Raw genomic sequence first — 122,788 nt, forward strand, 5'->3', positions numbered from 1 at the left:
ACTGTTGGACATATTTGTCGAACAACACATTCTGTATTTTATATGTAGGCGTGAGACGGTTGCATGTTGTGTTTTAATTGTAATTGTCAATTCTGGAACAATTTGTTCAACTTTTGGCAGTAGATCTCATGTGAAACACCTCTTGGAAAAACTTGCACAAAGCACCCAAGGACCTCGTTTGGGTTTTATGAGGCTGATAATGACAAAAAGTGAAATTTAATGACTAAGCGTGTACTTCACTTGGTGGCTTTTAAAACACTTGTGGTTAAAAAGATGGTATTTGGTATTTGGTCAATATAATGTGTCACAAGTCTGTTGATAGTGATCTCTTTGTTAGGTTTGGAGGTCAGTAAAAGTCATTAGCTAGCTCATGCTTCCTTATCTTTCTGAGCCATGTGTTTGATGAAAGGGGCCTCAAATAGCTCGACATCAACGTGGAAGAATGGGGTTAGCAATCAGCAAAGAGCTCCACCTCAACAGTGTGAATGTCTAACCCATGTTCAGAACGTCAGGGATGAACTTCCTGTGACCAGATTTGTTCTTTTACTCTATTTCAGGGGTATACCGTTGGGAGACCTGAGTGGATGAGCTGTCAAGACAAGAGTTGCTTCAGAGAAGATGAGCTGACCCCAATCCAGCTGGAAATAGCTTCCCTTGGGGACTTTCACCAATTGTTTAGAGACAAAGGCAGGGTATTGACTGAATTCTAAGTGACATTCATTGTCTTCAAATCATGACCACAATATATGGAAATGATTAAAAAATGAAGCAAAGGAGAAGAAATGATTCCAATTCGCATCCCAAGTGCTTTTTGGAGGGTTTGTGGTGATTATACAAAACTCTCCATCTCCTCTGAACATGATAAATAACTTATATTTCTGCATGGGAAGCTTTCACATGCAAATCAAATATCTAAATTCCTTTGTTAAAGTTATGTGAAAAGTTAAGATGTTGGTTGAAATATATAAAGAATTCACAGAAAAACATATGACTGAAAGTGTAAATACAAATCTGCACATGTAAAGGCCTGCATGATACATGAAACCGTAAGGTCAGTACAAAAAATATGTTCACACACGAAAACTATCATGTGTCCCAACATACAGTACATGTGCTTTGAATTTATATGTGGGTTTTTACATCACTTTGGGAAATGCGTCACACAGATATACAGTTTCAGTGTCCCAGTTCCTGGGCAGTTGAAGATTTTCAGGGTGAAGTAAATTTCTTTTGCTGTTTTTTTTAAAAGTATGTGTTAATGTGAAGATGTTATCGGATTTTGAAGCATTTTAAAAAAGCAGAGACAAAGTTATCTCCAAAATGAAAATGAGGGACAGTAAGATGAAATGGGGTAAAATCACTTTTTGCGAGTATAATCCCTGAGAGATTTCTTGCTGTCAAGGGCATGAACCTGTGTCCAGTGTTTTAGATGATTGCCTATTTTTCATTTTCAGCAAAGCTCTCTTTTATGTTCACATTTGACTCCTACTATTCAGCTAATATAAATGCAAAGTAAGAAGCATCAAAACTGACTTAGTACCAAGCAGGATTCAGTCTATGACTGCATCTGGATGAGTTATTTGTTAGAAAATTACAGTACAGTGCAGCTACTAGCATATACTTAGCTTCCACAAATGGCAGGGAAAATAATCACCTAACAGCATGATGCTGATTTTTGTCCCATATTACCAAGCGCTCTTCTGCTTTCGATAGATAGATAGATAGATAGATAGATAGATAGATAGATAGATAGATAGATAGATAGATAGATAGATAGATAGATAGATAGATAGATAGATAGATAGATAGATAGATAGATAGATAGATAGATAGATAGATAGATAGATGAGAAACACCGTTATATTGTAGCGGTGCATGAGTCCTGACTTACAGACACTTGGAGGTAGATATTAATCAACTGGCTGTCGAGGATCAGAAGCACCACAGTTCTATGATAAACACAATAGTGGAGGTTGCAAGACAGGGTCAAAAAAAAAAGGTTGTTATTGACAGAGACGGGTACTATAGCCAGCAGAAGTGGCATGGAGATACAGTAATTGGCTTAAACCCACATTTAACCTTTTATAGTGAATGTCTCAAAAGAGAAGCTTTATTTAGCCAGGAGAGACGCATAGAGAGACAGATATTGACAGAGAGATCAAAAATTTAGTGGAGATTATGCATATGTCTCTAGTGTTAATCTTCTGCAGCTTACAGTATCTTGAGTCTCCCGTGGAGAAGCAGCGGGGTGCAGTTTTCCACATGGAAAATGAGCAAACAAACGATCACATTCTATTGCTGTTTGTTTGACAGCTTTCATATTGTTCATTATCGCTTACCCCAGGAATAACCTATTCATGATAGGAACGAAGCCAAGGCTGATAAAGGCTGAGGATATTGTTACAGTAATACCATGACCTCTGAAAGATAAATATGCAGTGTTTAAAAAAGGAAGAAAAAAGACAAATTAACAATATATTACTATTATTATTCTGTATGCTGTTCGAATATACATTTTTTTTATAATATATGGTACCTATGTTTCAGTAAATCTGGTGGTTTTGCTGTATTGGTGCTGAATATTTCATATTTCTTAATGTTAAAAACGACATTGGTATAGGGCTTTGTCTTTGATTTAATGAGTAAAGCGATGCAGCAGCAGACTGAGAGTAAGAACACATTTCAACAGAAGAGAGTGAAATGCTTATTGTAGCTTTGTTTTTTTTTTGTTTTTCTGTTGTTGTTATTGTATTAAGTGACAAAAGGAGGACAGCCAGGGAGTTTTTTCACAATGCAACTCAAATCATTTGCTCAAGCTTTCCACAACATATTATATACTTCCAATGAAGATGGAGTGCTTAAATTACTGGTCTGATGACAGTCCACATATATATTTTTTTGTCATCAAGAAATCACATGTATAGTAAATACCATCTGTGCGACAAGCTTACAAATTGCTGGTTTTGGTCTTTTTGTGGCTTTAGTGTTTAGTTATCTGACATGATGAAGACGCTGTTGAAAAGTCTGAAAATTCACATAAAGAGGAATGAAAATGGTTACACGGTGAAGGTGTCTAACACAAAGGATGTGCATAAACTTAGAAGCACCTAGCTGGAATGGGGACAAGCTCTTATTGTGAATTTGTGTTCGAAGGCTGACGGCTGAACGTAAATAAAGGCTTTGTGAAACACCAGGAGCTTCACCATTGTCTGGCTGGGCTTTGCTACATTGGGAGACCTAAATATGTTGTGGGCGGCAGGAATTGATGGGACTTAGAGACACCCCACAGTTTAATCATTTGTTCCTTGTATGATTTCCAACTGATAAATCACAGTCAATTTGTAGTAGGATCACAATCATGTGATTGTCAGCAGGTAACTGACGCAGTGTTGACGTCATGGTTACAGCGACTCCTTGCCGGCCTCTATATATCGCAATGGAAAATCCTTAACAAAGCCATGGATCCAGACTATAAGCCATCACTATGAAAATCTAATCAGTTGGTCCTTGTGTCATTTTTGACTTTCCCTGAAAATTTCATCCAAACCCGTTTGTCCGTTTTTGAGCAATGTTTCACACAGACAGACAGACAGATTCACAGATTCATAGACAAACCTGCACCAATCATCACATAACTCCGCCGTTCCTTGGCAGAGTAATAAGGCACAACAATAGAAACAAACATAACACAACAAAGCAAAAAAATAAAATGAAATAAAAAAACATATCTGAAAAGGAGTAGGACGAAGCATTAGCTTTTTTACTCTTACCACTTCTCCATCTTGACCATCAGTCACTCAGTACCCCACTCCCATATTTATTTATGTACATATTTACAAAAAAAAAAGAAAATAAATAACATAAATGAAGAAAGATTAAATAATCACTGATATATCTGTGTCAAGAAGGAGGGGCCTCCTCCCTGTACCTCATGAAAACCATATTTTTGTACTGCTTTTTAAACTGGGTCGTGCGTGGACGTTGCTTGAGCCCTACCTCCAATCCGTTCCATAACCTCACTCCACATATTGAAAGACAAAAGGACTTCAGTGTAGTGTGAAATCTACCATGTTTTGAAATTAAATATCCCCATTCCAATTATAACCTCAATCTCCATTAAAAACAACTTCTGAATATTTATGGGAAGTTGGTTGTTGATTGCTTTGTACAGTATTTATGCTGTTTGAAAATGAACCAGGTCAGTGAATTTTTTGTATTTTTTATTTTTAAGAAGAGTGAATTTGTGTGATCTCTTTAACCAGTTTTATGAATTGTCCTTTTTACTCTTTTTTGTACTAGTGATTGACTGTAGTGAACATGTATATGTATTACCCTAAACCCCCAAACATTAATTTAGTTATGGTAAGTTAGGGTGAGGGGAAATATTGTTTCTATGAATGAGCTTTCAAGTTCAATCCAATAATGATGCAACTGCTGTCCATCCTATTACACAGAGGACTGTGGTTTTTGTCTTTTACCTCATTATGGTAATTCACTGCTACATTGTTTATGGCAATAAAAGTAAACTGATGTATATCAGTGAAATGATCTTGACTCTAAATCCGAACCTGTTCTGAGGTCTATGCTTTTGAAAGGCTCACGTCTCCATGTGCTCCTCTGTAATGAGTCCTCCAAGTAAAAATTTGATTTGATGCCGTATCATGTGAGGATATTTTCAACAACACGAGAAGCCATTTGTGGACAAACAACTTAAGTGGGGATACTTTTGCACCAAATCTGTGCTCTGTGTAGCGGGAGCATATGGCAGTTGATGACTTTGATGCTGAAACATTATTCTCTCTGATGGATGATGCATGTGTTGTCATGGTCCACAGTAGCAGCCCATCAGTGTGTTCCAGCGGTGAGAGCTTTTTACACTGTTTCTATTTTCAAAAAAATGACATTGCAATCCCAGCAGCTAGAGCACAACAGCAGCCAGGATAGGCAGTGCTGATTATGTGTGTCAAAGCTTTCCACTAAGCATAATCATAACCTGCCGAATATGTTGAAGGCTGCGATTCTGTATGAACTGTTGAGAAAAAGGCAATTTCATATGCAAACAGTGGGACATCTTCATACATGAGGACTTTGGATTGACCATTGACCTCAGAGCAGGAGAGGCTTCTGAATCAGAAAGGGCAAGTTTTAAATAGGAGCAACAGCCTCGTCCGCCTCACAGAATGACATGTGAACCATTGTGCTGGAGACAGACAGAACTGAAACCTACATGTTCTGTTCGGGGCTTTGCAAACCTCTCCGAACGCTACAAAAAAACATGCATGATATTTTAACAGCTTCATACCAGATAGTACATTTGTAGAAGAAATTTAATCATTTATTTTTTTTGTTTGTTTGTTTTTTTTACAAAGAGCTCTGTGGCTGTCAGTAATTAAGTATGGTGTTCCACATGGGCCAGTTTTGGGACCAAGTTTGTTTCCACTATACATGCTTTCGCGTGGGCACATTATTCACAAACACAGTGCTTCTTTTCAATTTTGTGCTGATGATACACAGATGTACCCGCCTGTTAAATCCTCTAAACCTGTGTGCTGCATGTCTGATTTCAAAAAGTGGATGTCAGATAACATCTTCAAGATTCTTGTTATTGGATCACGGCACATGACCAAACAGATTTTGGCATCAGCTGGTTCATTTTTGATCATGCCAGACTTGTGGCAAGGAAACCTGGTGCCTGGTTTGATAGTAATCTCAGTTTTGAACGCCACACTTCTAAGCCGTGCACTCTTGTTTCTACCATCTTAGAATTATTTCAAAAAATAATGCCTATATAAAGCTTTAAAGACCATTTTACATGCTCTTATTTCATCACATTTGGGATACTTCAACGGCCTTTTTACCTGCCTGAACAAGAAATCTATTGACTGACTCCAGACTGCACAGAACTCAGCTTTTAACCAGAACCAAGAAACTACCATTACTCCCATGTCAGCCTCTTTGCGCTGGCTCTCAGTATGTTTTAGGATAGATTTTACGGTTTCACTGCTTATTTTTAAGGCCCTTCTTTAGGCCATCTCTGCTTGTTATATTTCTGACCTTTAAATACCGCATTCACCATTATGCACTTTAAGATTATGGGCCAGAGGTCTGTTGTCTGTTGAAGGAGCGCAGCTGAAAACTAAAAGGGGCAGAGTGTTTGGAGGTTGGTTGAGTCATCTTTAAACATCCTTGAATCAATAAAGCTTTAATGATTTTATGTGGTTTTTAAAACTGTGTGTTTTCACCTCTTCTATGTTTATGCACCATGTTGGGCTTTTTTTTCTGTCTTTTGAATGATGGTGATTTTATGATTTGGGAATCACTTTGTAACTTGGATTTTGAAAAGTGCTTCATAAATAAAGATTATTGTCTTTTTAAAGTTATTTTTATTTTTGCAAAAGTAACTGTCACAAAATACACCTTAAGCTATGGAACTGCAGCTATGTAACTGCTGTCAGATTGTTCCTGCATTTAAGCTTCATGGCAAATCATGTGAGGTTTGACTTCCAAACTAAACTGAAAAATGTGTTAAACATAATTGCAGATGCTTCTGAATCCTGAATCCAAATTGCACAGTAAAGCAGCACACGGTGCCTCAGATTAAAAAATCTCCTGCATTACGTCTCGGTAATCCAATCCTACTAGATGCAACTTTTGAGAGACTGCAGGGGAAAAAAGTGGTTTGGCAAAGGCCCTACGATCTGTTGAATGTGGAGTTTGTTTGAGGGGTGAGAAAATATGTCATTTCGGAGTCGTGGTTTAGTCCAACGTAAGAGAGAGCGCACCAATGAGAGGCTTCGACGCTCCACCCTACCTGCCTCCTTTCCGCCCCCCCTTTTCCATCCACATACTCACTACTGAACACGACCTGCCGCCTGCCACATCTGGAGCCGCTTCCCAACACGAGAAACTTCAACTTTTGCTTTTTTACGCTGCGCAAAAACACTCAGGCGTTTGCGCGTAGTCTGTCCGTCAGGGCGAATTTGGCTCTCTGTTGATAGTAAGTAGAGATTCTTGAAGCCAAGTTGGCGTTTCTGTCTTCTCTGAGCGTTTTTTAAACCCATCACCATTGGTAAACAGAGCCGAGTTTCATACATTCAGTTTGTTGTCGAAGTGACACGCTTGTTGCGCACGGTTCCTGGAAACAACACAGATGAAACGTTTCCATGTGATGTTAATTTATAAAGAGTGGGTGGGGGGAAAAGGAGAGCACTGAGTTGCAAATCACATGTATGAAAAGTTTGTAATTTCACGCTCTGCTCTGTCACAAAGCTGCTCCTTTACTAATAAAGCCTGTCTGAGAGCTGCTGGTTCACTGCGCGATATGCATGAAGGCGTTGATGGGGACGTGAGTCAGAGCAGGAATGAAGCTGTGAAATTCAACAGCGACTAGTGATGGAGTGATACAATTTGGACTGCTCTTTTTTTTGTCTAACACTGATCTAACGTTTGGACCAGAGGACTGGAATAAGCCATAAGGCGCACGGCTCCATACTGAAGTGTTTAAGTTAGTCTGAGGGGAAATTTAAAAGACCTAAAAATACAGCGTTGGTTTCTTCCCTACAAAGAATCATTTGAACTTCCCACCGCAGAGCGAGAGCGACATAAATAGTTCTGACATGTGGATGTAATTTCAGAAGAGGAAAAAAAGACAGATGCAGAGAAATAAAGCGCGCCGGCTGAGTCTGAGCATATAGTAGATTATAGGAAATTAAACCGAGGGGGCAGAGCAGAGGCGATTACTGAGTTATGATTTCACAAGCCGCCATAAGCATCGAGAGGCCAGATGGAGTGAGAAAACACAACTCGCTCCACTTTGAAGAGAGTTAAGTAGATTAAATAATTTAATCTGAGCTTCATCAGCATCTGTTTGAGCCCCTGCAAGGATTCTTGGAGATAGAGCTGCCTCAGATCAGGGATGGGATCCTCTGTGCTGCTCCACCACCTGGACTTCCTTCTCATCTCACTGCTCAGCGGTTTCTGCCTGGTAGGTCGTATTTTGTTGTTGTTGCTGATGCATACATTCACACATGCAGCCATTTATTCTGTGCAATGACCGGCATGTTTGATGCTGCACTTGTGAGCTGCAGAAGTCCAATGGTGTTTCTAGCACTGCAACCTTCCAACTGTTTTTGCATCTGGAAATGTTTTAATCAGAGAAAAAAAATTGCATATCGATCACATCTGCAAATTTCACTCTCAGCTTTTGAGTTCTGCAAAGTTTGCTCATTGCATCTCTTGCAAATTATGACTGTGATAGCGTGTGTCCAGTGTTAATTGAAGACGCTGTCCTCATAAAGTAAATCAGGGTTGATGTCAAAAAGCTTTTATTCCCAACATCTGGACACCTTTAATTGTCTCTAAGCTGCATGTCACGCTTATAAATTATCTGTGTTGACAGTGAAATAGGATGAAGTGAACCACAATGCATCTGGGCTCAGATTAACAGACACTTTCCTGAGTATTGACACACACATTGACAGTCTCAATATCTCAAACAGGTTGACATGACTGCTAACAACAAGCAGCTGTGATTAGCGATTACACTCTTGTTCCATTAAGGGCATCTCCCCACAGTTACAATACAATAAGTGTTTGTCTAAAGCAGCGCCTGTTAACCTAGTTTCTGTAATAGGCAGGGCATTATGCTTACTACAGATTGTTTCACAGCTTTGCCAGCCCCTCACCTGCTTGAACTGCAGCCATTCTTGCAGTCAGAATGAGAATGAATATTTCATTCATATCTCCAGCAGCGGCGCCTCGACAATTTCACCTCTCCGATTCACCTCTCCGATTCACCGCTGAAATGTTTTGCTTTTTCCTGACATTGTGATTTTTAATTGTGATTTTAAACTTTGCCATAGCTGTACCCAAGAAAGCCTGCTGCACACACACGCACACACACACACACACACACTCACACACACATACACAGTGTGCAGGCAGAGCAGCACACCAAGTTGGTTCTGTGTGTTTTGGCTGAGGCTGTTGTGCATTCAACAGGCAGTTCGCCCAGGCTCTGAGGTATAGTGCATTTTCCCAGTGATGTGGTCCATCACTGTACCGCAGTGGACCTCTAGGCTCATTGGTTTAGATGGCAGAGGAAAACAATTATAACATAGCTGTGTATTTATAGCTGATTCAACATTCAGTCGTTAAAAGGCTCTGTCTGTGAATGGTGTTTACCCGTTTTTAAGTTTGGTGTTTGCTCAGTCTTCTCCACAAAAAAGTGTTCTTTTTCCAAACTGCGACCAAACGGGACATAGATTTCACTGAATCTAAACTAAGAGTGGAAAGTCTGTGTCTGTGTTTAAACACAGAAGATGAGGTTTTTCAAATTAAGACATGCAGTTGTTAAAGTGCAGGACTGTGCCATTTTCCACGGGCTCAACATGCAGGTGACAATATCCTTGTATCACGAATACAAATCTCCACAGATGAAACACTTGTAGATTGGTACTGCCTGCCACATCTTATCCAACATTTTCATCTGAAGGAAATTGGCTGATATAGAAACCGACAAGGAACATCTTCATTGTGTTTTACACCTCGGCAGACAAGCTGCAGTGACAGCTCACACACAGAGCACGAGCTCACAGAGGCTTTGTTCGGTGTGGCAGGCTGCCTCACTTACTCACTTATTACATTTATTAAGAGGAAGCCATGCTTTCTGGAAACCTTAGTGAGCATTTAATTTCTACCTCATGACTGTGTTTTCCTCCGTGATGACTTGCATGTGTCTCGATCCTCACTGGAAGATCTCAAACTGTATCTGTATCTGCCTGCCACAGCCAAGCATGGCAGCTCTGGACAACATCTGACTGTGAGGACTGACATGTTTTGTAGTGCACAAGACAGCGTTGACTGGTTTGACTGCATGTGGAAAATATCTGTTGTTGACAACTTTATTCCGAAACTTTTTAAAACAGAAAAATTGTGGCTTGGTTGCTCCATCTGGCCAACAATTCTCGATGAAATTGGACCTGAAACCAGTAATTTCACTCACAATATTTGTCAAAGTAACACTGAAACAAACTAACTGAAGCAGAACTGTTGAAAACCTCATAGATATTTTTTTTTCAACACAATTGATGCTCATAGACACAATCAGTCAAACTGAAACCACAGGAACACAGTTGCCAGCTTCATCAAAATGCATGCAACAGGAGACATCCAGAAATAGCTTCTTATAATAACCATTCTCTCACTTCTGCGAGTAGTGGAGCTTCATCCATCTCTGTCATATTATCCTCAATCGAATTTTAGAAGGCAGATTAAAGAACTGGATAATCTCATCTCAGTCTGTCTCTGGTAATTAGGACTAGCAGATCTCCTCTCACTAACTCAGATGAACCGACAGTTCATTTGTGAGATAGGCACTAATATTGAAATTCATTTTCACATGCCCCTTTGACAGATCTCCAAAATGACGTAATTTTTTCCACTTGTCTGAGTTTGAGTGGGTACATGTGTATTCGAAGAAGTGTGAAATGAACCATCCTTATAAATTTATTCCACAAATGTGCTTTTGACTAAGTGGTTTGGACCAAACTGCTGAGACTATGGCCTGTTTGACTGCCGCTTTTAATTATACTCAGAGTTACCTAAACTTTCTCTGGTAGGAGCGACACGAACCAATTACTGAATAAACGAGTTCACAATGCATGAATGAAAACAAATTGCAGAACTATAACAGAAAATGTTAAATGTAAAAAAATAATTCTATATGTTTATCTACAGATACATATATATGAATAGAACTATTTAAAAAATAAAGAAAAGTAAAAATGCAATGCAATTGATGAGTGTGTAAAGCTGAGTTATCATTTTCAATATTATCATTTCTTGATTTTATGAACAAATAAATTTTATACGCTCAAATACCTTTTAAAATTATAACATTTTTCTAAAAACATTATTTTGTTTTTGCACATCACCATAATTCATTTGACTCAATGATACGCATGAAGTGAAAACCACTTCTGGGCTTTTGTTTTGAATATTTCAGGTGAAATTATAAAATGAGTGTTACAGTGCAGTGATAATAGTGGTAATGCTGCTTTTGTTCACACTGCCCACCCCTGACTGTAATCACTCATTATTTTTCAAGCATGTGAGCAAAGGTGAAATTGTTTTCCAATTGAACATGCAGCACCAATTCATTTCCATTTGAAAAACTAATTACACCTCTTCCAGTTGACATGAAAGTGAAGCTCCTCCTTATAGTAATTATTATAGCCTCTAGTAGGTCATTGCATGATACCATCTTTCTTTATCAGATATTTGGCCATGGGTTTGAGGTAACTCATTTGAATCAAATAAGGGTCTGAAGGTAAACTCTTCAGTTTTTTCAGTTTTTGTTCTTGTGAAGATGTAGTTTTAAAGATAAGTAAATCAATCCCACATCTGTATGAAAAGAACAGCTAAGTGGATGAAGGTATTTGTGCAAAGTTTTCATTTATTACATTATGAGATTCTACAGCAAAGTGTCAACTCCTTCACTTCCTACCCACAAACTTGAAAATCTAAGCTATTTATCTACTTATTCTAACTTAAAAATGCTCTTCAGTTCAAGAGCGCTGCACAGTTGGCTGAGTAGACCCTAGATGACTGCATGACTAAAACTGATTATATATAACCTAAGCAGTATAATTAAACAGAGGGTCCTCTATGAACCTACTTAATTCTGTCAAATTTGAGCATTCGATAAAATTTTCTACAACTATTTCTTTTGTGCTCTTTCTTGCATTTATCAAGAGAACAACACACAGTAGTGAGTTTAAATCTGGCATTGGTTGTATTTGCAATCACTATCAGCTCCTCATCAGGTGTACTGGCAAACACATCCCCGGGACCAGTCAGGGAGGCCAAATGACAGGAACAGACAGGACCAGTAAAAACTTTATGGATTTTTTTGACGATTCGCTCGCCTCTAATGCAGCCCACTGGGAATTGTCCCAGTCTACCCATAGGCCAGTACACAACTGATCATCACTGTTTGCACTTATCAATGTGTTGCTACATTCTCCTTTCATGATTTCTGACATCTACCAACAGCAGGATGTCTTACTGCAGAATTTTGTTTCCATTTCAGCCAGTCGACTGGTATGTCATCCAAATGTATTCACATTTTAAATTTATTTTCGAGGTTCATGGTTGTCAAAGGTTTTGTCATTTCACACATGCTTTTTTATCCAGTCTTTTCTTACGTGTGTTCCAGCTGGAAAAACATGTCGATGAGTGAATTAATTTCAGATGTAGGGTGAATCTATGGTTGTGGTTTGACGAATAGAATACAGAAGATTTGGTCTAAAAGATATTTTTATAGTTTGTTATCATTTTCCTCATAAATGTGTCTTGTTTTCCCGGTCAGAAAACCCTTTTTCTGTCGTGTATTCTTAAGCGTGATAAACACAGGCCCAGCATCTCATTTCTTTTACTCAGGGAGTTCAAACAGTTTAGATGCTGCCTTGATCTTGATTCTCCATCTTATCAGGCACCATTAAGAGACAGAGAGACAACAAAGTCCTGCCATGAGCAATTTACACATCACAGTGTACACTTGTGTTAACTGTGTGTGCTATTGTAGCCCTTTTATTGTTATCAGTTTATGAGATTTTCATTTTCTAAGGGTTGTTTCAAGGTGAAGGCCTCAGGATTGTTCGGTATGTGTACTTGGAAGGTCATCTTTTGTAAAGTCTTGTTTGAGTTGAACACTTTGTGAGTACAGACAACACGGCTGGTTCTCAATTACATACCTCCAAAGGGATGTTTGAGGGTTAAGACAGGTCGAGGCCAAGGTAAGATTTGGGGTTAGACCTTTAGGCTATGTCCACACATATGCATTTTTGTCTTAAAAAACATAGAATTTTCTATGTGTCTTACATTCACAGTACTCTATTGTAGACCCTCTAAAATGTAGACTTCTTGAATTATTAAAAAAAAAAAAAAAATCTTTTATTTCAGTTCGGACAGACAAAAACTGAGACTTTTGAAAACGTTGATGCAAACACTTGTGTTCATCATGATTAGATATCTTATCTGACAGACAATATGTCTCCTTCACTGATTGGTCAAGGCAGTGTTATTTACACTACCGATCAAAGGCTTGGGGTCATCCAGACAATTCAATGTTTTCCATGAAAACACACTTTTATTCATGCCCTAATGTAATTGCACAAGGGTTTTCTACTCATCAATTAGCCTTTCAGCATAATTCCCTAACATAATGTAGCATTAGAAAACAGGAGTGATAGTTTCTGGAAATGTTCCTCTGTCTCCCTATGTAGATATTCCATTAAAAATCAGCCATTTCCAGCTAGCACAGTCATTTACCACATTCACAATGTCTAGACTGTATTTGTAATTAATATAATATTATCTCCATTGAAAAAAAAAATTCTTTTCTTTCAAAAATAAGGACATTTCTAAGTGACCCCACATTTTTGAATGGTAGTGCACATTGGTCAAATGTTGACTGGCTCTATTCTGACACCTACATTGAAAAATATCAGCTGAATTCCTGAACGACCCCAAACTTTTGAACAGTAGTGTGTGTAGCACATTTAAAGCAACAGCTGTTGAGCTAAAGTGCTTACCCATAGAAAAGTGTTACTAATTTACCCTGTAATTTTGAATGCTGAGATTTAGAATTGACCAGATTTAAATATTAAGTAAACAAAACCTACAAATGATGATAAGATAAAAATATAATGTTAATAATTATGTTAATAATAATTATGCAGAATAATTTCACTAATATAGATTTAAAGTTCTGAGTTCTGCGTTTCTGGTCAAGCTCTTATACAATGACAACAACTCCCAGTCTGTGTTTTCTGCCCATCATAACCGCTTCATACTTGTGTTACTTTTAGCTACAGTTCCACCTCGCTCTATCAATGCAAAGAAATCTTTGCTCTCTATTATTGTTATTCCTCCTTAGTCTTTTCTGCAATCACAGAACTTTCTGTTTCCAGTTACACTGATTGTTGTGTGAAAATAATTTTCAGTATGAATTGAGATGATTTCTGTAATGGTACTAAAACACTTGTTTGGGTGGATATCGTATTATCCATTTGAAATGATGGGTGGACAGTGGTCCTGAGAATGCACTAATTTACCATACTTGTTGTTCATGTTTTCTCTCTCTGCTCAAACCTTATCCCGACTAGTCAAGGCACGTAGCTGCTGGATTCTGGTTCTGTAGAGGGTTTTCGCCTATTTAAACACAGTTTGTCCTTTTTGCTGTTGCCAAGTGATTTGTATTTTGCTAACTTGACAACACAGGCACAGAGTGTAGAAAAACAAACAGTGCAGATGCAGAATATGCACCAAATACAAAAATACAGTGGTCTGTGACTAATGCTGAAAGTAAAATATAAACTAAGTGAACACCAAAGATGAGTGGTTGGCTTCAGTAAATGTATGAGTCACCATGACAATAGACACGGTCATTATTGCTCCGCCAAGGAACACGGCAGAGTTACGTGATGATCACCGTATGTCTGTCTGTCTGTGAGCAACATTACTCAAAAACAGATAAATGGATTTGGATGAAATTTTCAGGCAAGGTCAGAAATGACACAAGGACCAAGTGAATAGATTTTGGCAGTGGTGTGACTTATAGTCTGGAGCCATGAATTTGTTCAAGATTTCTGCATCATTGCGACATAGCATCACGGCGTCACTGTAACTATGACAACAAGTGAACACTGCATGACCTACCTGCTGACGATTACATGATTGCGATCCTACTACAAATCCACCGCTGCTGACTTATCGGGATTTATTCGTTCAAAATGATGCAAGGAACAATTGATTAAATTGTGGGGGCGTTTCCGAGTCCCATCAATTCCTGACGCCTGCTACATATTTACCGCGGTTCGGTATCCGTACACATGCATAACACACGTTTGTGCTCTGTGCAAAGTCATTTTGTTTGTGGGTACATCTATATTACATGGACATATTCTATGTTGCCGCATTTTTTGATCATCAATAACTAATAAACAAATGCTGCATTTTTGAAAAAAAAAAAGCTGGATTTTTCTGACAATGCCATGTGGGGGAATGAACAGCTTTGGCAGAGTATTGCGTTCTCTTTGTGCTTTTCTAGTTATTATTTGTTAGTGTCCCTAGAAACATTTCTTTTGTAGTCCTTCTGACAGTGTTTTTTATTCGGTAGGGTCTTCTGTGTTCTGCAGGATGATTTTATAGATATGCCTCATTGCTAAATTAATTGCCTTTTTTATTAAATGTGCTTTCTCAAGTCACAGTGCATTTAGACTGTCAGGGTCACTGGAGAATGCATTATTTCAATAGATGTCCTCAGGAAGATAGCCATACACAATACACATGTGTGTATGTGTGTGTATCTGAGGCATGGCCAGGCTCTCTGTTGTGACCTTTCCTTCTCCCAAGAGAGAAAATATAGGCTGTAGGAAGTGTGTCAGGAATGATTAAATAGCAAAGTACCATTTTTGGCCAGAAATAACCAGGATTTTTTGAACCACCTTCAGACAAAGTCTTATACATGAATTCTGTTTTCTGCTGTTGTTGTGTTTTTTACATACAGTAACTTACAGTAAAGGTTTCTTTTATGCAGCCTATCTGTACTGTGCTTGCAGTAAGTTGCCTATTAATTTGCAGATCTCAGTGCTCTGAAAAAAAAGAACCCAGGCATTAATCCATTTTGTATCACACGTTACAACTTGCTTTTGCAGTGCTGCATATAAATATAACTGCAGTACTGCTGCTACATTTTCACTGTGCAATAAATATGTGCAGATGTGTATATATATTTGTGTGTATACCCATAAATATGTGACTACCAGTCAAAAGTTTTACTCACCTCCTCAATCAGTGCTTTTTATATATTTGTATTATTTTCCACATTGTAGATGAATACTGAAGATTAACACTTTTTTGTTTACAACATGATTCCATATATATTCTTTTATAGGAATAATGTCTTCAGTATTAATCTACAATGTATAAAAAAATAAATAAAAACCACTGAATGAAAAGGTGTGTCCAAACTTTGACTGGTAGTGTGTGCCGCTAGTTCAACTTTAGCAGCTGAAGAGCAGACTGCTAAGCTTGAGCAAATCATAGAAAAAGAAACCACAGACCAGGCTAAGAGGGGACTAGCTGTCCTGTCATGTGAATGCATCAAAATCCACCTCATGGCATACAAATTATATGTATATTTTTAGCAACTTTCAGGTGTGTTGGTATGTTTCTGCGTACCTTTTTTAATATAGTATATTATGATTAACTCTGTTCCTAGTAGAAATTATGCTTCTTGCCTAATATGTCTGTGGTTTGGGAGCTGTCATGTTGGCCGGCTTCACAGTGAAAACAAGCCTTCAACTTAGCCTTAAGGTAGTTGTGACCAATCTGGCTGAAGAATATTAATAATTTGAAAACCATTTTCCCACCATTGTATAACAGCTCTCCTCAGATAAGAGCAACACAATAAGTACGTGTAATATCTCCTGTAGGTGACTTTAATTTCAGGACATTATAGCCTTTGTGTGTTGTGACTTTTGTGCTCTCTAAGGATAAATTTTTTATGCTGGATCTACTTTAGACCATTATCTTCATCAGAAGAAACGCAGAACTGTGGTTGGCTTCAAAAGCAAAGACAAATTGCATTTAAAGGGAAGATAAAGAGATCGTCTGATTGCTCATCATTGAGGACAAGTGATAATTTATTGTACGTCTTTAAGTTTCATCCCATTTTTAAATTCACCATATGTATTCCATGCCCCTCACCTTGAAATCACCGAAAAATGAGTCCTGTGTGTAGCCACATCACTGATTTCTGAGAAGCCTAAATTGCTGCAATCACCCAGTTTGCCATGCTCATTCTTTCTTAGCCTCACAGTCTCTTTACTTTTTCTTCAGCCTCATATATTTTACAGAATGTTTGTTTTGACATTATAGTCAATTATGACATTACAACTTTTAGTCTGCGGTCGTACAGCAGTGTTATATTTTCTGGCCAGTTTACAGATTGTAGGCCAAATCAGTGAGAGTCACACAGTCTGTTCACCTCAGGACTCTCCCTTCATCTGCTTTAGAAGTGCAGCTGTCGTGGTTCCATCCTGGCTCCCTGTCTACCTTCTTCTGTCCCCTCTTCTCCTCCCTCGCCCTCCTTTTCTCCTCATCTTCTCTCTCTCTCCTGTCTCTCGGTTCTGCCCCCTCTGTGCTGCGCCTTCGGCTGTGCTTGTGATCGGGGCTCACTGACTCCAGCTGTGGAGGGAGCACATTTGGGCCAGATCAATAATCAGTGGTTGATAAAGCTGGGCTCACCCTTCACCTCCCTGCGGGATCATTGCTCCTGTTGGCTGTTCACCAGCCACTCCACGACACGAGTCGAGCCGTTTGTTTTAAGTTTAGGTTTTCTGCAGGTGTTGTGACCAGTTTTAGTTATAGTTCTTGGTTATTCTGGAGTTCTGCTCAGTTTGGCTTAAATTTGCTATTTTCTGAATGGAGTTTGGTTTGCTTTGGTTCTGTGAAATAAAGCCCTTGTTTCAATCTTAGTTTGTCTGCCTATCTGCCTATTTTGCATTTTGCCACATTTCAGACATTGATGAAAACACTTTTTATTTGGAAATCAGAAATCCTGATTCCAGTCAGAGCTGTTTGATGCCACATTTCATTCCCTCTCCTGCTACAATAGACAGCGTGCCAGTTTAAGCTGGTAGTTCAATTAGTGGTTTCACATTATTGTACTGTTAAACAGAATAAGAAAATTGTATGATGCCACTTATACCCAGGTCTTGGTGTGTAAAATATATAAAAAGACTATGACAAGTGGTGGTTGTGGCAGCGCAATGACTGCAGCATTTTATTAGATGATAACAAATGTCCAGAGACAAATTTAGATGATGGAAATAGTATCACATCAACCAAACACTGTAAATCACAATTTTCATTAAAATGTGGACAATCAATCAGTACGAGGCTAGTTGGAGAAAGAAGTTGGAGCTCATTTTGATTTCATTCTCATTATTTTGCATTTATCTGTTGTTTTTCCAGGCAAGACATTAAGAACAGTTTATTATTGAGAATGACGGCCTGACATTTGCCAAAAGACACAAAGAGGCCAGAAAGACGTGTGAGGTGTAGTCATGGATTGTGTTTTAACCACACGAGTTGTAAAGTATCCAGAGATATTGCTCTCACTTACTGAGTGAAATGTCACATCACAGAGTCACTCCCAGCTTTCAAAGTGTCATGTAACTGTGAACGATGGACTGTGAAGGAATAGCAATCAACTGTAGCATACAAAGCTGGAGGCCTGAGAGGGTGTGTTGCAGTGCACAGATGGTATTTGTGCCCACCTTGGTTAAGATGTAATTTCTCCTTCCTAATAAGATTATGTGGCTGGCAGATTTGAGACATCCTGTTTTGTAATGTCGTTTTACAGCATGTGTTGTAGATTTAGGCGGTACGGAGGTGTAAACTCTGCATCGGCTGCTGTACACGGCTTGTCGCTGTAGATTGTGAGTCACTTGCTGTCGTCACTGGTCAGTTTACATGTTTGCCTGAATTTTCCTGGGATCAGCATGGGATTCAGCTCACAGAGGCAACTTGTAGTGGGAAAATACCCTTCACACACACACATCCTTATGCTCAGTATTTCACCGCGGAGCTTTACAGTAGCTGGGAGGATTCCTCACGTAACTGCAGAATAATTAGATTTCTTGAACTTCGAAGCGGGCAGCTCTGCGCTGTGGTTATCTTTTTTGTATTGACTGACACTTTGCACGGTTTTAGAGGAATTGTGAGTCAGACGCATGTGTTAATAGCAGAGTCTTCAGTTTCACCAGCATGGTAAGGTTATACCATGGCTGTGTTTGACTCAGGAAAGGGCTTGTTTTCTTGACTTACTGTGACCTCTGCTTTTTTTCTCAACTTTTCCACTGAAGAATGCTAGGGTATGTGTAACTCAATGCCACTTTTACACCTCACTGAAAAAGTTACACTTCTAACTGATATTTTAATGGCATGCCTTTGCTCTGCAGACTTCACCAGACAGAAATAAAGTGTGCTCTTTGGCTGTGTGCTTGAGTTGATGGTGAGTTTTTTTTTTCTTTCCCTCCTTCTTTATGCCTTTTTTTTGTCTTGATGACTTAATGATGTATTGAATTCACTTTGATTTCGCTCAATGATCCTTTGAAAAGTGCATCTTCAAAAGCTAACGAGAAGCAGTTTGACAAAGATTCGTGAAAGTCAGAGGAAGGAGCGATGGTTTCCAGGTTTCTGCTGAATACCCAAAGGCATGCTGTATGTGGTGATAGTTATATCAGCCAAGTTAAAGCTGTGCTCATGCATTAAACGTATACATCTTTGCTAGTGATGGGCAGCCTCTCTTCTCAGTCTGCGATAAGGTGGACTGGGTTCCTACTTCGATGAAGAACTCGGGAGCACTCTGGAGGATTGTCAGTACTGTGATGAGTTTGTGTCCTGTTTCAATATTGTGCTGCAGATTTCCTTGCGAGTAACATGCTTGAACTCTCTGAGTGTACCTCAGTTGAGTTGACATGTGAAAGTTCTCAGCTATGCAGTTGCCTTTGCCGTTGACCGACAGTTCAGCTCGGCCCTACCCCCACCCCCACCGTTGGTGAACGGATTGAATTACAAATATACAGGAGATTCCAGGCTCTTTCCACTCTCCCTAAAACAACAAGAGTGGAAGCTTTGGAGACAATTCTGAGTCAATTCCCTAATTATCGAGAGCAAGGAGAGTAGGATTTCACACATGTGATCCAGTTGTTTACGCAATTTGGAAACGGCTGTAACTTGGGGCAGGAATACTCCTCCTGGCACATGGCTTATGGCTGAGAGGAGGCCGGATTTCTTAAAAGAACCTTTATTAGTTTCATTGCAAAACTCTCGGGCTTATGGGTTTGTAAGTATGCAGTTCACAGCTCCAGATTTTCCAGCAATAAGTAAAAAAAGCCTCACACTGCAGCACTGGGGGAATCTCGGCCAATTTGAATTCAGATAACAGTGCAAAGGTTTTTCTGTGTTTACTCCATAACATTTAGTACAAAAACAGACGAGAGAACAAACTGTGGCTGCAGTCATAGTTCCGGTCATCGCAGATCTGAAGTTAATGTCCATATGAAGATCCTTGTATAATGTTTTGGGCTGACATTTAAAAGTGCAATTGTGCATTGAAGTTTAGACAGATGACTATTGCATGAGTGCTTCCTAAAACATAGAAAAAATTGCTCATCAGATGAAGGTCACCGTGTTTCCTTCTGCTAGACCAGCAGCCATGTTGGCACAGCAAGAAGTGGCTGACTGAATGTTTGCATAGCTAATTAACAATTAAATTGTAAACAACTTCATATAATATGCGTAGTTATATTGAAACGGCCTGTTAAAATAATATTTTAAATTATTTATTTATTGCAAAATTCAAATGTTTTAAAGATCAGATATTTAAAGTCCAGTCGTACAATGCATGGTGGAGATCTTACATCTAGCCACACTTCAACTGACACTGTCCACATTCATGTATGTGCTAATGTACACTGAATACAGGCAATGTTTGAAATGCATCCAATAGAAATAAAACTTGGTGCATATAATGTGTAGGAACTGAACGTTTCAGTTTATTCATTTATCAAAGTGACTGAAACTGGAGCAACATCTACGAGAAGTCGTGGCTTATTTTTTATTGAATTGTAAATGCCAGTGAAAAGTCTAGATTCTGCATGCGCTGTAATAAATATTTTTACTATTTTTGTTCCTACAAAGCTTTATTTTTTTCATGTCCAAATTCTGCTCATACAAAATGCCCTTTTATATCTGTTTGGTCACAGCCATAAAGCAATTAAGTGAATGTGGTAAACAAATGCCTCAGTATCTCACATTACATTATATTTCTTTGCAGTATAATTATATTATTTGTCATATTTACATGATAAAGGAATGTATCGAATTTCAGGAATAATACGCTTTAAAAAATGCTCCAAGCCCAAATATTGAACAACAAAAGCACTCAGAGAGGTGGTGGGAATTGATAATAATAATAATAATAATCTTTATTTAAATAGCACTTTTCATACAGTAGTTGTAGCACAAAGTGCTTTACAAACAGACAAATAATTAAAAGAAAGAAATTATGACCCAAATCCAACCCACCCACCCCCGAACCCACCCACCCCGCAATCCATACTGTATTGTTAAAAAGCAACATAAATGAAAGACAATAATAAATCAGGGACATTGTTATACCCAGTATGTACTGACGAAACGCCATCATAAAGGTTTAAATAGGTAAACACTGGAGGTTAGTTTGAAGTGTAAAATAAATAATTAAATAAATAAAAATAAATGAAGTAAATCCATAAGTAGATCAGTAAAATAAATAAATAAATTCAATTAAATATATCATATAATAAAATAAAATTAACTGAAACAGAATAAAAGATAGGACTCGGAAACATCCCCACAATTTAATCAATTGTTCCTTGTATCATTTCCGACAGATAAGTCCTGATAAGTCCGCAGCGATGGATTTGTAGTAGGATCACAATCATGTAATCATCAGCAGGCAGCTGACGTAGTGTTCTCTTGTTGTCATAGTTACAGTGACGCCATGACACCATCTCTCAATCATACAGAAATCTTGAACAAATCCATGGATCCAGACTATGAGCAACATCACTGCCAAAATCTGATCAATTGGTTCTTGTCATTTCTGACCTTTCCTGAAAATTTCATCCAAATCCATTGGTATGTTTTTGAGTAATGTTGCTCACAGACAGACAGACAAATCAACGCTGATTGTCATATACAGCGCCTTCCATAATTATTGGCACCCCTGGTTAAGTGTTCTTTAGCTTCTAATAAATTCTTTTTTTTTTCTAAATAATATAGGACCACAATGAAAAACAGAGCAAAATCCAACCTTTAATTCAAGTGCATTTATTCAGTGGGGGAAAAAACAACACATTAAGAAATAATTCTTTTACATCAAATCATGTGTGCCACCATTATTAGCACCCCTGATGTTAATACTTTGTACAACCCCTTTTAGCAAACAAAACAGCACCTAATCTCCTATAATACATTTTTCTACAATTTTCTGTGTGAGTGTATGCTTCTTCAATAAAAAAAATTAATTTAAGGCTTTCAACACATCTTAACCGGGGTACCAATAATTATGGAGGGCGCTGTAACTCCAAGGAACGTGGCAGAGTAATAAACAGGGATAGCACATTAGTGTCATTTCTTCAGATCCTTTTGATCAAATGCACAAAGCAAACCTTTTGTGGCTGCGGTAGGAGCAGCACAGAATTTGATAGTAATGCATCAAGCCCTGCATCTTGACTATGTGGATTGTTGGAGTTGAACATTACAAGTGCTGAATGAAAAATATCTAAAATTTTCTGTTTGAAGAAAGTGAGCTTACCAGGCTTCTGTAGTCTGCTTTTCATCGGTGTCAGGATGCATTATTAGTAGCAAAGCACACCCACTGTATATCACTGACTGGATGTCTGGAATGAGTAAGATTGTCTCTAGTTCGACTGCATCTTTTATAATTGTTTCTTGTTTATCCTGTCCAGCCTGAGTCTGACAGTTGTACAGGCGTTTGATACTAGGTTGCTGCTTTGCCGTGTTTGCAGTGTACTAAATGTGTGATATTGACCTGTATCACTGTCATTTGTGCTCACTGTTTGCCAGACTCAGCCTGGAACACGTGATCTCAAGTAATTTTCAGTCAAATGGAAACTCGGTTGAGAAATCAGCATAGTGACCTTGCCGTGCGAGCAAAGTGTAGAGCTCATACTGACAGGTTCGTTGCAGGCCTCTCAGGTGGAGCACAACGTGGACAGTGTAGCCTGTGTCTGCTTGCATTTTATTTGCTCCCAAGAAAGTCTGAGCATCTTCATCCTTATCTGTGTGCATTAACATTTCTGTCGTAGTTACGTTAAATCTTTTAATGCATTATAAGATGACCTATGCTACATGCGTCTCTGTAGTTATTCCCAGACCCAGATAATCATTTAGAGGATTTATAGTTCTATATATAAAACAACAACTTTTTATAGAGTCTACAGGACTGTGAACTTTATTTGAAAAGAGATTTCAAAAATCACAAATTCATGTATCAATCAGAGGCAAATGGACCTCTGGTGCCGTTTACTGCCAAGAACAAAATTGAAGCTACAATGTGATTTATATTTAATCTTTCTTAATAGTTTGTGTTTCAAGTGGACTTATGCCATGTGAATAGTTTTTCCTGGAAGTCATGCTAGACATTATGGTGCATGTTATTTATGTTAACACTCACAGTGATGCTTTAGGCAAAGTGACATATGCTACATATGCAAATTTTAAATATCATTTTGAAGGTCATAAAAGGTTGGTTCTGTTGTGTTTAATATCTACACAGTAGGGTCATCTGTGGGTCCAAGAGTTTATTTATTGTTTAATTTTGTGCTTAAACATACACTGTTTAAAAATCTCTTATTTAAGCCAGTTTGTAACTGTTATTTTTGATAGTGATAGTGATAGTTTTTGTTTTTTGTTTTTTAGATTTTCTCTGTTCTGTTTAAAAATTAGTTTAAGTAATAAAATGCATTACGATATGATTTGTATAAAAAAAATCCCAATTTTTTTTGTTTAATAATGTATGACTTTAATATTAAACTTTTCTACTGCAACGAAAGCAACTAAAATAGCAATATTTTCCAGATATTTTTGCTGTTTTAATTTTTATTGTTTTTATATTCCTACAGATTTTTTCTGGCACCTGTGCGGCCAGATTTTCATTTTTTTTTTCTTGTACAGTATAGTACATTTACCCTATTACCACATGTGAATAATGATAACAATATTAAATATATAATACTAAAATAAATAAATAAATAAAAAAGAGGTTTATTTATATAGCAGGAAACAGAGTTTCAAAGTGCTTCACAAAAGGATTCAAATATTAAAGACACTTTGAAACCGATGCGCATTTCATGATAGTTGTTAATTCGGTAATTATTGTAGAGAGTAATTCTTATCCTTTGCTCCTCCATTAAGCTTGAGAGCTTCAGCATGACTTTTTCTTGCTTTGTGATTTTAAATTCTGTTGGTGATAGAATGGCTCCTCTCAGAAGCACTTCAATCACCTGCAGGAGGTTCTCTCTCAGCAGCCTCTTAAATACGCAAATCTGAAGGTTGTAATATTGGCAGGAAATGAAATACACCTTGGGTGATTAAGCAGGGCCTAATTAGTCTACAATTTAGACACTTTATTGGGAAGGTAGTTACAATTAGGAGCCTTATGCAAACAGTGTCCTTGTCCTGGTTCTGAGCAGACAGCAGGGTATTTGGTGCCCCTTTGGTTAACAGTGGAAAAGGCGCTGATTAGAGGGTCACCTTTTGGTATTCCTTCGCTCAAATGTTAAACTACATCCGCCAGCCTGATGAGCTACGTCAAGCTCTGCTCTCATTAATATGTCAAGAGTACACTTACTGCAATTAATTGCTTTACTAAATTATTCTCAACAAGAAAAGCACTGAGAGCGCAGTACACTGCCAAGACTGCTCAGTCGTATCATTTCTGGCAGATTAATTTTCATCATGGCCCCGTGGCATCATGGTAGTTGATTATAAGAAATCACGGCACCGTAGAATGTGGCCATTTAATATAGATGTACCCCCAAACAAGATGACCTTGTGGTGAGCACAGGCACGTCTTATGCATGTGTACGTTATGTACAGATGCCAAATCGCATGACCTAAATATATAGCGGGTGGAGGGAATTGCTGGGACTTGGAAATACCCCCAAATTTAATCAATTGTTCCTTGCATCATTTCCAACAGATAAGTCCTGATAAGTCTGCAGCAGTGGATTTGTAGCAGGATCGCAATCATGTGATCGTCAGCAGGCAGCTGAGGTAGTGTTTACTTGTTGTCATAGTTACAGTGACTCTGTGTCGCTATCTCACAATGATGCAGAAATCTTGAACAAATCCATGTCTCCAGACTATGAGCCGCGTCACTGCCAAAAGCTAACCACTTGGTCCTTGTGTCATTTCTGACCTTTCCTGAAAAGTTCATCCAAATCCATTTATCCGTTTCTGAGTAACATTGTTCACAGACAGACAGACAGACAGACAGACATACACCGATCAGAGTTAAAAACACCTTGGATGATTAAGCGTCAATTAACTCCACCATTCTTTGGTGGAGTAATTAAGTTTCTCTTGATTAGTTTCAACTTTTACATGTAAGCAATATCGATGAAATATTTTATACAGGATTGGTATTATTTAGAAACCCCTTATACATAAAATAACAAGATTTTATTAGCTTTGGCTGTTGCCTTTATTTTAATACAAGATTATTGACCTTGTAGCTTCATGCAAAAACTCCACTAATTCTAGCATTTCCATAAAATAAGCCTGCTCATTTATTTGCATCGTTGCCCATAATTGACTAATGCTATAATTATTTTTCCCACTAAACAATTCACTATTGTTTTACTGTATCATTGTATCACCCAGCTCTAATTGATTGCGGTGTACAGACAACATTGCATTGTCTGTTATTGACACATTGTCTGCAATACATACAGGAAAAAACTTGAGCAACCAGAATGATTTGCATGCCGAAGATTCTCAGTGGTGGTTGATAATCAATTGGGCTTGTTCAAGTGTTTGTCTGTTAAACAAAGTGCCATATGAATTTAAAAAGTCCCTCCAGGCTCCTAACCGTAATGTCGACAGTGAGATGGTGGATGTTGGAGCAAGGTTCTCCAAATGATGGGAATTTGATGTTAATTAGAGGCTGAAACAGAGAAATATTTGTCAGTGGGGGAGATGCAGCTACGAGTGAAGTAAGACAAAAATAGCGCAGTGGACACTTCACCTGAACCACGAGAGCCACATGACCTGACAGTCAGTTCGCTGCCATCAATCATTTATGGGACCTTTGTGTATAAAAAATTAGCTTTTGAAAGCTTTCTGACATGTTAAAGCAGGGCCTGTATTTTCTCACCACAGTATATATTTTTGTGAAAGTCTCATTTAAAAATTGACGAGTCCATCAGAATGCGTCTGCTGTCCGTGCTAATAAATATTGTAGAGCCTTGCATTCTGCAGCCTCGCCTATTTAGTTATTATCCCCCGCCTCCACGAAGTGGAAAAGGGGGATATAGGTTTCGCCTCCATCCGTCCGTCCATCCGAGATGAAGGGGGCAGCTTTTCTCGGAAACTATTACAGCTAGGATTACGAAATTTAGTGTGTAGCTTCACACCATGGACACCTTGATCAAGTTCGAAAATGAGACCTGTGCGATAATGTTGAACAGCGTTATGGCCCTTGATCACTATTTTGGATATAGACTCATAGACATCACATGTGGCGGGGGATATTGATGACCATGTCGTCTTGTTGCAATTACTGTAGGTCATGGCCATTTGCAGGACTGTAATTAGATTGACCCATAACTATGGCACTTCTTTCGTTATTTCAGCTAGTTCTAAAAACAAAAAGGAAAAAAATGATAAATTTGAATCCCTGATGTCTGTTTTTGCAGCAGAAACATGATGCTGTTTGAATGCTAATAGGAGCATTGACATGATTTCATGTTTTATCATCAGCTGTTGTCATTTAGAGGATTAGCACTGATGCTGCCAAGCTATGACTGAGAGGGTATCATATTCCATTAATGCCATAGTCTGTGTGGTGGAACTACATGATCTGTTATATCTGAGAAAAGGCTTTTATGGATTATAAATCCACTTTAAAATGTATATTTTTAACCCATAATCCCCATAATCCATCCATACATTTTTTTTAAAGCAACTGTTCCACCAGCAGTCTGTCGAAAGTATTATCGGTTAACACTTTGGTGGCAGCTGTTAAGATATTATGAAATGCCCAGGGCATTTGATTGTTGCATAAGCGTTAGTAGTTTTTAAGCTTTTGATGAAAACTAAATTGTTGCATTTGCATTGAATTCTCTTGGTGTATTAAATCGCTTATATAATGCAGGAGCGATCCTTTTTAATTTGAGAGAACAACACAATCACAGCTATCTGCCTCGTATCCTGCCTCTCAGAGCACACACAATGTTTCCATCAAGGACAAAAGTGCTGTTCTTCAGGCTTACGACCAGAGCAGGGTATAATTAGGAACTAAATGCTGCTTTAAGTCAGAATGTGGTCTGCAAGCATTTCCAAAGGACAACCAGTCTTGTGGCTTGTGGTTTTTATCATCAAATGCAAATTGCACAGTTGAAGAGGAGTGGCACTGACTCATAGAGTTTATAATATCCAGGAACCTCATCCGCTAAAACATTCATGCGGTGTAATATGTCAAAAGTAACATATTCATGTTTTTTCCAGATAGCGGACAGGGCCGTTAAAAACTAGATTCAGCAAAGTTCTAATTTTCTAGACCCCCCTATTTTGTGAAGAAAAAACGTACAGGAAAGTCTAAAAGCCCTTGGGATCAAATTTTGAATACATGCCAACAACAAGGAAGTGAATGTTAGCCTATGGTGTAAAGAATGGCAAATGACCAAAACAAGTACATTAAACAAACATTCGACTGTATTCCCATAATAGAGGGGCTTTACAGCGACCAGAGTAAATATTATCTGTATATTATTTATCATCCATGTGATGAAGTGTGATCTGTAAAGGAAAGTCTCACTTCATGCAGCCATTTAGCCGAAAATCTCATCCTCACTGACGGATCAGCTAACAGAGAAGGGCACTATTGGATTGGCTCAGGAGTGATAGAGAACATGAATATAGTTTGTTTTTCCAGGCAAAATACTGCCAGAGTTGTGATCAGAGGTTTTATGTTGACAGTCAAAACACTTCAAAACATTGTAGTGAGGTGAAGTAAGTGAGAGGAGGGCGTGTATGAGTGTTTGTGCATCTCTGTGCCCTCTTCTGCTCACATTTGTAAATTGTTGGTAGATTATGAATCCAGTGTTGGAAAATGATGGGAAATTTACACTTCCATAGACCTGTAAAATACTGCATATACATTATCGACCGCTCGTAGAAATGTAAAAAACAATAAAAATTAAAACAGCAAAAATATCTGGAGAACATTGATATTTTAGTTGCTTTTGATGCTGTAGAAAAGTTAAATTTTAAAGTCATACATTAAACAACAAAAAATTAGAATTTTAATACAAAGTTTGGACACATTTTCTCATTCAATGGTTTTTATTTAATTATTTTATACATTTTTGAATAATACTGAAGACATCAAAACTATAAAAGAATGCATATGGAACTATGTTGTAAACAAAAAAAAAAGTTGATTAAAATTTCAAAATATTCAAATTTCCTGTTAGACTTTTTCACACTTTGACTGGACTTAATTGATCTCTCCGTATTCATAGTAAAATGGTGTGTCTAAAAACAAGAGATAAATTGGATTATACATTTGCTTAAACACTAGATGGATGAAGAACTGCAGTGGTGCCTTATGTATCTACAGTTTAGAAAATCTTAAAATAATGCATAAACTCTAGCTGCTGTTCAAAGTTAATATGATGATGTGTGATTGGCACAGAGACAGTCATTGTACTAGAACATAAAAATTTGTCCTTGGTCTTGAGAAAAATGAAATATCATGTTGTCTTTATTACTGTCGGTGACATTTATCAAATGCTGGTTCCAATCTGCTTTTGAACGTGTTTTGTTCATGTTAGAGATGAAGATGAAGAGGCTGTTTAAACCCCGACTGCTGTTTTGGCTAGCAGCCAGTGACTGACTCCACCAAATCTGTGGACCTTCTGCAGCAATCCATCATCATCATAAAGTTTGTCTCTGCAGTTTTTAAACTCGTCAGTTACCACGTTCCTCATAAACACACAATATTAGTTGTACACAATTATGTGAATTCAACATGAGCATTTAGTCAGCCTGTAGCCATCCCCTCAGAACCACCTTTATGCTTTGATTAGATAGATAGGTGGGAGCAGCTGATTGTTTCAATTCAGCTACACTACCGTTCAAAAGTTTGGGGTCACCCAGGCAATTCCATGTTTTCCATGAAAACTCACACTTTTATTCATGTGCTAACATAATCGGACAAGGGTTTTCTAAACATCAATTAGCCTTTCAACGCCGTTAGCTAACACAATGTAGCATTAGAACACAGGAGTGATGGTTGCTGGAAATGTTCCTCTGTACCCCTATGTAGATATTCCATCATAAATCAGCCGTTTCTAGCTAGAATAGTCATTTACCATATAAGCAATGTCTAGGCTGTATTTCTGATTAATTTAATATTATCTTCATTGGGAAAAAAACTACTTTTCTTTCAAAAATAGACATTTCTAAGTGACTCCGGACATTTGAACGGAGATGTATTTCTTTTTTTTTCTTTTTTTTTATGGTTTTGACAGTAATCCAAGCTATAAGCATGAAACCCACTTCAGGTATCTGCAGTGTCTCGCCATTCTTAAGTGTAAAATATGTTAATTCTGGCAGGGAAATGTTCCTTTTAATTCAACTTTGGGGGAGGTTAGTGGAGGGTTAAAGCTTTGATGCTCAAAACTACTGGCCTCTCTGCCGTCATGATACTTGGAACTGAGACTTGTGTTGCTTTTTAAAACTGATGTGACTGATCGTGGTCTGAGATTCTGCTAATGAGATCACTGAGCTGCGCTTTTAATCCAAATCCACTGTTGACTTATTGCAGATAATTATACTCCATTGAACTCGGTGGGTTTTGTGGTTCATTTAAACTTTTTGGATACTCAAGTTTTTGTTTTGTGCTTCCTTAATGAAAGCCTACCTCACAAGCTCCAGCATTAGACTCACATATTCACTGTAGGGCATTGCAGGAAATAACTTTGGTCAACCACAACTTTCTTGAAAAAAGAAGAAAGAAAGAAAAAAACGCAAATCTGTCCACAATGAAGGCCGCTGGTAATGTACCGGAAACCCAGTGTCTCCACTAAATGTGTGCATGGCGTCTGTCCACATGACTCCATTTTTGAGGGACATTTTTTAAAAATCCTTTGTTACAAAATTTTTGAAAAATCAACAAGTAAAGTCTAAAGATATTGATACATACATACTGGACAGGATACTTTTAGAATTAAACACAACCTGCACCAACTCGCTAAAACCTTTAATAACCAAATGCTGGAAATAGAGAACTAAAACTGGACTGTAAATGCAGCTTAGCATACAGCAGAGTGCTAGTCTTTAGTCGTAGTGGTTGAACACTCTCTTGACAGAGCAGCCTAAATACAGTTCTCTCAATATTGGTCTTATATTCTTGCAGAGCGCTGCAGTTTAAGTCATCAAGCCACAGTTTGCGAAGACAAATAGAAACTTGTGGTTTATTCAAGTGGAGTTTGTATTCTAGAGACCAGTGATGAAAACACACATATTTATATGGTGTGTATTTTTCTAATTTTCGTTTTGGCTCACACTCAAAAGCATTCAACAAAAAGAATACTGTGTTTTGGATGAAATGCAGTAAATAAGAATGTCCATGTTTCTCCCTCTGACAGTTGTGTTTGCTTTGGAGGTTAGGACTCTGGCCAGAGGAGGAGGAATAGTTTTCAGAAATAATCAGGGGGCACACTTATTACCCAGGATTCTCTTCTTGAAATGGTAAATGATACTCTTCTATGCCCCTGCAAGCAGCGGTCTGCAGATGAACGAGGCATTCCTGTAGTTTTTGAGAAAGAAAAGAAACCCTGAAACTCCATCCCTCATTTTAGTTTCATATTTCACTGCAGCTTAAACTGTGCTGTTAAGGTTAAGATGTTTGTTCTTAATGTGCTGCAGCACTTTCCAAGTTTGCAGAAAGAACTAAAAAAAACAACTCATGTGCAGCCTGTGATTTCAAAGTGTAATAAACTAGCTGACATTTCAGCTACATGTAACATCCAGCAGATCCAAACCATCATCTACAAGGAGGGAAAAACGAGAGTGATAATAAAGATCCAGACACTTTTCTTTTCCCGTCTCCTATTAGTTGAGCCTTCACCTCAAGTAAAACCAGGCAGTTATTTAGATTAAAATAGTGTGAACGCTTCGGGAGCTGTCAGTGGAATATTCTATATTGGCATAGTTCGTACAGTAAACAGGTAGTATCTATCCTTGTTCGCCTGTGGTCAAATGTTGTTCCATCTGTGGTTGTTTGCTGTGCAAAGCCATAAATGTCTTCATTCTGTAACCTTATTCAGCTCTCAGACTGGACATCGTTCTTTCAGGCCTGAAAGTAGTGAAAATATTGATGGATTGAGGTATTGTGGGTTTGTATGTAGCAAACCCACAACGGCTCAGTATTTATAGTTTAATTTGAACTTCACGGAATTGCGCACTCGCATCAGACACAATGTATACACGTCTACGTTCCCAAGTGCTCCTTGTCTCTGGACGTAGATTTAGAAGTTACTTAGCTGCTTATTTCAGATTATAAACAAGTACCAGAAAGGCCTCCAATGGTCTGGAAAATATCAAAGATTTAGTTCTTAACTACAGGAGTTAATTCTCTTGTCTGTAGGTGCTTCTTGGAGTGCAACAATTATAGTAACAGCATAAACAGTCCAGGCATAGCAAGTAAGGAAATTCATTTAAATGTTGTATTTAAGTAGGAGTTTCAAGTACTTGTACTTAGAGTATTTCTATATTTTGATGTGTTTTTATGCTTTAGCTTCACTGTGTTTTATAGGAAAATTATGTGCTTTTTAGTCTACTACATGTATCATTTATTTTAGATTTAGAAAACATTAATTTAGCTGAAAATATATTGCCTTGTTACGGTTAAAACTTCCAGCAGTATTAAAATAGTATAAATTTGCACTTTCAAATAATCCTTACACATGCAACAACAACAATAATAATCCTACATTAATTAATTTAGCTCCAAGAGGTGGTATTATGATTGTTGTTATATTTGAGTATATATTTTCTAAAGATACTTATCCAATTTTACTTCAGTAAGCTTTTGAATGCAGGGACTTTTTAGGATGTATTACCATGTTCTAGACTGTTGGAGGTGTTCTTTTACTTAACATTTTTATAAGATGTACACTACTGTTTCAAAGTTTGGGGTCACTTAGAAATTTCCTTATTTTTGAAATAAAAGCCTTTTTTCAATGAAGATAACATTAAATTTATCAGAAATCCAGTCTACACATTGTTAATGTGGTAAAAGACCGTTCTAGCTGGAAAAGGCTGATTTTTAATGGAATATCTCCATAGGGGTACAGGGGAACATTTCCAGCAACCATCACTCCTATGTTCTAATGCTACATTGTGTTAGCTAATGGTGCTGAAAGGCTAATTCATGATTAGAAAATCTTTGCGTAGTTATGTTAGCACATGAATAGAAGTGTGAGTTTTCATGGAAATATGAAATGACCTGCCCTGAACTTTTGAACAGTAGTGTATTTATCATACCTTAGTAGAGGCCTGAACACAGGCTGTAGTAAGAAACAAGCAACAGCTGATTCATATCAGATCATAATAATCGTATTACTCAAATTAAAATCTTATTTCTGATAGAGACATGGGTAAATCAGTGGTATGAACTTGTGCCTGTACATGGAATGGAGCATAATCATTGTGTCATAATAAGAGTAGCCTAACGCAGTGCGTCCACTTTGTGTTCGCTTCCTGTCAGTTGAAACAGAGGCTATGACTACAACTTGCATTTTCGAGTTATACATGCATGTAAAATGAAAAATGAAATCCAATTTTCCCTGAATGAATGGCTGTAATATATGTTTTGAAGTGCAATTATATCTAACTGTGCAGGCGTTTAACATCTTCACTCTCGCCTACGTCTTGCCTTAATAAAAGTAGGTATGAAATTTGATTTCTGACATCCAGACGTGTAATTTGTGTCTGAAACTGACAGATGCAACTGCAGCCAGGGAGTCAGCTGCTCTGAGTAAACGTCTGTCTTTAATTTGTACTGTTTGCTCTGGATCAGTGAACCAAAAAAAAACAAGACTGGGAGTTTTTTTTTTTCTTTTTTAGTCGCACCTCCAGGCACACTGTATGGCACACACGTTAGTTTGTGTTTCACTGTGAGGATACGGCGCGTTTCTGCTGCAGTGTGCCTCAAAGCACCATGAAAGCCTCCTGTATGGCAGCGTAGAAAATACTGGTGATCTGCGTGCTGATCTGCGCTTCAGTTTTAGCACTGGACATGATTTTCTCTGTTTTCATTTCCACTTTTCTCGTCACGCTCTGTTAAAAATGAATGTGGTCATTTTCAATACAGTCACATTTGTCATTGCCCAAAAGTGATCCGCGAGCAAACAGCAAGCCAGTCAGTGTGACCTATTTGAATGGAAAATGTTTCCTTGACTGGAAAACCACACCTGACATAGCACGTCACTCTCAAATACAATGTTCAAAAGCTGAAATGTATAAGGTGTAAAGAACGCTGGGAATATATTTGTCAGTGTTGTATTTTTTGTCGTGTCCAATCAGTTAGCATGAAGCGGATAAAACCACCGAAATGCAAGCTGAGACTATAAACAGCAAGTAAAACTGATACTTACTGTTCGGTGAGCCGGTCGCCTTTTTCTTTTTTTTTACATTTTTTGCTTTATTACAGCTCTGACAGAAATAAGTACACCGCTTAGCTCATGAACTCTCTGACAAGAAGACTGATGCTGTCAAAGTACAATGCAATCTCACCTTCCAGATCTAGAACAGGCTGTCTAACATCCACACCACCATGCTGCTGTCACTCAAACGCCCTTTGAGAAAACGTCTCGTGCTGTAGATTTTGGAGAGTATTTCAGTGAAGGAAATTGGATTTTGACTGCGTCGTCTTGTCTAACCCTAGCGCCGTGAGCAGGGATGCAGAGAGTGGCTACAGGGTTTTGAAGCAGCTGTGAAAAGGAAATCATGTCTGGATATTAGCCCGCGGATGAAATTCAAGCTCACTCTTACTTGAAGAGCTTCACATGCTTGTGCAGCTTAATATTTATGGAGGGTTTTTTTTTTTTTTTTTTTTTGCAAAGCTGCTTATAGAAACTGCATCTTTGCTTAAAAAAATGTCATGTTTGCAATAAATTAAAGTACACTAATGTTCAAAAGTTTGGGGTCACCCAGACAATTTCATGTTTTCCATGAAAACTCACACTTTTATTCATGTGCCAACATAAGGGTTTTCTAATCATCAATTAGCCTTTCAAAACCATTAGCTAACACAATGCAGCATTAGAACACAGGAGTGATGGTTGCTGGAAATATTCCTCTGTACCCCTAAGTAGATATTTCATTAAAAATCAGCCATTCCCAGCTAGAATAGTCATTTACCACATTAATAATGTATAGACTGTATTTTTGACTCATTTAATGTTATCTTTATTTAAAAAAAAAAGCTGCTTTTCTTTCAAAAATAAGGGCATTTCTAAGTGACGCCAAACTTTAGAATGGTAGTTTATGTATTAATAAATCAACTCCATGTCATTTTTCTCTCTTGCAGGTTTATGCAGATGACGTGCTGACAAAAGAGGAACAGATTGGCCTGTTGTTCAAAGCCAAACGGAAATGTGAAGGGAACATCAGATCAAAGCACAAGGTTCCTGGTGAGTACCGAACATAAAACTAAGGTCTATAGCTGTGTGAGTGACTTTGTGTAGTTGCAGTGACAATGCTAGTATGCTTAGGTTTAGCAGGTATAATGTTCAAATGAATGCAGATAATTGTGTGGGAGACATCTAAGTCTAACAATGCCACTGGAGGAAACATGAATAGGATTCATTCTCAAGGACTCATGAATGCACAGTACCATACAAACATTTGGGGTCACTTAGAAATGTCTTTGTTTTGAAAGAAAAGCATTCAGTCTAGATGTTGTTAATGTAGTAAATGACTATTCTAGCTGGAAACAACTGATTTTTAATGGAATATCTCCATAGGGGTACAGAGGAACATTTCCAGCAACCATCACTCCTGTGTTCTAATGCTACGTTGTGTTAGCTAGTGGTGTTGAAAGGCTAATTGATGATTAGAAAACCTCTGTGCAAAAATGTGAGCGCATGAATCAAAGTGTGTGTTTTCATGGAAAACATGAAATTGTCTGGGTGACCCCAAACATTGATCAGTAGAGTATGTCTATCAAATAGTAGGGCAAAGTATTTGAAAATTGCTTAGATTTTTTTATTATGGATCATGCCATGGCTAAAGAACTCAATCTGTTCTCAGAGCTGCTAGCATCAAAGAGATTCAAAGAAAAAAATCATTTGCTGTTGGTGTCAGTACTGTTAATATTCAACTGTGATGGACATATAAGAGGTTTTGTTGCTTTGAGTTTAAAAGAGCCTCATAAGGAGGATGGAGCACTGGTAAGTCACAGGACCTTCACCACAGAGACAGAGGTTTGAGTTTCACATAGTTTTGTTTTATTTTGCGATTTAAGCCTTGTTGTCAAGCGCTGTTTGGGCACCAAAACTACTTTATATTTAGGAAAAGATCATGGTTTGAGCTAAAATGCAGCTTTTATAACATTGAGCACATGTTACAAGGCAAACTTCATGTTGGCTAAAAGGGAGTGATAATGACGACACCAGAAGAGAATATTTAGCTACAGACTCATGCAGTCTGTTTCTAGCATTGAGAGATTTTTATAGGTCTGTCGAATCACCCGATGACTTGAAAAACGATGCTCAACTAAGTGTGTTTTAAATGTGACGCCAATGGGTCCTGACACAACAGCTGAGCTGGGAGTGAGACCAGATTCAAATGTGAGGAAATTTCACAGATCTTTAAATCCACTGTATGATGTTTTCTTTGTTGTTTTTTTTCCACACTGCAAGGACACACAAGATCTGTCAGCTCATTATTGTGTGTGTGTTTTTTTTTCTTAATGACAAAATAGAATGACAGGGCTTACAGTGTCGATGCGGGTCATGTAATTTGCCCAGTTAAATGTGAGGAAGAGATAACAGATACCATCCGTACACCAGTCCCTCACTGTTACAAACGCCTGTATTGACCAAACTGCCTTATTTAGCAGCAGGTTCATGCTACAAGATAACTGAAATTTATTGCAGGGTGTGTGAAATCACATGATGGCGTGATTGCAAGGTCCCACTTAATTTGCTCTAAGGTTTCCGCTTGTGATTTTTTTTCCACCACCTGCAACAGGTCAAAGAAGACTGAGCCCTTTATCACAGAAAAATAGCCGTATTTGTCACAGTTGCCATTTATTTATGTTTATATGAATTTTTTCAAATATGGATGTCTGTTTTTTTTTTAAAAAGGAAAAATTTCCATTTTGTTTACAGTGTAATTGTTGCAATTTAGCCATGCAGTGTAGTGGTGAAACAATTTGTCAGTTTATGAATCAGACTTGTTTTCACGGCTCCACAATGTGTCCCTAAAGTCTGGACACATAGGAAATGTAATTATAATGTTTTTGCCTCCACAGATTAAATATGGCTTTGTTGAAAGAAGAAAGAGCTGAACTGGTACTTCTCAGTTGATGTGAAGGGTGGTCGTATCGAACGATAGTAGCTGAATTTAATGCAGCCTGTCCTCAAACAAAAAACGACCACATAGGTCGTCTGTACACGCCCGTATTACGACCGAGTGTTACGTTTTGACGTTAAGCGACCTCAAGCGGGTGAGTAAATATCGACACTCCAGTGTCGCAGGTGAAACGTCACCATGAACAAACATTTACAGTATCTAACACTATCTCTATCCCTATCCCTAACCCTAACCATAACCATAATACTAAACCTGTGTTGCGAAAGTGAGGAAAAAGCCGTTTCGCGAGGGAAAAGTTTCATGAATTAAATCCCGTAATGCGTTCCTTTTCCCCGTAGGGGCGCTAACGTAAATACGCTCTCATGGGTCGTATTCCGGTGCACGTTACATACGACCTATGTGGTCATATGAATTTGAAGACTTGTTGGTTTAATGAGACAAAAAAATTATAGTTATTGAGATTCCCTATGTGTTCAGACTTTATTGATGCCCTGTATTACTTGTTCAAAGTGTTTTATCAGAGAAGAAGATGTAAACTATTGCACTTAATCAGCCCCAATAAGGTTTCCACTTGTCCGATTTTTCCACCACCTGCAGCTGGTTTTTCTTTTCTTTCTTTTCTTCTTTTTGAAAAGATTTCTGTCAAATCAAAGAAGATCGAGCCCTGTATCACACAAAAATAGCTGTATTTCTTACCTCAGCCATTGAGGATTGAATTCCGGCTGGGGCCAGAAGTCCAATAAAATAAACCTCCCCAAATCGACACAGAGCAGAACCTCATATTTTCTGATTTGAAATAAAATTTGTACACAGCAGTTGATGCTCCCAGACATCGGAGGAATTCTGAGTGTTGGAGGAAGGAATGAATCAACCAACACACTGTAAAACTGACCGAGAACTGAGCAAGCTGCATAACTACCACCATGATGACCGAGGAGTGAGAGTGCATGAGACTGTAAAGAGCGCCTCGTTATCTTGATTGAATGTGATTGGTGACTTGTTTGAATGTGACTGTTGATTATAAGGGCTTCTACTCATCAGCTGATGCGCACACTTCAGTGCTGTACAAGAACCGCCCTAACAAAAGGTGTCATTGACGAATTTTGTGGGGTTTTTGCCTGTATTTTGCTAAAATGCTCAAACCGATACCTTTGTGGAACTGTTAGGAAATTTAGTGTGGACTGTATGTTGATGGTTGTGTTAAAAAAATGCTGCTTCCTTTGTCCTCTTTGTGGCTTGGAGCCGTGGAGGCTGAGATTGAAGGGGAAACTGCTGCTGGGTTGTATTTGTATATTTATGGGTGTCTGAAGAGCATCATTATCCAACAGACCCCAGCATCTACTGTATCTCCGTGTGGTTACTCTCATTTTCCCAGTTGATTGTTTGGAGAGGTTTTTGGATTCCACAGGCAAACCAATCATATTATTTTCTCTTTAACCCCAGTGCATTGTGGTCGCATTGAATTCTTTGACCCTCCAGCCGATACCCCCTTAAAATGAAACACATAATTAAAAACGTTTACTTCCAGGCTCCAAACACAAAAGCTATTGTTGACTATTCCCTATAATTACATTCGCTGTGTGGTATTTCCCAACTTTTCATGGTTTTGATAAAAGTCCACAAATCACAATTGGATTTAATAAATTAAGAAAAAAGAGACAAAATTGCTACTATTGAGAACTGCAGGGGCCAAACAGCAGCTTTCACGCAGGGTTTATGTAACAACACTGTTTTCTTTCAAAGTGTACTTAAAGCTCGTGTCCGGAGTTTCCGTTTGTTTTCAATTTATGTATCATTGTTTAACAAAGCTTAAATGTGTTAGTCTTGTTCGATACTATAATATAATGTTAGTATAACGCGATATGAAAATGTATTCCTGAGCTCCGCCTTCCTCTCATAGACCCCCATGTTATTCCAAAAAGCGCCGGTCGCTGCCGACCAATCAAGTTTGAGCTTCAGCTTTGTCATGCTGTCAATCAACGGTTACGCGCACAGCAAGCAAGCCCATGCAGAGGCGGGCGAGCTACGCACTACGCAACCGCGCGCACATTTGTTTTGCTTGTGGAGGAGAGAGCATCAGAGCTCAGCAACTTCCAGAAAAGTTACCAATCCCACGGCTTGTCAGGCCAAGAGACTGCAGGACGTTTTTTGGCTCGGGGTGCTCGCGTCGCTCTCCGACCATGGCCTCCATAGCCCGCCTGACGGCTTCGTTTAGATGCCCGACCTCTGGAGGAAGATGTTGGGGCGTCTGGGACATACTCTTGGTCAGAGGAGTCATGCAATTCTGAACTCTAGATAGAAATAAATAAACAATGTAACACATATACACGCGTAAATGCACTAAGTTTGATAAACAACGTCATCGAGAGGGATACACGAGTGTAATCACATATTGAAACTTTACTCGTTCGTCCTAGCAGATTCATGTTATTTTGGTATTAGGACAAGTTAGACTCAATACAGAATTCTAACGTAATTCCTTTATTATTTACTAAATGTACTAAATGTAGAGGAGTGGAAAACAGCAAAACAGGCAAGATGCTGCAGCACTCCGGACACTCCTGTCAGCTACTGCGCACGTGCACAAATAAAGGGGCGAAATCAGAGGGAGGGAGGGACCAACAGTGTTTTGGGAGACGCTGCGATTCAAACTCCGGACATGAGCTTTAAGATGGACACATAAGGTGCTGATGCAGAGCAGTCAGTCAAACACTAGGACTCTGAGATGAGAGGCCGTGCTGCTCATCTGACCTCCATCATGTCTAATCTATCCTGTTGTCACACCTCAGCATCACCTCCAAGCTCACAGTGTTTGGATCATGAACCTCGGTGTCCTCATTTCAAAAGCTGTGGCATCAAACCAAAGAAGAAAAACCACTGAGAGAGCGCAGTACTCCGCCAAGGGTTCAAGAAAGAGATTTCTTGAACACAGGCGTGTGTTATGCATGTGTACGTTATGTCCAGATACTGAATCGCATAACCTAAATATGGAGTGGGTGGTGGGAATTGATGGGACTCGGAAACACCCCCACAATTTAATCAGTTGTTCCTTGTATCATTTCCAATGGATAAGTCTCGATATGTCCACAACGGATTTGTAGTAGGATGCAGTAGGAGAAAATGCTATTATATTTCCAGCATCTCAAAAATCAGTTTGTGCAAATGTTTTACTCTCTTAGATGTTTGATACATGGAATTAAATAAACTGGAATTTGCAGAATTATGTGATGATTGCTATTGGTTTGTCTGTCTGCCTGTTAGCAACATGACTCAAAAATGGACAAAGAGATATGGATGAGATTTTCAGGGAAGGTAAGAAATGACATAAGGACCAATTGATTAGATTTTGGCACTGATGCGGCTTATTGTCTGAATCCACAGATTTCTTAAAGATTTCTGCATCATTGTGAGATAGTGGCATGGCATCACTGTAAATATGGCAACAAATGACCGCTATGTCAGCTGCCTGCTGATGATCACAGGATTGCAATCCTACTACAAATTGGCTGTTGAGGACTTATTGGGACTTTCTCTGTTGGAAATGATGCAAGGAACAATTTATTATATTGTAGGGGTGTTTCCGAGTCCCATTAATTCCTGACACCTGCTACGTATTTTGATCACGCGATTCGGTATCCGTACATAACGTACACATGTATAACACACGCCTGTGCTCAGTGCAAGATCATTTTGTTTGTGGGTACATCTACATTAAATGGCCACATTCTGTTTTCCTGAATTTTCATCCGTTGGAAATGATACGACTGAGCGGCCTTGGCGGAATACTGCGATCTCTCAGTGCTTTTCTTGTTTCCATTTATTTTTTACAGAGCAAGGACTTAATCAGTCAGTCAATCAGCATATACAAATTCTTATAAACATTAGTTACAGCTCTTTTGCAGTGCATCATACCGTCTGTTCCAGCCGTGAACTGAGTCAGAACCCTGACAAACCCCTCAGGTGTTTCTGACTGGAATGCTGTGAGATGCTGGAGGTGTTGTTTTGGGGGTAAATCAGTGCAAGTCAGCTGACCTGCATACCTGATAATGATGCCTTACAACCGATGTGACTCACCCTGTATGTAGTGGTTGTTTCCTGACCTCTTTTGGAAGGGTGCACATGTCTGTTCAATCACATAACACTTGGCGAAATTAGAATAAGCCTATTAATTTAATAAAGAGGCAAAATGAGTCCCCAGTGTGATTGTACCACATGCCTGGATAAGCACATATGTCCTCATTTAATGTGCTTGATTTGAGATTTTTTTTCCCTTTATTTAACAGCGCATCAATCGCTTCAACTTCTCTTCGCTTGAACTGGAGTTGAACTTCAGCGTCACATATGGCTGTTTGTAATTTCGTAGCATGGAAATCATTTAAAATCTGGGTCGTGGTTAGCTGTGATGTTGAGCAAAATTATGGGGACTGTCAAGATTTTGAGATTAAGTTCAAGGAAAGCATTACTTGTGCTCTCTGATGGCCCATGTAAGTATTTTCCTTGAAATGGTCATTGAAATTTGGATAGAATTCACACAGAATTCAGTGTGCTTTTTCAAAGCGGCGTCCTTATTTTGGTGTATTGTGGTGTGGCCTTGAAGCTGTGGGTTGAGGTAAACATATAATAGCAGCAAGCATGCATTTTTTAGGACTTTGGCGTTACATCTGTATTTTTCTTGCCTGTGTTCTGCCTGACCACCCCCAGAGTTTTTTTCTTTTTTTTCTGGCACTGTAACTGTAAACTTGTGGTTTTCTGAACTATTATAGGGGATGAGGAATGGCGACGACTTCAAAACGCTCGCAGTGTGAAATGAGGGATTTGTCGAGAGTGAGGATTGGGTTAACTGCGGAGGGATTAGACTGAAAAGCTGTTGTGTTTCAGCACTTTATCTATATGCTTTTAGTCCACATTTGTTCTTAAAATACACAGAGGTCACCGCTGCATGGCTGAGACAAGGTTTTCTTTGAGGGAAGCACTGAGGTTTGCCTGGAGAGGACAGTGGAGGGATGTGGGTTCAAATCCCCAGACCTTGCAGTGTGAAAATAGCTCAGCTTTCAAGCTTGTGGTCTGGATGTAGAATAACATCAGCAATCATTATAAAAGGTTGCATGTATCAGGAGAAAATGCAGTGTGTGTTTTGACATCTGCAGGTCGGAATCAAATGAGTTGGGGGGGAAAGAAAACCTTCCGAAAACCCCAGTGACATCACTAATACCAACGTCCCCCCCATAGTCACGTTTATATTTAAATCGTGGTCAAGAAATTTACTGGAAATTATATATGTGTGCGTGTTTGGTGTTTAATTTAGCCCTGTAAGTAGGTGGTCCTATGGTAATAAAAACCTATGGCAAAAGTGAGCAGCAATTCTACTTTTACTCCCAGGATGTGTGGTCAGTGTGATTTTCAAAACTAAACTCTGCTTTTCTCCCACCAGACATCCGTAAGAATCAGTCAGCTCCACACAGTCTGCTCTTTAATTTTGTGCTCCAAGTGACAGGCAAATAAAAAGCAAGTCGTCATTGCGTCAGATGTTTCTTTGTAAGTTTGATTACAGGAATGAGAAAATAATGGATCTACAGCAAAGAGAGGATAGTTTTAGTTTTATCCTTAGCTGCTTATTAGTGGTCAAAGTGGGGCAGATGTTTTCAATAATACAACATAAATGCCAAGCCATAAGGGGGGTTCGCTGCCAGGAATCTGTGGGGAAAGGGACTTTGCTCCCACTATCAGAGGGCTGACAATTAAGGAGTTCTGTGCTGTGAAACTGGATTTAAGTTTCTCTGCCTTTGAACCTGCAGCTCTTTGTCTGAACTAAGTATAGATGCATTATTACAATGTCTTTTATGGGCTGTTCTTTACTAAAAATACACGACAGCGTCTTTGTGATCTTCAGCAATAGTACACTGTCAGCACTCTGGCAGGAACCTGAGGAAAGGCAGAAAAAAATCTAAAAGTTTTTCTTATAAGGATTCCTAGACAACTTTTTTATTCATAGTGGTCCTCCTGAGCATTTCAAAACTCTAACTAAGTTTCATTTGGTCTGCCAGTCTTATAGTTGATACAAAAAGGGTAATGACTGTTATTATTAATAATAGATAATAATTAATTATTATTTGAAAACACTTAAAGATTATTATTATTATTACTATTGCTGTTATATAAACAATTAAAGTAAATTTTTGCTATTCTCTGACATTTATCTGACTAGACAAGTAAAAAGTGAATCAAAAATGAAATTGAATATCATTAATAGGTCAAATTTAAGGCATGTAAAAAAACAAAAAACAAAACACCCCAATCTTGTAGATACAGATTTGAAAATAAAATATACAACTCAGCCCTTTTTATTTATACACAACAGGCAAGTTAGGGTGCTACAGTGCAGCCAGTGCTGCAGGAAAGCTTAAATGAATCTTAATGAGATCCATGCTAAAACCAATTCCACACCGCATAAAAACAGTATAATGTTATTAACAATGGAGGAGTTATGGAAATCCGTAGCAGCTAACAAAGAAGCCTTAATGAATAGACTAGATTCAATGGGCAGCCTGTTGTCAGCATGTTGGGAATTCCACTATTGCGAGTCTCTATTATATTACAAAACACGGGAAGTGGGCAAGTATGTGTTTTCTTTTGTGACCCATATTTTCCTTGAGCAGCACAAAAGGTGTAATTTACAGGCTCACCACAAATGACAAGGTTACTTTGCAGTGCTAATTTACATATTCATCAAATTCATGCATCTGACCTTCTTTAAAGGACCACAGGATCCTTGAAAACAAGCAGTATTACTGCTCTTCTAAATGCTTATAGACGATCACTGCAATGCTGTAGCCATGGGAGAACATCATCTGCTTTCTTTTTTTTAAGGTTAAACTGTTTTTGTGCCTGCAGACGGTTACTGCTCACCAGAATGGGATGGCATTGTTTGCTGGCCTGAAGGGCCTCCTGGAAAGCTTGTATCCACGGCCTGCCCAGAGTATATCTACGACTTCAACCATAAAGGTAAGACTGGCCCTGGATCTAGCTCCAACCCTGAAGCTCGTTCTGAGCTGGTGAAAGCACCAGGACTCCTTTGAGTATTACTGCGTACTGTAGCAACATAACCCGAACTCCCTCTGAAACCTCTTTAGCAACTTCTACAATTATGCAGGCTCCAACCCATCATTAAAAATAGGCTTTTCTGCTTGATGTCTAGGACTAGCATACCGTCGGTGTGACAACAATGGAACGTGGGAGCTGGCCACAGCCAACAAGACATGGGCCAATTATAATGAATGTGCAAAATTCCTCTACCATTACAACCACAGCCATGAAAAGGTGAGATCCACCTCATTTCCATTTACATGCTCGTACACAGTAACACCGCAGATACATTTAAATCATGTTCAATCACTCACCATTCATGCCAAATTTTGACAGTTACTTGACCCAAGGACTCTAGTTTTTTTCCTTTTCTTCAATAAATCCATGAGCATTATCATACAGTTTTAACAGCCTTCACTCTGCTACTAAGACTTTCTGCTTAATATTGAAAATATGGATTTGCTCCGGTTTAGTCACAGGAGATCAGGGCTCCGTGCAGCTGTATCTTCATGGACGTTACTGTCACCTTGGGAGGGTTGGCATAGTGATGAAGAACATCCTTCCCTCAGACTGGGGCACTATTGTCATTGTAATATCATTGTATGTTGTAGCCTTCCCATTTCCCTTCACTGGGACCAAACCATGAAAGATATTTGCAGAGCTGGTTCACAGACACACTTTTGGTCATGCTGGTTGTATTTAATGTTCTCCACTACATTCTTGAACATCTGATTCTAGTCATGCTTTTAATTTTACTTCATTTTTGTCATTTTCTGGTGTTGCGGTTGAAGAAAACAGTATTTGCAGTAGCAGAGTAAATGTGAGGACAATTATTGTTTCATATTTGTCAAGTGAAACTGCTATTGTTTACTTGTTGTGTAGGATAACAACAGGTCACAGACAGTTGCATATTTCAAGCAGAAGGTGCTCCATATTCTACCTGACCACGGCTTAAATATAACAGATGCTCAGGGTTTAGCCATGTTACAAGCTTTATTCTGACATCTGCACCACTGACTTACAAAATGAATGGCTCTAACTTATCAGAATTAAAATCATAAACCACAGCTTCCAAATACCATATACTATCTAAGCAATAATGAAAAGAAGTGTGTTTTATTAAAGCTAAACTTAACATGAGAGGGTTAAACCTCGTATTAAATGCAGCTATGAAAGCACCTTTTCACTCAGGTGCTTGTTTACAATATTCTGAAAACCAAACACTGCAGCCCCATGTGCCTGGAAAGGTGGTATAAATATGACCCTGATTGTAGTTTGTCTTGTTGCGTTTCTTTTCCTGTCATTGTGTGAACGGTTAGATGTCAGCACTGGCAGTGAAAAGTACTTGTAAGACAGGTTGCAACAATATGTTTGAAATATTAATGAGCAAAAAAAAAAAAAAAACACTGCAAAGAAATTTGTGAGATGTCTGTGAAAGTTGTCAGAGTTTGATCCTCATCCGTTTTTTTTGCAGTGAAACGATATGATACAGCTGCGGACGTTGTGTCTTTAAATGTTCATGTTCTCCTGAAGGAAGCAGCTGCAGTAGTTAATGACAAATACATATGCACAAATTAAAGCACACACAGCAAAACAGCCATACCGCAGACCAGCACCACAACTTAGACATACGGATTCTGGCATAAGCTCATGATGCTAAATGATAACAGCAGTTCAGTATCTGGTTACATCACAAGGGGCTCCTGGCCCCTTTAGCACGCTGACGCACACAGGGTTTGGCTAGTGGCTCCTCTAACAGTGTTCTCTGCCAGTCTGCTGTTGGAACATCAGACCACCCCGCCCAGCCTTTCTCAGCTCCGTCACCCATGTTAAATGTTAAATGCTGTTGCCATCAATAATGTCTGAGTACTTTAGACAGCTCTGTCACCAGATGGCAATGTGTTTTCAAATACTTTGAAGTTAATGCAAGCTGAAGTCAGGTTTTTGGGTATAAGTTCCAACACAGACTGAATGTTTGAGAATTTTTCTTTTGCGTTTAACTACATATTTGTTTTGATAAAACCACAGCAAAATTATTTGCTTCAATTTGTCTGATCAGTAAAATTTAAAGCACAAAGAGATTTCTGATGAAGTTGTTTAAAATAAAATCTTATAACGACAAGAAAAGCACTCAGAGCGCAGTACTCCGCCAAAGCTGCTCAGTTGTCATTTCCAACGACTGAAATCTTGAAAAAAATTGTGACAGAATTCACGGCACCATAGAATGTGGCCATTTAATATAGATGTACCCACAAACAAAATGACCTTGTGCTGAGCACAAGCTTGTGTTATGCATGTGTACGTTATGTACGGATACCAAATCACGTGACCTAAATATGTACCGGGCAGCGGGAATTAATAGGGCTCGGAAACATCCCCACAGTTTAATCAAACATTCCTTGTATTATTTCTGACAGATAAGTCCCGGAAAGTCCACAGCAGTGGATTTGTAGTAGGATCACAGTCATGTGATCGTCAGTAGGCAGCTGACGTAGTGTTCACTTGTTGTCATAGTTACAGTGACACCATGACGCTATCTCACAATGATACAGAAGTCTTCACACAAATCTGTGGATCCAGACTGAGCCAAATCACTGCCAAAATCTATTCACTTTGTCCTTGTGTCATTTCTGACCTTCCCTGAAAATTTCATCCAAATCCATTAGTCCATTTTTGTTGCTCACAGACAGATTGACAGACACACCAACGGCAATCATCACATAACTCCACCACATTTCTTGGCAGAGTAATAAATGGATGTGTTAAATACACTCAAGATTAGTAAAGAGAGATAGATATACATTTGAGTGTCACACAATTTTTTTTGTTGCACTTTAAAGTTACTGACGTTAAATTCTACAAATAATATGCAATGTTAAATATATATATATCCTTATATACCAAAGGATGATGTATACTAAATAAATTTTGCTATTATTTGTTTAGCTGAGGCTGCCTAGCCTTTTTTGTTTTTTTCTTCAACCCTCTGAACCCCAAGCAGTTTTGGGACATTGTGTGCTGTAACAATGAAATACAATCACCTCAAACCTCCTGCAACTAAACTGTGACAAAACAGAGATTCTCCTCACTGGCACAAAGTCAACACGATCCAAAATGGACAGTTCTTCCCTCTATTGACAGCTCCTCAGACTCTCCCTCCCATCAGATTAAGAGTCTGGGTGTCATCCTTGATTCCTCACTTTTCTTCCAATCCCATATAAATCATATCACTCGGTCTGCATATTTCCACCTCCGAAACATCAATCATCTCCACCCTTCCCTCACCCCCCCATACTACCTCTATCCTTGTCCACAGCTTGTCACTTCTTGCATCAACTAATCTAACTCTCTCCTCTTTGGTCTCCCTCACAAATCCCTCCATAAGCTTCAACTGGTCCAGAACTCAGCCACTCGCATTATCTCCAAAAAGCCCATTTCATCACATCACCCCCATCCTACAGCAGCTTCATTGGCTCCCTGTCAAATCCAGAACTGAATTCAAAATCACCCTGTATTCAATCAAAGCCATCCACAACCTCGCCCCGCTTCAGATCCAGACTCAAAGCTCACCTGTTCAAGACTATTTAATCGCTTTAATTGCTTCTTTCTTGTATGTAGTTTTATCTGTTCTGTTGTATGTTTTCTTGTAAAGTGTCCTTGTGTGTCAAGAAAGACGCTTACAAATAACTGCAGTTCAGTTGAAAAGTCACAAAAATTTCTGTCGTATGATTCGTAGCCGCAGCTGAGTCAATCATGGCCTTGTCGTTTATAACAGAATCTGGTTGACACGAATAATTAATTATTTGTAAATGAATCATGTAGAAAAAAGGGATTTTGGTGACATATGATGCTTTTAGCTTAGATTGCATTGAATTTCCCAACTGAATGGCACATCATGTAAACACTTTCAGAGAGGTGAAAATCTGGTTTTGTTATTTTTTCTAGTTTCTGTTTAATTTGTGGTATAAATTTGGCATTTTTTCAAAGATAACATGCCTTTGGGGTTCCGAGGGTTTAGCTCTATATGTAAAATGACATTAAAAAGATGGTGTGCTAACTGAATGTTGCCGTTTTATAGCCGAAGCTCCCTAAACCGTATCCACGGAAGTAGAAGATACAAGTTTAGGCAATTCTAAATAAGATTTAGTTTTTAGGGCTAAGGTTTAAAAAAAAATGTGAAAAAAACAAAATTTTAAAAATTTTAATAAATTCTTACCTCAAATATATGACCAAGAGGCTCAGGTAGTATTTTTATTTGCAGTTACTTACAATACACAGAAGTATACTTTTATTTTTTCCATGTGATGCACATACAGGCATATGGGTTCTGTAAAGTGTCTTGAAACAGTTTGACCTGTAGTTGGAGCTATATAAATAAAATTGAATTGAATTGTACCTACTTTATTCATATACACATTTGCACCTTTATATATTTTCATACTTTTCTTATGTTATTTATAGTTACACATTTTCATTATCGTTTGTGAAAATAAAATACAAAGTGAGTTTTTCTTTCAAGATAAATTTATACTAAGACCCACAGTACGTCAAACACTACTGTGAATATATTCTGTTGTCTTGTTTTTATCCGTCTTCGTGTCTTGTTGACAAAGTAGCATGCTATCCTTTTCCAACAGGACGTCTTTCACCGTTTATATCTCATCTACACCGTGGGCTACTCCATCTCTTTGGGATCACTCATGGTGGCTGTCGTCATCTTGGGATATTTTCGGTGAGTCGATGCTGCCACTGGAATTTTTCAGTTAATCCTTTCTACCACAAACGCTCCCGAGAGAGGTTTTGATACAGGGTCAGACTTTAAGGTTAGAGCAACTGCTGATGGGATCAAAATGGGGAGTCTAAATGTTTAATGGTGTGATGGCATGATGAAAGCCAGTCGTTTTATAATGCTTTTTCATAAGACACAATATGGAGCAGGGAGCATATTCATTTCATGATGACCTAATGGATAAGAGGCTTTTTTTCCCCATGAAATCATGCCATTTTCTCCCACTGGATGATCACGCGATGCGAAAAAGATTGTGTCATGGCAACGACATGGAGCACGCAAACTGTATCAAACACTACCTCTGACTTTTAACCAACTGCGATATGTCTACGTTTGAGGGCGAGTCTGCCTCCAGGCTTGCAGTAATGCATGCCTCATTGTTTGACATTTAGCTTCCTGTTTATTTTCCTGCTGATTTCAGGTTTGATGACAAACAACTATAGCTTGTGTATGGATTTTGTAATTCCACCAAGCTTACAAAGATTTCGGTTCCTAAGCCACAATGAGTGAGACTTTCGCGAGTAAGGCCTTCTGCAAATGTGAAGAATCTGAAATGGTGTATTTAATAACATTTCTACCGTAGGAGTAAAGGAGATAACAGGATTTGCTACAGATGCTGCTTTTGTCAGATTTATCTTGCCTCTCTTAAAAGAAGAAAAAACACAAAAAAACAAGGTTAAATTCAGTTTTTACATGAGGCATTTGTCGTCATTGGGATTAATGCAGGGCAGATTTTGCCGTTATTTGCTTATTTTGCCGAGCACAAGCGTATCAGGAATCGATGTGAAGGCACTGTTTACCAATGCTCCCACCAGCATGACTTGCTGTACAGGCAGCCAGTCAGAAGGGTTTAGGAATGCTCCCAACTGGCACCAGGAAATCTACGGGCCAAATGAGTTTAATAAGTTATCCCAGGGGCCCATCTGACGTTCTGGCTCATGTCCTCCGGAGTGCTCGAGCCATGTCTCCCCTTCAACACATCAGCTTTTAGTCGGGAGAGCTCGTAAATGTGTTCCAGGGAGAGAAAGGGGATATTTTACATTAGCAGTTGTGTTCCGAATTTTTCACCAGGGAAATGTACGCTAGATTAGTTTCTCTAAATCAATTGGTCTCTGACGGTAGCTTGTCAAAAAATCTCCTCATTAATGAAGCTTTAGAGGAAGAAATGTAGATAGAGAAAATTATGGATACACTAGTCATGCACTATCCACTAAATGTTGAGGATTTTAGGCTTTAGACTGTTTTAGTTGACTCTCGGAATTTTTGGCACAAATGAATATTCAGTAAATATTATCGCTGACTTCTTTTTTCTTGACTGTAATAACGTAACTTTTGTGGCTATTGATCCAGCAAATTGATTCCACTGGAGGATGACGCTGAAAGCTCACTCCAAAGTAAATGTTTAGGATGTTCTGGGGGGGAAAAAAAATTGACAGATAAACGTGCGCTTGTCTGGAAGTTCATTTGCATACTTTTGTAATGTCCAACACATGCTTGCAATTTCGGTTTTACTGCTCACTTTGAGCGTAGCAATTCAATATTTGTGTGTTTCAAGCCCCCTAAATCTCAAGAATGTGTTATAGTCAGCGTGGAATTCAGCTGGCTCTAATTAGGATGAGTATTGTTCATGTGTGTGAATACACGCTCACTCGAAGGTGTGCCAACCCACATAAAACACACAGGCGCAATTTTCTATCTCTTGACCTTGCTGCTCTTGTTTGTTTCTCCCTCCCAGACGATTACACTGCACCAGGAACTACATCCACATGCATCTCTTTGTGTCCTACATGCTCAGAGCTATTAGTATTTTTGTGAAAGATGTCGTTCTCTACTCTGGATCGGCGTTGGAGAACATGGAAAGAGTCACAGTGGAAGACCTCAAGTCCATTACTGAAGCTCCACCAGCCAACAAAACACAGTTTGTAAGTAAAACCAATGCAAAATAAACACACCCTAAAGATGGAAGGGACATAAAGTGCAGTAATTACACTACTGTTCAAAAGTTTGGGGTCACTCAGACAATTTCATGCTTTCCAGGAAAACTCACACTTTTATTCATGTGCTAACATAACTGCATGAGGGTTTTCTAATCATCAATTAGCCTTTCAACACCATTAGCTAACACAATGTAGCATCAGAACACAGGAGTGATGGTTGCTGGAAATGTTCCTCTGTCTCCCTATGGAGATATTCCATTAAAAATCAGCCATTTCCAGCTAGAACAGTCATTTATCACTTTAACAAGGTCTAGAATGTGTTTTGGATTCATTTCATGTTTTCTAATGCATTTCTAAGTGACCCCAGATTTTTGAACGGTAGTATAGAAGGAAAGAAAAGGAAAACTATCAGTTATGTGTTGTCATAAGGAACCAAGCACATCTAGAAATTATTTTCATGTTGCTGTGCTTATGGTATTCCAAATAACATCTAATATAGCCAGTAAAGATTTGTCAGATCTTCTCTAATCATAATCGGAACAGAAGTCACCAGTGTTTGGTAGCTTTATGCGCACAGATAATTTGATTTGTAATGTCGTGTGGTGTTAAGCGCTTTGCTTCCCAAGAGGAAGTGGTACATGAATTTTGCAAAGTCTCACCTGCTTTTCCACTGCTGGAGCAAATAAACTGTACTGTTTGTCACCATGCCAAGGTTTTACTAGGCCAGTACTTGGCTTTTCCTTTCAGAGTCAAGTCTTTAAGAAAAAAAAATGGGGAAGACTGTGTACTTTTCATGGATGGTTTAATACACAAACAATTTGGACAAATTATTTTTGCATTTTTGCCTAGTGCATTCAAAGTGTTTTGTTGAAGTAGATGACAAGAAGAAAGAACGTACATGTTTGTGCATTGGAATAATAAATTCTAATGTCTGGAGAAAATAAGATACCTTGATTAAAATGGAAATTAGGCTTTTTTACCACCTTTGTCCTTTATCATTGACTACTACCGATATTAAATTTTGAATAAAATTACATAACATAGCCAGGCACATACATCATAGTGTGGATGTACACTACCATTCAAAGGTTTGGGGTCACCCAGGCTATTTCATGTTTTCTGTAAAAACTCACATTTTTATTCATGTGCTAACATCATTGCACAAGGGTTTTCTAATCATCAATGAGCCTTTCAACACCGTTAGTTAACACAATGTAGCATTAGAATACAGGAGTGATGGTTGCTGGAAATGTTCCTCTGTACCCCTGTGGAGATATTCCATTAAAAATCAGTCATTTCCAGCTTGAATAGTCATTTACCACATTAACAATGTCAAGACTGTGTTTTGGATTCATTTCATGTTTTCTTCTTTGAAAGAAAAAGATTTTCTTTAAATAATAAGGATGTTTCTAAATGACCCCAAACTTTTGAACAATAGTGTATGTAATGCTAAATCAAGATTCTCATGATTCACCTTTCCTTTGGATATTTTATTTCTTTTACTGACTAATTTCATCAATCTATCTGATTATTACATATGTGCCTTTTATTTCTTTGAATAATGACGCTGGTCTGTTCTATTTAATAACAGAAAAGGGTTTGAAAGAAGTAATCCGCAGCTTTAGAAATCCACTTAAATCCAGAATGAAAACCAAAAAAAAGATCAAGTTTAGCAACACAAATATTCAAATCGCAGAGCCGTGTCTCCACAAAAGGTCCAATTAAAAAGCTGCTCCATGGCAAAACCTTTGCTGTTGTCCAGTGATGCTTGTTAAAACACAAACTGACAATAGGACTAATCAGTGCAGGGAGAGAAGAGCACTGAATTGGCTTCTAATAATCACGGCATGACAATACAGCAGCAACAGTGTGGAGGCTGACTTAACTGGATCCAAATCAATAGCTAACTAAATCCTTTTTGGCTCCTGGGAATTCTACAATACAGCAGCATGTAATTCCAGCAGGATTCATTTTAACCTGATCAAACAGCCATGATGAATTCAACAAAATGTCACCACCTGAGTGTGAAAAGTACTGGGCATCTGCTCATTTGAAACCAGGGCATTTATTTATTCATTTGTTTATATATATATATATATATATATATATATATATATATATATATATATATATGTTGGTAAATTTACTGTAATCAGTACCTCGTGTGAGTTGTCTCCTTGTTTTCACTGCTCTCCGATACAAGCCAGACGAGCCCAAGGGAAATTTTCCTGGTCTACAAAGCAATTAAAGCACCTCACTGCTGAAACACCTCCACTTTTCCTATAATCTCTGCCTTGAATCTTGAGTTTTATTGTTTAACTTGTGGCAGTTATACTTGCTTCAGTCAAGTGTGTCTTTAGTGGTGTTTTTTGTAGTTTAATGATACATTCACAGCACATCACTTCTAAAATTAAACATAGCTGATATGATAAGTACAGTCATGCCAGTCACTGATATTCTTCTTTGTCTTTTTAATTGTCAAACACAATGACTGGCAGCCAGAAGCTCTTTTGAAAACGTTAACCATATCTTGCCTTATCTTCCCAGTCCGAATGTTATGGATAAAAGTTCTGCTATTTTCACTTCCCTTCGTGTAGAAATGAAAGCAACAGCGCTTTTAAACAACAAGCTCAGACTAAAGCTTTGTCTTCCCCAAGTGTAGATAATGAATTAAGAGACCGGAGCGGAGGCAAATAGCAGGCACAGACATCACTGACATTTTAAATGTGTGAACTTTATTCTGCTGTCAGCTTGTTATCACACACGTTTCAAGATCAGAGATGGAGGAGTAAAGAAACATGTTTCCTATTATTAAATCCAATGCATTTTATCCATCTATCTATGGATTTAATAATGCACATAAAAATAAAAACAGAGCTTGCTCATGTGGAATCCAAGGGCTCTTTGGACTTGATAGGTTTTTACTTTACATTTTATTAGTCAGGTTGATCTCTAAAATTGTTATTACTGTGGACTATCAGCCTTAATAGTCAGGTAAGGTTGTATTTTATGTCAGGTTTTAATCTTTCATAATTAAATTATTGGAGCAGCTATTGCTTTATATGTGCAGTAGAAATACCAGTGACTTGACATAAATGTAAAACAAATAACACAAGCACAATATTGTGTGCTATTCTTCTCAGAAATTGTATAGCCTTTATTTTTGTTCAAACGTAAAAGGTTTGAAAAGAGGCCCAGGGTCCCTAAGAACTACAGTCAGTAATCAATAATCAATTGGTCAACCACTGTAAGGCTTTTAGGAGACACAGTGGTGCTGTTGAATGGTAAATAAATCGTTGTGCTAATAATGGTGATCTAATGCCCTAAGAATTAGATCTATGGATACAGCAAGTATAAACCAAGAACGTAGCAAAGTGGAAATTTTTTTTTGGTCTCTGAAGGAGTTAGATGAACGGCTCGGAGATCAACAAAGTCAGTCAAATTAAAATCAATCCTCCTCCTGTCTGTTGCAAAAACAATGACAGTTCATTCAGTAGTCTTTTAGTTTTTCAAAATAATTCTCACAAAACCTAAAGTATCATTTGATAGAGAAGTCAGGGGATCACAGCCCCACGACTGCTTTCTTAATAAGTGAAACCTTGTGCCTGCTGGTGACGTGGAGGAAAAGTCCAATGATCCTCAAACTCCTCTGGGGACCATAAAATTTAATGGCAATCCATTAACTTTCAGATGCATACTTGGGGCTGTTAGTGACCCAGAACCTTTTAACACCCTGTGTAATTCCTTCATTTATTTAGGTAAGCACGCCTGCTCTCCCTTGTATTTCTCTCACTATTTAAATTGTTCTGGCGTCAAACTATCAGAAATGACATTAAGTATTGCTTTTATTTAAAACAACTGTGTACGGTACAGTTAGTGACCCAAGATATGTAATAATAGTACACTGTTACGGTGCCTAAACCCAGACAAAGTGATACACAAGTGTGTCTGTCTGGATTATTGTCACAGAAGCATAATGATGTAGCAGGTTTAGTTCAGAGCAGCGTTTTACTTTTGGAGAGTTTTATTGACGACAGCTCTGCCAAAATAGATAAACCTGAGACCGCTGAGCTTTTCTGACATTCCTAAACCAGAACATTGAAAAGTAGAAATTAAACAGCATTTCACAGCAAATGACCCTACATTCATAATATGTTTAGTTACTGTATCAGCAACCAGGGAAAGTTATGACCGATAAAGTAATCTCGTATAGTTTAACTGTGTTAAAACTGCTGCTATAAATATACATGTTGCTTGCCTGAAGATCCCGCAAACATACTCTCGCCTGGAAAACACTGTTATTAAATTGCTGCTGTGACCCCAGCTGGAGAAAGGAAGGCATGACTCACTCTAAAAGTCTTTAGTCAAACCAGAGGCAAGCCACTTCAGATGAAAAATCTGCAAGAAAAAAACCTGGGAGATGCCTTATCTATATATCCCCACTACCACATTGCAGTAATCACAAGCCCTTGACTGTGATTAGTGATCACTGTGGTGACTAATCTGGATTACAGCACACCGTGTGCAAGATAAGACAATATAAGAATCAAACATATCATTCTACGGGGAGAAATAAAAGATTTTTCTGTATGCTCTACATATAAAAATGATTTTTAAAAGCTGTCAAATGACAAAATGTATTTTGGGGTGTTTGTTCTACCCTCTGAAAAGCATAGTCAATATGTTTTTAATTTGCTTTGTACAGGTAAAAAATTAAAAAGATATGAAGGCAGGACACATGAAACAGATCTAAGAAGAGTCAAAAATAAGGGATAAATCTAACAAACTAAATATATTAAAACGGATAAACAAGAAAGGAAACATTATAATGCAGTTACAGTGTAGTGAATATACAATATGAATGGTTTCAAATTTAATTTAGTCAAAGTCTGTAGCAAACTGAGCTGGGACGGAAGGAACTGAGAAGTGGAACAGGACTGCAGTATTCTTCAGGTTTCTCAGACTTTCTGTGAGTCTATTTCAGTTACATACAGCATAAAATCAGAATGTTTCCTCTCCATGCTTAGTTTTAACCCCGGAGGACAATAAGAAAACCTGCCCCAGCCAACCTGAGAGGTGTGAATCGTTCATAATGTAGCAGCAGGCAACCCATTCAGTACATTTTACACCACAGGAAACCAGCGCAATCCTGAGAAAGCTGGAGTGGTCCACATTCCTGGTCTTTGTGAGGCCTGTGGCAGCATCATTCAGAATCAGCTGCAGCTGTCTGGTGCAATGGACCAAATTGTATTTTGTGTTATATCAAGAAATATGTATTCAGCCAAATAATGGAGATTACTGGACTCCACTTCCAGACCCTTTAGTTCATATGCAGCTGTTTGATGGCGCATGAATGCAGTGTAGTGTTTTGAAGGATGTGTTTTGTATTCATCTCTTTGAGTTTTGCTTGGCTTCATTCAGCTACAAACTCAACAGCTGCACTCCATCAGAATCAATCAGCATCATGACAAAAGTGAAACGTGGAAGCTTTTCAAAACAATCCTTCATTGCACCACAATACCACCTGTGGCTGTAGATCTGTGTTTGAGTTATGAGAGCAGAAATGCGAGATAAAGTTGACAAAAACATAACGTGTGTTTGAAAAGTGTGACTTTATGCCGATGCGATTCTGTCTGTTGATCGATTTAATATGCCGTGCTTGTCTGCTCTATGTGTACAGATTAGCTGCAAGGTGGTCGTGACCTTGTTCATGTACTTCCTGGCAACCAATTACTACTGGATTCTTGTGGAGGGCCTCTACCTCCACAGTCTCATCTTTATGACCTTCTTCTCAGACAGAAAGTATCTATGGGGATTTACTCTGATTGGATGGGGTGAGTTCTGCTTCATTAACATTGTACTTGCATACACATGAATACAGCATACAATACCTGTAAAAAGTATTCACTCCCATTGGAAGAAAGTATTATTTTAAGTTAGTAAAAAAAAGTGAAAACTAATTTTTGCAAAATCATGTTGGTTTTTCAAGAATATAAAATCTTAAATGATTGCACACATATTCACCCCCTTTAAAAAGACTTGCCTAATTCTACACAGGTGCAGATAATTGATGCTAGAAGTTACAGAATTACTCTAATGGAGATCATCTGTGAGCAGTGAATGTGCCTTATCTAGGTTTGGTATAGACACCTGTATGTGGAAGAAGAGTCTTTGGTCTGTGAGAAGAAAATTAAGCTTTTTAGTGCAGAAGTTGTGTTTGCCTGACACCAAACACTGCACAACACCCTAACCGTGAAGCATGGTGGTGGTAGCATCATAATGTGGGGCTGCTTCTCGGCAGCAGGCCCATGGAGGCGTGTCAAGATAGAGGGTAAAATGATTGTAGCAAAATGTATGGAAATCCTGGAGGCCAACCTGATGCAGCCTGCAAGAGAGCGGCTTCAAAGATTTATTTTGCAGCAAGACAATGACTTTGACGCATGTAGCAAAATCTACGCAAAAAAAAGACAACAAGGTGAATGTTCTGGAATCACAGAGTCAAAGCTCAGACCTCAATCCTATTGAGAATTTTTGGCTGGACTTGAAAAGGGCTTTTCATTCATGATCCCCAAGCAACCTGGCAACTCGTCGGAAAGAGCTCAGAGGAGATTTCCAAAGACTGTTACCATTACTGCTGCTTTTTCTTGCAAATAGTTTTGCTATAAGACTGGAGTAAAACTGCAGTGTCCAGGTGTACAACACTGAAGGACGCCTATCTACAACGCTTCAATGGCGCAATTACAGCCCAAGTTGCATCTATTAAATATTGACCTGAAAGGGGGTGAATATTTAAGCAGTCACTTATTTTACATTGAATATTTTTAAATAATTTTGTCTTTCTGTAATATCTTGTCAAAAAAGGCCCAGTTACATTGACCATGATTCAATGTTGAAAAGCAATAAGAAGGGAAAGCTTCCAAGAGTTGAATTCTTTTTATGGGCACTTTACATAATCAGTAGACTGAATACCATGCAAATGTAACATATGTAAATTTTAATTTCTTAAATATTATGCAACAAAACAGTAGGAAGCCCTGCCAAATCCCTTCGAGATATTGTATTATAAACTAAGTGAGGAAAATGGAAAATGACGCTTTTGTAAAAACACTGCATGGATATGGGCTTTACGGTCCCTGCATTGTACACACTGTGCGTATAAATTACATAAGCACAGCGCATACAATGTGGATGCTGTGCTACCCAGGTTCTACCCTTGTTAGCAGATTGTGGACTTCAGTTGTTTTGGCGTGACTACTTTATTATGACAGTCTTAATTTTGCTTTATTTTGCAGGAGTACCAGCAGTGTTTGTGACCATTTGGGCAACTGTGAGAGCCACATTTGCAGACACAGAGTAAGTGATCTGCACTGAAAGCATACACATTATTATTGCGCAACTTTCATTCAAAACATACTAAAGTTACACACAGTCTTAAGCAAATACTTTATAATGAAAACACCATGTCAGCCCTTTCATTTAATGCCTTGACACCTATTGTCGCAAATTCGGAACACACCACTTTAATTCAGAGTGCAGCCAAGATATCGTATCCATCCCCCCAATGCCAGAAGCTTTTGCAAGCACTAGTTTTTCGTAGTGGGACCTAATTATTACATATGTGTTATTATTATTTTTATAGTTATTATGATTATTATATATCTCTTCAATGTGTAATAGACAAATTAGCAATCTCCACTTATTTTAGCATCAGCTGGAAAGCAAAAACACACAAGTTTTTTTTATTTAATTATAAACAAATTCAGTCATCAAGGCATCATTATTAATCACATGTATAGCAGTTCAGCTGGGTCCAGATTTTAAAACTTCTGGTGCACTGAAGATGTCGAGTCTAAAAAAGTTAGTGTTTGTGTCAGTATTTCATAAATTACTACTAAACTGTCATAAATTTGTGTAGCGATGTTTGAGGACAGGTTTGAAAGCTGGAAGAACTTAAAGTAGATTCACTTTCGTTTTGTGAAAGGGCAACTTTGTAGAGAGAAAAATGGCCCAGACTAACTTGGCAGCACCTCTGCCCCCTCTGCCTAGCTTCCTCACTATCTGCTCTCTCCATATTGGTCCTGAACCACGGCTGAACACTGAAGACTCTGGAGTGGAGAGGTTTACAGCTAAGCTGGGATCCAGCAGCTGTAGAGTGGAACCTTAACACCTATTTCGCTTCCCAGTCAGCAGGAGAGCAGCAGAACATTTTCTGTCTTCCTTCTGGGTCTTAGTGGCGCAGAAGAACAACTCAAGCATGATAATAGCTATGTCTTGAGAAAGTGCCCTGAGCAGTAATTGGTAGTATTGAGTAAAGATAGCTTAGCTAAAAGTCACATCAGTCCTTTGCTGATGCTATGCTGGTCAGAATCTTTCCGCAAATCTATGAGCTGCTCTGGTAAAAAATGAATTGAGATATGGTGGTTGAAGCAAACTGAACCATTTATTGATAAGAACTAGAGAGCAGAATGTTTTTCACTGCACTAAAACAATCAGACCTGTAAAAGCCATAGGGGTTTTATGTGTCACCTAGGGGTAATGAATCAATTGAAATATAATGTAAGTAGTTTGACGACCTGAATCAGTTTCTGAGCGGTTTCATATAACACTGTGTCTACAAGAGGCAGGTAAAGCTGGTAGAGAGCGGAAGACGTAGCCAATGCCCTTTCTAAATCTCTCTCTAAGCCCTGTCATATTGTGAAGTGATGGCAGAGATCATTAAGGACACCAGAGTGGAATATGAGGATTCTGGATCATCACCTCTACCAGCTTGATCCTCCCTTATCTCTTGCTGATCCGTGTTTTGTGGTTGTGTGTTTATTGCAGGTGTTGGGACTTAAGTGCAGGCAATTTGAAATGGATATATCAAGTGCCTATCCTGGCTGCCGTAGTGGTGAGTTCATAATTGTTGCTTGCCCCTGTCCCCTGCTGTGTTGGAAATGACAGTGTTTCATTGCACCTGTGACATTACAGCTGTAGTATAAGACACCTTATTATGTTTGCAATTACATGTCATCATGTTTCTGTTTTCTTTTCAGGTTAACTTTTTGTTATTTCTGAACATCATCAGAGTCTTGGCAACTAAACTACGAGAAACAAATGCTGGAAGATGTGACACAAGACAACAGTACAGGTACCAGTATCGTGCAAAATGGATAGTTTTAATTTCAAGTCTTACTAGTTCACTTTCTACTTTGGATTCCTTCATCACATGGCGTATGTGTCAGACTCAGTTATAATTATTTAAAATGGACAAAATCGGCAAATCCTTTCAAGAAGCTGGAGAACACAGCTTGTCTGTTTGGTTAATCAGTCCAAAAACTACTTTGAAGAAGAAGCAACATTGAAGAATGTGTGAATGGACACCTGTAGAGAGAGATAAATTTTAGTTGTATAATATGAAGAAGATTTGGCAAATGAGAGCGTGACATGTTACTTTCTTCTCACTGATACAGAAAACTGTTGAAGTCCACGCTGGTGCTGATGCCACTGTTTGGTGTCCACTACATCATATTCAATGCCATGCCATATACAGAGGTATCTGGAGTTCCCTGGTTGATCCAGATGCACTATGAGATGCTTTTCAACTCCTTCCAGGTAAGGCTGCTGTCGTAGAAAATCTAAGAATGCAAATTTAGCTCTCAGAGTGTCACATAAATATTAATGTGTCCTTCCAAGCTGACTGAATCTGATTGACCAGATCAGGATGTAAAATGTCCTCGGGGTTAATGTTATCACCAAAAAAAAAGACACTTATCGAATGTCCAATAGTTGTTTTGCTGCTTAGTTTCAGAGTTGTGGTTAGATCCCTAATTAAGATGAAGAGAACAACGGGGTTGCTGAGGACTGAAAATATCAACGTAATGGCAAATTATACAGCTAAAATGTCATTAAGTGCAAGCTAACAGTGGCTGGTTTATTAGTAATGTGAGTAAATTAATTATTTGATCTATTACAGGGATTCTTAGTGGCAATTATCTACTGCTTTTGCAACGGAGAGGTAAAAAGAGCGAAAAATAATTTGTCATTTATACCCTTTAATTCTTGCATATATTATAAGCTCCCATATATCTAAGCAACCTCTTTTCTTCCAAGGTGCAAGCTGAGATCAAAAAGTCGTGGAGCAGGAGAACACTGGCTCTTGATTTCAAAAGGAAAGCTCGAAGCGGCAGTAACACTTACAGCTATGGACCTATGGTATCGCACACCAGTGTTACCAATGTCACTGCCAGAGGACCGCTGACCCTTCACCTCACCACGAGGCTGGGACCGGTGCCTGTGAACGGACACAGGAACCTCCCCGGGTACGTTAAGAACGGCTCCGTCTCCGAGAACTCTATACCTTCATCAGGACAGGAGCTTCACATTCCCGAAGAGGAGCATTCTGCTCACCCACGGCCCTGTGAGGACCAGAAACCCTCTCCTGTGGTTGAAGAGGAGAGGGAGACGGTCATGTGAGACCCAGGGCACTCTGCATAGCGATGTAAAGTGGAAATAACAAATCATGAAACACTCTCAGGATGGTTTGAAGGGGAATGGCTGCATGCATCAACACTGCCAGTTTTTTCCTCCTGTGAACTGAGCCAGAACATTGCCGACTGATGAGGCTCAAAGCAAAAAGGGTGTATCACTTTTGTGAGCTCATTTGAGGGATGATGTTCCCCATTTTTGTGGCAATACTCTCAACTATTCCACCAACCACCTGCCACAAGGAATGTGTAAAAGGCTGAAAATAGACTGCCGTTTCTCATTTCTTCTCCACTGCCGTAAGTGTTGTCGTCTCGCCTTCTGTTTGCAGCGAATAAGTCTTGTGGTCATGTTTTGTGCATAAATTTACCTGCAGTTTGGTGGGTGCAGTAGAAGCTACCAGTACAAACAGCCTTAATCACCTATGTAAAGCCAGGTGGGTTTAGAATGCACTTAATGGCACAAATGTGGACAATTTCATCAGCAAGTTTTGGATAAAGTGCAGGCGTGGCCCAAAAAAAATTAAAGCTACTATTGTGAGGCATCTGTTCAAGGTTTCTGGCATGGTATCTCATTTGTTCTGCATTGACTTAAATCCACTTCAGTTTCAAAGGGAAGTTACTCAGGTAATTGAAGTCCTCTGTTGTTGCACACCTGTTTTTATACTTTTAAAGTGGTGTTTTAGCATAGTTGCCATCTCTCTCCAGAGGATGCTTGTATGTTATATAAGGCTGTGTTGATTTTTTTTTCTTCAAAAGTGTTGTACAGTTTTTGCTGTTAGAACAACCCAGTATTCATCCCTCTAATGACAACAGATTTTAAATGGTTAAAACTGAATGTATCATATTCCATTTTTTTCCTCCAAAACCATATCTTAGCGCACACACACACAACCAAAGAACGCCAAAGTAAGAATATTTCTTTAAAGGCTGCCTTTCTCTGTGGGTTCAGTGTGAGCTGAGATGGAAAGAAAAGGGGAAAAAAAAAAATCAGTGTCTAACATTCTTAACAAGTTCTCAAAAGATGAGACCCCATTTAAAACCACCGGGTGCCAGAAGCAGCCATTTATTCCAGTGGAATTCCTATTAAATGGTGAAGAATCCAAGAAAATCCTACATTCACTCAGAATTCAAAGGTGACATTTGTAATGGCTATTGAAACGAATAACACATGGTCCAATGTTGTGCTGCTTTTTCATGTATATACATACAAGTCACAATGTTTACAAAGGTCAGAAATACATTATAATTGTGAGCTAAAAGTGTTCATGTGTATAGATATGTTATGAAGCTGTTTTAATGTATTTTTTTAATGTGTTTGTTTATGGAATGTTGGAAATATTTGATTATGTACATAGTCCCAAACAGAACTGTTGAGTATATTTCCAGGTGACGGAGGGCATTCATACGAGCATTTAATGAAGCATTCCACAAAATATTTTAGACTCTGTAACTTGTAATATACTGCACTTAACCTGCACATTTGGCAGGATAGGTCGCATTATGTATTATACCAAAGACAAAGTTATTTTGAAGATTTTCTTTCATCCATCATCTTGTTTACAGTAAACCAAATCGTCTTAAAGTTTCAGTGAACGTGTGAACAGCGGAGAGGAAAATGAGAAAACCATTCAGCAGCTACGCAACAGTGGGCTCAGACCGTTAATATTAAGGGCAGTTTTGTTGCTTTAAAATCCTCAATTTGGATTTTTGAATTAGCTCAGTCTCAAGATTGAAATTTAGTTATTGATGTTGGTTAACTTGCTAAAATTTCAGCTCATATTTGGGAAAAAATTTTATACATCAGGAGCAACCACCGTTCAATGCCGAGCTCTGTAATCCCTTCTTCTGTCATGCTGTTTTGGTCCCTTCACACCTACTGAGCAATGCTCCCAATCCCCTGTTTCCCAGTTTAACAGCACCTGTTGCTAAATCCCTTAAGACGTGTGCATTGACTGATGTTTAGAACCTGACATGTTCCAGTTTGTCCACACAAGTCTAGGCAGCAATTAATACTGAATCTAAACAGGTAGATGGCATTAAACCTAAATCATGCTTCTGTTTCAGACAACCCTGCTTCTCCATTTTCCCGTTCAGCAAGTGCTTAAAGGATGGTCAGGCAATAGTCTACATTTTTCTTATCACCAGTAATCCCAGTGGAAAAACCAAAACCAACAATGATTTGGCATATAAGTAATGTCTGATGTAGCTTATTCCCATGTGAAATGGAGCCCCGTTGTCAGAAACATACTGATGAGCCATACATACACTGGGTGACATTTTTTTTTCTTTAGGAGATTATTTGTCTGTCGAGCAAACACCAAATAATCACAAACACAAGAAATGTGCAATCTATATATGAAAAGAGACCCCAACACATTCAATGATCAATACTGTTTTGCCTTTTTTTCTAAAAAAAAAAAAAAAAGCAACACCCAGCTTTTGTTTGAAATTTTGCAACCTTTTGTTCTGACAAAAGATAATGAGATTAAATCCTTGTAACTGAGGTTTAGCGATTCATATCTCAAGTGGAAACACATGGGCTCTGGCTGAGAGACAAAGATAAAGAGGGTGATGTCATAAAGTATCAGGATGCCAGACTACCACATTATTTGCTCTTTCTGAAGAATGATAAATAGAAAATCACAGAAATATCCACAATAATTACCTATACCAGACAACTTGCAACTGTTTCTGACAGTCGACTCGAACATTCTCATGGGGATTGGCTGTGATTGCGGTTGAAGGTTGAGTGGCTCGACTACAGCAGCAATTAGAGGTGGCTGGGAAAGAAAAAGCGACTGAGGTTGAGCAAAACCTTTGTCACTGGATAATACAGTGTCTCACTGCCATGAAAGACTTCATTTAGCTGGATTCTTCCAGCCAGTATTTGCTGCATTTCTCACTGTTCTGTTGAATCTGACAGAGTTTGTAAACCAATCACAGGGTGTGTTATGCTACCATTGTGTAAAGTAAAAGATCGGGCAGCATTAGAGCATGAAAATCTTGGAAACCCTTGGAAAATCCTATTTGAGCACTTTAAACCCCTATGAAACAGTATTTTGTTCTGATTGTATGATGTAAAATGATTGTGTTTTGGAACCCAGCGTACAATAAGGCCAATCATTATAGAGCTAATGTTGTATTTCAGTGTTTCAAAATACCTCTCATGGAAGTATAAAGTGTATTTCATTGTCATTTATTTATCTCGTGCTGAAATGTACTCAGTGGAGCCGTCGGTAGTCTTCATGCTTTAGATGCAGTATGTGGGCAGTGTTTCCTAACACACATCTGACCTTCTCATGACTCCATTGTGATGTAGGCATGTTGTAGACATCAGTGTAAACTCTGGATAAAGTAGGAAGATGTGTTCTGGTCTCTAATGTTCAGCAGTGAATTGTGAATAAGATAATAAATCTATAATTCTACTGTACTCTGAAGTTCTTGCACGGTTGAGACTCTATAAAACCTTGATAATGCTTTTTCTTTTCTTTCAGCATTTTGTTTATTTTAAATACAATTTCATACAAAGTTCATTTTAGAAAATAAGTGCCCAAAATGTTGCAGTGAAAAATATGAAATGACTTCTTTCAGAGTTCACTTCTGAGCTTTCTTGCCCCCCCCTTTAGCGCCTCCTTTGCCTCCTTTCTCTCCTTTCTCCCCTTTGTCTCCCTTCTCTCCAGATTTCTTCCCTTTTCCTTCACCGGCTTCTTTCTTAGGTGCTCCCTTTTCACCTTTTTCACCCTTCTTCTTTGCCGATGCATCCTTTTCATCTCCCTTTCCCTCTTTGGCACTCTTGCCCTCTTTCTTGCCCTCCTTGGTCTTCTTCTCTCCTTTATCAGCATCCACTTTCCCAGAGACTGTTGTTACCTCCTCCTTTTCTTCAGCTTTTGCAGCTGCAGGAAAACAAGAAGATAGGTTATAGGCTTCCCGGCAGCACCCGGTGTCATCAGGGTCCTGCCTCTGATAATAATTGGAAGAGAAATTTGAATCCAACAGAATGCTGCGCTAAGTGGGGTGCATGTAATGAAGGCGCATCTGTTTCTGTCTCGTCTAATAAGCATGGTCAATTCATCATTTTAATAAGGCTGTTTAAAGGGCTTACAAGGTGAGAAGTAGAGAAGAAATGTTTACAATCAGCTTCGTGTTTGTTGACAGAGACTATTACTCTGTACAACAGAGGTGGATGGAGAAGTAGTGGAGAGGAATATCAAAGTTACCAGACTGAAGTTTGAAAAAACACGTGTAGGTGGCAAAAGCAAAAAAAAAACTGATATATGGAGCTTTTTTAGCCTTCATCATTTCTCCTGGAAATAATCTACATTCATATTCACTTGTTTTTGAGAGAGTGAGATGAAAAAATCAATATCTCTCTCAAGTCTAAGGTGAATATGAAGCAACAGGGAGAAACTTGTTAGCATAAGGATGATAAATAAGAGGAAACAGCCAATGTGTCTCTATTAAAAATGCAACAAAATCCTCATTGCAGAACCCCCTCAGTCCAATAAATGACCTCTCACCTTTGACAGTGGTCTTCAGAAGAAAGCAAATGAGTGTATTTCTCTATAATATCAGATTAAATATGACTCTAGCTGCAGAGCATTTAAAGCGACAGCAGTTTCTTTAGGTAATACATTTAACAGATGGTGTATGAAAATGAAAGGAGCCCCTTAAATAAAAATGACGCTAAACTAACAAGGACTTAAAGACACCCAAAAACATAACTATAGCTACCTCAGATGAGAGTTCACAAATGACACCTGACTGTAGCTGGTCCACAGGAACACTAGTGTGATTTCACGCTACAGCAACTACTGTTTGAAAACAGAGAAAACTGCTTCAAGGGTACACTATAGTTAGAGCCAAATAGAGCTTCTCTTTCCTTTTTCCTCCCCCCCTTTTTTTTTGCTTGTTTTTGTCTCTAGTAGCAAAGCAAACATTTATGCAGCGCTTTACAAATGCTGCGTGAGACACTGGATACGAAAACAGAGGCCAAGAAGCCAAATGACAAACACACACCAAATGTCAAAAGTTGCCAGAGGGAGTCAGAGTAAACTTCAGATTAGTCTAGTGCCATGTTTTGCTGCGTTGGGTGAATCCAACCGACTTAAAATAATCAAGCAACCATCAGGATGTTTGTGTTTTGACTGAATTCCACTTTTCTCCTCGTGCATTTCTCCTCCACTCTAAAGCCTTTTCTCCTGCTTTTTTTTCTTCTTTCCTCAAACTATACAGCAGCCAGATTACCACTGATACATCAGACTAAAGGCTAGGTTGTAAATAAAATGCCAGTTTGAAGCCATTTGTGGTCAGACTTGCAGTGTTTTTTATTCAGTGTTCACTTAGTTACATTCGGTGTATGGCAGAGGGATAATTAAAGGTCAAGTAAAGGCCTTGACTCCGACACCATCGCCATCCTGAATGTGTCAAATGTTCAGCTGCTGCAATTTAGATACGGTGTGTTTTGGAGTTGTGACATTTCACCCTCGTGTAGTCTTAACATCTTGTACACTCCCCTTGTGCGGTTTTAGAGGTGTGTATGATGTTGGTGTGTGTTTCCTCCACTTTGACTCTGTGATTTTACCTGGGGGGGCAAAAATGACCCAAAGACAATCTTTGTACAGTAGTAATATACAGCTTTGATGAAAATATAAACAAAGACAGTTTTTCACTTTTTAAATCTTTTTTTTTGGTGGGAGAAGTTATCGAACTTCAAGTTGAAAAATGGAATTTACAGATTCTTCTCTGCTATTAACCTCTTGACGCCTGAATTTATTTACAATTAAATTTAGAAAAAAAACTTTTGCGTGTTTTTGCTTTCCAGCTGATGCTAAAATAAATGGAGATTGTTAATCTGTCTATTACACATAGAACAGATATATAATAATAATAACAGATAAATAATAATTAGATCCCACTCCGACCGGTCCTGCTTGCAAAAGGTTCCGAGGTATGTATTGAATATGCACAAACCGGCATTGGGGGAATGGATACACTGTCTTTGTTACAGTCTGAATGAAAGTGGTATGTAGCGAATTTGCGACAATAGGCATCAAGAGGTTAAACATCGTGCTGATGATACCCAGCTCTTCCTGTCATTCCCCCAGACGACCACTCTGTCTCTACCTGGATCTCATCATGCCTTGTCGCTATGCCGGCATGGACGAAAAAACTCCACCTTCAACTCAACTTCTCCAAGACTGAGCTCCTTATCCTTCCAGCCAGTCCCTCTATACAACAAAAAAATCAATATCTAGCTTGAATCAAACCAACTCAGCCCCACAAATTCTGCTAGATCAGACCCTTCCTGTCTGAACATACAACAGAACTCCTGGTACAAGTTCTCATAATATCACACATCCACTACTGCATACAGGCCTCCCCACATGCACGGTCAAACTTCTACAGACGATCCAGAATGCAGCAGCACATCTGGTTTTCAACCAGCCAAAAACAGCGCATGTCACCCTGCTGTTCAGATCGCTTCATTGGCTTCCAGTTGCTGACCACATTAAATTCAAAGCTGTGACACTTGCATTCAGGACTGCAAACAGTTCCCTCCTACCTGAACTCTGTCATTCAGGTCTACACCTCCTCCCCGCTCACTACCCTCTGTCAACAAAAGGCGCCTTATAGAACCACCAAGACTCGGCCGGTCCATAGCTAGACTCTTCTCATCTGTTGTTCCCCAGTGGTGGAGCGAGTTACCAAACTCTGCTCATCTCTCAGCCTTTAAGAAAAGACTAAAAACCCAGCTCTTCACTGAACATATTCGCACTCGACAGACTGCAAAAAACAAACAAACAAAAAAATCCTATTACACAGGTGCAGATAGTCCTATTTTCACATTTGAACTTCTTTTATGGCACTTATCCAGATCGTTTTCTCCCGACTAGACCATTTCTTGTGTTGTATCTACTCTCAGAGGTACGTTGCTTTGGATAAAAGCGTCTGCTAAATGAAAATGTAAAACTGTCAAAGGTAATTTTTGACACTAAGACAACGCGAGTTTAAAAAAAAAGAATCTGAGGCAATATAATTAATGCACAAATGATGTTTCTGTTGCCATTTTCCTTTTGCTAGTCCTCTACTCATCAATGCTGTGAACCTGAAAATTCCTTTTCAACACCTTTTCCTCGCTGCCTTCTCAGAGCAGGGGGCAGATGTGTGACAATGCATTTGATTTGTTAGAACAAAAACACTGTTTGGTGACACAGAAAACTTTTTCATTTGCAGCTACTTGAAACTGACTGATGCCAGATAAGTGAAGGTGGCAAGTAGGAGGAACTCTTTCGTTTATTTCATTCAGCGAGGTGGTGCTTTTGAAGGAGACAGACACAGAGAAAAATTAAAAAGAGACTAAACTTTTGTGCCTTCCGTCTCTTTCCCTGGTTGTGTTTGTAACGAATATTGGCTGTGAAACTAAAAAGGCTCACTGTTGTCTTTCTTCATGATTTTGCCCCAGATGCTTTTAAAAGCTTATTAAGTAAATGGAGGCAGGCAGAAGTTCTTAATGGGGAATGCCAGATATCTTAATGAAGCATAATACTTTGTCACAATATTCGCCATGTTGCATGAGTTTTTACTCTTATGCAAAACATTTATTTTACTGCTGAGTGCACCACAGTTTGTTTCTGTGTAAGTAGATGTTAATGAAAAATATATTAATTCACACTTTGAAGCGATAGAAGAGGGCGTTTCTTGATCCTCATTTGCATCATTTTACTGATTGCTTGGGGGGGGGGAAACTTCCCTACGTGTACTGCTGCTTTGCATAATCAAGCCCTCAGTTTAGAGGAAGAACAAAAGATTGAGTTTAATTCTATGTTAACATATTTACTGAATTACATTCAACAACCCTACATTTGCTGTCTATTCTGAACATTTGGTTCGTCAGATGTTGTTGCTTATTTAATCTCTGTGTCCTCAGCTGGATGTAATCACTGGAGAAATGCGTCAATTTGCATACTGGCATCTACATCTTCCTTACTTTATGTAGAAGCAAAGAGTAGAGCGTGGTTTGTTAGGAGTTTACGGTTGACAGCAGCCGATAAATATGTGTTCATCCTCACTCTTTCATCATGGCTGCAGTCAGTGTGTCTCCCCTTCAGCCTTTCTCCAGGCCACATGGTTAATTAGTTATATAGTACACAGGGCCGTAGCCAGGATTTTGGAATAGGTGAGGTCCATGATGCGCGCACAAAGTGCGCGCCGAAAATTTTTCAATGTTTTATAAAAATATTTGTTTATATATATATATATATTTTTTTTTTTTAGGCTACAAGTCACACAAGATGTTTGTTGTTTAAATATCTTTTAATGATGTGAAATCAGCGTTTTCCAAACAAAAATGTATATTTTTTCAAAAAAACAAATCAACTTTTTACATCAAAGGCTAGCTGAATCCTCCTGTGACCAGAGGCATCCCACCGTCGAAGGATATTCTCCCGGTTCACCTCCACTTTCTGATGCACATGCATCATCGCCAGGCCTGTCAATCTGTCGTTGGACATGGTAGATCTAAGCCATGTCTTAAGTCTTCGTATGGCTGAGAATGACCTCTCACAGACACAAGTCGTCACTGGCAAGGTTAGAAATATCTTCAACATACATTGTATGTTGTCTGATCAGGCATAAACTAACCGTGACGTCACCCGTTGGTTTCAACGGTGAGAAAATGAAGCCCGGATTTTGCTACTTCCTGGTCGCCGTTTTGGATTTTTTGGAGCCAGTGACGTAAAAAGCGTCATCAAACAGACTGGACCGGAGAGCAACTAGGGGCAGGATTGGCTGAGAACTCTCTTATCCCGCCCACGTTTTGCTGCAGAGGCTTCTGTTGCTGTCTATCAAGTATAGCCACGCCCCCTGGCTCCGCCAACTTTAACGATTTATTTAAAATTCAGTATTGATTTATTTTAAGATCGGCCACCTGATCTCTCATTTTGACCATGAAAACTAAGAGGAAAAAAATCCTGAGCTGTAGAAAATCAGTCTATCAAATTTTATTTTTTCCAAAAATGAATTGGGGTCTATGGAGCAAAAGCTTTTTGGAGCCAACCCTAGTGGACGGCGTGATATTGCAAGTTTTTGACACTTCCGGATTGGCTTTAATTCTGGAGCCAGGTGCTACGTCCACTATATATACAGTCTATGTGTCTGATGAGCCAGGCGCTCATCAAAAAAAAAAAAAAAAAAGCGCCGGACGCGCTCTCCGCCGTGGATAAAAGTAATTAAACTCTTTGATCAGATGATCTGACAGGCCGAACTAGTGCCGAATTATCTAAAAAAATATATTGTGGTCACCTTGGTGTAGATGGGCGGGGATGTGGTCTACAAAGTGCTAATAATAAAAACACTAGTTTTTGAACGGGGTTTGGCCCGCTGCCAAGCGCGTCACAGGGCGCATTTGCGGTACGTGCATCAGCTGATCAAACAGCTTTTCACCGCAACACGCACACAGGCACAAACAGAACACAAAGCCCATGGATGTTTACCACAATTTACAATTTACAAGCACGTTTCACAGAGAGGTTTCAAGTATATATGAGTTTATGTTTTATTCAGTTGGGCATATTTGGCAAAAAAAAAAAAAAAAACTCGGAAAAAATAGGTGAGGTCCGGACCTCGCTGACCTCATACCTGGCTACGGCCATGATAGTACACAGAAGATCTACTCCGCTGCATATGAGACCCAACTGTCCGTGCAGGGCCGGCTCTCCCTATACGCGAATTAAGCGGCTGCTTAGGGCCCCGCCGTCACTAGGGGGCCCCTGAATTGACTGTGTCTGATGGTCTGACCCACAGACTGCCATCTAACATTACTTGCTTCGGACTAACCTGGCAACCACCCAACACGCGTTGTAAGTTCAGTGTCGCTGACTGGGCGGCAGCCGCAGCCCCAGACATGTCAAGGCACCTTTTTCAGCCGTTACAACAGCTAAACCCGTTATTAGCATCCAGTAACGTGTTTTCCCGAGCCGTCTTTGAATGCACCATGAGCGCATGCTAACGCAGGTGTTCCACAGGAGACGTGCTGCTGTGCTGAGCAGTGCTGAACGTGCGTCTGGAGTAATGTTTAGCAAACCAGCCAGAGCCAGCAAGAAGCAAAAATGTTGACCATGCAGGGTCTGCAGAGGTGAAAAAATATATATAAGTGGCTGAGAAAAAAATATGTATCTATGGGGTAAAGTGATTTTGAGGTTAAATTCTACTGCAATTTTTACTCTTCCTAATGCTATTTCAGAATTTTTCTTACCACATTTTTTAATGTTTATTGCCATAACAGAAAGAGCAGAGTCAGGGAGGAGATGGATTAGAGGCCAGCAGCAGGGACAAGGATGTAGGGTCTTAACAGGTAAGGAGAGATTATAACTTCCTGAAAATAAGATATCTATTGCAGGGAGAAACCAGGCAGTACTGATCATTTCATGTTCAGTGTTTGGCACCTTTGGCTACTCGTCCAGTAGATGTTCAAGGGACATTGTTGTCAACTCAACTCGAGTTTGGCCACTAAAACTTTAGATTTTATAGTTTAAAGTTTTATACTTTATAGTTTAAAGAACTAGCCTAGTTGGTCCTCTGGTATTGTACTGTGGCTGTTAGGGATTATGTGGTTCTTTAGCCACTAAGGACGGTGCAATTAAATGTAAGAGAATGATAAATCGCTCTGAAAAATTTGTCCCCCTCACTTCTGAGATGGTGGTTACGCCCATGCCTGTCTTTATTCCAATAAAACATAAATCATCATGGTAACATATCAATTTAAACTGGCTTATTAGAAAACTATACGGGAAAAATACAGGAAAGAAAAAATAAACCAGCAGTCAGTTGGTGACTCCATGCTTCGTGCGTAAGTTAGGCTACTGTGACACCACGGCACCGTTTCAAACTTGATCGATTACACTGGTCTGGAGAAGCCACAGATGGAAAAGCAGTAGCACTAGAGATGGCATCATGGCTCCAAAAAGGAAGTTCAGGAGTGGGCTGAATATTTGCTGTTAATCATGTGCATGTGTGTTTTAACCCAATTACAAGCTGTGCATGTGATTTGGTAGTTGCCCTGTGCATGTTTTGGGGCCACACAAAAAAATCTTGCTTAGGGCCACCAAAGTCCTAGGGCCGGCCCTGTGTCTGTGATGACACTATTGAAGAGATATGGAATCTCTCGCCACACTAGATTCATCGTGTTTTCTTTTCCGCCCCTAGAATGCAGATCTTATTTGATTGAATTATGATGCAAGAAGAACTTTGACAGCTGAATGCTTTTTCTTCCTTAATTAATTTCACAATAACCAATGAGTGTAATATTTCACTTAGAGGAACAGGAAAAGAGAGATGTCAGTCCATATTTATCACCATTCCTAACCTGAAAGAAGCTAAGAGTCACATAAGGCAGAACACCAAAGAGAAAAGGAGAATCAATGCAACCTGTGCTGACAGTAAGGATCATTAGTCGCAGATAGTATGAGAGATTTGCTTTATTCAAAGCTAATCGTGGAACACACAGACAAAGAAACAGACAAACATTAAATCACATGCATGGCAGTTTGCAGATGGCACTGCAATAGAAATTTTCTTACAATATCCGATTAAATTCATGTGCTTTCAGTGTTTTCATGCAAATGTGCACAAAGCAGAAATATCAAATATTAAGGATGTAAGAAAGAAGAAAGTTTCAGAAAATACAAAAGTAAAAACTACAAAAGTCAAGCTGCCTTAAAGAAATCGTACTTGCCAAAGCAGCACTACGTCTATAATGGAAAACAGTACAAGTTTTCCATCTATTCTGATGCAAGTTACTGCTGCAATTCATCTTCACTACAAAGCAGTGTAGAAAACTGAAACTGTCCTCGGTTTTCTTTCTACACATTAAAAAGCACCGACTTAAGCAGGTAAATGAGAGATGCATTTTCATTTGTTTGAATATCTCTATCTCTGTCTCTGTCTCTATTTGCGTTCCTATAGCATTCAAGGTAGACCAGATCTACTAATGCAGCACAGATTGATGCATGTGGAATAAGTGCATGAATTGGACTTTCAGAGTGGCTGTCAATGTGTACACTATGTTTTTTGAAGCAATTTGGCCAAAAGGTGTGTCTGAAGGAAGGATAAAAGCAAAAGAAATGGAAGGAAAAATCATTCCGTCTCTGGCAAAGTGACTGAAATAGAATGCTCCTCGGCGACCCTAACTTCTGAGAGGTGGCCATTGTTAGCATTTTGACTTTGGACCTGCTCAGACACTGTCTGTACTGCAGAAGCATCTGGGGTAGCTGGAAGAGAAGAGAAGAGAAGAGAAGAGAAGAGAAGAGAAGAGAAGAGAAGAGAAGAGAAGAGAAGAGAAGAGAAGAGAAGAGAAAATTTAGTAAAGCAGAGCATAAAATGGAGCAGAAGAAGAACTGAACAAAGTGATACAAGTTCTGTGAAGAAAAAAGAAGACATGGAGAGAATAACAAAGTGGAATACAACAGTAAAGAGTGTTGTAAGAAAAACAAAAATAACAAAATTCTACACTGTTTGTCAAAGTATAGAAAGTCAGATTTGCACTGAAATTCTTCATCCACATGAAACTAGACTCATCAAAAGGATTTCTCCTGCTTTTCTCTTGCTGTGTTTCTATATAAAGCAGTCAAAAACTCACTCCACACCATTTTGAAGAACAATTTAAGAAAACATCAAATTGTTCTCGTACTTTTATCTCCCATCTTGTCATTCACAAGTTATTTTAGTATTTAAAGAAACAGTGTTAGAATAGACAACAGTATAATTACTGTCAGAGTAACTGGTCACTCTTTCTACTATTGTCATATTTGAAAGTTCTTGACGATATGTACTTACATCCTGGGATCTCAGTCAGCTCATTCAGAGGTGGCACTGTCTCTAATGTGTTGGCGTATTTCTTGGCAGCCTGTCTCTGCGCGTGCCGTGCCTCTATTTCCTTTTTGGTTCTCGGAATTCGGCATTTGAATATACAACAGAGAGTGATAACTGAAGGAGAGAGGAACACAAACAGAGACGTGGTGAGTTTGTTTGACCAGGAAATGTCAACAACTGCAACATTTTGCACAATTACAAAGGGTTTAGATGGTAAAGGATCAGTTACAAAAATTACAATATACAGTGGTGCCCAAAGGTCTGAGTGTTAGGATTCTGCCCCAGTTTCTGCCTTTTTGTCCTTTTTCCATTTTTTCCTCCCTTGTTGTTTTGTTCCTCTGTCTCCCTCTGTCTGTCATCCTTTTCCTCCTGTCTCTCTTTCCCGGTCACTCGCCCCCTGGTTCTGCCACCTGATTGCTGCATGAGCGTCAGCTGCCGTTAATCAGCCAACTCCACTCACCTGCTCCCCTCCTCTGCCATTTAAGCTCTGCTCTTCCCCTCAGTCTCCGCTGGCTTATTGTGGACATTCATGCAGTTTCAGACTCCGATTCCCTGCTTTCCCTTCTCTAGATTTATCTGTTTTTGGACTTCTTCGCTTTGCTCCCCTTGTGGATTTACCCCCTTTTGAATAAAGCTGTTGACTTTAGTTTGTTTTCACTCTAGTTATTAGTTTCCCCTTGTTTGAGTATCTGTTTGTAGCCCTGCCGTTTACCCCTGTTTAGTTTCCGTTTGCCACTTCAGTCTCGTTTTCAGTTTGTAGCGTTTTTGATTAATAAACCTTTTATTTTTAGCATTATATCTGGCTGCCTGTCTGTTTATGCCTGCGCTTGGCTTCTCCACCCCACATTCGTGACACTGAGACTACAAGTTAAGATGCTTGGTTTGAATTTTAACAACTTGATTTGCTGGTCAGTTTTTATAAACATACACTACTGTTCAAAAGTTTGGGGTCACTTAGAAATGTCCTTATTTTTGAAAGAAAGGCTTTTTTTTCAATGAAGATAACATTAAATGAATCATAAATACATTCTAGACATTGTTATTGTTATAAATGACCATTCTAGCTGGAAATGGCTGATTTTTAATGGAATATAGGTGTACAGAGGAACATTTCCAGCAACCATCACTCCTGTGTTCTAATGCTACATTGTGTTAGCTAATGGTGTTGAAAGGCTAATTGATGATTAGGAAACCCTTATGTTGGCACATGAATAAAAGTGAGTTTTCATAGAAACCATGAAATTACCTGAGTGACCCCAAACTTTGGACAATTTTTCATTGCATATGAAAATATAAGTAAAATGTTGAGTATCTTAGTATTTCTTTTCTCACATTTTGCTTTAACAACAGCAGCACTTGAGCTGCATGAACTCTACAAGTTTGTACAAAACCACTTCATCCCAGCATGATCTGACAATGTTCGAAAAAGCTTTAGCTTATGCTTGAGTTTCTCAGTCTTCAAGGGCTCCTGTTAATGTTCAGTAGGGTTGAGGTAAGGCGTCTGTGGAGGACAGTCCATGACACTCAGCACTGCTTGGTCATCAAGTAGCTCTTAAGTTGTGTCTGTGCACATTGTCCTGCCACAATAAGACTTCTACTCTACAAAGACACAACCCAGAGGCAGCAGATGTCTCAGAAGGATAGAGTCCTTGGTCAAGATGGAGCTGAATCTGTGTAGGTGTCCATCTCCAGACTATCAAAATACCCTCAGACTGGAATATTCCCACCGCCATGTGGGTTTGATGCAGTGTGGCATTATTCTCTTCACTGTTTTTTTTTTTGTTTTGTTTTTTAATATACATCTTCACTGTAAAACAAATATGTGCGGATGTGTATGTTTACAGGTGTGTGTATACATACATATATATCTATGTATGTATATTTTTGTGTATATATTTAAATATACATATTTATATAGTTGTTTACATGTATATATTGGAAACTGTTTTCATTCAGAAAATGTGTTTGTTTTTGTATTTATCAGTCAGATAGTGAGCTTGTTGCATCAAAATTTCAGTCATAACATGCACCAACTAGTGTATGTTCTGGTTGACAATAAAGAGGCTATTCTATTCTATTCTATTCTATTCTATTCTGCTACTACCACAAATCTCTCATTTGGATTTATCAGTAAACAGGACTTTTTCCAGTCATCCACCATGAAAGGCAAGTATGTCTGACTCAACCCCAAGCATGCAGTTTTCTGATGGTAATTTTGTTGACTGGAGTCCTGTGCTCTTTACCTGACAAATTAGTTTTGGTAAAGTTGATTGTCTATTGTCTGTAAACAAAGCTTGGTTTCTGAATCCTCTGATGGTGAGGTGACCGTTAGTTGCCTAAATGTGCTGTGGATACGATCGATCCAGCTTCTGTCGCGCACACCATAGAAACCTCTTGTCGCACCATGATTTGGGAAAACCTCTTTGTCCAGAATAACAGTTCGATTTCTGACTCTTTCATGTAAGGTCATTTGCAAATATCACAGTGCTAATTACCAAGTAATGTTCAGGCACAAAATATCTGCAAGTTGATTTACTTGAAAAAGTCTCTAATGAGTCAATCGGATCCACCTAAATGTCATTTAAAGGCTGCCTTCAGGATTCAGCACAAATAGATTTGGTCTTTTGTGTCATTAACATATTTGCTGCCACAAATCTATTTAAATCTCTTTGTTGACCCATACTTGGTCTAGACTCTTACTCCTAATCACTTCTTCTTTAGTAGACAAGTTAGAACTTCTTATCTTTCTAAATCTTCAAACTACCTGATTATTTCCAAGCTCACATTACAATTTTACATATTTTCAGTGGGGATTTTATGTAAACCACAATGCTCCCTTGATTCATCACAGCAGATTTTTCACTAAAAGTGACACTATTTATGGAAAAATCCATTTTTGTTCAAAGCAGCATCTCATAATGTACATTTATCTGTTGCTTAGTCTACAAGTGTTTCATGGATTGTCATAAATTTTGCAGTTTGATGATTCTTTGACCTTCCCTCTAAACGTACCTGCAGATCAAGGTTTTCACTCATGTTCACAGATGATGAACCGTGTACGGTTTAAGTGAAATCACTAATTCACGTGCCCAACAGAATTACTTTCGGTAACTTGATTAGTAATAATTGGATTATGTCCAATTCTGAGACCAGAAGATCAGCCCTTGCTGTATTTGTTTGTATTCTAACATGTTAGGAAGTGAACATTTGAACATTAGAATTACCACTTAAGATTAATATGCTCGCTCTACCATTCTGAGTACAATCATGTTAGCACGGAACTCAAAACACTACTGAGAAGTTTGGTTTCCTAATATTTGAACAAAGGCTACTCCAAAAAGTTTTTCACAAATTTGAAGGCAACGTTGGTACTTTCACTGAACATTTTCTCCTGTGTCTAAACCAATGCTGGGATGAAAAGCAATTAAGCATCTCTCTGTCTTTTGTTACAGTTTCTGCTTCTACTGCGATGACTCACTCAGAGAACAAAATTAAACCATGTCTGTTCTGACTTAGCATCATTGTCATTATTACTAACTACACTGTGTTTGATAATGACACTATGTAATCACAGATGCTTGGGTTGCAGTTACTTCTCAAGATAGCAGTCTATTTCAAGAAGATGACAGAATGATTGCCTAATAGATACTAACCAACTGCCAAAGCAAACACTGCAAAGATGCCAATGACCTGCCATAGCCGCAGCCCCCAGAAAACAACAGTCTCGGAATTGACAGGGTCTGGCTTCTTTGGGGGATCTGTGGGTAAAAGCTGTGGAAAAAGAGAAAGCATTGTTTTTCTTGTAGGTATCTGAAAACCAAATATAAACCTTACCAAAGAAGTTTCACAACAGAGTGCAAAATCTCACTGAATGAAAGATGTTACAGGATCATTTATGAATTAAGCTTAAAGTGTGTTACTGTTTCACCAATGTCGTGAGTAGCCGGTGTAAAAATGTTAACTCATTTCTCTTTCTGACATTAAGTGAAAATGAATTAAAGATAAACTGTCTTTGAATGTAATTACTCTGCCAAGGAACGCGACGGAGTTATGTGACAATTGGCATACGTTTGTCTGCCTGTCTGTTTGTCCGTCTGTTTGTTTGTCTGTCTGCTCGCAACATTACTCAAAAATGGATAAACAGCTTTGGATAACATATTCAGGGAAGGTCAGAAATGACACAAGGACCAACTGGTCAGATTTTGGCAGTGATGCAGTTTATAGTCTGGATCCACAGACTTGTGAAGATTTCTATATCATTGCGAGATAGCAGCATGGTGACACTGTAACTATGACAACAAGTGAACACTACATCAGCTGCCTGCTGATGATCACATGACTGTGATCCTACTACAAATTCACTACTACGGACTTATCAGGACTTATCTGTTGGAAATGATACAAGGAACAATTCATTAAATTGTGGGGGTGTTTCTGAGTCCCATCAATTCCCTCCACCCGCTATATATTTAGGTCATGCGATTTGGTATCTGTACATAACATACACATGCATAAGATGTGCCTGTGCTCTGTGCAAGGTCATTTTGTTTGTGGGTACATCTATAATAAATGCCCACTGTTACGGCCATCAGTATGGGTGTGCCGTCTGGTTTCTTGGGTCATGTCCTGTTAGGCCTTTGTGTGCGGGTAAACTGCATGTGTGGGTTCAGCTGTGGCTGTTTTCAGAGTAATTTCAGAGCCTCCAGGAACCCCAGCTGCCAGCCGTTTCAGCCAACGACTCTGGAGTTAACGACCTGCACTACAGCCTTGTTCTGCCTGCCTTCGACCTTCCTGATTGGGCTACCCTCCAGCTCGCCTCCACCTTTAACCAATTGGACACAGCCATCACCACGCCAGCACATTATATATCTGCCACCACGTTATTAGTCGGGGTGGCTGGTATTTGTGATCAGTCCGCCCTGGTGCCTCGCTGTGCGTGTTTAGATGTTTGTATTGTGTTATGTGTCCGTCTGTAGGTATGTGTGGTCGGGTTGGTGGGTACCACAGAAACTTTGATCTGTAGACAATCGTGGTGAGTGCTACAGACACTGTGGGCTTAGTGAAGAAGCCATTTGAGTTTTGAGTCTTCGTTACCTGTGTGGTCAATGTGTGTGAATGTGAGGCACCAGTTTTGTTTAGTTTTGCACTCTTTGTATTAGTTTCTGTTACTGGTGGTGAGTGTTGCTGATGTATTTAAGTTTGGCTGGGGAGTTTAATTGCTTTGTTTTGGGTTTAGATAATTTAGGAACTCTGTTAGCCTTTGTTTGTTTTATTACCTCTGCCAAGGAGGTTATGTGACACCCGTCATTTGTGTCTGTCTGTCTGTCTGTCTGTTAGCAAGATAACTCAAAAACGCCTGGGCAGATTCAGATGAAATTTTCAGGGGATGTAGCCTATGGTAAGAGGAAGAGCTGATTTTAATTTTGGTGGCAATCCAGAAAGGATTCTGGATCACTTTGTTTTTTTTGTTTTGGTTTTTTTTTTGGTATGTGGGCCAAAATATGACAAAAACATCATAGGTTAGTATGTCGTCCAACAAATTGGAACAAGGTGTCCAGATAGCTCAACTGGTTAAGAAGGTGATTTGTAAACAGAACTGTGTCAGAGATGCAGGTTCAATTCCAGCTCATGATCCTTTACTGCATGGCTTTCCTGTTTTCCTCTCTCCCTGTTGATTAATTAAGAATGGAATAAAATTGTTCATGAAAATATATGTCTTATGTTTCCATGAAAATACAATACTTCATTTTCTAAATCGTACATAAATGTATGTGAATACAATGTTCCATGGGAATGTCAATATCCTTGGCGGAGGTCTGCGCTCTCTGAGTGCTTTTCTATACTGACAGTCAATAGAAACTTTGAGGTAGAAATGTACACAGAATTCTACTTATAGTGGGGTTGTAATTATTCATTGTGGATTTACTGATGATCTAGTGCCCTGGTAGTTGAGATAATGATGAGTTGTCATTTTGTCATGATTCATTGCACATGGGTTGGCCACTTTGCAAAAGTGAACCAAATACACACCAAGCAATACTCAGTGAGTATCTGCACAATTTGAGAATGGGTTTTAAAGGCCCAAAAAAGGCCACCATTGTTAGTCCAGTGAACAGCATCACGCCGCGTCTATCACATGAACAACGTCTCCGGGCACTGGGTATGGTGGAGGCCGGTTTGAGCTACAGTGATGTATCCAGGCGTATGGGCTGTTCCCAACCCACAATCAGAAGCCTGGTCCAAAGCATGCGCCGACGGATTGCTGCCTGCATCGAAGCAAATGGAGGCCATACTCGGTATGGACTGTTGTGACTTTGTGTTTGGCAGGTGCCGTTTTCTTTTGTGAAATTCTTTATTTTGAAATCATTCTTGAAACTTTAGATTTTTGTTTCTGTATGCCAATATGATAAACAAAAGATTCATATGAAGAAAATCCAGTTTCGGGCTTCAAAATAAAAATTATGTTGAAAAATACGGTCTCAAAGTTTTTAATGACTGTCAGTGTAGTTTAGTATGTTTTAGTATGTGGTCCAAAATATGACAAAAACATCATAGGTTAGTATGTCGTCCAACAAATTGGAGCAAGGTGTCCAGATAGCTCAACTGGTTAAGAAGGTGATTCGTAAACAGAACTGTGTCAGAGACGCAGAGTTGATTCCAGCTCATGATCCTTTACTGCATGGCTTTCCTGTTTTCCTCTCTATCCTTGGCGGAGGTCTGCACTCTCTGAGTGCTTTTCTAGTTCTGTTCTGTGATTTAGCAACACTCACCAGTCATGTGTTCATTGTTGTCACTTTTATGTTCCTTTGTCACTAAGCAATAAATCCCTTCACCTAAACCAATAACATTCTGGTTTCTTTGTTGCATCTAGCCACCCCCTAGAGGTTGGATCGTAACAGCCACATTCTATAGTGCTGTGATTCCTGATCATCACTAACTAATAAATAAATGCTGCATTTCTAAGAAAAATGCTGCATTTCTGACAATGCCACATGGGGGAATGAACAGCCTTGGTGGCATACTGGACTCTCTAAGTGCTCTTCTAGCATTGTGATTGCAAGTCATGCAGCAACACAGTTCAGATATGAAAGAAGCCTTTGCAGGCATAGATTCCTTAATCAGTCCTGTCTCCTTTCAGTATAATTGACCCACAAGTTTGCATCTAATGCCCTTGTAAAACCTCACCTTGACAATCCCCTGACATCAGTTTGGTTATTATGTAATAATCTTTTGATTTTCACAATGTTTTTAGATGTCTAAATTCTTTCAGTAGTATCCAAATCAAATGCTTTCCACATTTCAAAACATATCTCTGCTGAGCTGGGGATTGGGGAACATTAGGAACACAAACTGCATATCTTTTTGTTCAATCAGTGGCTTTGATCAATACTACTGAGGCCAGCAGAGCACTGGTTCCCTGACAAAGTCACACAGGATTTCTCCTTGTGTACTCTATATTGATCACCTAATTTGATGATAGAGGATTGTTTTGGAAACTCTATACTTTAGTCCACAAACCAACGAGCAATGGATCAGAAAACTGACATTTATTACATTTGCTTCTTTTGCTGATAAGGCTGTTATGTGGTGAAATAGAAAATGCATTTTATATGGTAAGATGGTGACGTTAAAGAATGAATCTCCACATAAGATTAGACCAAAAAATAATATGCTCGCTTTAGTAAAAAGTTAAAAATCAATTCAAAGAGTAAAAAGAGCAGAAACGTAAAAATGCTGGTGCAGTTTGAACAAAAATCTTATTGTGATTTGGTGGAAAATAGTAAATATCTTGGCTATGCAACAAAAAAATTATGCAACAGTGTGTAACTTAATGATTGGTAGCATAGGGAAAGTCTTCAAGTTTGTTACTCATAAAAATTACCAACTAATATTTCCACAATATTTGAAAGGAATTCTGTGGTGTTATGTACTAAATCAGTATAATGATGAATACAAGGTTTTAAGTTGACAAAGTTGCTCCAGTTTTATAGGTATTGGGGGTAACTTGAAATCCTGAATGAAAAGTGAAGAAAAATACAGTTATACAGACAATACCATTCAGCTATTGCAATTCTATTATAAATCAACTGACACAGAAATTTGAGTTTAAATTACACACAATTTTAAGTTGATGCAATTACCAACAGCATCATGTCAACACAACCCATTAAAAGAATGTTTGCAACCTACACTACTAGTCACAAGTTTGGACACACCTTCTCATTCAATGGTTTTTATTTCATTATTTTCTACATTGTAGATTAATGCTGAAGACATCAAAACTACAAAAGAATGCATATGGAAATGTGTAGTAAACAAAAAAGTGTTAATCTTTCAGTATTAATCTACAATATAGAAAATAATACAAATATTGAATGAGAAGGTGTGTCCAAACTTTTGACTGGTAGTGTATCTAAAGCAGTAAATTTTAATTTTTATCCTGCAACCATGCATTTATGTAAGGGCTGGCAATAGGACCCTCTAATTATTTTTTGGGTTCATGTAGTGTTGTTAAGGCAGTAAATGTAAATATATTGTTTACTTCATATGGATAAATCCATATAAATCAACTCATTATTATGATCTTAGAATCTGGCTCCCTTTTTCAGAATATGCATATGTCTTTTCTTGTTTGTACAAGCATCGGAGCAAAAGAAGCAGCTGTATTTGCTATTTGTCTGACCTGATAGGCTTCAGCAAGCCAACATGCTAAATATGACAGTGCAAGCTGTTTCAGGGCTGTTTGTGTGCTGCAGGAGACACAAGCAGGGATGTGAACTTAAACAAAAAAGCTCCACACACACACACACACACACACACACACACACACACACACACACACACACACAAAACCTGGGAAAAAAAGACTGTTTCACGCTGTGCGTGAGTAACTCCCACAGAAGGATTAGCCCCACTGAGGATATTTAGCAATGCTCTTAACAAGAAGCATTTTTTTCTTCAAGAGTGATTATGCAATGCAAAGCCCTTTACTCTGGAGGGGAGCATTTCATGTGGCAGGATTAGTGGCTATAAGCCTCAAGTTTTCTTTTAGTGGAACAAAAAACACAAACTCTGAAGCATGCTGACCTCAAGTTACCTGATATTAATCATACACCCACATGTATTGCACATTTGATTGAGCCGGATGTTGTTTTGGTTCGTTTTTCTGTGAAGTACTCAGCAGCATGTTTGAATGTTTTTCCTCAGATAAGAGTTTGGTTTTGTTGTTCCTCTGAGGTGATCCTCTACGGACTAATCAAGGACGATTAGTATAACTGAACAGGGGATTAACACCTAAATATAGAAAAATGTGCTCTTGGACAAAAGTTGAGTATACGATTTATACACAAATGTTTGCTATGTCTACTGTATTCAGAACCAGTCTTCTGACATTTAAAGCCAAGTTTACAGATTTGTGTACAGTCCACATGACTGCTACCAACAGTATTATTTTTAAAAATCTTATGTAACCAGCTCAGGAAATGTGTTTTCACCTTTTTCAAAAAGCTATTTCTTGTGTTTTCTCTCATACTCTCTAAAAAAGTATGTTTACAACAAATCAAAATGCAGCAGCAAAACAGGGTTATATAGGGATAAGCAATTGTCTTTTAATAGCTGTATACAGGACCATAATATATGGCTTCACTCAATCTATCTCCCTCTTTTTTTTAATGCTCGCATGGCCCTCAGTCAGCATTTATTAAAACTTTTCATTGTAATCACATGGCAGATTCGTTTATTTGTTTGTAGTATGTGTCTATAACTGCAACCACTGATTCATTCTACTGTGATTAAAGAATGCTTTGCCAGTCATATCAGTATGATGTTATCCAGTCTTCTATGTAAACAACCTGTTTTTAGGAGCAAAACTGCTTCTCCCTTCTTTTTTTTAAAAACATGATGCATTCAGCTGCTTTTGTGTAGTCAGATCAAATTCTCTGCAATCTAACGCTCTTCTGTTCAGCCCGAAAGCACAAAAACAGCCCGTCACCCTAAGACTATTCATCTTCGTCCCCCTAATAACACCCATGTAAACATGTGTTGCTTAGCCAGTCAGGTAAGCTCATATTATGTATCAGATTTCAACACAGGTGCATCCACTCCTCCTCCAGAAAGGCAAACAACAACTCTGGCGACCAAACAAAGAACATAAATCACATATATGTAGGCTACCTTTTCAACAGCGAAACACCTGCACCCGTCACAGAGAAACCCTGGGGATTTCAGTGAGAGGGACCTGTGGAGGATATGGTGATGTATCAGGCTCTTACCTCAGGATCCGGGATCTGGGAGAACACGGAGGACATGCACTGAGACAGCAGCACTGTTCCCCAGCCCCGTAGCAGGAGCTGAGGTGGGCAAACAGGCTGATCCCCAACCATTCTCTCCTCCTCTTTCTCCCTACAGCCACCCTGCCCCCTATCTCCTTCCTCCTCTTGCTGTCTTCTTCTTTCTCTGTCTGCCTGCCTGCACTGGCGCCGTTTACAGGACAGGACCACAATGGTCCCCAAGTGATTAATAGTGAGTGTGGTGCTGAAGGCTTCCTCCCATCCCCGTTTGTCTGTTTCTCTGCTCCTCTATCTGTTGCCTTTCTGCCACAGCACTCTCACGATACCAAACACACCGGCGGTCACTGCTGCAGCCAACTGAAAACCGCCCCGCTACAATGGAGGGAGCCAAGCCCGCAGTTTGGGTCCATTAATTAATTAATAGACCTGGTGTAGTTTACAGCAAGCTCATCCTACTGAGGACAGGCAGTTAACTCAAACTGAGGGGGATGGGTGGCTGGTCATGATGAGGTCGGCCTGCGCAGGACAGTGAAGCAAATGGCTGTGAGTCATCATGTCTATTGCCTCAGAAGGCTCAAGTGTAAAAATCCTCACAGCCTTTTCCTTTCACTGTGGCAAAATAGGAAGAGCCAAGCTGCTGCTGAGTCCAGTGCTTTCAGAATGCACTTGCCTGGGGAAAAAAGCTAAACAAAACTGAAGTTGAACTGCTTTAGATGCAATCACTTGTTTTCAACTCATGTCTGAAATTAATCTCACATCAAGTTATTGTTTTCTTCTTTGTATTATTTGTGTGTCTGTATGGTATCGGGTTGCACTGATGATCTGTGAATGAGTATATTAATGTGTCAGGTAGCTGGGTGGAAGAAATTTGTAGACAATACAAAAGAGTGGTTCAAACCTTACTAATATTTCCAGCAATTGATTTTCTTCTATATCTGCCATCAAATGCCATCACCATTTTCATTGCTAACAGGCAATATTGTCAGGATGTCTTTCAGGGTCAGATATCCAGTTGCATCCCATCTGATGCTATATATAAGATTTTATTAAATTTTCCCATCTACTGCTATATCAGTGAAAGATTACACTCAGAGATTACATAAAGGTTTCGGTGAAATGTCTGTATAGAGTGACTGAAACATCCGGCATAGAAATGCGTTTCACATAGATTCAAGCAACATACTGATGTCTCAGAGCAGGTCTAACAGGCCCCTTAACATGAAAAGCCATTAATCAAAGTGGATTCTGTCATTATAGTTGTCCATCCAATATTTTCTCCAGCCCTGTGTGAGTCTTTAATTGCCAGTGATAAAATATCAAGCCTTTGAAATTTTTCTTATAAGCTAAAAACACCGTGAGATGTCCAGTAATCACCATAGAAACTGTAGCACCGAGCATAATTTGCGTTGCCTGTCCAAAAAGAAAAGTTGCCACTTGGATTTAACTAAGCAAATAGGTAAGAGCCTTCAAGTGAATTATTACTGCAGTGATGAATATGTTTCAGCTGGTAACAACTTGTTTAGCCCGAGCTGATGCAGTGAGGAGCTTCTCACTCATTAAACAACCACGTTGGAAGACATATCCTGTAGTCGGGGAAAGGATGTTAATCTGTCTCAAAAGGGTCAAATTATTGGCCTGCATCAAGCAAAGAAAACATCTAAGGAGATGTCTGAAACTACTAAAATCAGGTTAAGAACCATTCAACGTATTATTAAAAAGTGGTAGGACAGCAGTGAACCAGGGCCCGAGTGGGACTCATTTTCAGCCCTGGACTTTCATGCCTCAGACCGACCCACTTTAGATCAAGACCTATTACTATTAAATCATGTAATTCTAGCCTTGTCTTGTAATTCAGTGTATTTTTCTAAAATATTTCCAATTCAGTGCAAGTAAGGGTTGCTTCACAATGCGGATTTATTTCACCATGAGTGCACATCTCCAACATTATTCTTTACAGCAATATCAGAATCTATATTCTGTTCAAATAAGTGTTCAAGGATATCCAAACCTTAAAAATGAAATAAAAGAAGAAATAAAAATATTAAATTTAAAAAATAAAAAAATACAATAAAAGGTGTTGCACTTTCTAACAACACTATCATTTCTTTTTCCTCTGCAAGGAAACAGTTCCATCACAACTTAAATTTCACAAATATGAGAACATCAGTTAAAGGGCTAATCTCCAACAGGAGGCTGTTTATTTGAAAGAGTAAGTTTACAACAACACAACATGTGAGCAGTCTGTCTTTAGTTCAGCTGAAAATATTAGTTTTTGTCTTTTTTATTGACCAAAATTTTCAGGAAGTAGATGAAGAATAACTAAAGCTCTCATGTAGAAGTCCAACTTATTTTGGGTCCTTGTGGAGAGTTTAGTCTTCATGCTTCATAGCAACATTTAATAAACCTAAAGCTTCCCTGTTGACTCATTGGTGGAGTTTGTTCCTGAGCATCTGAACCTTAAATCCAGTGAGAGGACCATCTTCAGTCAGAGAACTTCAAGACCTTCCAACTGCTGGACCAGATGTGGCATCAGCTCCCTCTGAACATCTGGATGACAGGAGAAAAGACAGAAATCAAACACAGATCACAGAAATACAATTTATTCACATTCATCATTTTATAAAAGTAGCATGAAGATCAGTAATGAAAGTAAATGTTTTTATCTCATCCTATTCCCTTTCAATTCCCTTTCAATTGCTTTGTGTATTTATTATCTTTTAATGATAAAAAATAAAATGGGTCACTACTATGGTTTGTACGGATGGGACGGATCATTTTCCATGATCAAAAATGCAAAAAAAAATTAAATTAATACATAAATAAAAATGGAAAAGAACTGCAGAAAACTGATTTTTATGCCTTTTCCAGAAGAGCATTTGCCAAGAGGACCAAAGGAGGCATACAGAGTGTCTAAAAGTGTGTTTGAAATAAAAAATAAAATGCACAGTCATCTAATATTTATTACATATATTATTCGATATTTTTTTTAAAAGCCTGCCAATACCCAGTCCCATAATACACACTTGAAGTACTATAGATTAGCCTTTGGACCTGGTTGCACTATTGCCTTTTACTGTTGATAGTTCTGTGCTGTCATGCAGAGAGTACCGTTGGAGTTTAGCTAGTGGAGAGGCCCCATGACAAGATAAAGTTTTCTGTGACATTTAATGACCTCCATACAATGTACATATGTCAAATGTACTTTGGTATGGGACAAATGTCGCGGGGGGCTGGAGTCTATCCCAGCTGACTTACGGTGAAGGCAGGGAACACTCTGGACAGGTCATCAGTCTAGCACAGGCCTACACATAGAGACAAACAATCATACTCGCAGTCACACCTACGGACAATTTAGAGTTACCAATTAACCTCAGCATGCTTTTGGACTGTGGATGGAAGCCGGAGTACCTGGAGAAAACCCACACATGCACAGACAGAACAAGCAAACTCCATGCAGAAAGACCCTGGGAAGGATGCGAACCGGGGATCTTTTTGCTGAAAGGCGAAAGTGCTAACCACCTTAGTGCACCATTATGACTAAAATTCAAAAGCGCCGGAGTGTCTAGGAAACAACAGCCTTACATTACATGACTGGTACTAAAGAAACCATAGAACAGTGGTGAACCTTCTCAGGTGTGGCTGGTCTACCAACATTTCTCCAAGAGCACAACAATATCTAATCCAGGAGGCCACAAAAGAACACAAACATCAAAAGAACAGCAGACCTCACTGGCCTCAATTAAAGTCAGTGAACATGATTCCAGAGTAAGGAAGACATTGACAAAAAATGGATCCAGAAACCACAACTGACCAAAAATAACATAAAAGTTTGTATGTCATTTGCAAAACAAATATCTGGATGAGGCCTACGACTTTGGGATAACAACCTGTGCACTGATGAGTCAAAGGTGGAACTTTTTGGAAGACATGGGTCCTGTTACATAAAGCTAATACTGCATTGAACAAGAAGAACATCAAACCAACAGTGAAACATGGTGGCGGTAATGTGATGGTTTGAGGACCTGGACGACTTGTCATAACTGATGGAGCCATGAATTCTGCTCTATATCAGAAAATCCCCCTGGAGAATATCCAGCATCAGTTCATGAGCTAAAACTCAAGCACAAATGGATTATGCAGCATGACAATGACGCAAAGCACACAAGCAAGTCCACCTCTGAGTGGCTCAAAAAGAATAAAATGAAGGTTTTGAAGTGACTGAGTCAAAGTTCAGACTTGAATCCAACTGAGATGGTGTGGAAAGATTTTAAAAGAGTCGTTCATGCTCAAAAACCATCTAATGTGGCTGAATTAAAACTATTCTGCAGAGAAGAGTGGGTCACAATTTCTCAATGGCCGTGTAAAAGATTGATGACATGCTAACATTTGATTGCAGTTGTTGTAGCCAAGGGTAGATCAACCAGTTATTAGGTTCAAGGGGGCAATTACTTTTTCACAGGGGTAATATAGGTTTTCAATAATTCTTTAATGAATCATCATTTAAAAACTGCATTTTTTATTTTGTTTGTTATCTCTGTCTAATATTAAATGAAATCACATGTGTTGAACAGATGTGCTTTTTTTTCAGAATCTTTTCCCCCATACTACTATAACTATCTTGTCCTGTGCTGTATTTTGTGTGAGTTAAAATTGGGTCAAGATCGACATGTTGCAACTCCAGGCCTTAAACACAGAAGGTCAGATGACTAGTCTGATTGTAACACTGAGAGTCAAAAGGGGACAAGCTGAATGTTTGACATTTCTATCCTATTTGCTGAGCTAAATCCTATGTAATAGAATAAACACAGCTGGGACCATTAATGCCTGGTATCAAGGGGTTAGAGGACAAGAAAGGCGGTGGAGTCTGGAACTGTGCTATATTTTTCAAAGATGTTCCTGCTGTAAAAACTGAAATACAGTGTATATTTCCTTTATGCCAGGAACCAGGCACATAAGAGATATACAACACAAGCAAAACATATGCACATTTTTGAATTGAATGGAATCACAGAGCATCTTGTTTTGTCTCTATTCTGCCTTTACATGACCCACTACATAAAGCTGTAGCACGTGAACTTGCACAGACACAGTGAGGATGCATTAATTACTAATCAGTGTTTGTGACTGCTGCATCAAAACAAATAATCATACATTGATATTCATAAATATAGTATTTCTCTGAGCAATAAACATCTTCCTTGGTCTCTTTGTGTCTCAGCTGGTGTGTCATTGTCTCTCCCAATTATCTCTGCCTCTCTCTACTGCGAACAAATAAAAGTAAAACTACATAAACAGCAGCCTGTTATCAGGGGCTGCTGATCTCTTTGATCGTCATCATATTCGTGAGCATAATGTCAATGTCATAGTGTCAGCATGTGTTAAGGCATTTGCTAAACAATTTCATGTGTTAAGGGACTGCCCTCTCACATCACTGCTGCTCCTGCCTCGCAGCTAAAGTCAGCAGCAGAGGCTTTACGTAGCTGCAGGGTGGAATACTAAGGATATCTGCACATGACACAACCAATGATTCAAACTTCCAACTCCAGTACATTATCACATTACAGTATCTTAGATTAGTAACACATATTTCAAGACACTGCATGCCTTTCTTCTCTGACAGTAGAGGGTTTGGAGGCAGAATAAAATGCAACATTGTGAGGAGAGCTCTAGATACCGAAATAAAACAAAAAATCAACACGGACGCGGCAGTTGGAAGCAAGGTGGATTGTTTCCTGAAGAAATTGATTGCTCTTAAGTTTGACAGAATGTGGCAAGCAATTCAATTTAGAGTGAGAAAATTGTTGCGGGGATGAGACGATAAGACAAGAAAGAGTCACAAGTCGAGAGTGATGGCCAGGTTACTGCAGTGATTGGAGGAGGGAGGCAGCTTTTAGCGGCAGAGAATGCAGGGCAGAGTGTGATGAGCTGCAGCTTGTCAAAACATTCCAGTTTTCCGAGCAATGCTGTCTCCATAGCTCAGTTAGTTTGTTTTAGTGTCAGTTTGCACTCGGTGCTTTTGCGCTGCTGTCCTACAGAGTCTTTCTATATCAAAAATGCAGCTGGTATGTTAAGCTGTAATGTACATTCTTTTTTTTTTTTTTAATTCTTTTTGTCAAAGGAGACTAAAACATGCTTCTGTATCAGTATTGTATTTAGACTACTGTTCAAAAGCTTGGAGTCACCCAGGCCATTTCATGTTTTCCATGGAAACTCACACTTTGATTCATGTGCTAACATAACTGCACAAGGGTTTTCTAATCATCAATTAGCCTTCCAACACCATTAACTAACACAATGTAGCATTAGAACACAGGAGTGATGGTTGCTGGAAATGTTCCTCTGTACCCCTGTGGAGATATTCCATTAAAAATCAGCCACTTCCAGCTAGAACAGTCATTTACCACATTAACAATGTCTAGACTGCATTTCTGATTAATTTAATGTTATCTTAATTGAAAGAATGCTTTTCTTTCAAAAATAAGGACATTTCTAACTGACGCCAAACTCTTTAATGATAGTGTATATGCTTACTATCATAGTGAAACAGTAATTAAAGCAAAATGTTAATCAAAAAGAGGCTTCTGATGTTTTTGCGTTTTTGTATAGCTTAACTTGAAGCTTCCGTTTGCTATTTATCATATACATTTTGGGCGTTATCATAGTGTCAATGACATGTTTCTAAGTGACCCCAAACTTTTGAACGGTACTGTATTTATTCCACAAACAAGAAAATCACCATGAAACAACTGACTCATGATAATAACAGTTAAACAGTGCTATACAAACTGATGATGCACTGAAATGATGTTTGCAGTGCACCAAAAATGAAGTATACATTAAACTGAAATGTTTGTCTTTGGATCACATAATTGCAAGTTGCTGTCGGAAAAACACATCGACAGTGGTTGACACACAGAGCTAGACTAACCACACTGCCATCTAGTGATGCTACTAGTATTTAAAGTTTTGGAAATGAACAAAATTACTGAAGAGAGGATACAGTACCGACTCACTGCACTACACTGGGGAACTGTAAGCAAAACAAGATTTGAAGATGAGTAACTTCAAAAGCCTGAAATGAGAGACCAAGAGGCTTAAAGGAGAATCCAGTTCAGATAATGTGTTGACAGAGCTTGTCTCTTCAGCTCCTCTGTCTGGATTGTGGGTGACTGTAGTGAACCCCTCCACATTTGATTTGTGACAACAGCTCCAACAGCAATTTAACACATCCTGTAGACTTTGATCATAGCACTTGCAAAAATAAGTGCTTATCATTGCTTCACGGCTGTCTTGGTAAGATAACAAGTCATTACTTTATTTCTACTTACTGTAAATGAGCACATTAGGACTCTGGTGTTTATTTTCTTTCCATTACATGTAAATGAGGGGCAACCAAGAGATGAATGGACTCATAGAGGCACAAACCGTTTTCTGGCCTGAGTAAAGTTCACAGATCCCTCATATACTGATGGCTAACTTTAACCTCTGCGTTCACAGCTCCTCTATTTACTTTAGTTTCTGGATGCAGTCAATGGTCTGCAGGAAGCATTGGTCCAGAACGAGGGAATACCTCTGAGGAGAAGGATGGAGAAAGGAGTCATTCAAACCTGGAATGACAAATAGGTGAGGCTGTTTACGTATGCTGTGTTTACATAAGTTTGTGTTTGGTTTGGTGGGTTATTGGGCATTTTGGAATAAATCTACACCTTTCTGCGTAATACAGCTACATAAAACAATAATAAAATTGTTTGGTGAAGTGTAATTTATTTGGAAGTGATGACACTCTTAAATAAGTTAAGTCAACACAAGTAGTCGTATTAATCTGACATTTGATTAACTGAAATTACACAGTAACATTAGTATGCAACAGTAATGAGGTTTATTTCAAAGCTCTTTGAAAAGTTGGCAGTGCCTCCCTCATTTCTATTAACTACTACGTCGTAAAAAAAAAAAGCAGTTACACTTTATGTAAAATATTCTACATATTCACCAACACTGACTGAATATAAAGTAGTGAAGTAGCAAGTTTAGACAACAACCAAAGTTTTTAAGTGAAACATTTTCCAGGAATCGGATGCAGTTCGGGACAATGACAAGCATTTGCTCCATCAGCACCCTTTCTGATGCACTTTACTACAAGTGATACATATCTGCCAAATCCTGCATCTAATCAGGAGGTTTATCTGCTCCTCCGATGACACATCTCACTCTACTGCATTAAAGAGTGCCTCACCTTCTATCCAGGAGGTATTCAACACAAGCTGTTTTTTGTTACTCTGAGCATAAAGGCTTTCTTCATCACATCCAAACTCTGATATTTTTGTCTTGTGGCACTTTCGCGCTCAGTCCAATGGGGACCTGCCAATCTCCCACAGGGTCCTGGAAGAAATAGTGCGGTATTCGAAGCTGCACACTAACTCAGCCATGGTTTTAAATTAAGCGTGATGTGGAGAGGGAGTAGAGGGAGGGGGTTTGTGCTGAAACCCTTTTGGCTACATCGGAAGAAAATAACTCGGATGTTAGTATAATGTTAGCATGAATATAGGGACCACTCCCACTAGGCTGCGCAGACCCAGACAACCTTTTGGACGAAGAGTCGGAGATCACATGCTGTACATGTGAGACACGCTCTGGGGAATGTATTATACCTCTACAGTGGGAGTTTGTGCAGCTTGAATCTGCATTTATTTGCAACCGCTATTCCCACACAGCTGGTTTCAAGTCAGAAATAATTAGTGGTAATATTTAACAGGAATATTAAACTTTTGGGAACTTAACTGAGATGATTACTATTTAGACTGGCCTGTCAAGTGTTTATGTACAAGCAAATGGAGCCAAAAAAGGGGAAAAATCTAGGAAAGTCATAGCCATGAAGGTAAACAATGCATCCAAAACATTTGGTGAAGATTTTGGTTTCCTTTCACTGATCAAATTGGATGTTTCTCAGCTTATAAAAATATATACTTCAAAAACAGACATTACGGTTTCTATATCTATAACGCATTTACCATGGAAGAAAAAACATGCATTTATTCCATAAAATGTGGCGGTGACATTTACAAAACAGCAAGCAGACAAGATATGAAACCACAGGGAAACATCCTATCAGCATTAAACATGTCTGCAGTCACCAGGAACCCTTGTCTGATGCCATCAGGGTTAAGTTGAAAGCTGTGCTACTCAAGGTGCTGAACTTGTTAAACTGAGGTTACTCAACTCCACATAGGCACCACCACAAACAGTCTTTAAGGGCATTAATGGAGGGGACGTCAGACATCCACATGATGTCTGTATGGCAGAGGAGGAGAGCTTGTTTCCTGCAGGCTGCTGTTTGTCACATGTGACAGGAGAAGGTAGGCTCAGCTGGAAGTGAGGTTGAACAGGGACCAGCCACTTCCCCTGGTTAATGTCTTGTCTGTGATGTCACAGAGCCTGCAGGAACACATGCTTGACTTGCCTCATCACGTCACTGCAGAGCTGAGGGCCATGGTGGAGAGTGCTCTTTAGGGATGCCCTCAGCGCCCCCATTTCCTTGAATGACCAGCCAGGAGACAACATACGAGAGTAACATGAACATCACTGTGCAGCCCAAACATGACGGGCTGAACGAGTGCTGTCTGAGGCAGCGTGTCCAGAGCTGCACATCAGTATCTCTGTCGCCTGGTTAAATTTTATACATGGAAAAGCAAAAAATTGGATGATTTCAGAGCCGGTTCAAGATATCTCCAGTGCTGTCAAAGTTATAAACGAGAAATATTTACAACTGCCATCTGGATTGTTGGACAGTTTATTATCCTGCTGCTCAGAATCCAAAACTCCTGGTGCTGAAGGACACGGCTCATGAGGGACGGAGTGTAGCCACGAGACAGACGGATAAGGGGGAATTTGATGAGCGCTAGAAAAACAGCAAAAGATGAAAATCTTCTGACACTGTCACATCATGGTGTCACTGAGCCATGGCATATCAGTCCTTACCATGCTGAATGCGCAGTCCGTACTTTGAATCTAATTTTGTCCTCTCCGACTACAGCTCAAGCATCACTGCCTCCTGCTCTGCATCCAAATGCATCAGGTTTAGCTCTTTCTCTCTAGAAGATTCAAACAAATTACATTTTTGACAGTTGGATTAAAATAATGAAATGTATCTGATAGAGACTGCAGAGATGGGCTATTGAAGCTGTAGACTGACAAAGAGATGTAAAGAGGTACACTTGTATATTGTATGTACTTGTTGAAACAATAATTAGCTTGATAACTTGAAGTAATTTCATATACAACTTCTCACTAGAGTTTTAGTGCACCCCTCAGTTAATGTTTTTGATTATACAATAAATAAATAATGACAGCCAGTGATAGAAACAACCTTCTCAGAGAAGAAGACTTTGAAATGAACATGAATAAATCAACTGAATGTTTGAATTTGACGCTTTCATCCACATTCACCCCTTTGGTATCATTTTGTTTTTTGTGCTGCACAAAAATATCAAGAGTGTGAATTGAATATATAAAGAACAATATTTCACTGCTCCTCATGTGAATCATTTGGGTGTTGCATACCTGCAAACAAATTCTTCGTGCACGACTACTTTCTCTTCTGGGACTTTTGTTGCGATATAGATTTTACTGACATTTTATTAGACACATATGATGGATAATTTTTACTCAGAACAAGAAAGAAATAGTCCTTCAAAACCGTTTTGGATGAGCCGCCTATAAGCCAACAGCGGCAACATAATGATGCTGTATCTGAGTGCTGTTGTCTAAACAATCTCACACTCCATCAGCCGCTGGCATAAAGTGTTTATCTGTTTTTGTATTCTGCTAGAATCAATAAAAAATTGTTTTCTAGGCAACAGATGAAGTGATATTTTTCAATCTATGCTTCTCCATTATGCATATTTCAACACCAACTGACTGTAAGAAACTCTAAGCAATAAATTTGAAAGCAAATACAGAAAATTGGCTGCGGTACATTATTTTTTGCTTGTGGGTCTTTGAGCAGCTCCTAGATATCGTCCAGATAGAGAATTTTACAGGGATACATAGATAAGGATAGGCAATTTTTATGTCCACTTACTAGAGTTCTGTACTACTCCTCACAGCAGACTACACCAGTGTATGACCAAATTTAGAAATCGAGCTGGAAAAAAGATGACAGTCAATCATATTATTCCCTGAAGACCACAACAACAAAAGTGGAAACCATCACAAAAAATCAATAGCCTGATTACAGAAAGTCCCCTATTAGACAGAGTGAATTATTAACCCTTCTTCTTACCAGAAAAGATGCCTTAGAACTCAGTTATTCTAAACCAGTAAGGCAAGATTTACTTAAGATGTATAAACAATTACAAATTGACAGTATTAGTTACAGTCAGTGACTAATTCTGGTCGAGGAAACTAACTATATATACACACTTCAAAAGTTGGGGGCAGTTAGAAATGTCCTTATTTTTGAAAGAAAAGCATTTTTTTATAACTAAGATAACATTAAATGAATCAGAAATACAGCCTAGACATTGTTAATGTGGTAAATGACTATTCTAGTTGGAAACGGCTGATTTTTAATGGAATATCTACATAGGGTTACAGAGGAACAACTGATGATTAGAAAACCTTTGTGCAATTATTTTAACACATGAATTAAAGTGTGCATTTTCATGGAAAACATGAAATGGCCTGAGTGACCCCAAACTTTTGAACAGTAGTGTATATATATGTAGATACACTGTCAGTCAAAAGTCACACCTTCTAATTTAATGATTTTTCTTTATTCTCACAACTGTTTACATGTTAGATTCTCACTGAAGGCATCAAAACTAGCAATGAACACATATGGAATTTTGTAATAAACAAAAAAAGTGTGAGATAAGGCGAAACATGTTTTATATTTTAGATTCTTCAAAGTAGACATCCTTTGCTTTGATTACTGCTTTGCACACTCTTGGCATTCTCTCCATGAGCTTCATGAGGTAGTCACCTGAAATGGTTTTTCCAACAGTCTTGAAGGAGTTCCCAGAGATGCTGAGCACTTGTTGGCTCTTTTACCTTCCCTCTGTGGTCCATCTCACCCCAAACCATCTGGATTGGGTTTAGGTCAGGTGACTGTGGAGGCCAGGTCACCTGACGCATCACTCCATCACTCTCCATCTTGGTCTAATAGCCCTTACACAGCCTGGAGGTGTGTTTGGAGTCATTGTCCTGTTGAAAAATAAATGATGGTCCAACTAAACACAAACCAGATGTGATGACATGTTGCTGCAGGATGCTGTGGTAGCCATGTTGGCTCAGTATGACTTCAGTTTTGAATAAATCCCCAACAGTGTCGCCAGCAAAGCACCCATACACCATCACACCTCCTCCTCCATGCTTCACGGTCAGAATCATGCATGTAGATACCATCCATTCATCTTTTCTGTGTCACACAAAGACACAGAAGGTGGAACCAAAGATCTCAAATTTGGACTCATCAGACCAAAGCACAGATTACCACTGGTCTAATGTCCATTCCTTGTGTTTCTTGGTCCAAACATATCTCTTTTGCTTGTTGCTTTTCCTTAGCAGTGCTTTCTTAGCAGCTATTTGACCATAAAGGCCTGACTGGTCAGTCTCCTCTGAACAGTCAAACAGTTGATGTAGAGATATTTTTCTGGGCTCTAATCTCAGGTGTTGTTTACTTGCAATTTTTGAGGTTGGTGACTCAAATGAACTTGTCCTCAGCAGCAGAGATGACTCTTGGTCTTCCTTTCCTGGGTGTAATTACTGTGGTCTGCTCAAAAAGGACTTCACGCTTCGTACTGATGTCCACGGTAATTTATTCCTTTCTTTCAGGTCGTGGCAGCCATGGAACACCGTGAAAACGTGTGCGCCTGTTTGACCAGCAGTAGAATGATATTTGAGGGAGTCCTTGTCTCTTAATTGCTGTTTTACAACCTCTTTATCTGCTCCCGTTGCCGCTTCACGTACATCTCTCCCGTTCTCCCGCTACTTTTTTTTTACCTGCACTTCCGCTACATGCTCTTCCGGGTCGTGCGATCACGTAACTTATCAAAGCAAAAAAACAAACAAACAGATAAATAAATGTTTTCTTTTAAGCACGTAAGTACAAATAAAATAAACATTCCAAACTACAATATAATGTTACTTATTTCTCTAAACAGCCGTGCCATTATAAACCAATTGATGAAGAAACTCATACCTCTAGTTGTCATAGTAACCTGTAAACAATACATTATAGCGTCCGCTACACTGGGTCCTCATGTGAACCAGTTTTGTCATAGCACTTGATGGTTTTTGTGACTGCACTTGGGGATACTTCAAAGTTTCTGCAATTTTCCAGGCTGACTGACCTTCAGTTCTTAAAGTAATGATCGATTGTTGTTTCTCTTTACTGAGCTGATTGGTTCTTGCCACAATATGGATTCTAACAGTTGTCAGACAGGTCTGTCAGGTGTGTACCAACCTGACTTCTCACAACACAACTGATGATCCTAACACTATTAATTAAGAAGACACAAAATTCCAGAAATTAACTTTGACAAGACACACCTGTGAAGTGAAAACCATTTCAGGTCACTGAGAGAATGGCAAGAGTGTGCAAAGAAGTAGTCAAAGCAAAGGGTAGCTGCTTTGAGGAATCTGACATATAACACATATTTTATACAGAAATAGAGTTATTTCACAATTTCTTGTTTGTTACATGATTCCATATATCTTGCTTCATAGTTGTGACATCTTCAGTATGCACTTACAATATAGAAAGTAGTAAAAAATAAAGAAAAACACTGAATAAGCAGGTGTATCCAAACTTTTGACTGCTAGTGTATATACTTCAATGATCATTTAGCATGAAAACCCTCAACACACCTGGCCCGAAGATGCGAATCCTTTGCTAATGTCTCCCTCTTCAGGAGAAAATCCTGAATTGCAACTTGTTGTCTTGCTGCGCTGTACGTCCCCATCGTCTTCCTTCACTACCTGTAATAAGTAATGTCTCAGTGACATAGAGACAGCGAAAAACAAACAAACAAACAAACAAAAAAAACAAATTTGCTCCTTTATTCTTTTTTTTACCTTTTCAGAGAGTTGCTGGCTTTCCTGTAGTTCTTTGATCTGGGCGTCTTTCTCAGCAACCATCTTCTGAAGCTTCTGGATGACAGTATTCTGCTCTGAAGCCTCGCTGTTCACCTGCTGTCTCTGTGTTTTCTTGTTCTGTACGTTCTGCTGTTGGCTGAGCTGCATCAGCATCTTCTGCATCTGAGTCTGCTGTTTCTGTCACAGATACAAAAAATAGGTGAGTGTGATGTAGTAAATCACCCACCCATACAGTGCAGAAATCCCTCCCATCTCTTCTTTGTGGCATGTTGTGTGAAATAAAGTTTCTGCTGAATTGTGTATTTAATAAAACTATTGTTCTGTAGAACATTTCAGTGTTTTAATGGAGTATTTACTTCTTAACACCAAAATGTCTGATCAGCTTTAAAATAGACATTGATCCATGGATCCCATGAGAAGAGCTTCATATTACTATTGCAAACAAGTTTTAGCAGTTTGAATAGTAGCCTATGACTGAAAGACTTAAATTCAATTTTTCAAGCATTTTAGAGGATACGCCTTTATAAATACAACTACTTATTTATTTCTTACCAACAGAGCTTCCACAAGCTCATCATCGTGTTTGCCCTTGTCTAGTAGGATGGAGATCTGGCCCTTCAAAGTTTTCATTTCAAAGGATAGAGAACTGCTTCTGGCTTTGGAGGCTTCCAGCTTTTTCTTTACATCCTCATGTTCTTTCAAGAGGGCCTCATAGTCTGCTGAGATCCGCTGCACAGTTACAGAAAACAGCAGGGTTTTTGGTACAATGACAGATTCATATTTTAGTTTAATTACAATTACTGTTTACACACCTCAAAGGTTTCCCTCTTCTCCTTCTCGATGGTGCGGATGTAGCTGAAGTTCCTGTCTTGAGGAGAGGTTTTCTGAGGGACACCTGTGCCCAGAAATTCGTCCTCTAGACTCTGGACAGTTGACTGTCTCTGCTGAGTTGACTGGTTCAGCTGCTGTTCAAGGTCCCGCACCTGTCGTACAATGCCACATTTTGTTCATGTAGAATTCAGGTGTTTGTTTTACTTCTGCAATTTTATATCTGTTGCTGTGTCTTTTTGAAAAGCATGGCATCATTGAGTTTTAACCTTACCCTTGTCTGAAGAGCCAGTATCTGCTGTGAGCGACCTCTGAAGTTCCCAGGGCAGCTGAGTAACTGCTGAAGGTTGACCTCCTCTCCAATCTCACTGACCAAAACCTGAAGCAGTTTGTATATGAGAATCCAGAGGTCACTGGTGATTAATTATGATGCATCTATTGGATGTTCTTCTCAAGCAAATACAGTTAAGGCATGAAAAAAAGGTAGATCTCCTACCTTCTGGGCTACTTTCAACTCCTGTTTGGCAGACTGAACCTGGTTGCGATACTCGGTCACTTTCAGCTGGGCAGCTGCTAATTTTTCCTGCAGAGATTTGACCAATGGACTTTCCTGCTTTTGAGAACAAGCAACGTATGTACGACCCTGGTTGAGCATCCGTCATTTCAATTAGGAAGACAACAGTATAAACTTTTTAATGGGTTTCTTGATAAATGTTTACCTCACAGCCTTCAGATAAGCTCTTATCCAGTGACTTTATGTCAGTTTTTTGCCCAGGTGGTGAATGTACCAAAGCAGCCTGCAGCTACAGAAAGGGGCATAACATATTCATTACATAGGTAAAAAGTAATTTGTAACACCTGTGCTGTGATGACTTTTTATACAATAAGCTGTATGATACAAAACTTAACCTCTTTCTCCAGCTCTTTGATTCTGTTGCTATTTTGCTTGGTTTTAATCTTTTCTTGCTCAATTTCAGCACAGAGCTGTCTGTTCTTCTTGGACAGCTCAACAATCTTGGTGGCAGCTGCAGCTCCTGCCAACCCCGATGTGTCTAAATGAGCGAAAGAGGCAAGAAGAGGCTGTTATGTATCTGTAACACTGCTATGCAAAACTAAATCAACTCACAGCATTATACCTGCTAAAGCCAGTCTTTCTTCTTGTCGTTTCTTCTTCAGGTGTTTAATTTCAAAATCTTTTTCACTCAGAAGTTTGAAGAGCCGACCGTTTTCATCCTTTAGCTCTCTCAGCTGGTCCAGCAATGCCTGATTCTCACTCTGCAACAGCCTACAGAAAGGCAGGTAAAATGAACACTACAACTGCCAAGCATCTTGGTAGTAAACTTTCAGAAACATTCATTTCATCCCAGTTACCACTCACCTGTCGTTGGGACCGTCTGCCTGAGCACTTTGCGTAGATAGATCCAAACTGTCCTGGACACCACTGAGAATAGGCCTACCTGGTTCTTTCTCTTTTTTCCTGTCTAGTTTCCTTTTCTCCTGTTGTTTTTGCAGTGCTTGGAACTGACGCCGCAAGTCCTCCAGCTGATCATCATGCTCCATTATCTATGATATGTGGGACAAGGAGAAAACAATGAACTTAAAGTGGAAAAAGAAAATAGTAATCATTACTAAATATCATGTTACACTATGAATATTGTCTGGAATATGTATCCTGCAGTAGTGATGTGATAGTTTTCAGCACTTGTTTTAGCTGCCAAACTAACTCCACCAGTTAATATTTCTCTAAATCAAAAAGCTTGAATACCTATAAAAGTAGTAGCAAACAAAAAGCCTACCTGTAAATACCTGTAAAAGTAGTAGCAAACAAGGGTCTTCGTCTACATAGTTCTTCCTAATAAGTGAGTCTTTAAGGCATAGAAGCTTATCTGACTGTCAGGCCTAGGGTTGGTCACATTGCTAGCTTAAATTCGGTAGGCTACAGGTCGAAACACATTGAAATGGACACCAGAATTTCCGAGATAACGACGTTTTTGACCATTTGAGTACTGTGAAGGCGTAATAATCTCTCAGAACTTCAAACAAAACTTTCCAACTCCTTCCTACCTTAAAGATGTAGAAAAAGAAAAGAACTCACCTGCCGTTTACCCAAGTACCGCACTTGTAAACAAATTAGTCACTAATTACCGCATTGTTTTGTACTGGAGGTGAAGAAACAACTTCCTCACCGACAGCGACGCTCCTGTACCCATAGCAACGTCCCTCCAGGGAGCTAGAACAAAATCTCGCGGGAACAGAATTGTAGTCATAGAAACCAAAAGACGCTCATCTGTATGTTATGTTTCGAGCTAATAGTTTTGGCGCATTAAAAATGCGGGAAATGAAGAGAAAAATCAGCTTGAAACAACAGATGTAACTTCTTAAATACAATTAATTTTATTGGGGAAATACAAAACCTAGATTGAAGCCTTTATCATTGAGAAATATCCTAAAAAAAGAGAAATATCCTAAATGATAGCAAGGAGGGAGCTGCTTCACAAACAAGCTGTAGGCCCAAACCATATAAACAGGTAAAATATACAACAGATCAGTAATCTTGTTTGTTACCATAAAACTTTAGGTTAGAGGATAATGACTAGAGGTACATCCTGTGTACTCTTTTGTGTTGTTGTATTAAATTAAACAGATGCATGGGATTCATGCAGTATGTGCCGTAACCTGATACAAGGAAGTTGTGCAATATTTACTTGATATTAGATAGCTGCTGTCTAATACTCATTTTCACAGGAGTTGCAAAGTCACGATGCCTCAGTACATTCAAAGATTTTGCCACTGTATCTCCTGTTTGAAGGAAAAGTTTCAAAGTGTAATACATCGTTGTACTAGTTAGGGAGAGCAGGGAAGGTGTTTTGATAGGAGTGGAAAGATAATGTTTAGAAATGCGGCATGGTTTGAAATTTTTGGGACACCTAATGTACACAGAGAAGTTTTTGATGGTACAGTTGTTGAGACTTTTTAAGAGAACTTCATGGTCATTGTGCAATCTGTTCTTGCACTTTCGTGACTTTTGCACTCCTCTGTTTTTTGTTTCTAAGAGCCCTGTAACGGTAAATGTCTCCTTTGTGAGATCAATAAAGTCTATCTTATCTTATCTTATCTTATCTTATCTTATCTTAATGCTGGTGTTGAGTTTATTACATAATGCAGACAAGTCTTTGTAGTGCAGCCTTACCTGTTTACAGTTGCACTAAAAACCCAGATTGCCACACATATAATGGTATAATACACCAATCAAAAAACTGAACTTAGAGTTGCGTAATCAACACAAAACACATTTTCAGAGGTTCCATAACATAAACAACAGAATTTTAGAATTACTTGACTGGCGATTTTTATTTGTAGAGGAAACAACTTTCAGAAAAAGAATGTTATGTACTTGCACATAACTGTCAAAACTCAGCTTTGTGAATAACTTAACAAGGCATCTATTTCATCATATCACAAGGTAGGTTATATGACATTTTATAGGCTACTGATTATAGGTGTGCCTCAGTTTGTTTCGCTCACGTCCACTGACCATTGGACCCCTGAGTAGCACAAGATAATTAAAAAAATACTAAAAAAAAATTTAAAATTTAAAAAAAAAAAAAAAAAAAACCTTGGCCATTACAATTAAACTGTGTAAAGGCTATTAAATAAAACCAGCCACTTTATTCCTTCAACAGACCTTTATGTTTCAAAAGTATCTATGTCTTTATAAATTTGTTGTGTGGGTTAGTACGATGCTGCCCAAAGTCATAAACCATCTGTGTTCCAGTTAGTTAAGTAATATAAGGCTCTGTCTGTGTGCAAGCCAAGTGTCGTCAAAGCATTCTTCAACATTTTCCAAATGCACCAAGATTCCCATTTCACAAAAATGGGATAATGTGCAAACATGATTAATTTGGCAAAAATTCCTACATTAGAACACAAAATATTATAGCTCATCTGACACAATAATGTCAAATAAATAGAACTCCAGATGGGGTATGTTTTTTTTAAATCCAGGCTTACCCTGACATACAAATAATCATCAAATTACATGCTATAATTTGTCTTTTGATTTTTCACTCACACAATATTCAAAACAAGAATCAATAAACTATCAGTAAAGACACCTGTCCACACAGATATCCAACCAGCTGGGTTTGCAACGCATAGACAAAGAGCGCGGTGAATATTAAAACAGCCGAGATCACTACACATCCTTGTAAATACAGAACTGGTAGTTCGATCCTCTGGTGTACCAAGACAGGAAGGACAATCAACGACTTACAGCTGTTTAAAGTGACTATTGAAGGGATGTGTACATAAAAAAATCATGATACAACTGTGAAAGGAATTGCGGTGCACACCTTAATGTGAGGTATAGTTAGGGACAAAAAAAATATCAGAGTCCATGTTCACTTGTGGTCCACGGCTTTTTGCTGTTCTCTGGGCTTTACAACGTACTCTTTGTACATTGAATAGACGACCCCTAAAAAAGCAAATGAATGAGTTACATGATGACTGTCACAGCTACTAAAAACAAAAAAGAAAAGCTGCAGTTCAGATTCTATCACTGACCTGCAATTTTAATAATGACACCTAATCTAAACAATTTTTGACTGCCAACCACACATCAAAAACATACAACTATAAATCAAAATATGCAAAATCACTTCCAACCTCTGCATATTCACATTGTAGCACCAACTGAAACGGTGTAGCTAAGTTCACAAATATGACACTCCGTGATACGTACCAAGAGTCATGGCTCCAACCACAAACCCCTGTGCAGCTACACGCATGTGGATCAGGTGCACTGACATTTTAGTGTCTCCACGGCTTTTCATCTTCATCAGTCTGTATCCAACAATGGCGAAGAATCCGGCCATCCCTGTAATAACCAAAAACAGATCTGTTTACATAACTGATCAAACAAAATCAAGATGTAATGACATTAAAATTAAAAACTACAAACAACCCAATGTCGCTAACAAACAGAGTAATTCCGGTGAAACCTGAAAGTTTCCAAATTACTACAAACACATTTAGTTATATACTCTCATCATAGTGTCATCATTTGGGCACAAGATGTACTCACCCACTGGGACAAATGGATTCTCCTTTGCTTTACGCATAAACTTAGACTCATTTTCCTCGTAAGTAGACATGTTGACTATAAAAAGGAAAAAAAGATATTTAAGTATTAGTGTTTGATGGGAAATATTCCCCAAACATAGCATGCTAGCTCACTCATTGTAGATGGGATGCATTTAATACATCAATCATCCTGTGAACCAAACAGTCTAGAAGTTTAAACAAAAACATTTATAAATAGTCTTTAAAGTCGTAGCCCAGGCTAGTAGCAATACAGAGCTAACGATATTAGCACACAGTGTTCAGAGGTGACACATGAAGGGCAGGGAGCTGTCACATCATTGTATATGCCAAACGTTGAATAACTCAACTCAGTGTAAACCACAGCATCTATACTGCGATGTTAATTTCTAAACGCTTACAGCCACTTGACTTAGCACAAAACTCCCAAAGTATAACGGGAAATAAAACCATCGTCACCGACAACTAGCTTAGCTGCTAAGTTTTAACAGTAGATAAAAGCTGTACATAAACACCATAGTAAGGTAAACGGGTTCCTACCTGGTTTAAGGAGTGTGTCACTATTTTTAAACGCTGGTACAAAAATTATCAAGAGAGTTTTCTCAGACTTCTGAGCTAGTTTGCACATGTGAAGGAAGTGACCGCCCGGTGTAATAAGCCGGCTACGTGATAAATACCAGTACCTCTCACGCAGCTTGACGTCATGACTGTGTTGTGTTCATGTTGCAGGACAAAATGGGAAATATCACCACACTGGGGTTTTAGCCCAGGCCACAGATTGTCAGACTTTATCCTACTAATTGCACCTTGTTCGAGTTATTTCAGTGAACACAACGTATGGGCTACTGCTCCAGCCAAAGTATAGTTCTCATGTTTTCTGTCTATCCATAGTTAATATTCCACATTAATATCACAGTGAGTTTGCAAAACTGAGAGACTGTATGTAACCAGTCATATTTGGTGTTGCTCTGGAACTGCGCAGGTCTGATCTAAAAGTCCTACCGATCAGTCCAGTGTTTATCTCCTGTTTGTTACTGCTGGATTGATGATGTTTAAAGATGTGTCATGTGATAAAAACATCAGGTAGACCAGGGTTGCCAACTTCTAGCTACCAGCTGGTGTGAGATCTGTACATCTTAAAATGTATTACTGTTCATTTTATCTCTCAATTATAATTTAATTCAATAGTGAATTTCATGACCCTTTAAATAGTTCAGGAGAAAAGATGCAGGGGCCTGGTGAGGGGAAAATGTTCACCCATAAAGTCCCATAACACAATACCCAAAATAAACAAGCAATTATAATTCAAACAAATCTGCCCCATAGACATGTCCTCCAGGTTACTGAGAAGTCTCTTCTCAAAGCTTCTCTCTATGTGACGATGTTAAATGTCTTTCTGGTCTTATCCACTTTTTTAACATCTTTTTTATTTTTATGGTTAATTTTATATTATATTTCAAATAGCTTCTGTTGACCCCTTTATTGTTAAAAATGCATCATGTTTAAACATCTGCAGATATAGCTTTGGACACCCAGGCTGAACATCACTGTTGGGTCAATATGTTGTTTCTTTTTTTCTTTTCTTTTTTTTTCTTTTTTGGAGACAGAGCAGTAAATCTGCTAACTCCTGTCCAGTTGGATGAGATTATTACACTGGAATGTAAAACCCTGTAAAGATAAGATAGACTTTATTGATCTCATAAAGGAGACATTTACCATTACAGGGCTCTTAGAAACAAAAAACAAAGGAGTGCAAAAGTCACGAAAGTGCAAGAACAGATAATAAATATTGCACATAATAACAACTACACAGTAGTGTTATAAAGTCTGATGGCAGTGGGGATGAAGGACCTGCGGTAGCGCTCCTTCTTGCACTGAGGGTGTCTGAGTCTCATGCTAAAGGAGCTGCTCAGCTCCACTACAGTCCGGTGCAGTGGGTGGGAGCTGTTGTCCATGATGGATGAGAGCTTGGTCAACATCCTCCTCTCACCCACATCCATCACAGAGTCCAGTGGGCAGCCCAGGACAGAGCTGGCCCTCTTGGTCAGCTTGTTCAGTCTCTTCATGTCCCGCTCTGTGCTGCCCGGGGCCCAGCAGACGACAGCGTAGAGGAAAGCAGAGGCTACCACAGGGTCATAGAAAGTCCTTAGTAGAGGTCTGCACACTCCGAAGGACCTCAGCCTCCTCAGAAGGTGGAGGCGACTCTGGCCCTTCTTGTACAGAGCATCAGTGTTGTGGGACCAGTCCAGTTTATTGTTGAGGTGAACACCCAGGTACTTGAAACTGTCCACTGTTTCAATGTCCTGCCCCTGGATGTTCACTGGTGGATGTGGGAGTGTCCTTCTCCTGAAGTCGACCACCATCTCCTTCGTCTTACTGGTGTTGAGGCACAGGTGGTTGCGCTCACACCAGTCCTTAGCCATTAGGATGTCTTTCTGTTAAACAACATGGGTGTTTTCTCTGGTGAATTTGTTTTTTTAATGATTTCTAAGCACAATAAATAATCTTCACTAACAAGTGAAGTTCAATTTAAGTATGTAAACGTTACAGTCAAATGGAACATAAACATTTGAGGTGTCTTGTTATCGGTATTTCCGAGGTGTCTTGAACGCAGCTGACAAACCCCCTTGCAACATTAGAGATGGTGAAACGAATGCGACATACACTCCCACCCTCAGTCCGACAGAGGCGTCGTATGTTTTGTAATGCAACTAGAAATGTTTCATTTTATTCTATCAGCTGGTATTTTGCGACATTATATTAGAATTTTAGCAGGAAATACAGCATGATCCTTTCTGCCAGATAAATTAATTAAATTAATACAGGTTTTTTTTTTTTAATTGGTGACAGATAATAAATACAGTCCCTGTCGTGTCATTGTTCACTCTGTCTCCGGTTCAAAGTGACACTGTTTTGGTCTACGCTGTCGTATGATACTTTCACATGTTTTATCACTTCACAGCGCTACCATGTCATGACTTACCGGCATTCACACGAAGGCGGAAGTAGGTGGAGGGAACCGTCTTGCTTCACTGTCATCTCTGGGATGATGTAACTGTGGACTTACGTCACATGGTATGGTTGACTCATGTTTCTGCAACGTGCTGCATCAGATCCAGGCCTAGAACGATGTAAAGCAAACAGAAGTAGATTGGATATGGGCCATTCTAGAATTAGAGGAATTGGGCTTCAAAATGTATTAAAAATGAACCTTCTCTTTTACAATTTTAAGCTACATGTCCATCAATAATAGGTAATAAACTATCAAAGGTTTGATTCACTCAGCATACACATCAATGGCACAATTTTTATTCCATGTTTTATTTGTTGTTTGTAAACCCTACTGTAGATATTTAGCTAGCTGTTACTGCTGACCAAGACAACAAACTTACATATATTTAAAAAGTAAAGAAAAAACTCAAAAGAATATATCTTATCCTGATAATATGCATAACAGGGTTGCACAAGGTAGAATGAGACATTCAATTAAGGATGGCAGTGTTACAAAAAAATAGAGAGGACTTCGCTTTTCTCTACCCATTCTTTTGGAAAACTGTTTGATGATGTTAATTCCAGTGTATCATGTGATTCAGTGCTTGTTCTTCTTCTACCAGCTGAAAAGGTTATGCTTACAGGATTGTTGTAGGACACACATTCCATGCATAAGAATTATTATTTAAAATATTATGTTGATGAAAATATATATTTCCACAATTACAAGATACATGAATGAAAAAATAATTTTGAAAAAAGAGATTTAATTAATTTATAATTTAATTTGATTCTAATTGTTTTATTTGAGATTCAGTTTATTCATCGGGGGGCAAGATGAAAGAAAAGTGGCATTTTAGAGGCAACTCCAGACTTGTCAAGTTTTTTAAAAAATATTTAGAAATTTTCATTTTTATTATTATTATTTTTTAGACTTGGTCATTTAGGACAAGTACATTTACACAACAATTGCATGTTTTAGTATTTTGTACATGGATTATTTGAAATTTGATGGGTGGGGATGTAAAATGTCATCTAATTCTTGGAATGACCCATATAGTATTCAATGTTGTCATGCAATAATTATACCAATAATAATTAATGATGTTGTTATTGTGGTTAGTGCTGCTTCTACTAGTAGTGATCATAGTACAAAAATATAAACGGTCATGTAATATATCTGTTCATTCTTTAGGAATAAGAACACACTGCATCTCTACAACAGAATGGACGTCATGAAACAACCAAGTACAACTGCATGGGGATGATGGTGTGCAGAAATCCCAGGTCAGTGATGAGTCCACAATGCAGAGAGTTAAAGATGCTGCTTGTAGAATGTTGTGCTACTCTTGCTAAAGGACTTGGTGAAGTTGGCAGATGTTTTCGGGTTCACGCGTACGCAGTGTCACTTTCATGTACCCGTCCATACAGAGCATCATGTGGCAGATTGTTTGTCTGAAATGATTTCTTGGACCATAAATATTGGAGTAGTGGACATTCAACTTCCTGGCTACGGCCCTACCAGACATGTCCGCTTCCATCCATTCACCAACTTCTCTTGTCATATGTGGCTTTGCGTCATTTAAGCAAAGCTGCATTTTAAGGTGGCCTTTTATAGCCGCTTATCAAAGGAGTGTCTGTGGATTGATCACAATCTTATCATTGTGCTTTCAAGCCACACCTGACCAGGGCTTGACTCATGGCTGAGAAGTTGTCACCAGGCAAACATCTCAAAAATGTTTGTGTGCAATTAGCTTAGTTTAACCTTTTTAAACAATAACAAAAGAAATTTGACTTTTTTTTTGCTTCTTTTTTAAGTCTAATTTATAATACTGTCATTGTCACTACATGGAGATTTTTAGTAGCATCAAACTATGCCTGTGCAAAATTAAACATTTCACAAACTAAGTAACAATATAGGATCGGAAATGGAGCATTTGGGGCCTTTTGACGATGATTTTAATTTTAATGAATTAACTTGCTTGTCTTATGACTTTAAAACTTGAACATGATTAACATAAACAACCTCATTCAACAGAGTTTTGTTCCCACTGAAATGTATTATTATTGTTTTTTATTATAATTTTTTATTGTTTTTTAAAATTATTTTTTGACATCTCAACTCATCTAAACCATTAAATCAGAGGACTTCTGAGTGATTATTATCTAAACCAGCTAGACGGAATGTGCAAATAAGCACAAAAATGGATCTACTATTCGTTGTGTCTCAGAAAATACTTTTTTTTTTTAATTGTTAGGTTTTTGTGAATGATGCATTAGCAGGCTAAAACAGAGGGATACATCTCTGGTTGCTTAACCATTGCAGTTTGATGTGTTTTTATAAGAGCCTCTGCTTTGTGTTCAGCTTTCTCCAGAAGGGACATCAAAACCAGCTTTGAAGTCCTAATTGAGCTTGTGGCATTTCCTTAATGCAATTATGAACCCATTTCCCGCTGATCATATTCCAGATCCAAACGTACACTAAAGCTTAAAGCAGAAATATAAACCCAGCTTCCAGGCAGCCTTCTACAAACATAAATGAATACACATATTTTACATTTATTTCCATTTTATTGTACAGTGCTCTGTGTAATACCTTACAAAGTACTTGCTGCTATCTGCCCCATAAATTTTATATGTATTTGCTGACCTGGACAACTAATATTGATTAATTCTCACAGTTTAAGCGTACTTTTTGCTGAATTTCATTTTGCGATAAATCATACACAGACCAGTTCTGAAGACTGATGCTGTCAAACAGTTTGAGGCGATGTTGGGAACAACAAGAACTCCATCTAGGGGTGAGTTTGTGAATGAACAGTGATGTGAGATTTGGCAGCTCAACAAAGGAAATAAATGATTCAAAATATCTTTGAATAATATGAATTCATTCCCTCACCATTATTGTAAATATATGTGTTTCCGGGTTTTCAATATAGGAAGATACAGGGTATATGATCAATCAATATATACTCTACCAGTCAAAAGTTTGAACACTCATTCTCATTCAGTGGTTTTTATTCAGTTATTTTATACATTGTTGATTAATCCTGAAGACGTCAAAGCCATAAAAGAATACATATGGAATTATGTTGTAAACAAGAAAGTGTTAATCTTCAGTATTAATCTGCAATGTAGAAAATAATATAAATAAACTAAAAGCATTAAATGAGAAGGTGTGACCAAACCTTTGGCTGTTAGTCTAAATGAAATGCAACAAAATGAAATAAGTCTGACATAATTTTCGGTAGTGGAATTTCATGTCTAAATATCATCACCTTCTCAACATTTCTAATCAAAACTCCACTGAGGTTAAATCTGTTTGATCAGTGATCACATATGCATGGAGTTATGTCTTGACCTTAATGGACCTGATGGTTGCAAATACCACATTTCCTCTTTTCCAGCCCCTTTGACCTTCTATGTCAAAACCATCCTCAGCTGTTTCGGTGAGGTTTAGCTTCCGGGTCCCCCTTTAGAGCATAACTACCCAATACCTTTTCTAAACGTATTACATCACACTCATTGGACTGATTACTGTGACAAGATGCAGAAATTTTGTTCAGGCATGATCATATCATAATGCCATGTTATGGAGGTTTGAAGTCGATATAGTGAATCCACAGATAACTCTACAATATTTAGTTGACTCATATCATTGTATTTTATTTATCTTCTAAATAGAAATCACTTGGTCTAAACCATATAATGTACAAAAATGTGAAGTTGCATGTGTATTTATTTATAATAGTCCACTTTGCACATCTTTGTTTCTACGTTTTAAGCTTAACATCACCAAGCTGTTTAATTTGATGCAAAATGCAATAAATCTTTGCATAAAAATAATGTAGGTTGAAGTCAAACATCACTGCAGCTTGTGTTTCAGTAACAAATATGATCCAGTAGGTGGTGCTACATGTCCACTGTGGGAGCAACACAGAGGGGACGGACTGAACATGCTGTGTATATGATCATCCATCCATCCATTCTCTATACACCGCTTTATCCTCACTAGGGTCTCCGGGGGTGCTTGAGCCTATCCCAGCTGACTCGGGCGAAGGCAGGGGACACCCTGGACAGGTCGTCAGTCTTTTGCAGGGCTACATATTGTACATGATCATGATGGTAGAAAATGCATCCCCCTTTGTGTAATCTCAGTTAGACAGTCGTCATTTGTAACTGTTGTTATTGCACAATTCTGCATACGTATTTCATTTGGCAGTGAGTGGTTTTAGATCACGCACTGAAGGAATGTCACTAGACTGGTTTCACCTGCGAATTAAGGTCAGGATGTGTCTCAGTTAATCTGCTCCTGCTACCTAAAACACATAATTACGGCTTATTAATATGAGAGAATGTGTCATATATATGCACATATACGCGTACATACATATATGTGTCATATTCAACTCAATGATGGCTTTATCTGACCAAAGTCAACAGTTTCTGATGCCAGCAAATAAGTTCTTGCCAAATTTAAACAGCACAATTAACATTTGCACAGACACTGACAGGGAACAGATACATTTCACACAATATTTGTTAGTGTTATTAAACTTAATTAAACAACATATTTTAACTTGATAATATGATTGTATCCCTACCAGTGAGGTAAAACAATACCTATGCCTGTGGAATACTGAATCTTACCAGCAGTCATATGACACTGACTGCAGGATGTTTGCAAATCAGTGAAGTGTGACCATGACTATCTCTGTTTATGCTGGCCTGACGGGCATCGACTCTATACACAGTTAGAGGCAGATTTCCACTTTACTGAAAGTTGCCAACACAGCACACATTTTGCGTACATTCCAAAAAAGTCAAAGTATGCTTTTCTTCACATGATACAATTTGAAAATAAGCTACCGTTTTCAAACAAGACTAACATTTGTGAAAAGTTGGAGGTTTAGAAATTAATATGAATGCACATGAAAACAGGAAATGTTCTAATTATTGTCATTTTCACTTTTACATGGAAGTGCTGGTGTATGCAGTTCCGGGAACGCTGAAACTCATCCTGCAAGTAAAGGGAGGAGCAACAGACTGTTTATTAGCCTGCATGTGGATCTTAACTTCAGATCAGCCTGGGGCTGCCAAAGGAATCAGTCATGGGTGTTCTGCTGCCAATACTGCTCACCTTGCTCGCGGCTCTGATGGGAGGGCTGTATCTCCTCGGGGTCTTTCGACAGCGGCGACCAGGAGAACCTCCTCTTGACAAAGGGCTCATTCCATGGCTGGGTCATGTTCTCGAATTTCGCAGGGACACTCTTAAGTTCCTAGAGAGGATGAAGCAGCAGCACGGTGATGTATTCACAGTGCAGCTGGGAGGCTTTTATTTTACATTCCTTCAGGACCCTCTATCGTTTGGGGCTTTTGTGAAAGAGAGTCGAGAAAAACTGGACTTTACCAAGTTTGCCAGACACCTGGTGCGCAGAGTGTTTGGTTACGTCGCTATCGACGGTGATCACCAACTCCTCCAGACATTCAGCAACAAGCATCTTAAAGGGGATGGCCTGGAGATAATGACACAAGCCATGACAACTAATTTACAGAACCTGATGTTGCACAACATTGATTCACCTGCAGACCAAAGACCCTGGGTTGAAGATGGACTGTTTATGTACAGCTACAACATTGTTTTTAGAGCCGGCTATTTGTCCCTCTACGGCAATGTATCACACAAGTCAGAAGGAGGTGAGGAGAAAGCCAAAAAGAGAGACAGAGCTGAATCAGATGCCTTATTTTCCGAGTTTCGTAAATATGACCAACTTTTTCCCAACCTTGCTTATGGAGTCCTGCCACCGAGGCAGAAGATGGAAGCAGAACGGTTGAAGTCACTCTTCTGGGACTCTCTGGCAGTGCAGAAGGTGAAGACCAGGGACAACATCGGTGGCTGGGTGTGGGACGTGCAACAGGCCTTAGGTGAGAATGGTGTGGAGGAGTCAATGGTAGACAGGTACATGTTTGTGCTTCTTTGGGCCTCTCAGGGTAATACAGGACCTTCTTCTTTCTGGCTGCTCCTCTTCCTCATGAAACACCCAGAGGCCATGACAGCAGTGAGGAAAGAGGTAGATAAAGTCCTGAAGGAATCTGGCCAGGAAGTCCAGCATGATGGCCCTTTAATCAACCTGACCCGTCAAATGCTGATGAAAACCCCAATCTTGGACAGCGCTGTAGAAGAGACCCTCCGACTCACCGCTGCACCCCTCCTCACCCGGGCAGTGCTTCAGGATCTGACCCTCAAGATGGCTGATGGCCGCGAATACCTGATTCGCAAGGGCGACAGAATGTCAGTTTTTCCCTACAGTGCTGTTCATCTCGACTCCGAGATCCATCCTGATCCTCATTCATTCAAATATGACCGCTTCCTGAATCCAGATGGGAGCAAGAGAACAGATTTTTACAAAGGAGGGAAAAGGGTGAAGTATTACAGCATGCCCTGGGGTGCTGGAGTCTCCATGTGTCCTGGGCGCTTCTTTGCCACCAATGAGTTGAAGCAGTTTGTTTTCCTCATGTTAGTCTATTTTGAGTTTGAGCTGAAGAATCCTGAGGAGGAGATTCCTGAAATTGACTTCAAGCGATACGGCTTTGGAACGATGCAGCCCGTCAGAGATGTTCAGTTTCGATACAGACTCAAATATTAGACCCATCAGATGAAACACTGTCAGATTTTGATCCTCTCTGGAAGCATTTGTTCCACTTTCACATTTCTTGGAAACATGACATTGCATACTTAAGCTCTTTTTTCACAGCAGTTAAGTGATGAGTGCTTCAAAACATCATACAAATGTGTTGGAATATACAGTAGCTAAATTATTAATCATACACTACCTACTATATATTCAGATGCACTTCTATTTTCTCTTACTTGAACAATTTATATACACTGCTATCTTTCATCTGCTTGGTAATCTTAGATCTCAGAGCACTGTGATCCAGTTAATAATAATTTTAGTAGTCTTTGTAGAAATAAATACAATTTAAAGGTGAATATTGTGCATATTTTGGGTGCTTCTTCAACTGCTTCTTTTCTAGCAGGATAATTTGCAACAAGTGTAGTAGTAGTCTGATTGTGTTATGCTCATCAGTTCCATTCGGTATTTGCAAAATTAATTAGACAATCAGAAAGTGGAATCAAAAGTTGTACATTTTTCATTTTGTAATTAAAATTTAGGATTTTTTTCTGTTTATATTGATTGGTTTTGGAGTAGGTGCAAAACTGCGATGGATTGAAAATATAATTCCACTCCTCACTGCAGGTATAATGTAACTAATGTAACTGCCAAAGAAAGGCCTTGGCTGAAACTGTCGTGTTATCTGGGGCAGTCTGCACGTGTTATGTACAGCAATCCAGCTGGTATCTCTCTGTGGATGTGTGGCAACCTCTCTGCTCCTCTGACCTGCTTGACCTGTTGTGTTTTCTCCTCCCGTTTCATGACCCAGCTAGCAGACGGGAGTCAGTCATAGAGAGGAATTTCATCTACCCTCTGAGCTGGGAAAACCTTTTCATCTCTCCCTCTCCCAGCTCCCACATGGTTCCTTGATTTTGCTGTGATTTGCTTAGTTATTTAACTCAACAACACATACCTTCATGCATGTTTCTCCACTCAGCCATCCACTTAGCTCTGGCTGCTTTGACATTTACACACCTAATTGATATGTTTCTTTGATTGAATAAATGGTATAATTTCTTGACCTTCTCATTCTGTGGTTTTTCCTCATTATTTGTTGAAGAAAGCTGCAATGAGAGATGCACAAAGAGAATCCTAAAAATGGTTGCAGTTCTTTGAGAGAACTTCGTTCTACATTTTACCAGCCAGAACAACGTTCTTTCATTGTAACCACTGATTTGTCAATTTAATTACACATTTATTCAACTTGTAACAGCAGAAAAAGCAAACGTGGCATTGCAGATTATTCCACATGCACACCGGGACTAGTTATTTAATATGTTGAATATAAAGAACATCTCTCTAACATTTTTGTAACCCTAATATCAAAAAGAGTACATGTTATGATAGCTTGGATGATTTGATGATATTTAATCTGTCAGTCGAGGCCAACCTGTTTGTCAAGGCTGTGCATTAATGTAATGTCACCAGTCTGCTTTCTCTAGAAGGTTGGGTTTTATTCACTCAAGTCCTCCCTCCAGAAATAGCACCGAGCTTTGTTTTCTATGAGCATGCAGAAATGCATGCTTGTTTTTACATTTTTTTCCAACAATAAAGCTTCTGTTTGCCCAAAATAATAAAATATTTCACTTACAATATCAATTGGATGTAAATTTTTTATCTCAGAATCAGTTGTCCCATTACACTTCCTTATTAATGGGTATATACAGGGCAGCAAACATAACAAAGGTCAAAATATACATTTAAAAAGCGATGTTAAGAGTATGTTAGAATATAATGTGAGGGATGTCTGGAAAACTGATGAGCCCAACTAAAGTCTGAGTTGTTCAGAAGATAAAAAATCAATTGTAAAGAAGTAAATAAAAGTTCACTTTATTACTAGTCACCTTATCTCTGGAAAGTCATTTCAGAGATAAAAGGGACAATGCCTACCTGGTTTTCCGTTGACTGGAAGCATTGAGAGTGGTTGTGTCAATGTATCATTTGCTCAGATACCTAAGTACATGCCATGCCTGTCACTTTTCTTTTTTTTTTTTAACTTAAACTCAGTTATTAGAGTTTGCAGTGATAGAAGATATTCCAGAACTGGATCTGTGATCAACTGTTTAAGTTTTTGTCAAGAATCCAGCTGCATCATCTGAATAAAATAAAGACTTCTAGTTGTCTAAGACAATGAGTAAGATCAGAGAAAAAGGCATTAATAGTAAAGTCTGGAAGATGCAAATGAATTAATTACTGTATCAGCATCACACAGTGACAGAATAGATTAGATTGTAGCACATGAAAATTGCATTGGACTTGAACATCAGACGACAATTGGTCTGACTCATTTGCTGTAGACTTTCAGTCATGCAGCAATTTATGTTTTGCCATTTTTAAAATTCTCTTTGCTTCGGGTATCATCCTGCATCCTGGTCTTTACACCACCCAACATCCTTCTGATTGATCAGGGGAGGCAGGACGCCTCAATAAGGGCTCAGGGGAGCACCTGTTCAGTCAGGCCCTCCTGTCCCTCTAGTTCAGTCAGGCCCTCCTGTCCCTCCAGTTCAGTCAGGCCCTCCTGTCCCTCCAGTTCAGTCAGGCCCTCCTGTCCCTCCGGTTCAGTCAGGCCCTCCTGTCCCTCCAGTCCAGTCAGGCCCTCCTGTCCCTCCGGTTCAGTCAGGCCCTCCTGTCCCTCCAGTTCAGTCAGGCCCTCCTGTCCCTCCGGTTCAGTCAGGCCCTCCTGTCCCTCCAGTTCAGTCAGGCCCTCCTGTCCCTCCGGTTCAGTCAGGCCCTCCTGTCCCTCCAGTCCAGTCAGGCCCTCCAGTTCAGTCGGTCCTTCCTGACCCTCCAGTCCTTCCTGTTAGACTCGAGTGCAGTTCAGTTTCAGTCCAGTCCAGTCCAGTACAGTTAGTTGTTCCCGTCCTGTCCTGTCTCGTTGGTTATTCAGTCCAGTCCAGCCCAGTTCAGCTAATCCGTGTGTCCAGAATATAAGTCGCATCACTGCCAAAATCTAATCAGTTGGTCCTTGTGTCACTTCTGACCTTCCCTGAAAATTTCATCAAAATCCATTTGTCCATTTTTGAGTATTGTTGCTAACAAACAGACAAACTAACAGCGTTCATCACATAACTCTGCCACATTCCTTGGCAGAGTAATAACTAAGGTCAGTAGAATTAATGACCTTAGTTTTTGAAAATTTGACAATCTCTCTGAAAGGAGTCGTGGGTATAGACAGTGACGAGCAGAGGAGAGTATGTATTCCTAAGCGAAGTCAATGGAAGAACTGTGTAAGTCTGATGTTTTAATGAAGTGCAGAACAGAAAATACTGACAATAACTTTGTGTTCTGCACAGAGTACTGGATAAACAATATCAGTGTGTCCTGCGTATGAGTCAATAATCCAGATGATAAACTGGCGTTCCAGATGAAACCAGCTCAGAGGTTATTTAGGCCAGACAGTGTGGCTGAAGTTTGCTGAAGTCAGAGGAAAGATCTGGAAACAAGAATTTGGCTGTGCCACGCAACTGAGAGAACTGTAGCTCTGGGTTTGTCTGAAACCTGTTAATTCATTCTGTCTGAAATCTTCAGCTGAGCGACTAATATCAGTGGTCATGGAAAAATCTTCAAAACACTCTAAAACTAGAAACATTCATGTCCATTAAGGAGTTTAAGAGTATCAAAGAATACAGTGAAGGAGGAATGTCAAGGTTTTTCTTGAGAGGGCACTGTCCTTGAAAAGCTGCCAATCTGTTTTATTGTTTTATTGTTTGTTCAGGTATTATGTGTCTGTTTTATATAACTGCTTAAATTTTGTCATGCTGCTACCTTGGCCAGGTCTCTCTTGTAAAAGAGATATCTAATCTCAATGAGACTTCCTGGTTAAATAAAGGTAAATAAATAAAGTGATGGCATTCTGACATTCTCTTGTATTAATGTAATGTTTGTTAATGTACCTCATGGTTTCATCCCGTCATACTTACCACAGTGACAGAGAGAGCCATAGTACATATGCAGTTGTAGGATTTCTGGATACATGTTTTGATATATGTTTGTAAGGGTTTTCTCCACCAATTATAACCATAAGATTATAATAATGTTTCTGTAACTGGGGTTAAGATTACTTTGTGCAGAATTATTAAGTAGTCTAACTAGTTTTCGGCCAGTGAAATATTTGAGTTAGCCTAAAAATAATAATGCAGCATCTGAAACATCTCTTGCTGCAGACAAGAAAAACCTCATAAAGTAATCAAGGGAATTATTTTAGTTCAATAATGATTGTGAGTAGAATTTCGGTAGCTGGAATCAAATACAAGTTAGGGACCAAAATGTAAACAATAAACAATTGAGTGTGTGTGTAGGTGAGGGGAAGCCAAGTGAACAAAAGGCAGAGACAGGGGAGAGAGAGAGAGAGAGAGAGCAGAAAGGAGGACCAAATAGGAGTGAGGGACCAAATTGCACTGGAATGCAACAAGAATATGAGAACTATTATCAAACGGGTTGTAACAGAATTCTTTAACGCTATAATTGATTGGCTGCTTACAGGCTAGGTGAAAACAGATATACACCAAGGATTAATTAGCGACCACAGTGATTCAAGTTAGTGTTGGCTATAACTATTGTTAAATAGTAGGTTAGTTAGAAACAGTGTTAATAAAGGGCCGCGTCTTGCCTCAGACTGCTATTTATGGTGTGGGTTCGCATGAACGATAAAGCTGATGTAGCTCAGGGTGAGTGGAACAATTTATTTGTTCAGATTATTTGATTGTGGTTGTTCTTTGATGGTTATTACTGACACATTAAAATGCTTTTCGTGTAAGCTCTCTTGACAAGGTTAGTTGCACAGGTCCAACCCTGTTTCAGCGGTTCTGAGAGGCCCAGACCCAAAGTCACCACTCCTATCAAGGTCAAGTTTGAGGTGCTCTGTATGCACAAAAGGGACAGACGCTCAATATGTAACAGCTAAGTGTCCGAATTGACACGGTTGAACCAACCAACTGAGATGTCCAGTTAGCGGCGTCACCCAGCAGGATTGAGTGTCCCTTCAAGGGATGGTTTCTGTGAAATCACCCACAAGAAGAAGACCTTTTCTCAAAACTCTGTAATGCACCTTGGACAAGTCAAGATTGTCATTCAGGTGTCAAAGGAACATTTCATTTAGCTGACCACTTGAGGTGTCGCAATTGCTGAGGGCCCTCTCTTATGACCAGACTAGGAGGTGTGAAGACAGTGGGAGTGAGGCACACCAGGGGAGCTGATAAGAGAGACACACTGTTCAACTGACTGATCCCAGAATCCTCACTCAACAGCACAGAAATGTATCATAGGTGATTAGTATTTATTAATTGTGTCCTAAATTGAAGAGGCAAAAACAATTATGGAGATTAAATAATAGCTCGAATTCTAGTTCCTTGTGAGGAAAGAGCAGTGAGCTATTGTATTTTAATTCAAGTAAAAGCAAGCAGAGGGTTGCCAAATTATGTAAATTTGTCTGAAATTTTGCAAATTTGTTAAATGAATCAAAGGAAGCAATATGATTAGATTGCCACAATGGAATTATAGATCAGTAATTTCTGAGGAGAGCACAGGGAACATAACTGAATTGAGACCGAATTCAATATTCAATGTCCAAACAGGAATTCCAAAGATTGTTTAAATTCATTACCTTAACTAGAATTTGTATTTCAAACTAGTGTTGGTTAAAGTTTGATTAAACACTAAATTCAAAAGTGGTAATGAAAGATTTCTCTAAGAGGCAGGTTAAGCTCTAGAATTGTGTGACTCTTTGCTTAGGTTTAACTATTGGTAATTCACACACCAACAATAGATGGCACTTTGAGGCAGGGTTAGTGTGACATGCGTGAGTCCGTGTAGGACTCCAAATATGGCGTCGGGGTCTTGCCCTTTAGGCTTATTTGACCCGGAAGCACTCGAAAGACGTCAGTGACGTCACTGGAGACAGCGAGGACAACCTCTTGCTGCGCAAACTATTTATTTTATGGACTATTTTAAGGCTTCATTAGTATCAGTACAGCATGCGATCCCAGCAACACAGTATGATAACACAAGTACTTACAGTCCGGTTAGTATCAGCGCGGCGGCTGATCACAATGTGAGTTTAAACTGACGAGTCGGCGCTCGTATTTGCAGCAGATAGATAGCAGCGCTTGCTCTCGGCACAGTTGTCTCATGGCTCAGACAACATAAACAAACAAACTCCCTGTCAAAAACACACTTCAGATTTCTTCGTGAAGTTAGTGGTTATTCTGCTTCGGTGAGCAGACACATGCAAGTGCAACTAATAGGTAGCTAATCTATTAGCTGCTGGGAGTTAAAAGCACAGTTGATCGAGACTAGAGACTCGTAGTAACAATCAGAGCTGGCTGAATAATGACATCTCTGGGCCTTAGGAAACGGGGAGCGTCACCCGAATCTGTCCTCAATTATAATACTGTACTGAGAAATTCGTCAGATACAGGTAGTTACTGCAGATTATTAATTACTTCATTTAGGGCTGTGTATTTTGATTACACACCCACAAGAGAAAAGGAAAAAGGTCCAAATGCCTTTGGATATTCTATAAAGCTGTCCATTACGCTATGACCATGCACAACAAGCACAACTGTATTCTTGTTCACAAATTGGTTTAAATGTATGCCCGCATTCTCCACCAATATATGTAGGATTTCTGAATATCTGTTTTGATATATGTTTGTAAGGGTTTTCTCCACCAATTATAACCATAAGATTATAATAATGTTTCTGTAACTGGGGTTAAGATTACTTTGTGCAGAATTATTAAGTAGTCTAACTAGTTTTCGGCCAGCAAAATATTTGAGTTAGCCTAAAAATAATAATGCAGCGTCTGAAACATCTCTTGCTGCAGACAAGAAAAACCTCATAAAGTAATCAAGGGAATTATTTTAGCTCAATAATGATTGTGAGTAGAATTTCGGTAGCTGGAATCAAATACAAGTTCGGGACCAAAATGTAAACAATAAACAATTGAGTCAACTGGATTTAGTTACTAAAACATTTATTTACTAACAACAACAACAAGACAACAACAACTAACTATGATTAATGATGTCTATCAACTAAGAGCACAGCAAACACAACAAGCACAGAACACTAACACAAAACAAACAATAAGCAGAATGTTAATGACGGGGAAGGAAAGGAATAGAGTACAATATTATGACGCAATATTGGGAGAATATTACGTTATAATATGGCGCTCTGGGAGGAAGGAATTAGAAGACCACACCTGAAAGCAGCCGTAACTTTTAGGAAATGCCAATGTGAAAACTCGCCAAATGAATGGATTTAGGGAATCTAAGAATTTAGAGGAATGCACCAAGTATTCAGTGATTGAAAGGTACTTGCGTGCCCGTGATGATGATGATGAAGGTGACGATGATGCGTACGGTCCGGTCGGCCTGTGGAAGCGGGTCGGAACAACGGTGGACAGAGTAGAGCCTCAGAGTGATAGATAGCAAGTTGACTTCAAAATTCAGGAGAACTCAGAGTGGTGCTATCAAGAGAACTCAAAATGGTGGTTTCAGATGTGGTCTTTTAAAGTATGCCTTTGCATATCATTAACTCAGCATGGGTCTGGTACATCCCCTGTCAGGGAAGGCTGAGGTCCAGATGTCCCACAGAGTTACATTTTCAGGAAATTTCTGTAACTTTCCAAAATATTAAAATTTGTTGAACATGGTTTATCTAGGAGCATTACTGACAGATAGCTGATTAAAATGGTACCAAACATGCTCATATGTGATCGGCAGACATGTTAAAATTATGAGATTGGTACTAATCAGGAGAAATAAAATATTAAAAGTAAGGCAAGAGGTAGATTTATCACACAGTCATTGAAAAGTTCACTTGTTTGATGAAGTGGATGTACATAAAAGGAGTTTTGTCCAGAACTGGGAGATGATTGTCTTTGTTAGCTTTGAGGTGAGTCCAGAGTTCCTTTGTTTGTGAATGGAATGTCTTTGAAGTGATCCTCCAGGTTTCTGAGCTTCCCCTCTTCTGTGATTCAGGAATCAGTCAGAATTTTATTGCCCTCAATTTTGTTCCTTTGAGGCTTGATGGTGCTTGGGGTTTTTGAGACATGTCTCTTGCTAAGACAGGTCCAATACACATCCTGGAGGTCTGTATTGGGGGGAAATCCTTTAAAGTCAGCTCTCGGCATCACTTCCTGCTGACTTGGTTCTTCCCACATCCATGCCATGGATGTCCCACATCTGGCATGGTATCTTGGTGTCACTCTTGCTTCGCTGATCAAAAGGAGAGCCCGTCTCCATCCTGTGGCTGCAGAGGAGCTAGGACTCCAGAGCTTAGGTGGAGGAATAAACAAAACCCTGTCCTGGTTCTGTTTCATTGTTGATGATGGCTGGTGGATCTTACACAGTATTTGTCATACAAATGAGAAAAATTGTCCAAGCAACTAATAGCCAAGTTATTTTATATTTCCTGAACACCAAAAATTTTGTCCATATATGATGATTTTAAAAAATCCTGACAGCTGTGATGGATTCGAGGCTCAAAACTCAAGAATGACACTATGCAGTGCTGCAGTTGTTTAATAACCTCAGAGGAAAGACTCCTACAAATAGGTGGAAACTAAGTGAACTTCAGATCCTGTTAAAGTTTAGTCAGAACCTGGATTATATTCATCACTCATCAGTCTCCATAATCCAACCTGTTTCAGGCTCTGCCTTCATCTCAACAGAGTTTTATTTCTGTGGACATTTCACTTTGTAATAAAAATGAAACAGCTCTATGGTTTACCAGAGGCTTATGCCAATGCTAAACGCTAACACAGGCTGGTAGGTGACCGACTGCTAGCAGAGACCAGATATAGCTGCTAATGCTGGTAATGTTCAGGAGCAGCAGGACTCTGATTAAGCCCATTTTAAATGTGGCAGTAAAGTCTGACATATCACTTAGAGTGACAAAGGTGCTGTGACAGTATTTGTGGACATTTATTTAAGCTGAGCAGCTGTTTCCTGCACCTGGATAAACATTTACTACAGTGATGTCATCACATCATGTAGATCAGATATGAGGTTTATTTTGTAATCAAACTGCTGTTATGAAGTTATAAAGCTGCAGTTTATTTGCTGTGTTTAATGCTTTGGATTTTTTCAGGTGTATTGTTAAACAGTAATTTAAAATGAAGGCATTGAGCTCTTGAATTTATTAATATGGTCTTCAGATTCCTAATTCAACTGATCTGACTAAACAG

At 38.9% G+C, this 122,788-nt stretch overlaps 5 protein-coding genes across 8 annotated transcripts; 2 read left to right on the forward strand and 3 right to left on the reverse strand.

The window, feature by feature from the left end:
• Window positions 1–6,864: 6,864 nt before the first annotated feature.
• pth1r (parathyroid hormone 1 receptor) lies at window positions 6,865–64,179 on the forward strand. Its single transcript, XM_022208088.2, has 13 exons — window positions 6,865–7,984; window positions 34,466–34,568; window positions 43,366–43,476; window positions 43,670–43,791; window positions 48,195–48,289; window positions 50,082–50,268; window positions 55,964–56,117; window positions 57,576–57,636; window positions 59,107–59,173; window positions 59,319–59,413; window positions 59,736–59,877; window positions 60,239–60,280; window positions 60,376–64,179. Exons 1-13 carry the CDS (start codon window positions 7,916–7,918, stop codon window positions 60,736–60,738), a joined length of 1,611 nt encoding a protein of 536 aa, XP_022063780.1. The 5' UTR covers window positions 6,865–7,915; the 3' UTR covers window positions 60,739–64,179.
• A 99-nt stretch (window positions 64,180–64,278) lies between these two features.
• Window positions 64,279–84,378, reverse strand: tmie (transmembrane inner ear). The gene is made up of 4 exons (XM_022208090.2): window positions 83,888–84,378; window positions 77,270–77,387; window positions 73,581–73,730; window positions 64,279–64,642 (listed from the first exon to the last, which is right to left on the reverse strand). Exons 1-4 carry the CDS (start codon window positions 83,996–83,998, stop codon window positions 64,344–64,346), a joined length of 678 nt encoding a protein of 225 aa, XP_022063782.1. The 5' UTR covers window positions 83,999–84,378; the 3' UTR covers window positions 64,279–64,343.
• A 1,417-nt stretch (window positions 84,379–85,795) lies between these two features.
• ccdc13 (coiled-coil domain containing 13) lies at window positions 85,796–102,022 on the reverse strand. Of its 2 annotated transcripts, none has more exons than XM_051952840.1 (13): window positions 100,923–102,022; window positions 100,206–100,390; window positions 99,964–100,112; window positions 99,737–99,879; window positions 99,547–99,630; window positions 99,324–99,437; window positions 99,102–99,206; window positions 98,812–98,982; window positions 98,552–98,728; window positions 97,979–98,176; window positions 97,772–97,882; window positions 93,881–93,993; window positions 85,796–93,800 (listed from the first exon to the last, which is right to left on the reverse strand). In XM_051952840.1, the coding sequence occupies exons 2-12, from the start codon at window positions 100,385–100,387 to the stop codon at window positions 93,937–93,939; spliced, it is 1,491 nt and encodes a 496-aa protein (XP_051808800.1). In that variant the 5' UTR covers window positions 100,388–100,390; window positions 100,923–102,022; the 3' UTR covers window positions 85,796–93,800; window positions 93,881–93,936. The 2 variants fall into 2 exon arrangements, with proteins under 2 accessions (XP_051808800.1, XP_051808799.1); XM_051952839.1 differs by having other exon boundaries at window positions 99,324–99,440.
• Window positions 102,023–102,159: 137 nt separating this feature from the next.
• On the reverse strand, window positions 102,160–112,179 carry higd1a (HIG1 hypoxia inducible domain family, member 1A). Of its 3 annotated transcripts, none has more exons than XM_051952842.1 (4): window positions 106,911–107,041; window positions 103,911–103,985; window positions 103,569–103,703; window positions 102,160–103,301 (listed from the first exon to the last, which is right to left on the reverse strand). In XM_051952842.1, exons 2-4 carry the CDS (start codon window positions 103,978–103,980, stop codon window positions 103,228–103,230), a joined length of 279 nt encoding a protein of 92 aa, XP_051808802.1. In that variant the 5' UTR covers window positions 103,981–103,985; window positions 106,911–107,041; the 3' UTR covers window positions 102,160–103,227. The 3 variants fall into 3 exon arrangements, with proteins under 3 accessions (XP_051808802.1, XP_022063781.1, XP_051808801.1); XM_022208089.2 differs by lacking the exon at window positions 106,911–107,041 and adding an exon at window positions 104,468–104,626; XM_051952841.1 differs by lacking the exons at window positions 102,160–103,301; window positions 103,569–103,703; window positions 103,911–103,985 and adding exons at window positions 105,599–106,362; window positions 112,059–112,179 and having other exon boundaries at window positions 106,911–107,048.
• Window positions 111,922–114,624, forward strand: LOC110963037 (5-beta-cholestane-3-alpha,7-alpha-diol 12-alpha-hydroxylase). The gene has a single exon (XM_022211210.2). The coding sequence runs from the start codon at window positions 112,030–112,032 to the stop codon at window positions 113,563–113,565; it is 1,536 nt and encodes a 511-aa protein (XP_022066902.1). The 5' UTR covers window positions 111,922–112,029; the 3' UTR covers window positions 113,566–114,624.
• The last annotated feature ends 8,164 nt before the right edge of the window (window positions 114,625–122,788 follow it).

This window comes from Acanthochromis polyacanthus, chromosome 9, assembly GCF_021347895.1.
Source record: "Acanthochromis polyacanthus isolate Apoly-LR-REF ecotype Palm Island chromosome 9, KAUST_Apoly_ChrSc, whole genome shotgun sequence".
Classification (NCBI taxonomy): domain Eukaryota; kingdom Metazoa; phylum Chordata; class Actinopteri; family Pomacentridae; genus Acanthochromis; species Acanthochromis polyacanthus.

Excerpts from the sequence above, each read along its gene's own strand:
- tmie (XM_022208090.2), bottom strand. The coding sequence starts at position 83,998 with ATGGTTGGGGATCAGCCTGTTTGCCCACCTCAGCTCCTGCTACGGGGC. Across the intron at positions 73,731-77,269 it reads AGTGTTTGCTTTGGCAGTTG|TTATCACTCTCTGTTGTATA; the intron begins GTTAGTATCTAT and ends TCTCTCCTTCAG. Across the intron at positions 64,643-73,580 it reads GCTGACTGAGATCCCAGGAT|CTGCAAAAGCTGAAGAAAAG; the intron begins GTAAGTACATAT and ends GTTTTCCTGCAG.
- LOC110963037 (XM_022211210.2), top strand. The coding sequence starts at position 112,030 with ATGGGTGTTCTGCTGCCAATACTGCTCACCTTGCTCGCGGCTCTGATG.
- pth1r (XM_022208088.2), top strand. The coding sequence starts at position 7,916 with ATGGGATCCTCTGTGCTGCTCCACCACCTGGACTTCCTTCTCATCTCA. Across the intron at positions 43,792-48,194 it reads ACAACCACAGCCATGAAAAG|GACGTCTTTCACCGTTTATA; the intron begins GTGAGATCCACC and ends CTTTTCCAACAG. Across the intron at positions 60,281-60,375 it reads ACTGCTTTTGCAACGGAGAG|GTGCAAGCTGAGATCAAAAA; the intron begins GTAAAAAGAGCG and ends TTTTCTTCCAAG.
- ccdc13 (XM_051952839.1), bottom strand. The coding sequence starts at position 100,387 with ATGGAGCATGATGATCAGCTGGAGGACTTGCGGCGTCAGTTCCAAGCA. Across the intron at positions 97,883-97,978 it reads GCCAGCAACTCTCTGAAAAG|GTAGTGAAGGAAGACGATGG; the intron begins GTAAAAAAAAGA and ends TACTTATTACAG. Across the intron at positions 93,994-97,771 it reads GATTCGCATCTTCGGGCCAG|AGAGAAAGAGCTAAACCTGA; the intron begins GTGTGTTGAGGG and ends TGAATCTTCTAG.